The sequence below is a fragment of the Numida meleagris genome, chromosome 13, assembly GCF_002078875.1.
Source record: "Numida meleagris isolate 19003 breed g44 Domestic line chromosome 13, NumMel1.0, whole genome shotgun sequence".
NCBI lineage: Eukaryota > Metazoa > Chordata > Aves > Galliformes > Numididae > Numida > Numida meleagris.
The window spans coordinates 3,403,606-3,545,549 of NC_034421.1; the positions used below are offsets into that span (position 1 = coordinate 3,403,606).

The window sequence follows — 141,944 nt, forward strand, 5'->3', positions numbered from 1 at the left end:
GCCTGAGGAGAGGGTGCGGGGCGTCTGTCAGACGTGGCCTGGCCAGGTCAGGGCTCCTGCAACTTTATTTTGGCTGTGGGGGTGGCGGTGATGTTTGCAGGAGGCTGTCAGGGGACGGCGTGGCTGGAGGAGCACCAGAATGACTTTATTTCAGAACTATGTCCCTGCGGAGTACACAGTGCCCTTCGGCCGAGCCGCCGGGAACCGCTCTGCTGGTGATAGCACTCGCCCCGTCTCTTATCGCTCCGTTGGGAAAAGAGCTGGCGAGGAAGGCAGCCAAGTCCGTGTGCGCTGTCGCTGCCTTTGTCCCTTCAGCATGCTTGAGCCAAGGGCTGGCTCCTTTCCTCCTTCCTTTTTCTTTCTTTCTTTTCTTTTTCTTTCACATGCCTGCTTTTCCTGGTCAATGTTGTGCGGAGGTGATAACGTGATGTTAGGGAGCTGCATGGGGTGCAATGTCTGGCGGCAGCATCCCAGCCCTGGGGCCAGCAGCGTGCCAGGCAGGAAAGGGCGTCCCCAGCACCGGGAGGGGAGGAAAGGGATGGGGACAGGAAGGGCAGAGTGGCGCCCGGGGAGACCCCATATGGAGGGGTGAGCACCCAGCTCCCTGGGCAGGCTGTGCCCTCCATGGGTCCCGGCGAGCTGGGGACACGAAGTGCTGCTGAACCTGGCCCAGAATAAACAGCCTCATGCCGCCGACCCTCCCAAGCAAACAGCCGGCCTATTTTCCAGGCGGACAGGGAAGTGGTGGAGCCCTTTTTCCTCTGGCCGTGTTCCAGCGGGGCAGAGCAGCAGCATTAACTCACTCAGCATGGGTGGGATGGGGCAGTGCAGCCCGGGGCTACCCCTGGGTATGGGGCTTCTTCTGTGAGGTGTGTGTGCTGTGGAGCAGCGGGGTTCGACGCTACAATGGATTTGCTGCTCTTACTGTGCTGGGGGTGTGTCCCCTGTGTGCTGTGGGTTAGGGTCCTGCTGCCCTCCCAGAGGATGGAGGAACCAAGAGCTGGTTTGAGCTGCACGTCCTCCCCCTGCTCCCACACATTGGGACCAGGTGTCATCACAAAACCACAGGAGGAAGAACAGTGAAGAGCAACCCACACCTTTCCCAAGGGCTTGACCAGTGTCTCTCTTCTTAAGGAAGACACTCAAAGAGCCATCAGGAGAACAGAGCTGGGTGCAGGCACGTGAACCAGTTGGCTACAGACCCCTGGGAGCTCACGATGGGATGTCTCCCCATGGGACGAGTAGCTTAGCATAAATATTTAATAGCACCAGTAAATATTTAAATTCTACAACATGAGTGAGGATGGAAAATACAGACCCTGCCAGGCAACCTCACAAAGCCCCTGGGTGAGATGCTTTGGAGCTCTCTTCCCAAATCTTAGCCGGGCATTTAGGCAGGGCCTGGTTTTCATTAGATGTGTGTGCAGAGCTAAACATAAGGAGGCTGTGATCTGAAGTCAGCTCATAATAAAAATAGCATGTCCTTTGCATGAGTCAAAAAGCACCCGCTCCCAATTAAAAGGGAACGTCAGCCATCTGAAGTTAAGGCCAGCACTTCAGCTGGCTCGTGCTTGGCATTAAAATCATCTCCTTGGGCATTTTGCGCTCAAGAGGGTTGAAGAAGTCTTTTAGAGGATGGGCATTAACTATGCAGCAGAGGAAATTCTGCTCCTGTTAGCTACGGAGGATGCTTAGTGCTGACATCAGCCTTAGTGCGGGATTCTGTCCTTCCCAGCTATGGTCAGCACACAGTGCATTAAAGTCGAGGCAAAATCCAAGCTGCACCCAGAGTGGGGGCCCTGCACACCCATGTGCTGACACCTCCCTCAACCCATGAACCTTAGCATTTGATTGCCAGCATAACTGGCAACCAGCATATTTGCATGTGGGCCTCTTTTAACATTCAGGCTCCCAGAGGGAGCCACATCTCCGGGGTTTTTAATAGAAAGCAAGCAGGGCCATGAAGTCAGAGGAAGGAAAGGTGTCAAAAAACACTGAGTCAATGGGCCAGGGCAACAGAGGGACCAGGGCTTGAAGAGCTGCCCTCCCAAGGCTCTGCGTGGTTGACTCCAGGCTATGGTGTGGTCTGGGCGCAGGGAAGCTCTGGCTCGTGTGAGCAGGAAGCCTGGCTGGTCAGTGGGGTGAAACCACTCAGACTCATCCTTCCCGAGACACAAGGCCCCATGCAGGTTCTCTGAAATGTGGTTTCCTGATGCAGCTGTTTGATAAATATTTATCTCTGGTCTACTGCAAAGCAATTAGGACAGCCTCAGAAGTGGCTTTGCTCAAGAGCCTCCACCAAAATAAGGCTATTTGGATAACGAATGTATCCATCTGTTTTCCACTCATAAGGACTCTCCTGAAAGCTCATGTGGAAGCGGACGTTTCCCAAACTTCAGGTAGATGTCTGGTGCCACTCAAAGGCTGGAAGCCACATCTTTGCTCTCAGTCATTCGGTTCAGGTTTTATTCCAGTGTTCACCCCTTGAAGCTTGCACCAGTATAAGGGAGAGCTAAATGGGCTTTTAGGCTGCAATTTGTGAGGCTGGTCACTCCTAGAGGGAGGGACCTCCCCGTGCTTCTAGAGATGGGGACCTTCTCCTGTTGTGGGCTGTAGCTGCTGAAGGACAGGAATGAGGTTCAGAGGGCTTGGTTCTCACCAATAAAGATGTGATCTTGTCCCATGGTGAGGACTGAGGCTCTTGTGGAAGGTGCTTGGTCACAAGGAAGGCAGAAGAGACATCTAGTCTTTAATTCAGGCTGTGAGCTCCTCAGAAAGCTGGGCTTTAGCTTTCTGCTTTTCAGAACAGCTTTGCTGAGGACAAAGCACTGGGGCAGTTCCCAGGCTGCAAACCTGCACTGGATGACATGGGTGCAGGTGGGTTGTGCCAGCCACTGCGTACTGGGCTCACGATCAAGCCCCAGTTCCTGCCCGTGTCTATGGGGAACCTGGTTCCAGCCAGCCCCATTAGGTGCCACTGTGACACTCTTGATGCCTTGCAATGGTCCTGGTGTCAAATGCAGCTGTGTTGCACCCAGCCTTGATATCCCTCCCTGGAGGAGGTGTGGAGGGACCCAAGGGCTTGCACACCCTTTGGGGAGGATGTGAGGGAGCTGTGCAGAAGGATCTTTACTTATGGACTTGTGGCAACTGCCAAATGAATCCTCCACATGTCATGGCTGAAAGACTAACCATGGCCTGTGACTAGGGGAAAGAAGAGGTCTCTGTTGGAGCTGCTTGCAGCCCCTGCACTCTTCTCTCGCCTCTTTCTCTCCTTCTCCCTCCAGCTGGGTGCTGGGCACAAACCTCATGCACTCAGGGCTATCCCACCCCTCCCAGCACTGTGGCCATCTGCTGTCACAGCCCCAGCCCTGTTTTTTTGTGTTTCATCCCCACTCATCTCCTTAATGCCTCACTCCCTCCTCCTCTCCAGGAAACATGAGAGGTGGGGAAGGGAAAGGTTTCCCCAGCTCAGCGCAGAAATGTTCGAGTGTGTCAAAAGACAAAGCCTGTCCCCTTTGCAACCCACCAGCTGCTGCTGCCACAAAAGCGGGGAGAGAAGGGGGGGGGGGGAGGGGAGCGTGGGGGGCACTTTGTGACCCGAAAGGAAAAACCTTGAGAAAGGAACAGAATAAATATCCCCTCCTTCCGCCCTCTCTTAACAAGAGGGGACAGAATCAAACACTTTTGTTAAGTGAGGGGCTGTCCCCCACACCAGTTAACACGGCTCCTGAGCCCTGTCCTGGTGTCGGACTTTAACTCACTCTGTGTCGTGTCTTTCTCTTCACGGGCAGAAAATTCAATTAGTCTCGAGCAAATGCCTTCCTAAAGGACACAGAAAATGAAAATAAAGGGGAGAAATCTGCTTTCATCCTGTACAGAAAGAGGCTTTTTGGGGGAAATACAGATTAGGGAGATAAAGAGGCAAGTTTAGAGCTTTCAATAGGGGGTTTCTCTCTCTTTGGTCTTTCCCTTTTTTTTCCTTTTCTTTTTCTTTCCTTTCTCTTTTCTTTCTCTTTTTGTTTTCTTTTTCTTTCTCTTTATCCTTCTCTTTCTCTTTTTCTTTCTCTCTTTTCCCCTTTTTTTCTTATTTCCTTTCTCTTTTGCTTTCTCTGCCTCCTTTCTCCACTACTCTCTCTCCTCTTTCCCTCTTGCTCTGTTCCTCCTGCACGCACCTGATGACCAAAGCCTGCTCCCACACAGCTGAATGGACCACCTCCCTCCACAAGCAGAGCTGTTTGTTGGGTGTTTGTCTTGCTGTAAGCCACCAAACTGGCCCCATTTTTTGCTTGTCTCTACAGCTCCTTCCTGCAGGTACGAATACACCCAACTTCCAGCAGCTCCGCAACCAGGACTGGAGGCTGAGAGCAAAGCCTGCTGTCCTTCACGGAGAAGGGAACCAGGGACATGGAGGCATTGTGAGGAAGATGATGCTGGGAATACCTCCATGCTGGGACACCCAGCAGGTTGGGATTTCCTTTGGAACCTTGGCATTGGTTGGCCGTCAGCAGCCAGGCGAGATGCTGCTAGTGGCTCAGCAATGAAGGCCACCTCCCCTTGTACCCAGGGCCGGGCACCACACCAGAGAGACCCAGAAGAGCAGAGTGCCTCCTCCTCCTCAAGGCTTATCAGCACTGGTGAGAGGGGACCACTTCCCGGAGCGGGCACTTCCTGCCTCTTGATTGCAGACGCCGGGCTCTGATCACCGCTTCCTCCCCTCTTGCTCACCCACCGCTGGAGCTCAGGGCTCCATGGCTTGGTTGGCACTGTCCCTTGCTCCAAGTTCACCTCCCACAACTGGTTTTCCCCATGTTGTTTACTTCCTCCTCTTCCAACAAGTTCGTGTGCCGGGCTGGCTCTCAGCTGCCAACGCTCTGCAGTGAGGGCTGGTGCCTGCTCGTGCTGCCTGTCAGAGATAAGAACTAATCTCTGGTTTATGGTCGCAAACACGGCGTGCAGATCTGAGCCTCCGCGCGGAAATCAGGACTGCACAAACACGGGCAGCAAAGGGAGGGGGCTGGCAGCACATCCCTTTTCTCAACGCTTGTTGTTCTCTTGCGGAGTACCAGGCTTTGTCATCACAGAGGTACAGCTCCAGAAAGCATTGGGAAGGGGCAGCAAATACATGGTAGGGCAGAAGGCTTTGTTTTCAGACTCATCAGACGCTGGGCATGGGGGTTCTCCATGAGCTTTCCCTGAACACATCCATCTCAAAACTGTGAGGAGCAGAAGAGAGGCACCCTACCAAAATAACATGATTGTGCACTGAGGTAGCTCCAAAGGTCCCGTACTGAGGATTTAAAGTATTTACGGTGTCTCACGAGGCTAGTCTAGGAGGGAAAAGACTCCACAAACAGCAAAGGAATTGTCTGGAAGGGAGTAAACCTTGTTGCCCTTCCTTGTGCTGTCAGCAGTCTCTTTAGGTGCACCCAGCATCTAGCAACATATTAGTTTTTTTGGCTTGTGGGCTTCTGTTCTGACATTTCTGCCCCTATTCTCTTGCCACACAAGCAGCGGGGACACTTGTCTTGTTCTCTGGCACTGGCTCCATTGCTCAGGCCACAGGGGATGATGGACTGGACGATTTTTAGGTTGCTTCTGGCGATGAATGTGTTGCTGTGGGCTCCCAGCGTCTGCCAGTCGGGAGGAGGATGAGCCAAACCTCTAAAGTGCCAAAGGACAGTGCCACATGGGACAGAGTGTAGAGCAAGAGGAGTCCAAAGGCAAAGAGATCGAAGAAGAGGAAAGAAGGGGATGGGAGGAGCCGCGAGGGAGCTGTGCAGAAGTAGCACCTCGGCTCTCACAGCAGCTGCAGCACTGGTTAATCAGTCACCAGCTCATAGCCCCGAGCTCCTGCCAGCTGCTTTCATCTCCCAGTCAAAGGGAAGGATGCTGGGCTCCCTGCCTGAATGCACCAGCCTCCGGGCCCTGCTGAGGTCTCAGGTCATGTGTTACTCAAGGCACAGATAGCCCCAAAAGAAGAGATAGCAGACACTAGCTTATGCCTCATCTCTGCTGTCCGTTCATTGTGGCCTCCTTGGTCACTGCCCTGCGCTCTGACTCTCCTGACTCTGCCTTCCCTCCTTTTCACAGAACTCTTTTGCCGCTCTTAATCAAGACTACCAGGCTCCCAGAAAAAATCCCACTCCTGTTCCCCTAGCGATCTGATGAGGCAAAGTAGAAAAAATGGTCACAGGAAAGAAGAAAGGAGCTGGTTTTGAAGTGAATAGAGGCTGCTGGTCAGGCTGCCACCGAACAAACAAAGGCTTTCCAGCGTGTAGCTGCTTGTCTATGCAGGGAAATTAATTGGAACAGCTTTTCCAAATTAGCTGAATCTGATGATGATAAAAATAATAAAAACAAATAGTGGATTAAGTTAAATTAGGAAAAAGCAGCTTTATTCTGGAATAGGCGTGTCCGCATTCCAGCATATTTTACTCCACAATAGCAGCTCCGCGCAGCTCCTCTGTGCTGACAAGCCCCGACACCGACCCATGCACGCTCCCGCTCCTGCTCGCCCCTCCTGCAGCCGGAGCCTCCAGCCTCCCTCCCCCAGTGCCCTTTGCCAGCACTTCTCCCAGCCCTGCCAGTCCCGCAGGCTTTGGCTGCTCATCCCTACAAAAGCTGTCCCCGGCATACGTGTGACCCTGAGGTCCCTGCTGCCTGCAGCGGCCTCCCCACCAAAGTCGGCATCGTTCCCACGTTTAAAAATCCATTTGGGCCCTTCCCCTAGCAGCCAGCCTCTGCTGCTTCGCCTGTCACCCTGAAAGCTGCTCCTCTTTGGCACAAGCAGCCCGCCTGCCTTCAGACTGCCTCCCAAATGACTGCACACACATGCAAAAATCCCTGATTTATTTTGGACGGGGAAAGATGAGAATTTGGCACATGCAACCAACGAGCGACCTCTATGACCACACTGTGCTCACAGGGCCCGGCTGCTGGCTCCCATTTCTTGCTGTGGGCTCAGTGGCGTGAGCAGCAGTGGCTCCAGCGGCTGCACGGAGCTGTGGCAGCGTACAGCAGATGAGGATCTTGCCGTTTCTGTTAGAAGAAGGGCATAATTTTAATTATCTTAACGTGCTTATCGCTGTAAGCCCAGGTCCGTTATCTCCACGAGTCCGTTCTCAAACGTGCAAAGCTGAGAGAACATGATTGCCTTTTATTAAAACCGTGCATGAGGTATTCCTGCAGCTGCACTGTGTGTCAAAGGATAAAAAATGTGTGGAGTGACTTTCCTCGCATTGTTAGCTGAGAGTAGCTGCTGGGTGCTGCGAGCCAGTTCCTACACAATGGGGCTTCAGCTATTATGTCTTATTTATGGGTCTGCATGTGTTTGTCTTGTCAAATAGTCTCACAGAGAAGTCTCAAAGCCATTAAAAAATGGTTTGGTCAGTTTCCTTAAAACTTGCTTCGTTGCACAGCTTGATGTGGAAGAGCTGCTGCTTGGCCGTGCTCACTGTGCCCTGATCCATGTGCTGCTCAGTCCCTCTGCTCTGGCCCTGCTCAGCAGAGCTGGGACTTCTCCTGGAGCTGGTTGTTACCTGCAAGAAGGGCAGTGTTGCTCTTGCAGCACATAGAGTTTCATGACTTGCCCATCATCGTTCAAACCCGATCACTCCATCTGCCTGTCCAGCTCCTCCATGGTGAGGCCCTAACATCTCTTCTTCCTCTTTCACTCTCTTTTCCACAAAGGTTTCTTATAACTGACATTCATAGGATCATAGAATGGCCTAGGTTGGAAGGGACCTTAAAGACTGCTCTGTGGGCTGTTTGCCCCCCACCAGCTCCGACTGCCTTGGGCCCCATCCAACCTGGCCTTGGGCATCTCCAGGGATGGGGCATGTGGGTTTGCTACAGGCTTGGGACATTGGCCTCATTGTCTGGTCAGTTATCTTAGACTGCCCTGAGCCCATGCCCGGCTGGCCTCATCCCTCTGGATTTCCTTCTCCCCACTTGCGCAGCTGGCTAACTTATATCAGACAGTAAATTCTTGGTGAATTACTAGTTGTATTTATTGTTTGCTACACCAAAGGGCTAAGGCATCCTAGGCATGGGGTCTTTGACCAACACACAGAAGGGATCTTCTCTCTCCCAGCAGTTTTTACGATCTCAGGACAAAACAGAAGATAACTGGGTCTCGTCACAGAGCCCCAGACCGCAGTGTCAGCCAGCCTCGAAATAGTCCCAGCATCAGCACCAGGGCTAAAAATAAATCTGACGAGGTTTATTTTCAGACGGATTCTGCCAGAATGCGCCGTATCCATCTCCCTGCCCCCCGGCTCCCATCCCATCAGGGTCCCCCTTCCCACTGTCCCTGGGGATCTGCAGGTTACAGTGGCAGATGGCAGCTGCGGGGGCCTGGTGACCTGTCAAACTGCCACTGGTCACTGCCTACAAGCCCCCGCCAGCCCGGGGCCCTGTGTTTGTTTGTGTAAGGCAGTGCAAGGACTGGCTCGGCTGGCAGCCTGCATCCTGGCGGCGCTTGGGATCGTGTTGTTGGTCCCCAGGGCTGGAGTGTGCCTGCCCCAGGCTCATCCCGCCTGGGAAAAGGGCTTCACGGCTCTGCTGCACACGTGGGCCGGCTGCAGGGCTGGGGATGGAGCTGGCTGCAGAGCAAGGCGTTTTTCTCCTGGAGTCTTTGTAATGCAATATGGAGCAGGGAAGATAACGGGGATTCAAAGCAGCGCATCTCACATGTCAGGCCATGCAGCAAAGCAAGCTTTAGGGAATAAAGCAATAACGACACACCTGGTCAAATAGCTCTGCTCTTTGTTCCTGGGAGAGCATCACGTGGAGGTGGCCCTGTCCCCTTGGTACCTTCTCTTGGTACTTGGGGAGCATGGGCGTCTGACCCAGCTGTATACTTGTCTCTGGGGATCCATCTCCCTCTGGGAGGCAAATTGTGGTGTGGAAAGGGAGAGTGGCAGTGAGAAAGAGCTCACAGTCACAGTGAAGGTGTAGGGCCATGAAACCACACTGCAATGTATAATTACCAGGAGGAGGCTGTGGAATAGAATACAGTGAGTGGGCTACGAGGAGATGAGGAACAATGCAGCCAACAATTTTTTATTATTCCTACAACAATAATGGGAAACTAATCTCCTGGATCAGGGTGCAAATTTAATTCTCCCCCCAGCTCCCCTTCCCACCATTCAGCTGAGCACAATGGCACAGATGCAGCCCAGGATGCTCTTCCTTCCTGTGAGGAATGCCTGCCTGTGCTGGGTGCCGGAGTCCAGCTCCTGGGACAAATCCCCTTATCCCAGGGCTACAGGAGGAGATTCCCTTGCGGGCTGCTCTCTCATGTGCCATCATGTCCATATGATAAGTGGGAGTATCACAAGGCTCACAAGTGCACGGTGGTGCAGGGTGCTGTAGGTAGCTGCTCTGCCAAAAAATGTTTAAAGTTTACAGCAGGTAAAAAGCACGAAGTGATGGTGTGTCATGGCCAAGTTCGCTCAGCAAGGAGCTGGAAGTCCTGGCATCCACCACACCATGAACTCAGCCCACTCACATCGCCTGTCCTGGATGTGGGAGCACAGGAGCTGCTGGGTAGGGTGCAGAGCAGCCTGATGGTCCCACCCGTGGCCAATGCGGAGTGTGGCACAATGTGAGGGGCAGCCTTGGGGAAGAAAATCTTTTCCCATTGGAGCAGAATTGCTCTCATAGCTGCAGCCAGCACGTCCCAGCCTTTCTGTCCATCGATTAATTAACTCCAGAGTTTGTATGGCTTTCTTCTGGGGGAAGGAAAAAAAAAAAAAAAAAAAGGAAGAAAAGCAGAGAAGAATGAAGAATGCAATTTTTGCAAACGTCCCCCGCCTCCGCAGGGTAGTGTGGGGCTGCAGCCCCGCGGCTCGCTTCCTCCCTGCCCGCCCCCGCAGGCACCGGTGCTGGCCCGGCTCCCGCACACAGATGCAGGCTTCCCCCAGGCTGCTGCGCCGTGCTGGGAAAGTTCAAACCTGCCGTGGTCCTTTCACAGCTCCCCCCGGCCAACGGAGCATCCCCCGCACCCCGCATCGTCCCCAGAGTGGGTGGGAAGCGCCCGTCCCCCGCTCAGATTTTGCTGGGTAGGAAGGACCCCGGGTAAATAAACAGCAGCTGGTGGTGAAGTGCAGCGTGATGGCTTTTTCCCATTCCTCAGATGGCTCCGTGATTGTGTCCAGGTGCGGGGAGCTGGGGCCAAAGGCTGAGCGCTGGGACGCTGGGACAGATTTGGCATCACTCCGCTTTAAAGCCGTTGGCTGCCGCAGGATGACTCCGGGCTGACCCTGCGTGCACACACTGAAAGGCAGCACCCTGTGGGGTGAGAGCATTGGGGCCTTGAGCCCATGCTGCAACTGCAGCATAAGGGGAGGCAGTTTTGGGGGAGCCCATGGATGGGTTCTGTCTGCGGTGCCCTCTCCTCCCAGTGGTGCCCATTTGAAGCAGACCCTGGGGGAGCTGGTCCCCGCTGCATGCGGATCTGCTGGAGCCAGTGGTGACCTCTGGGCTCAGTGGAAGGTCAGTTTGAGACTGAAGAAACCAAACATAATTTCACTTTGTGTTATGTTTTCATTCGTGCACAGGTGGAAGGAGCTTGGGTCCCCTGGAGGTTCACGTCCCATGGCTGCACCATGGCTACCTCCTCCCAGCTCTGGTGCGGGCATTCCAACTTCCCCACCCTGGGACATGAACCATCCCCCCTCTGTGGAAGACCCTGACAACACCCAGCATGTCCCCAAGCCCAGGGGACATTTTGCTGCCCACACTCTGCACCGACCCCAGTGATGGCACAGCAATGAATCACTGTCTGGTGCTGACAGCATCCCTCTCCATATCACACCTGCCACGCTTTGGTTCGCCCTTCCCCTGAACAAGTTTTTCCCCTTCCCTTTGAGAGTGGCTCTTTTCAGCTGCCCATGAAAGGGCCCTGCTCGCAGTGATGGATTGCACCTGATTTCAATATCAATGAGGGCATGCTCTGCTCCTGCAGCTCCCAGCAGCTTGTTTAGCTCGGTTTGTTAACAGGATCGCCCTCCTCCTCCTTTCTCTCACTACCTCCTCCTTTTCTTAACCGAGGGCAAAAGCCGTGGCTGATTCCATCACCAGGAAGGAGTTCTTCTGCTGTGGGCTGGGCAGTGCAGGTGATGGGTGCTCATGGGCACGGGGGTTGGGTTTTTGAGGACTGTGGGATGGGGAAGGATGGTGGGTGTGGGGTCTCCATGAGCAGCCAGAGGAGATGGTGTTGCCATGGTTCCTCCTCACCCTTCACTGATTTAAAAAAAAAAAAAAAAGGAAGAGAAGAAAAAAGGATGATCCTTTTTTTTCCCCCCAGCCTTTTATCTCCCCCTCCAAGACTGTTGCTTTCAGTTCTCTGTCAAATGTGTCCATTGCTGAAGGAGCCAGAGGGTGCCATAAATCCAGGCATCCCGAAGCAATGCCTCTTACCCCCTCCTCAACCAACAGGAGCCTTTGTTCCCACTGCCGGTGATTTATGGCCCTCGAGTTGGGGCAGCTCCCAGGAGCACTATCCCCCCTTGTCCCCAAGCTGCGGTGAAGGTACTGTGAAGAGGAGACTGGGGATCCCCATGGAAGAGGTGAAGAGTTGGGCTGGGGGCTGTGCAGCCAGACCTGCTGCCCCACAGGCAGCATCCCAGCTCTCCATCCCACTGCACCTGAAAATGGGCCTCTGTGCTGGGGCATCGTGCAGGAGGGTGAGTCACAGTCAGGGTTTTGTTCCCCCTCCTTGCTCCCCGCCCCTGGATTTAGTTATGCTTCGTGTCACGGATAAGAGGAAAAGGAAAACAGGGAGAGGGGAAACGACGCAAACTGTAAAAACAGTGAAGGAATCCTCCATCTCCCTGGGGAGCTCGGGAATGGGAATGAGGGCCTACATTTTCCAGCGGGAAGCACCAAGGGAAAAATAAACTCTCCAGATGAGCCGGAGAGGTGAGTCCCTCCAGACGGGGTCAAGATGCCTGGAGCTGCCAGATGGCTCTTCTTCCTCATCAGCCCTCAGCGCTGTTCTTTGAGGCCTGGGTTTGCGTGTTCCGTGTCTTCAGATATGTCTGTGTCCTGTGGAGGTGTCTGTGCTGCTCACAGGTATACACTGATGTAGCCCCTATAGATTCTATTGCCAGCAGATCAGCGCAGCCATCCTGTGCCAGCTCTCACCAGGACCTGGGTGATAAAATCTGATCCTGATTGGGGCCATCCTTTCATTTCCTAGCTGGCAGCTGCTCCTGCACACAGCACAGAGCAGCAGCATGGTTGACTGTGTTGCCTCAAAGCACTGCAGTGCAGCTCTGTGATAGCAAGGGGTGTCATCAGGGCACAGCTCCTGCTGTCACATCACCTCGGGGTCCCCGTGCAAACAGTGGGGTGACCATCCCTGATGGAGCTCCATAGCTCAAATGACCACTTCTCCCTGGCATGAATGGTGGCTGTGGGGACGTGGGATAAGGTCTTTGGTTTTGCTCATCCATCCTGCCCTTGTCTGACTGAGACAAGCCTTATACCCTGAGCTTCTCATTTCATTTGCAGCCCTTAGAAGCGGGCAGGTCCCCACCATCAGGAGCAGAGCACCTGGAGGGCCACATCCCTTTCACTTTGGTGAAGCCCTACACCACCATGGTGTGTGATGTGGTGTGAGGGATGAGGCACAGCACAGAGCTCTGGTGTTCCTTGTAGCTCTCCTGGGGCAGCGCTTACAGGCAGTGAATTGAGGCAAAAGTCCAGTCAGGGAGAGAAGTAAATTGTAACCCCCAGGAGCACAGAGCTCAGTGCAGCTGGCCCGGGTGATGCACTGAGGTCCTCACAAGGGCTAAATCTGGATGCACAGCCCCACCCCGGGAGGAATCCCAGTGCTGCCCCATCAACTCCTCACCCTTCTGCCTCTCCCCAGGCTCAGACTTCTGCTGAGATTTCTCTGTCGAGGCCGGGGCTGAGCACACAGCTGAGCTGCTGCCAAGCTCCCATTTTGGAGGTGAGCTCGGAACCCCGTTCTGCGGCAGGGCCGCGGGGGCTGTTGGCAGCGAGGCAAGCAGCTGTGCAGCAAGACATTGTTGCATCACGGAGGTGGATCGAGGTGCGGCCCCACGGCGGGCTGTTCATGCCTTGGGGCCACTCTTTGCTGCGGTGTCTGACAGCTGCTGGCAGGTAAGGGCTGGCCAGCAGGATCAGCTCTGTCTGAAACACAAACCAGAAAAAGCTGCCGCGGGGCAGGGATGGGTGTGCACTGGAGCCTTCTTGACAGCTGGATTTCCTGTGCTGCAGCCAGGTCCCCGCCATGGGTCTCCCTGCAGTTTCCATGCAGCTCCCAGCGTTGGCTGCTCCTCCGCAAAATGAGGAATTTGGGTAAATTTGGGATGCGGGAAGTGTGTGCCTCACGTGGGTGAGAAGTGCAGATGCTTCTGCTCCAGCTCCACTGCTTCCCACCGCGCCATGGTCCATGAGGCAGAAGTAACCGGGATTGCATCAGTTGGATCTCCACGAGTTTTCCAAGGGAAGTCTTGGGAAGACTAAATAGGGCTGTACTCTCCCCTTTCTTCTCTGGCAATTCCCCGTACATTTGGGTTTTCCACCCTGATCTGCACTCCACAGCAAGGAATCCAGTTTGGGTAGCTCCTGCTCTCCCATTCCATCCCATGGCAGAGCTGCTGTGCTGATGGCACCGGCTTACACCATGTGTCCTCCCAGAGCTTTTGGCACGCTCTGGAAGTGAGTAAAACCAAGAGGTAAGTGAGGCACTGACACATACAGAAATACCCATCATATTTTCCCGGGCAGTTTTGTGGCATTCAGGGCATTGGCGTTGTGATTAATTAAATCATATCCCCATAGCAACGGGGCAGGAATTAGAGGAATTATGTATTTACTTTAATTTTCAGTAGCAGCCTTCATACTGAGATGAAATGGGAGCCCCTCGCCCTGCACACACAGCTCCGGGGCAGCTTCTGCTGCATTAGTGGGAAGAAAGGCTGCCTGTTTCTTGAGATGCTCTTTCCTATTCAAGCTCCTTCTCCATGTTTTTATTCAGCTGCATCTTACACCAGGCATCAAAACAGCCCAAGACTATTATGTGCTGAAAGCTTTCCCTGTGGAGCAAGCTGCCTGAATCCGGCTGGTGTTTTCCAGTCCATCTCCCCAGTGAGACACCCAGACAAGTTAAAACAGGCACGTTGCAACAGGGCCCGGAGAGAGGATGGAGGGAGGTTTGCCAGGCGCAGAAGGGCTGCCTTCCCTCCCTCTCCGTGGTGTAAATGAGGAAGGCCATTGCTTTTCCAGCACCCAGTGCTGGGATTTTTTCACCTGGTGTGATGGTCCCTAGTGATGGGGGAATCGCCCCTCTGGTGGCAGAGAGGCGGTGGGGAGATGCATGGCGGGGCTCCGAGCAAGGGTGGGGACTTGGCTGCTAATGTGAACTGAAGGGAGATCAGGCAAGGGATGCTCTCTTCCGGCAGCTCCACTGCTCCCTCTCATCCGGCCCCACAAGTTCCTCCAGGCTTAGGAAGCAGGGGAATACTGGGGCACTTCTTTCCCAGGTGGAAATTTTCCCTTTTCCTAGAATCACACAGTGGCTCCACATCCAACCCATCCCACCACGCCCACTGATTTTGTACCCAGGTGCCAAATCTCCACAATTATGGGACACCTCTAGGGACAGTGACTCCACCGTCCTGCCCTGGATGGCCCAGGATGGTCCCCAAGGGACATCACCTCATCCTGGCACTGGGCTTTATGGTTTTCTGGGCTCTCCAGGGCTGAAGACTCAGCTCTGGTAGTTTCAATGTCATGCCAGCAACAGCATTTATTCACTACATGCATCCAAGTGTGGAAGCAAAAAGAGACAGTGTGGAAAAAGGGGAAACAGGAAAGAAGAACTTTATGCGGCACAGAGGCAAGCTTTAAGAGGATCTTCACCTTTACCCAGACCGGCTCCTTATTCCCTCATTGTGAAAACTTCTGCCTGCAGGAGCTTGGCTGCAGAGCTGACGAATGAGGCTGAGTTCACCAAAAAATGTGCCCTTTTGTGGGGAACCAACAATGTGCAAATTCAGGTCAAATGCAAATGCAGGGCTTCAGCCAAAACGAGCAAAGGAAATAATTTAGAAGATGTCGAAACATCTTGTTTCAACATATTCAAAACAAAAGATTGATGGCTTCTTCATTTCAAAATACTTTTTTTTTTTTTCCTATTTGAGCAGCACTGCTGTCAAAAGGAGAAGAGTTAAAAAGGAGAGAACGGCCCCAAAAAAGGAACAGAACGTGTTGGTGTTGGTGTTGGTGGGAGGGATGTTTCAGGTTGAGCTGAGCTGACTCTTTGTGACATCTGGCCAACGTTTTTCCCCTTGATGATTTTTTTGGTGCAGAATGAGCAGAGAGACCCCATCCCACGGAACATCCCGGAGGACTTGGGTTGGAGTTTGCCCAGCAACCACCCCAAAATGCCCTTTGGCTGCTGAGAAATCTCTTTCTGCCTCTTATGGTGCCCAATTTCAGAGCTGTGAATGCCTGCCCCGTGCATCCCCATACCAGGGCCCCATGTACTGGGTGCTGTCCCCTGGTCCCTCTGCTTTTCCAGCAGCCCAGTCGGGTGAAAGCATCCCTTTGTGCTGGAGGAACGCGGCCGTGTGCCCTACCAGGCCTCCCGCCCCACGCCGCGCACCCAGCCCTAGATTAGCGCGGCTATCAGGACACATTTAGATATGGACCATTTCCTCCGCCGTCGCCAACGCTGGGGGACGGAGTGTGGGAAAGCTCTTCCCAGGGCGCGGGGCCCTTCTCTCACCCGCGTTCTTGCCCAATCCCAGTGCTGGGGCTGGTGGCTAATCGGATTCCCACTGTGCCGGGTGCGATGCAGCCGCAGCGTGTGACCCTCCGGGGGTGCGGCGTGGCTGCGGAGCCCTGTGGGAACCAGGGCAAGAAAGGCTCTGCCAGAAATGGGGAGATTTTTCAGGGTTCAATAGTCAAGGTCTCTTCCAGCAGGCCACTGCGCCTTGGGAGCTCGCGTCCCACCTGTGATCTGTGCCCCCCCCGCCTCCCCCGGCAGCAGGACAGCCCATGGAGCTGGTGGCATTAACCCTTGGTGGCCTGGGTCATTGGAAATTAGTTTAGAGGGGCAGAAAAACAGTTGGATGCAGCCTGGATGAGCACCTGCTGTTCTGTGGTGTCTCTGGCATGGAAGTGGTGTATCCTCGTGCTCCAGACAGACAGAACTGGGTGCTACGTGGGAGCACCCTGCCAGATGGCACTGTTATCCCTTCTCTGTCACTGGAAGTAATAGGGAATACAAAGGTTATGTGGCTTCTTCCCAGCTGACAGCACAATGGGGAGTTCTGGGTCCCTGTCCCATCCCATGCGGGTGGATGTGGACTGATGCATGCTGCATGGGCTGGAGCAGACGGCTGAGGGTGAGCAGTGCAGGGACAGGTTTTGGTGGGGATCATAGCCCCAGAGACCCCTCTCGTCCTCCCCAGAAGAGCCAAAGCACCTGGAGCAAACAAGATGGCACCTTTCCCTGAGGAATGGGGACCACAGGGCTGGTGGATGCCCAGGAAAGGGGAGTGGGAAAGAAGAAACCATGTCCCATGGCTGAGGGGTGAGGACATCCAGACGTTAAGGCTGCTATGGATGGGAGAAGGATAGGAGGTGTCTCTGGATGGTTATTCCTCGCTGTTGGGGGATTTTGCAGCCGATGGGCCATGCTGCTGGTGCTCATGCAAGGGAAACCCTGGGAAAGACCCCTGGGACTGGCTCGTGGGAACGGGCTGGCGCAGACCCCCTGTGGGGCCACTTCCCAATGCCAGTGCCAATTCTGACACCTTCTCCCAGCACCCTGCAGTGCCTCCACTCCGCTCCCGTGCAGCCCGCAGCCTCCTGCCAGCCTGGGGCTCCTGGCCCACGGCTGCAGCACGGGGAAGGGAGGATGGCAAACTTCACACCACTGTGTCAGGCCGGCTCCCAGCACACCTCCTTCTCCTCCTGCCTTGGATGTTGTTGTGAACACATCAGTGGCAGTAAAGAGGTTAATGGGAGCGGGAGGAGGGAGAGGGGGGAGAGTGAAGCTGTTCCCATGAACCGGCTCCAAGGCTTTTACAGAAGTGGAGCATCTGGCCATGGGGCTCATTTGCCCTGGAGCAGATGGTCCTATCCTCTGTTCCAGGCCTGGGCGATGGGCTGTGGCTGATGCTGAGCCCAAAGAGCCTTTTGTCACTTGGAGATTTCGCAGAAGGCAGTGTTGAGCCCCACAGAGGAGGGGAGAGGGGCTGGGAAGAGATCTGAGGGAGAGCTCAGCAGTTCTCAGCCTAAATACACTCTTGTAGGTGTTTTTTTTTAAGCCTCCTAAGCTCAGCTCTGACCCCTTAACCCACAGCCCCAGTGCCGAGCTCACAAGGTCCAAGCATGCCCTGAAGGCTGCTTTGGGGCTGCCTTTTTCCATGGCAGAGAAATACACTCCAAAAGCAGAAGCAGTGCTCACCACACGGAGCAATGCATTGGGTGGAGAGCATCCTAGCCAAAGGTGCCACAAAATAAGATTTACAATGTGATGGTTTAGCACTGTAAGAAGAGCTGAACTTATCTGGTCCCCGGATTTCCCAAGAGCTGCACGGGAGGTTCCTGTGCCAGGGGCTGCTGGGCTAGGCTGGAGCAGCGTCCTGCAGCAGAACCTCAGCATCACACTCCACTTTGTTTTCTCTCTGTGGTAGCAGGTATGACATCCATCTTTGGTGTCTGGAGCACATTGCAATCAGCTGCCTTGTGTTTTGGACCCGTCCGCTGATAACATGGTGGCCAAGGGGACAGCCAAGGTGCTCTCTTCCCAATGTATCCTCCAGTTTGTGCACACCAGGCTCCACCTCCATCCACTCTGGAGAATAGTCCCCTTGCTTATCCCTCTCTGAAGACAGAGTCGATCTGCCTGATTCATCCCTATCTGGGCCCGCAATCTCTAGCAAAATAGCTCTGGGCCATCTCCTCTGCAGCTGTGACACAATTATTGTTACCGGAGATTGAAGCAAAACCTCCCTTTGCTCTCTGAGCACTGTAACCCTTTTTCAGCACTGCACCCTGTTCTGCAGCAGGAGGCCTGGAACAGCCCTCACCTTTTCCAAATTTCTACCCCGGGGCTGAGGATGTGAGGTCCCTCTCTTGGATCTGCTTTGCCCTTTCTTAGAGGACTTCATATCCCAGTGCCTCTTCTCTTCTTGCTTCTTAAAGCAGTGGCCCATGCTCGCCAATGCAGAATGTTATGATTTTTAAAGATATCCCATTGCTGGAGTCCTGAGGCTCCTCCAGGCTTTGTGCTGAGTCTGTCCCGGAGACCTGCTGGTGCCCACGGAGGTGGGAGAAATGGCTGAGCCTGCCTTCAGTTGAGCCTCCATCATCCCACAGAAACCGTATCTTCCTCGATCCCTTTGCCAAGAATAAAGAGAACTGATGACATCTGCAGCTTTGCCAACACCTTCCTCAGCCCTCCGGGTCTCCGAGCATCCAGGACAGCTGTAAGTTATTCTCAGAGAGCCTACATCCTCTCATCCCACTTGATTTTCCTACCTTGGCTCCACCATGTCCCAAAGGGAGGACAATGCTAGTTCAGATCTTCCTCTGAATGCCTGTTTACTGGAGCACAGGAGCAGTTTTCCAGATGTTCTGGAGGGAAGTGGCTCCATCCAGGGACCTGCCCATCGTGTGCTTTGTGTCCCCACTAAGACATCTTTTCCTCGCATGGAGGATGCGTGTGTTCGGCAGCCGGCTTGGCTTGTATCAGCTTGGAAGCACTCCCAGACACCTTGGCCAGGGCTGCACACTCACACATGTCACGGCAGCTGCAGGCTGGTGGCCCCAGGGAGAGACCGGCCCCGTGCTCCCTATCTGCAGCACGGACCTTTCTGTTCATCCCAGGGCATCCCTCCCCATCCCAGATCAGGTCCCCTTCCCAATTAGCCATCCTGGATGGCGCAGAACCCTGAGCTGTCCCAGCTGTTCTCAGCATGCTCCCTTTCACCATTTCCCACCAAACCCATCCTGCTGGACCACACCAACCCAATGGGGGCAGCCTGGCAGAGGGCTGCTCTTCCTAGAAGCTGTAGCAAGGAGTGGCTTGATTTGGAGAACTGAGAATAATGAAAGGAAATGCAGTGAGTTGAAGTGCAGTAGGAAGAGGGTATCTGGCTGCTAAAGACAACAGGGGAAAGTCAATGGCAAACAGCTGCAATGCAGATGCTGAGCAGAAATGAAAGTCTCTCCGAGGGCAGGCTGCAACTAAGCAGCAGATGCAGCCTGGGATGAGCAAATCGCTTTATCACAGAGTGAGGAGGTCATTTGTCACCTTAGGCAAAACCAGCGTGTCACAAATGGGAAACTGCAAATTCCCAGTGACATTGTGCTGCAGTGCAGAGAAACCACAGATGATGCTGAGGAGTGGAGCCAGGACACTGAGCCATGCGGAGGAAGCCCTGGGCAGGAAGAGAAAGGTCTTGGTCCAACAGCATCCCGTGTTTAGGTTAAGCCAGTAAACAGCCCTATTTGTTCTCAGGCACTTCAGTGTTTCATTAGGCCAGGATTTTAAATGTGATGAAAAGACTGTCTGAACCCAGAGCAGAGACTCAGCAGAGAGCAGAGAGGAATCGATCCATCAGCACAAGAAGGCTGCAGATAAGGGATTGGTTGTGGGCTGGGTGTTGCTGGCAAGGCTGGGCTGGGTGATGCAGCTCTCAGCAATGCAGAGCCAGCACTGTCTTTATAGGGACTGAATGCAGCCAGGAACTGTAGTACATCAGATGTTTTAATGGGACTGGGGAAGGGTGCTGGTTTCTTTGGGAGGAAGAGGTGCAGCAGGCTCCTCAGGTTTGATGATGCTCCTGATGTCCTCCCACCCCGATGGGCAGGGTTGTGCCAGGCTCCACAATGCTGGCAGCCCCGTGCCTCCCCATGCCTTTCTCCACCGATCACTGAGTGTTCTGAGTTGTCTCTATTTCTCCAGTGCAGAGCCAGGGATGAAAGGATGCACCCTCCTCCTCCTCCATCATTTTTTTACACGGTGAGCAGCGATCACCATCCATTCCATGGCAGAGTGTGTACATCTCAACCCTCTCCATCTCTGTGCTCAGGCTTGGGGCTGCTTGCCAAGGGCACAGAGCTTCCATCCATACCTGCTCTTCTACAGACATCTGAGTAGAGAAGAGATAGTGCCGGCAAACAGATGTCGACACCAGCTCCTCACTGGGGAGCGGTCCCTCTGGGCGCTTCGGGTCAGCCAGGAGCACCGGTGCTTTTCAGCATTGTCCTAAAACTCCCGGCCCGAACCATGCCGCACATTCCCACAGCTGCTCTTACAAAGGAAACACAACAGGCTCCTCTGGGGACAAAACCTAATCTGAGAGATACCAGGCTGAGAAAGCTCTTCCTAAAAAAGACGCAGTCAAAAGCTCTCGGATGCCCCGCGTCCGCTGATACCCGATCCGGCTGCCTGTGCTACGATTACCTCCAGGCAGGCTTTGTCCGCTGCGGCTCCCCTGAATGTCACACTTGTTCCCAAATACCAGCGGGGAACAATGCGGGGGCAACGCAAGGAAAAGCCTCCTCTGTCCCTCCCAGCCTGAGAGTAAATATCAAATGCCCATGCCGAGGGGGAGGGAGGGGAACAGCGAGCAGGGGGACCAAAAGGAAAAAGTCCGCAGTTGAGAAATGTCACAGCAAAACTGGGTCACAGCAATAGGGTGGCGGGGAGAAGAGACCACACCTCTGTGCTTGGAGGCCTGGTGAGCTGCTCCTTCACACACAGACCCAGCAACCTCTGCCCCATGGGGCATGAGCTGGACGCAATCTGGTTTTCTACCGCTATCTTTCCTCCCCACTGACGGTGAAGTCAAGTCCACTTCAGCCCCCTCCTTCCTGCAGCCCGCACAGGGTTTCTTCCTCTCTCAGTGTGTTCCTTTGCCCCTTGAAGGGAATGTGTGTCCAGCTGAATGTGCCAGCAGCCCATGTCCTGTCCCGGATGGGGACACGGTCCTCCCACGTCCCCGTGCTCCCCAGAGCTCAGGCATCACAGGCAGGAGCCCAGCTCTATCAAAGACTGCTGGAAATGCAAACAAACACTGCCATGAGTGCAGTGGCTGTCAGCTGTGCATCCTCTTCCTCGTCTGAGGGTGGAAGGGAAAATTGTCCCAAAATACTCATTTCTGCCAGCACAGCTGTCCTTGCTCATAGACCAGTGGAGGGGATGGCAGGTCCATGGCTTCGACAGCCTGGGGCAATGGGGCAGGAAAACGGGATTTCTGACCCAAAACTCATTAATGTTAGAGGTTGTTTTCCCACAGATTTTGCCAGGCTTTTGTGCAACCCTGTAATGAATCAATGGGATTGTGGAAGGAGGCAAAGCAGCAGGAACAGAAGGCAGGTGAGCTCGAGAAACAAAGCCAGCTGAGCACAAAAGACCAATATGAAATTCTTATTTCAGACAAATTGGAGAAGTGAGGGCTGGGTTTGGGGTGGCTAGTTCTGAACTAACGCAGATGCAAGAAAAAGGCATCTGTTCTCATTTCAGCTGGTATATACAGCAGAGAAGATTCAGAGGGATCCCATTTGGGTCCTATGCAGTGATGAGGTCCTGGAGACAAGGCTGGAGACAATGCCATGTTGTATACTTGGTGGACCATAATGGGAATTTCGAGAAGTGACCCCACCGAGCAAGCCAAGGCAGGGCCAACTGCTGAAACTGCATTTTGGAGATGAATAGAGTCTCATGTGTTGCAAAAGTTGATGGAAGACTTCCTGCAAAGAGAGGACAACCCAGGAGCAGCCCCATCTGTTGCCAAATGGCCACACACGGAGTGTGACCTTGTCCCATAAGATAACAAGATTTATTCTGCGCTTTTTGATAGGACATCGATTAAGGCTTCCATGCTTGTGAGGGCGCCGGGGGTTCAAAGCGCCGAAAGGACAGCATGGAACAATGCAAGATGAGGCTCCCTTGGCTTTGCCCAGAGATTTATGAATGCTGTTTGTCATAGAGCAGGATTGATACGAATATCCAACTGCTTGTGACCAGAAAGGCAGGCTCCATCCAACCCGCTGCACAGCGATGAACTCCAAACAAGCCTTGAGACCCCTGGCACATCGGGAACCCAAACAGAGCGCGCTGCCAGCGCTGGGCCCTGCTCAGCTGGCTGCTGTCCCAGCACCATGCCTCGTGCTGCTGGAGCGATGAGTTCATTGCACAACCGAGCTGGGGATCCCACCGAGCCGGGAGGGTGTCTGTCTGTCTGTCTGCCTGTCTGTTGCCCTGACAGATGGCCAGGGCCAGTTTTGATACTCGTTCAAGAAAAATAGCTGTTTTCAGTGGATGCAGCCACACATTCCTCATGCTTTTGGGGTGAGATCTTCAGCCAGGGCAACCCAACAGGACATCACCGACGGTGCAGCGTAGTGCTGGCAGCACTCCCTGGGAAATAAAGCACAGCCGCAGGTGTGACATGATCTGAGGAGCCCTTTGTGGATGGAACTCAGTGCTGCTGGGAGATTTCAGCCCAATTTCGGTTTGGGAGCCCGGCCCACCTATGTACCCGGGGCAGGAGGAGCACAGGGCCACGTGCGCTCGCGGCTGGCTGCCTGCAGGAAGCTTCCCCGTGCTATTTTTGCAGCTCTGACCTCACTGCTCGGAGAGCCTGCCCTTCTCCAGCTTCCTCTCCTTGATAGCTGCCTTTTGCCCCGTATTTCCTCACGCGTTGAGCCATCACCTTAAGTCTCTTCTCATTTCTTGAGTTCTTGTTTATCTCCTTGAGCAGCGCAGGACTCTGACGGGGCTCTGCCTTCCTGTCCTGCCTCGCCAGTTCCTCTGTTTACCTATAACACAAATGAAGCTTCTGCATCTTGTTTTCTTGGTTTTTCTTTTTTTTTTTCTGTTTGGATTTGTTTGTTTTTAACCCAGAGCAACGACTTGGTACTGGGAGAGATGTTCTCCTCTCTCCTTTCTCCTCATTTCCTCATGGTCCCCACATCTTCTCCATTTCTTACCACCTGCCTATTCCTTCTGTCTTCACCATAGCCAGCCAGCCCCGAGTGCATCCCATACTGCCACTGCTGCTGACAGGGAGGTAAAGGCTTTGATCCCAATGGGACTCAGAGGGGAAATGAAAATCCCTCTGCTCCCCCACCTCCCTGCAGTCCCCCATGACCCCTCTCCCCTCGGTGATCCCACACTGTTCCCTCACAAAACAAATTCTTCCTGGATTATATTTTAATATCTGCAAAGCCTCAAGTTTGAAAGAAAAACAAATGTGAAACCGGCTCTTGAATTTCCTAGATGTGAAAAAGGAGAAACCTCCTCCAAGGTTCCTGAGAGCCCTCCTAGGAGCCCCATGAGCGGATTAGGGTGGGCAGAGCTGACAGCCACACACTCCATCAGCCTGGGGATTGAGATGTCAGGAGTTTAAACCAAAAAGAGATGGGACAGGCACGCAGCACAAGGGGAGAGTGTCAGCGAGCATCTCGGGAGCCTCTTTCACCGTGCATTGCTGATTTGCATCCCAGGAGATGCACCAGGAGCATGGTCCTGGGAAACACCTGCCTGTGACAGAGGCTGGAGTCTGGTTGGAAATAAGGGAAAGCAAATCTTGCTCTTCCCTCCTTTGCATTTGCCCCAGTTTGGACTTGAGGGAAATGACAGCTTGTCCATGCCCAGCCCTCAGACTGTTTCCTGCTCGACACAAGGGCTCTGTGCTTGTTCCAGAATATTATTCTGAGTGTACAAACCCTGAGAGCTCCTTTTTGGCTAACGTCCTTTCTCCACCAGAGGAGACAACTCACACCCAGGTGGTTCCCAACTGGGGATGGCTGCTCATCCCCTGTTTGGACAACACCTGAGATAGATAAACCCCAAAATAATTCCCTCGTCACTTATAGGTGTGTTCCTTTGAAATCAGGGAACAGGGGACACCCAGGGGGCGCAGCACAGAGGCTGCAGCGAGAGGAGCAGTCTTTTGGCCGAGGACGCCTTGTCCCGTCCAAGAGTACAAACCACGTTGCCTCCACCCTTCCTGACGAGAACCTTTCTGAGCTGCAGGGAGTGGCAATAAAGAGTTCCCTTGAGTTTTGCTACCAGGCTTTTGGAACAGCCACTGACATAAGCCCTCCCCAGGTGACAGCGGTGTGCAGAATGACAGCACGGATCTCTGCCGTGGTTTCCCAGCCCAAGGGACTCCCTCTGCATCTCAGCTCCGGACAGCGGGTGGCACAGGTTGCACACAAGCCCCAGGGTACCTACTGCAGTATTTGGTTTGGATTCTTCTTTGTGCAAATAAATCCAGGTCTGAAGGCTCATGGGCTGAAAATAATCTCTTCTCCAAAGGATCGCCTGTTCTTGGTTGGCCACCACAAGGCCATCCCATAGCACAGGTGGATTTCAAGGGACAGAAGGATTTGTCCTAACAGGCTAGCTCCCCAGAGGCTTAAAAAAAACATTTTAAATGAAGTTTAAGGGGTTGATCTGAGTTCTTCTGAACAAAGCAATCCTGGAGCAGCTGGGCTGAAACACTGGAAGAACAAATACTGACTTATAAGTATTCCACTTGCATCTATGAAGAATTCTTCCTCTTTTTCAAGTCTCAGCCCTTTTCACCTGGAGCCTTTCTTCTAAATAAATTGCTGCTGTAAATTCCAGTGTTTGACAACATCCTTGTCCTCGGGCTGTGTGTGTGCTTAAGAGCTTTCATGGAAATACAAACATCGCCCTTGCTATGTTGATCTGCTGGGGAACCCTGGAAGTTTGGGGTTCCCTATCTTGAATGGGTTCCTCCTCTGTTCATGGCTGATCTCTGTCCTTCATTCTGGGAGTTGGGCAAAATGCTCCCAATGTTCTAAAGACCTGAAGGCTGAGAGCCATGGGTTGAGAGCAATGCAGAGCCTAAGCACGTCCCCCGACACATGATGGGGATGTCACACCAATCTGAAATGATCTTGCTGAGCCCCCAGAGCCATTCGGGTATGCACTTTGGTATCCACAGGAGCAAACCCTTTGGCCTCAGAGGGGCCATGTGGGGCCCTGCAGTAGTTCTGGGTTTTGGAGGAGTTGTTCAAGGGGAAATCCACGTGTGCATTCCTCAGAACAATGGAGCCGAGCACCAGGACGATGCTGTGGTCCAGGCGCATCCTCTGAGGACTAAACCCTACAGGAATACCTGAAAGAGGAAGACTATAGTTAAACTTCCAGTTCCCCTAGAAGGTGGAAGACAATAGTCAGCCCCTGAAAGGCATTTCCTGCCCTTCTATTGTTCCCCTGCTCAAGCTTTGAACTCACTGTCTGCAAAGGGATGTACCTTCTAATTACAGCACTGGGTGATGAGCTGCACACACCCTCTTGTGCTCATCACCCCCTTGTGTGCACCCCATTGGGGCAGGCCCCCAGCAGCTGAATGAAGATGTTCTTTGCAAGCATTCACTGCTGCCGATGCTTCTCCATCACACAGGGCTCACCAGGACTTGGTGCATCCCAGTGCCCCCCTGCACATCCCAAGCCCTGCAAAGGGCTGGCATGGAGCCGGGCTGCTCTATGGGGCAGGCAGCACGTCCCCATCCCCACACCGGGGCACCCAGCCCGGCTCGGCCCCTGCTTGCCTTTATCTCATCCCAATTCCCAGCCCCGGCTCCCAATTAAAGGGTAAAAACACGTGGGATCCAGGCCAGGCACGAATGGTTTCAGCGCAGCAATTAGCCCGACGTGAGAGAGGAACAATTAGCGCTGCTCGCTGGAATTTGGCCATTGTGCCGCTCATTGTATGTTTTTGCCTTAAAAGGGGGCCATGGTGTTGGGAGGAGAGTGAGGGCCCCCGTTCGCAGCGCCGGGCTGACATTTGCACTATGTTAGTCATGCTACATGTCAACATTTTTGTGAGCTTTCCAAAAACAGAAATTCTAATGGGATGTTTTAATCCTGTCCTCACCCCCGCAAGTCCCCCGTCCCCCCCCTCACTTTCCCCGTTCACTTCCCACCTCCCCCCTCCTCCTCGCTGCCCCGCACCGTGCTCATACCACCCTCTCGGCTTCGGCTCCCGGAAACCAGACCAAGGCAGAGCAGCAAAATTCCCATTTATACTAACATCACATGAAAAATGAACTGTGGCTTTTAATCCCCTTTGCTGGGGGGGGAGGTGGGAAAGGAGCGAAAGATTTCCCGGGGGTGTGGGGCGTGGGGAAGGGGCTTTCAGAGACCACCAAGGGAAGGCAGGGAAAGTGATGGGTGAATGTTGCAGAGTGCTTGGCTGTGGGGTGATGGAGAAGCCAAGGAGCTGTGGGAGCCCTAGAGAAGCCATGTACCGCAGGGGGTTGGAAATGGCCTTGGTGAGAGTGCACGATCAGGGTGACATGTATCTGATGAGAGCAGCTGCAGGAGCTCCGGGGCAGCCCTGGTTTCCCTGGGGAGCAGCAGGGATTGGGATGCTTAGGCAAGGAGCCAAAAGGATTCTGGATCCTTCTGCATTGGCAGGTTTGGGGGACCCCGAGGTGCAGGTGGCTGTGAGCATGGAGGGGTGGGTGGCACCCGTCCATCATGCAGGAAGCTGGAACGGGGGAGGTCTGGAGATATATTAGAGCAGGTGTGGAGCTGGAGGGGAGGGACAGCTCGGGACCTGCTGCCCTGGGGACAGGAATCCCAGCCCCGTGCATATGCTTGGGGGAAACTGAGGCACCAGCACTGGTGTGAACTGGGAGCTCTGTCTGTCTGTCTGTCTGTCTTCAGTGTACACTCCCTTCCATGCCTATTTTCACCTTTATTTTAAAGACAACAAATCCAATCCCCTAAGGAAAGCACACCACACACCCTGGCCATGGAGCCCCAGGAGGGGCATCGACCCAGCATGGACCCCTCCATTTTATCTCCCCCCTGCCCGGCTGAATGGTGAGCATGAGGAGCATTGCTGACCGCCCCCCTGTGCCCCCGCCTTTCTTCCAGTGTGTCCATGAGTCCTTGAACCCTTCCCAGCAATGGGGCCGTGAGCCGGGGGCAGCGGGGTTGGAAATGGCTCTGGTGGGAGAAGAATGTGGGATGGAGATGAGGGGGGGACTGTCCCCTCCCGCCACCACCAAAGCCCGAAATTCTTAGACCTGAAGGAGTCACCACCAAATTCCATTCAACTGACAGAAAAGAAATCAAATCCTTTTAAAGAGAGCCCACTTTCCCCACAAGAATGCTCCCCCAGCCTTTTGTTGCAGGGCTCTGCTTTCCCCTAGCAGCTCGGAGGAAGCTGCTCCAATACATTAACCAGTTTAACTCACTCGTGACCCCCCCTGCCCGCCGCACAATGGGGCTCTTCGCCCGTTTTTTCCCCCGCTCCCTTTCAGGAGCTAAATCCCCCGCTGTTCCCCACTCGCTGCCTCTCTCGCTCAACCTTTCTCAGGCCTCTGCTTCAGCCCAGGGAAATAATAACGCTTTGCATTTCTATAGACCCCCCGGCCCCATGGGATCTCAGTGCGCCCTGCACACATTGCCCTGTCCCCAATACCTGAGGGGTCCTGAGGGGTAAGGGAGAAGCTTTGGGGTCTGGGGCTGTGGAGGGGTCATGGGGGTCACGTTGGGTCTTGGGAGCTGGAGGAGGCTGGGGACAGCCAGGGATTGAGGTGGAGGCGTCTCAGCACCCACAAGTTGGGGACTGCCAATGGTGGAGATGGGGACAGCCTAGCATTCACCAATAGCTATGCCCTACTATGGGGTGGGGAGGTTTTATGTTCACAGAGGAGTTAGGAAACACCAATATGTGAAAAAAAAAAAAAAGAGTCCTTGCCTTGGGTCTGAATAACACTGCCCATTCCCTGGTGCACACAATGGGAAGTTAACCAAACCCAGGCCGGCGGCACAGAAGTCTGCTGCGGGATGCTGGCGGCTTCCTACCAGTAACTGATGCAAAGCCTCTTTTGTGCTGTCAGAAAATCCCAGGAAAAAAAAAAAAAAGGTGGGCAGCAGCAACGTGGCTCCCAGCCACCCTCCTCCTCCTCCTGCACTGCACATCCCAATGCATGGGGCCAAACTCCGTTCAATTCCCACAACGCCATGGTCGTGGTGAAGTCTGTGTCCAACAAAGATTTTAGCCCCTGTTTCGATACAATCACAATGCAATCCACAGCTCCAGTGTGGCGTTTCTCCCCAGTGACCTGAGCACTTTATTATGGGGGATTTATTTATCCTTTTTAACAGCCCCAAGAAGTTGTGAGCCTCTTAGGGACCACCTATCGAGCACCGGGGTCAGGCTGCAGCAGGGGGGGTGATGCAGAGGGTTTAAACCAATTTAAAGAAACCTAATCCCATGGTGTGGCAGAAAGAGAGATGGCCCATGCCAGCCCCTGCCCCGGGTTGGTGCGAGGTGAATGCAGCCAGCTCCCGAGAAAATCAGTGCGGGGTTTTGGTGGGGCTAATTTGCAGTGAGACAGAGCTGGTGTAGTGCCTCTGCCTGCTGTGTGGCTGCTCAGCTTGGTACCACCCAGCGGGGTTCCCATGGGGACCTCTCCTCTCACCACCCCATCACCCTGTCCCTGTGGGTACCACTCATCCCATTGCCCTGTCCCCATGAGTACCGCTCATCCCGTCACTCCATTGCCTTGTCCCCAAGCTGCAGACATCCCCATGCTGGGTGAGGGCTGAGCCAGGAGGCCAGGTGCCAGGAGAGGAATCCTGCAGGGAAACAGCCAATCCCCGGGGAGCTGTGCTCCAGCAGGACAGTGCCAACAAAAGAAAGGCTTCCTCCAGCAGCACAGCACGCCGGCCTGGGAATGGGATAAGGACTGGACCCAGGGGACCCTTGTGCCAATGGCACGGCAGCTTTCAGCCCCTGGCGCAATGTTCCGGGTGCACAGAGCCCACATTGTTGCCCACCCCACGGCAGCGGCCGGGACCCCAACATCTGCCTGCGGCGCGTGTCCCCAGCCACCCTGGGGCTGTGAGCAGCTGTCGGGGGACAAGTGCGTGTCCTCCCCTTTTGGCTCTTGGAGAAAGGCACTCTTTCTTTGCTCGGGGTTTTGCTGCTCGGGCTTTTCAGCTGCCTCTCGAGTCGCAGTTGCTGTGCCATCGGGTTGGAGACAAAAGGAGATGAGGAAAAGAAAACAGAGGCTCAAAGGCTGGGCTTCAGCAATAGAGGGAAGTGGCAAGCGTGGGATTTGGTTCCTGTGTTTGTAGGGTCCAACTGCCTTTTTTTTCTTCCCTTTATTATGGGACACTTCTTCAGCAGGACCGGTCCCTCCTCAGCCACAGGCAGTGCCACACAACACCAAAGCTGTGCCCACAGCCTCTTGCAGCACTTTTGGCCATGGGTACAGTGTTAGAGGACTGAGCAGGGTGATACATATCCCAAAAACAGGGGAAGGCCAATGCTGGGGCTTGCCTGAGGAAGCAGCCTCCCTGCTTCGTCCTGCCTGGTATTATAGCATTGTTTATGCAGTGCCAGAGATGAATGGAGCACGTGACGGCAGGAAAAATGCGAGTTGGACAAGGGCCCTGCCCAAAAATGCAGCAGCCCCTGATTATGGCATTGCAGAGCAGCCCAGGCCCAAACCCAAGTCTGCCTCCCTGCAGCAGACACAGTGGGAGAGAAAACCCCAAGATGGGGATAAGGGGGGAAAGAGGCCCCGCTGTTGGTGTCAGTAAAATAGCAGGTTGGTGGCACAGCCCAGTGTTCTCAGCCCAACATTCCCTCGCAGCCCCCACTTCTCACTGGGAACACAGCATTTCATCAGCACAGTATTGTTGCCATGGCTGGCAGTTGTAGGGGCACCTCGATAGGGTTCGTTTTCAGCCTGCAGTATGGGGCTGCCCATCACATGGGTTCCATAGCACATGGCATGGGGTCAGCCAGATCCGCCTGAGCAGAGGCTGTTGTGCTTCCCCCTGAACCTGGCTCTTGGTGGAAGCAAGAGGAGTTGCACTTGGCTTTTTCTTTTTTTTTTTTTTTAAGCCAGCCTGGATGTTGGTCAGGCTGAGCAGTGCTCTGCTGGACACCGCTCTGTGCGAGGCTTAGGGAAGTGCTGCTCAGCTGCAAGTGGGGATCGCAGCGCTCCCACCCCACACTCTGGTGGGAGGACAAGGGGAGCGGGCAGCAACCCAGTCACCAGAAGGGGACACGGGGGGGGTCCAAGCAGGACACGACCCACGGGCTGGGAGCAGCTGGAGCAGGGCAGGCAGCGAGAGGGGCTGGGGCTGGCGTTGGGATGGGGACGGAGATGGTGGTAAGAGATGGGGATGGGGCTCTGCCCACGCCCCGCGGCCACGCGTGGGGGCGGTGCCTGCGCCGGGCCCTCCCCGGGCGGGGCGGGGGCGGGGACGGTTTAAAGGCGGCGGCGGCGGCGCGGCGGGGGACGGCGGAGGTGCGGGCGGAGCGCGGCCGGTGGCGGTGCGGAGTGGGGCCGGGCGGTGGAGGTGGCAGCGAGGAGGAGGAGGAGGATGCTGAAGAGCTGCGGGAGGAAGCTGCTCCTGTCCCTCGTGGGCTCCATGTTCACCTGCCTGCTGGTGCTCATGGTGGAGCCGCCGGGCAGGCCGGGGCTGGCTCGGGGTGAGGCCGGCGGGGCTCAGCGGGCGCTGCAGAGCCTGGGGGCGGCCCGGCCGGCGGGGCAGGGGGCTCCGGGCCTCCGCAGCTTCGCAGATTACTTCGGGCGGCTGAGCCGGGCACGCCGCGAGCTGCCCGCCGCCCCTCCGAGCCCCCCGCGGCCGCCAGCCGAGGACATCTCCCCCCGCGACGTCTTCATCGCCGTCAAAACCACCAAAAAGTTCCACAAAGCGCGGCTGGAGCTGCTGCTCGACACCTGGATCTCCCGCAACCGCGACATGGTAAGGTCGCGCCCGGCAGGTGCCAGCGGGGCCGCGCCGATGCCGCCTCCTCTTCGCGCTCCCCCTCGGGGTCACGGGGTGGTTTCGAGACGGGGTCGGTGGCTTTCGGGAGGGGAAGAGATGCTGGGGGGGCTTTGGGAAGAGGGAGTGACGAAAGGAGCTCGGCCATCCCGCGCTGAGCAGTCCCCAGAAACTCTCAGTTCTGGGGTCCCGCGGAGCGTTCCTCGCCTTGAGCTGCTTTCCGCTGGGGAAACCGAGGCACGGCGCAGGGCAGCCCTCCCCCCTCCCTCCCCCTACCCGGGCCGGGGCCGTGCCAGGAGCTGGGCGGCACTGGGGGCTCCGGCAGCGGGTCCCTGCCTCCCCGGCACGCCGCCCTCTGCACGGGCTGACCCTCTCGCTGTCCTTCAAGTACCGAAACAAAACTTACAAGAAAGAAAAAAAGCATTTCCTTAGGAAATGTGCCTGGCCATCTGCTCTTGAGACACTTTTCCTAGCCGTAGGCAGCTTCCCGAGCCTGTGAAGCCTGATCCTAACCTCCCCATCCGACTGTCTTCACGTGTTTCCTCCTGCCCCGGAGCCCCGCTTCTCGCTGTTTGTCGGAAGCCCGCAGTGGCTGCGGGTGGGACCGACGTGTCCCTACCTCCTTCCTCGGCTGCATCGGGCCCTGCCGGCTGCCCCGAGCGCCACTGATTATTTTCCCTTTAATTTATTTTACCATGTTTTATCCCTTGGGAATCTTTTCCCTCTTTCTGCTCGGGGTTTGGCAGCGGCTCTGCCTCCCTGCCTGGTGCGGTTATTTAATGGAAACCTCTATTATGCTCCGCTGTCACTGCAAAGGGGGTGGAGAGTGGTGGGGGGGGGGAGTGGGGGGAAGCAAACGCTCTTTGAGCACCTACAGTTGATCCTGGGAATGGCTGCTCTTCTCGCCCCCCGCGCCCCCCTCCCCCAGTGAGCTCCGGCTTTCTTCTGGCTTTTTTTTTTTGCTTTGTTTTGCTCCGTTTGTCCGTTTGGATTCCCAGAGCCCCGCGCCTCGGCTCTCACGCTGTCCCCCTGGGCACGCTAACAAAGCCCCTTTTCTCCCGGCGCAGAGAAAAGGCTTCGCAGCCTCTTGTGTGGCACTTTCCATGGGAACGGGGGAGCCGGAGCCGGCCGTGTCCAGGTCAGGTTGCCTAGAGATGAGGGCCACAAAGCCGGGGGGCTGCAGCCCATGAGGTGCCCGCCCGACAGCCGCGTGCTGAGTGACGGCCCTTGTGCGGCACTTGAGGACAAGGGGCTGCGAGAGCCGGCGGCACCGCCAGCTCCTGCGGGGACATCTCGCGCCGCTGCCGTCGCCTCTGCGCTTCCCACGCTGCCCCAGCCTCTGCTTTTGGGAATCTTTGGGGCTTCTCCAGGCTTGGGGCCGCCCTGGGCTCCTCCAGGCTTGGGGGCAGGTTTTAGTGTCGGTGCCGTGCGGCTCCTCTCCATCAGTCCCACATCACTTCTCGGCTGGGGACGGGTGTTTGTGCCCTGTGGTTTGCGGTGGGCTCCAATGTCTCTCTGGCTCTGAGTCAGGCCTGTCTCGCCCCATCCCCATCTTGCTTTGGGTGTGCTGAGGGAAAGTTCCTGCCCCAGTGCAGCATCTCCTTCCTCCTCCAAACCTCCTTCTCTGCAAGAAGGGGTTAGATCTGGCAGGTACCTCCAGCCTGCCAGTGTCAGATAGGGGGAATAGCTATTGTGTTCCTCCTGGCTGCCTTTTGTGTTGCCTACAATAGGCCCCGCTTCCTGTGCTCTGGCCCATTGCACTGCAGTGCTCTCAGGGCAGCGGGCACCCCTTCTCCTTCCTGCCTTTCTCTGCACAGAGGGCAAATCGCTGTTCTCTGCTTGGTCTGCTCTGTGCGGTGCAGCTGAGGCTGGGGACAGGCAGCCCTGGGGAAGAGCTATGGGGTTTTCCCATCCTTGCTTTGGGGAGCATTCCCGGCTGTGTTAGCATTGTATCCTTAGGATGTTGGAGTGCAGCCTGGGGAAACTGCACTTGAAAGAGAAGCAGAGGGAGGAAAGTGGCCTTTGTGCAGAAATCCTGGAGCCGGCGAGCCCAAACCATCCCCAAAACCATCCAAACCCACTGTTTCCTGCCATGGCAGAACTGCTTAAGAAGCATCCCAGTCCTGGGGCGCTCAGGGCAGCGGGTGCTCGGCACACGCCGTGTTGCCCACGGGGAGCCGGGGCAGGGCTGGCACCACACTGCAATCCCATCCCACCTGCGTGGGAGCTGCTTGCTTTCCTCAGCAAAGCGCGATAATTGCAGGCTTTGAAAAATTCCTGCTCCCGGCGCAGAGGAATGCATTTGCCTTCCGGACAGCACGCTCCTCCGGTGGTGGAGCCCAAAATTCTCTAGTACCTTGGCCAGAGTTCCCATCCTGGGGGAGAAGCGCACGTGTCCCGGTTAGGTGCCCACTGGGGCTCTGGCACAGTGTGTGTGTGTGTGTGTCGGGGGGGGGTGATGCTAGTGCCAAACCTGATCCTGATGGGTGCCCCCAGTCCTGGGGTGTGCTGAGCACAACTAAGCTCAGTGCGTGTGTGCGTGTCCCTCTCTGTGCAGCCCCTGTGGGTTTTTCTTAGGGGAGGGGTTTGAGCAGGGCCACAGGCGCTGTCTGGGCCGTTAATTGCCTGCCCTGTAACGATGCCGCCGTCCTTGTCAATAAGAGTGTGGTGTGCGTGTAGCGCCAGGCAGGAGGGCGGGGGACCCTGGCTGCACAATGAGCTCATTGTTTGCGCGGAGGTTATTAAAAAATTATAGCATTTAAAATTACAGTGGAGGATTCTTCCTCCTTGCTGCAAGGAGCTGGGGAGAGGAAGGGCCTTCAGCCTATTGCCAGGGCGGTGCTCTGCAGGGCTGAGCTCTGGAACCCCTGTGCCAGCCCAGAGCCCATCTGGGGACAGCACTGGTGACAGGGACACTGCCACTGTGCTGCTCTCAACCCAGAAAAGTGAGCAGCTGCTTCTCTCTTCCTTTGGGGGAAAGGAGGTGCGCCCAACCTGGGTGCAAGGGTGGGGGCTGGAGGGGACTGGGGTGCTCCCAGCACAGGGAAGTGAGATGTGGGGATCGGTGCAGTATGGGGTCACAGGGCCGAGGTTCCCCTTTTTGCAGGGGAAGGCGGGGCGGGTGTGATGTGTCGTCTCTGCCAGCCCTTCTGGAGCGCTGTGCAATGTGGCATGAAGAGGAAGGCCGCCTGCCCCCAGCTCTGCCCGGCCCATGGGATGCTCTGCGCAGCTCAGAGCAAACCCACTAGCTCACCCAGCAGAGGGGAAATGAGTCACTGCGAAAGGAGAAACGGAGGGGAGGGTGGCAAAACCTAAAGAAACACTGTCCCCAGGGGAGAGGCGGTGGCGACCGGGCGACTCCAGCCCCGTGCACACAGACTGGGGCTGACGCATCCCCCGGCCACGGGGACCCTTGGGGTACCTCTGTGCGGGGCCGTGCACAGCGGGGGCAGCTATTGTTCAGTGGTGCTTTGGCATCCTGTGTTTCTTGAAGTTGCACTTTTGAGAACAATGAGGTTTCCTGCGAGTCCCGGGGCAGGGGCTCTGGGCAGGCAGCGTGCCGCCAGCGGGCCCTTCCTCCCCTCTGCCCCCATGGAAAATTAACTGTGTGGGGATGTGAGAGGTCTTGGACCCATTCAGTCCCATAGAGGGGAGTGGGGGGCATGTAAGTCTGGAGGTCGTGTTGGGTAGGTGACGGCTTAGGGCTGCGGTGTCCCATCCCGCTGTGGACCGGGGCTGGGGCTCTTGTTGGGTTGTGGCTCTGTGGGCTGTGCTGTGGGGTGGGGATGCTGGGGATGCTCGTTGTGACGGCACTAATACTGCTCTGAGGTGCTGGGCCGTGCAGCTCTGGCCACGTTTCACCCAGTGTCTCAGCCAAGCAGGGACCAGCACAGCCCCTGAGCTCGGTGATCGTGTCCCATCTGTGTCTTCTTCCCCATCCTCAGGCTGCAGGGCCAGGCCCTGCTGCTGTCAGGAGCAGAAAGGCTGAGCCATGGCTTCTTTCCCATCATGTGGGGACGGGGGCTCTGATCCCTCTCCTTTCCTGGCCCCACTGACAGTTCCTGGCCTGGTCCTGCCCAGGGCTGTGCAGGAAGGGCACAGCTTGTCTACAACAAATACAGACAAATTAATTAAAAAAAGCAGGTAATGATCTTGGCTTTAGTTGAAATTCTTGGCTGGGTCCTGGCAGCGGGAGGTGAGGAACCCTCTTTGCAGCAGGGCTGTGAGCCCCTCCGTGTCCCCAAGGTGCCACCAGCACAGGGAACCCTGCAGGGATGTGCAGTGGAGGGGGGTGGGAGGAGGATGCCTCGTTGGGATGAGGACTCGGTGAAGGCGAGCAATAAACAATGGTCCCCACGGCCTATTTATAGAGGAGCGCTCTGCGGGGTTATTTTTGGAGCCGCACGGTGGCACGGATGGTGCTTCTGATCGAAAGCAGCAAATGTGTTCTGTCTCGGAGGCTGCGTGCCCTGGGAGGTGGGTGCTGAGGGGATGTTCCAGCCCCAGCGCCTTGGGGTGCGTGCATCCCTGGGAGCCCCTCCTGTTCCCCGGCTCCACACTGTTGGGTTCATGTCCCCATCCCACGTTGAAACCCTTTGCTCGAGGCCATGCTGATGGGTTTGGGGGCTGGCCTATGTCTCCCCATACCCAGGGGTGCCCAGCAGGCGCGTGGCTGTGCATTTGTGAGAATTTGCCTTCCCACTTTTTCTCTTCCCTTTTCCCCTTTTCAAGCCCCAAGGGTCACTCGCAGCCCTGTGCTCCCCTTCAGCAGCTCCCAGCTCTCCCCTCCGCCGGGTTAACCAACGCAGCTGTATGCTAATGACCACCGCTGCCCGCTTAACTCTGCTCTGCTGAGTAAAGTCAGCCCTGCACCCTGCTATTGTGCAGACCCCGCTCCCTCCCCACATAACCCACAAAACCCCCACATGCCGCTGGGGCCGGCTGCCTGCAGGGTGGCACAGAGTTTCCAGCTCACTTGGAATTCATCATCCCGTGCCCCCCCCGCTCCACCTCCTGCCTTCCCCCCCCCCCCCAGCCCTTTTGTCTTTCTTCTCCTGCCCTTTTGTACACGTCTGGTTTGTAATAGCGCTTGGCAGCTGGTTGTGGTTCCTCTCCTCCAGCTTTGTTTGCCGCGCGCTGATTGATCGCGATGCCTTTCCCGCTCCCCTATTCTCTGCTTCTCGCCTTTCCCCAAATGCAGGGCAGACAGCAGCCCCCGGCCCCTCCTTTCCCGGGTGACATATGCCAGGAATTAGCTGTGTAAATAGAGGAGTGCGGCCGGGTGGGCAGTGGGTAACAGCAGACAGTGCCCTCCGTGGGGCTGCCAGTGGGCACCCGTGGGTGCCGTCACCCTGCAGGCATTGCCCAGGGGGGCTCTGGGTGCCCCCTCCCTGGAGGTGTTTAAGGCCGGGTTGGATGGGGCTGTGAGCATCCTGGTCTGGTGGGAGGTGTCCCTGCCATAGCGGGGGATTAGAACTAGATGATCCTAAAGGTCCCTTCCAACCCAAACCATTCTATGATTGTGCAAGTGGACGGAGCTGTGGATGCAGGTGGGGATGAGGGCAAACACACCTGGCCAGCTGCTTTGGCATTGCCATCTGCACACGTTGGTTGTTCCAGCTGAGGTCTGAAGTCCCCGCTTGGATGGAGCTGTTGGCTGTGCCCGCCCTGTGCTGTGCCCACATGCCACATGGGTGCCGGTGGGATGCTCCCTGCTGCTGCTTCCTTGTGGGACAGGCAAGAGGATGGGGATGCTCTGCGTGCTGGGAAGGGGTCGTGCTCTGCAGTCTTCTCCATCCAGGACCGAGAGCATCATGGGGGCTGCTTTGGGTTTTAGCCAGGAGGGAGAACTTATTGTAGGGATGCTGGGATGTGGCCAAAGCCCTGCCATCTCAACCCTTTGATCCTCAAAGATGCCTCATCTTTTCTTTCAGACCTTCATCTTCACGGATGGGGAGGATGAGGAGCTGAAGAAGCAAGCACGTGAGTCCCTTTGTGTGCATAGGCTGAGCGCGGTGGTGCCTGGGGCTGTGCTGGAGTCCTGCCCAGCACCCCCGGCCAGGGGAACGCCAAAAAAAAAAAACCAACAGTCAAAATGCTGCAGTGCAGACACGGGGTTTTATGGGGACGTGGAGCTGGCAGCCGCTCCCCAGGGTTGGGGTCAGCTCAGCCTATTCTCCCCATGCAAATGACTCCCTTTCAGGCCGGGAAGCAATTCCCTTTGAGCTGGGCAAGCAAATAACAGGTGGCCGCTGTGGGAAAAAGCAGTGGGAACAGAGCAAGGTTTTTGGCTGTCACATCCTGGGTGGAGAAGCCGGGCCACGGACATCCCCTCCTGCCCCTCCATCCATCCCCTGCCCTGGCTCCCAGGGTGGCTGGGGCACATCCACTAGGGTGATGTAGGGGGGTTGTGCATAGCCTTGGGACATAGCCCAACCACATTCCATCCGCATCCCTTGCTCACCCTGTGCCTTGTCTCACACTGATCCAGAAGCCATTCCTCCCAAAGATTTGTTCTTTTTCCAAAACAACGTGGCACAGAGACCACTGGGCATCATGGATAACCTTGGGTTTCGTCCCTCCCATTACCTGGAGTGTGCTCACTGAAGCATCCATGTTTGAAGGAGTGGGATGCCCCAACACTGGGGTTTAACCCCATGTCTCTTCCCTCAGGAAATGTCATCAACACCAACTGCTCGGCTGCACACAGCCGCCAGGCCCTGTCCTGCAAGATGGCTGTGGAGTACGACAAGTTCATCGAGTCTGGGAGAAAGTAAGCAGTGCCTGGGCCTGCCTGGAGGGGGTCAGGGCTGTAATTCGTCATGGGGTTGCGTTTTTGGGGTTGTAATTCATCATGGGGTTTGCATTATTTGGGGCCATAATTCATCATGGGGTCAGGGCAGCCCTTGCAAGGCAGGGAGCTGCCCCAGCCTGACGTGATGCGGTTGTGCTGATGCCGCAGGTGGTTCTGCCACGTGGATGATGACAACTACGTGAACGTGAGGACGCTGGTGAAGCTGCTCTCCAGCTACCCCCACACGCAGGACATCTACATTGGGAAGCCCAGCCTGGACAGACCCATCCAGGCCACAGAGAGGATCAGCGAGAACAAGATGGTGAGGGGGGGACATGATGGGGGGACCACGAGGCATCATCACTCCATGGCATTGGAGGGAGGTTGGGTTTAATTTGGGCCGGGCTTTGCTTCAGCAGGAGGTGGTCTCACTGCCTTTGCTCCCCTCTCTCGCAGCACCCTGTGCATTTCTGGTTTGCCACGGGAGGAGCAGGGTTTTGTATCAGCCGAGGGCTGGCGCTGAAGATGAGCCCGTGGGCCAGGTAAGAGCGTTGGCATTGCTCTTCCATGGGGACTCAGCATGGTTCCACCGGGGCACAGAAGAGCGACAACACCTTTGGGGACGTTCGAACATGTCCTACCGCTTCGCTCTCTTTGCCTTGATGGGGTTTTCTGCATGGGCATGGAAACGAGCAGGGAAGGACCTCCATTCCCCCAAACCTGATTGCTTTTTAGTTAGAGCCTGGACTCCATGGGGTGCCCACATCCCCCCGGGCTTTGCTCCCCTGCAGCTCCTTTTGTCTCCCCACAGCGGGGGCCACTTCATGAGCACCGCGGAGAAGATCCGCCTGCCTGATGACTGCACCATTGGCTACATCATTGAGTCTGTGCTGGGCGTGAAGCTCATCCGCAGCAACCTCTTCCACTCACACCTGGAGAACCTCCACCAGGTGCCCAAGACAGAGATCCACAAGCAGGTAACCCTGCCCCGATGCCTCCTGATGGCCCTGGGATGGACGGAGAGGTTGGGATGGACGGCGCCTTTGTATGGTTTTACCCTTTGGGGAGTGGGCCAGCTGCGCAGGGGTGGTCTGGGTTGAGCCCTGGTCTGGGTTCCTCAGCACGTGTCCCCAAGCTAAGTGCCCTACGGCAAGGATTTCTTCCAAGGTTTGTTGGCTGGGTTCCCTTTGGAGGGGTCACCTTATTCTTGTTGAGCAAAGTGGGTGTCCCAGCTTAAGGTATGATAGATGTGCTTCCAAACAGTCAGTGGAGGGGGAGAGCCCCCTCAGCCATCGCAGCAGCAGGACAGGGGGTGAATTTTGCAGCCCTCAATCGATCCCCACGGCCACACCAGCGGCTTGACCCCCCCATGTTGTTCCTCCAGGTGACGCTAAGCTACGGCATGTTCGAAAACAAGCGCAACTCCATCCACATGAAGGGAGCCTTCTCTGTGGAGGAGGACCCATCCAGGTGAGATTGGGGGGGGGGTCCCACCCCGCTTCCCCCCCCAGCAGGAGCTCCCCGGGGCCGTGCCACCGCGCAGCCATCGCCGCTGCGTGCTCAGCGTCCCCCTTCTCCTCCGCAGGTTTCGCTCCGTGCACTGCCTGCTGTACCCCGACACGCCGTGGTGCCCCGCCAACGTGGTGTACTAGGAGACGCGTGTCCCCTCCCAACCTCGTCCCGAATCTCCCCGGTATCCGACGGGCGTGCGGGACCTGCGTGCGTGCAGGTGTGTCGGTCCTCCGGACGGACCTCGTTGCTGTGGTATTGCACAGTGTGTGTGTACTGAAGGCTGCTGTGCGGCCCTTTGTCCTCTGCCCACCCTGCCCTGCCCGGGGATGGCGAGCGGGGACGGGTCCTGAGCACTTAACCCCGGGGCACGGGGCGAGCCCCTGCCCGCCAGCAGCCCCGCGCCATGCGTGGGGAGCGCAGCTCCGCGTCCCCCCCGCCTCGCTTTGCTTGATTTCCTTCCAGATGTTGGTTTGTTTTTTGATGTGTTTGCCTCCCCCACCCCCGGCCTCTAGCGCCTTCCTCTTTCCTAGCCCCCAAATCTCAGCATCGAGGCTCTGGCTCCTTGGTAAGGGTCACAGTTTTACACACCCCCACTCCTCCACAGCCATGGCAAATGCAAAGCCCGGTGCCAGCGTTCGCTCCATTCCCTAGAGCCCCCTACATCCTGCTGAAGTGTTTTCAGCGGCGTAAATCTATGCACTATTTATAGAGACCAATTTAAAGACTTTCTATAAATACGGGGAGAAGCAGGAGGAGGGCTTTTCCGGAGCTGTGTGCACAGCACTGCGATGTCTCCCCAGTGTCACCTCTGGGCTGAGCAGGGGCACCCCATGCCCCAGCACATAGCACTCAGGGGAGCCATGTGACGTGTTCCCCCCCCCCCCCCCCTTCCCATCTATGGGGCCAGAGCATCCTCCTGCAGCTGCATGCTGCCAGGGGTTGGAGCACCAGGGATGCTCGTGTGCACGTGGCGTTTCCCAGCCTGGCATTGCTCTCTGGTGCAGTGGGCGAGTGATGGGCACCCTAAAAACACAGGTGTCCCCCCACCTCCCCGAGCACTACCATGTGTTGTCCCATGGCTCTGCTGGGGAACCAAAGAGTGGGGTCCCACCAGGCACAGCCAGAGCGAAACCAGATTGGGAAACGCTGCCTGGGAGCAATTTTTGCCGTGAGCCAAGGATGGACTTAACCCATTGCAAGGAGGGATGGGGACCCTATGTCCCCCCCTCCCCCCCCCCCCCTGTGTCCCTCTATGTCCCCTTGTAAGGGGGATCAGGGGGCAGAGCAGGAGCAGAGTGTTTCCAACCCGAAGCTGAGTGAAAATAGCCCATAATGGGTGCGTTGTACATATGTTATTGCGCCAGTATTTTTTTTACTGTGCCTTTTTATAAAAAGAAAAAAAAAAAAACCCAAAAAAAAAAAAACAAAGCAAAACACAACGTGGAGAATTATGTAGATTTTAAAATGCTTTTTATACGTTTTCTGTGGATCGGAAAAAAAAAAAAAAAGACAAACGACCTTCTGATAATCTGTTTAAGAAAGAGGAAAAAAAAAAAAAAATTGCGATGTCTTGTAACTATCACTTACCCTTAATTTATATGTTCCAGTATCTGGAACGTCACTCTGTGCTTTTTGTAAGTAGGATGTGTCTAAAGGCGATAGCTGTGGGATGGGGAACCGGTGTGGGCAGCGCGTTCTCAGGGACGTGAACCCAATCGCTGCCGCCGTCACCAATAAAGCAGCTTGGGGCTGACCCCCGCCCTGCTCCCGGCTCCGTGTCTCTGTGCGTTGCGCCGCGCGGGTGTTCTCCCTGCAGCCGCCATCCGCCTCCGTTCTCACGGGTACCGACCCAAGGAGCGAGGGTCGCCTCCTCCTTCCCGTCCTCAAAAGGCTCTATTGGGGTTTAACACCTCGGGAAAGGCTTTTCCCAGGCTCGGGGCTGGGAGCGGAGGTGTGAGCCGGCTGTTGGCGGGGAGGCGCGAAGAGCTGCGGGCGGGCGGCCGCGTGGGAAGGCGGCGGGGGGCTGCGGGGTGAGCCCCTTCCCAACACCGGCAGCCATGGGGACGGGCCCCCGCCCAGCACCACCTCTGCCCACCTGCCCCCACCCCCCCCCAGCCCCGCTTCCTCACCCGGCGCTGTTTGTGCTCAACCCGAGCGGCTTTCATCTGCGAGTCATCTTCTCCTTCCTCTGTCCCCCGCCTTCCTCTTCACCCAGCAGCTCTACCAGAGCTTTTTTTTTTTTTCTCGAGACGCACTTACTTTCCAGTTTCGCTCGAACTTCTCAGTTATCAGCGCTAAAAATACAGCCCGGCAGGAAGTCTGCGTGTGCTGAAGCACCAACCTCACCCCGACACAGCCCCCAGGCAGCCCCAGGACGAAGGGAGAGCCCCCAGACGGCCCCTTCTTAGGGTGATACGGGCAGAGGGGCTCCAGGAACCCCCGGGACAGCCCCTTTCTGCGCTGTGCCTTCCCTTGGCTGTCCCAGTGGGGCACCCAGGGCAGCCCAGCACCCTCCTGAAGTGCCCATCTCCAGCAAAACCCCAGCTGTGTGCTCCTGCTCCCCCTCCTCTTCTTGCAATGGGGGAGGCACAGCGCTGGGATGGGGCTGCCAGGAGTTGGGGGGGGGGAGGGGGGCTGCGTAGTGCCTGGAGGGGGTGAAGCACCTAAATATAAAAACAGAAATAATATGAAAAACAAAACAAAACAGAAGCAAAAGCACCCAGCATGCCCTGGGGAGCAGCACGGGCAGAACACACCGGCCTCTCCCTCTTTACTCGTGGGCTGGAAAGTAAATAAATAAATGCATTAATAAATAAAAGGGCAACGAAGCCCGGCCCTGCTGCTCTCACATAGTTGGCGGGCGCGTCGGGACAACCCGCTTTCATCTGCGCTGCTGTGGGACGGTGTGGGACGTCCTGTTTACCCTCGCTGCTGCTGACAACTTGGAGCCTTTGGGAGGGAGGGAGCGAGGGGACAAACCGGGCTGGTGGGGACACGGCTGCTGTGACACAGCCATGCACTGGGCCGGAGGCTTCCCCGGCCCCGCAAGGAGGATTGCAGCACTGAGGGCAGGGAGGAAGGCTTTGCGTTAGTCATATTTGCTGCTCTCTCACCCCCCCCCCGAGTCCCATTGCACACCCTATTTTTTTTTTTTTTTTTTTTTAATTTGCATTTGGGTCACTCCGTGTGCCGGGCTCTGTGTGAATTGCTGCTTTCCCAGCTGCTCGCGGCGCGGGGGGACTTGTGTTAGCGCTGCAATAGGACAAGAGCTGCTCCTGGCAGCAGCCCCGGCGAGAAATATTTGTGAATCGGGACGGGAGGGGTGGCAGGAGACGGGGAAACTTGTGTGAATCCTCTCCAAGCTCCACTTCCAGCCAGCAAACTGGGAATGTTTGTGGGAAATGAAGATAAAAGCGGCTGAATCACAGGACCCGAGCAACGCACATGTCTGTCTGTCCATCATCTGTCACCCACCCCCCCGTCCACCTACCTGGGTTGGACACTGCCCATCCCAGCACCGGGAAATCGGAGCCTGTCAATGGGACAGGCCCATGGGGAGCAGCCCCCTGCATCTCCCACCTCCCCCCTGAACATTTTTGCTGTTTCCCACACTGCATCCCTTGCAGATGATTTAAAAAAATAACACTCCCAAGCCCTCCGAAGTGTGTTTTTCTCTTCCTGCCTCCTAAAAGCAGCCATGTCCCTGTCAAAACCAATTCCCCTCCCGCCCCCCCGGCCCCCGGCTGCTTCTGGTTTGCCTCAGCCGAGCGCTGTGCTCCTGCAGCCGCGTCCTGAGCCAAGAGCGGAGGAGGAGGCGCACGGGAGATGAATTGAGCATCTTAAACACAGCTGGGAGCACTTCCCACGGCACTGCTGGACAAAGCTGTGGTCCCACTATAAAGCTCCACTATAAAGCTCAACTACATGGCTCTGCTGTACAGCCCCACTATACAGCCCTGCTACACGGTCCCACTGCAGAGCCCATCCTGGGATGCCACTATTGAGGGGTCAGTGCTGGGTTTGTGCCTGCCCCTACTGGCTGCAGAGGACCACAGTGACAGTGCAGGTGATGCTCCAGCCATGTCCCTGTGACCATCTCCTGCTTTTCTGGAGCCAAGACATGGAGGATGAGCTGAGCAGGGGTGCACAGACACTGAGTTGCCCCAAACTACTGGGGGGGGTAGCCATGGGGAGTTTTTGGGGCAGGGGCCATGCCTGTGTCCAGCCAAAGCACCCCATCCCATCCCATCCCATCCCATCCCATCCCAATCCCTGCAGCAGCTGTATTCAGAGCGGATCGTCTGAGCGATGATTTATGGGGTAAGAGCATCCCATGCTGCTCGGCTGGTGGGAAGAGGAAGGGGGGTGGGAGCAGAGCCACTCATCACTACATCTGCAGCACCTCTTATGTCCCTGCACAGCCGGGAGGGATTAACGGCCCATCCCGAGGGCTGAGCTGGGATCTCACCGGGGTCACGATGGGGAGTGCAGCCTGCGGGCTGCTGTGCCCCACGGAGCCGGCTGGGGGGGCACAGCCCTGCAGCCTGCTCGCTCCTCCTGTGGCTGCCTCCGCCTCAAACCCTTCCGATAGCCGAGTACAGGACTTCAGCATCCCCACGCGGTCAGACAGATCTGGTTCTCCCCGTTCGGGCTTTTCTCTGAGCCGTGCGGTCCTGTCCGGTCCCTGCGAGGGATGGGGGAAGGCTCTGAGTGCTGCCGGGTCGGGCAGGATGGGAAGGGGCAGTGGATGGGGCCGTGCTGCAGGGCTCCAGCTGCTGCAGGCTGGATCGCAGAGGGCAGGACGCAATGCCGGCTGCCTGCTGCACTCCCTGGGCTGGGAAAAAGGGAAACGGGAGCCCTGGCAAGGAGAGCGCGCAAAGGCATTTGAAAGCATCTCCTCAGGGCATCCCTCTGCGCCATAGCTCTGAGGATAGAGATCTAACGGACCACTACTGAAGGCTGAGCAGAGGGCGAGGTTCATCCAAACACGTACCTCACGCAGGCACCAGCCCCGCATCACCCCGCGCAGGAGGTGAGCGAAGCCTGGCGGGCACGGCCAGCTGCCAGCGCTGGGAAAAGGCACGGGCTGCTGCCCTCCGAGCTCCCATCCCCAGGGTGCACCTGGTAAAATATTCACCTGCTGTCGGGGGCTTCGTTTCACCTCCTGCTCCGAGCCGGATTTAATCAGCACAGGGCAGGGGATGGAAGACACGGGTTCTTCCTTTAGGGGAGGAAAAAGGAGAGGAGAGACGAATCTGCCAATTATTAACGAAGGGAGGAAAATTGGTTTCTGTTGGATTCACGTTAGGGTGAAAGGGGAGGCAAAAAGCCATTGGTGTTTCTGCACCGCATCAGCGGCCTCGCAACACACACAGTGCCTCCAAACCAGCAGTGTCACACCGCGGTGACACCAGATCCCGGCGAGGTGGCACCTGCCCTACGTGGCACTTTTCTTCCCTCTCCCACAATGATCTCAGGGCTCTGCTGCCTGCCCTCAGCCCACGGAGCCTCCATGATGCACGAGAGCTACCAAAAATGCAGGCAGGTTTGTGAACAGTGCAAATCAATGAGTTAGGAACAGTGGTTTTATATTGTTTATTTTTAAAACATGAAACCCAAGCTGAATAGAAACCACAGAAATTACATTTAGGGTTGTTTTTTTTTTTTTTTTTGCCTTTTTTTTTTTTTTTTAGTATTTGCAAACCGAAAAGTTACAGTAAAAAATAGCTACATTACAATCAATAGAACTACAGAATTAAAAGTAAAGATACAAAAATGGGCTCAATCCTCTTTAACCCTCACAATTTAAAAACATTTTGGGTAAGTGCAGGAACACTCCAAAGAAACTAGCAGGTCCGAAGTTTAAAAAAAAAAAAATTATACATATTCATATATTATATATGTATATAAAGTGGTATGATATACAACCATTATGGTTAAGAAGAAAAACAGAAAAGTTACAAAAAGGCCAGGAACGTGTTCGTCTTTAGGTTTCTGTGCACAGTGTCCAAGAAAAGAACTGCCCTCGGGACGATGCGACTACGACTCGTGGGGCCGCCCGCTGACGTGGGACCTGAGGCAGCGGGGCACCCCGACCCGGCGCGGAGCACAGGGAATGGGACCAAGCTGGTCGTGGACCCCAGCGCCCTCCGGAGCAGAGGCCGCTGGAGGAGCCTCCGTGTGAGATTAGAGGAGGAAGAGGAAGGAAGGAGCTTGGAATTGCATAGCGAGGAGCGATGTGGTATCAAATATGCAGAGCACCTAAGAGCTTCATGCTACAGTTCTCCTCTTCAGGAAAGGAGTGTTTGGAACGTTCTGGTTGCACGGCCATTTATGTTCCGCTTCGGGGCTGGGTGAGCACCTGGGAGCTCCAGGCTCCGTGACAGCCCTTCTTTGGGCAACGCTCACCAGGGGGCTCAGCCGGGGACCACGCTGTTCCCCCAAAAGCACAGACATTAGCCATCCAGGCACTGCCACCAACACAGCTCACACTTGTGCCGGACCTCCTGGAATGAGTGGAGAAGCCACCCGTAGCACACACCCCCATCACTTCTGGAAAATGAGAGCAGTTGGTGATAACAGAAGCCACCTGGTTTCGGGACACACTCAGCCCTGCCAGGCCCCATCTCTCAAGGTGTAAGAGCTACCCCCCCAGTATCTGCCACAGGGCTTTTCCCCTCCCAGCCCAAGATGTTCAGTGGGTTACACTGTCTGGTTCGGGAGGGGGAAGACGTTGGCTTCTCCTTGCTCCCAGTGTAGGAAATGCTTCAAAGACCCCTCCCCACCTAAGGAGAAACCCACCTAACCCAAGCCTACACTAGGCAGGGTGGCTACAGCCAACAAGCCACAACACTTCCCTCCTCTTCCAAGGGCTCAGCACATGATTCCTGTTGTACTAGAAGGAAAAGAAGGTAGGACCAGAAGTTAAACGTGGATTTATTGATATGGGGATCTGTACCTTGCTTCTGCTGGCTAACACCTGGCAGTACCCAGAGTTCTCATGAGCGATGGCTAAGCAGCCCCCTGAGAAAGCATTTACTCTCAGAAAGGCCAAACTTCTCCTGCGAACACAACATATTTTTAGGGAACAGCTATGGAAATCCTGACATAGGATCATTGAAATCCTCATGCACTGCGTCCTCCTCAAAGCACTCAAAAGAACATCCTTGCATCTTGGCTGAGATGACTGTACACGGAAAATTAACAGCTGTCAAATGGAGAAAACTTAAAAGGACAGGAGGGGAAGGGAGCACTCCATCCTTCACATTTGGATACATGGATGCACGCTAAAAACCTTAGCTTGAACCCTTTTGTCAGCACATAAAATGAACTCAGTTTAATAATACATACAGGATACAAACACTACAGTTATATTCCCAAGACAGCACAAGAAATTCACAGCCAAGTCTTGATTCGATTTCCTTTACAATTACAATGCAGTCTTGAACACTGGACACGAGAGTCCAACATGCTATTTACATTTCACATTGTGGAGATGTTCGTGTGCTTGGAAGAGTTCTCAGTTTCAAAAGAAAAAGTCATTCACACATGATGATGTAGTGGAAATAAACCAAGCCAACCAGACAAGCCAATGACCACATTTGTGCTTCCGAAAAAGTAACATGAAGTGTCTTCAGCGATGCAGTCGCCTTCAGCTGGACGAGCCTCCTTCCTTCTGCAGTCAGTGAGGTGTCCAGAGACCAATCTCAGCTCCCCTGAATTCTGGACCCCTTTGTTAGCAACCAGTAACATGATCAATGTTCTGATAAGGTCAGCTGGGACACACCAAGCGATATGGCCTTGGCATTTTGTCACATTAAGAACAAAGACACGCAATGGAAGAGAGAGAAATCTCTACAGCTTTCCCTCCTACAGCTCGAAGAGTTTGGACTCCCTCAACCATGAATGCCATCTAGAACAGATGAGTCTTTGCCAGATAGCACCTGCTGTTCGCTCGAGAGGGAGGCACAGAGTCTGGGAGATCTTGGCTTCTGAGAGTCCGCTCCTCAGACAGAATGTGACCATATGGATGAGACTGATCGTGTCGCAGCCATAGGAATAGGCAAAGGCCATCTGTTCTTCAGCAGATCTACTCAGACCAGCCTGCAGAAATGCCATGCTGTTGCTCAAGGTTCCAGTTAAAAAAAAAAAAAAGAAAAAAGAAAAAAGGAAAAACTAATAACAATACTAAAAGAAAACCAAACCGTTTGTCTGTGTTTCCTATCCAGCGCTCTGCACAGCATGCAGCGGGGCAGCAGAGTTCCAGGATGCTTTACAAAAGTGCAATATCCATGTCAAGTAAAGGAAGTGCTGGCTGGACAAAAGTACACAGCTCACACTGCAGTCATGTTATGCTGGCCTCCAGAGAGCAAAATGTCATCTCCAAAACATTCTTTCCAGTTATATTTTGAAGTCAGAGAGCACATATCTCCACATCTGTGCCTTGCTGCAAGCCCCAAGCATTGACAGAAGTTGTTCTGGGTGGTAAGGGTGGCTATGCCAAACCACGGAAAGCAGGTCAAGGTGGCTGCTGCATTAGATGCTGCAAACAAGAGGCACAGGCTTCCCCATCACCCCTGCTGCAGCAGGCAGTGCCACTGTGACAACTCAGATCCAGCCCCCCGCAAAGTGCAGTCACACACATGTTCCAGGTGCATTCTGTATACAGCAAAGGCAACATACAGAAGCACCTGTCTTCACAGGGCTCCCCACACCCTTCTGCTTCCAGTACACTTGCCTTCAGTGAGTAGGATCAGGCCACAGATTTAGGGCAGCCCCCCCCTAAGAACGATAGCCTAAGTAGCAATCTGGGCACATCCTTGCAGGGACAGAACAATTTGGTCTTAATCAGGATTATACGCCTCTTGCTTCTTTCTTCACAGCAAGGGGAAGGTCCTGCTGCCCCTGGGTAGCAGTTGCACACTTTGGACCCTGCAAGCTAACCATGCCACGCTCTCTACTCCTGGGCCTTCTCGTAGGCTTTAGGACAGAGTGTGAAATCTGGTGCTCGTGAGCCACGCTGTCCCTCCATACACCCTGCAGCACTCTCCCTGCCCTTGTTATTTGATAACACTGAGGTATGTTTCAGTGCGAAGCCCATCAAACGTGTCTGAAAGGCCTACTCAGTCCTGAGCAAGAAAATCCTGCTTCCAGAGATTTGTGGTGAAGTTTTCTCCCAAATCTCGTCCTGTGTGACGTCTCTTCTTCCCTTTCTTTCTCATTCCTTTGAACGGTAAAAGCTGGCCTGTATCTTTTTCAGTCTGTTAGTGGTTTATCTTCTTGTGAGGAGCACAAAGCTTGCTTTCCACACAGCTGGTACCCTCTTACAGCACACGCCATCATCTCAGCTACCTGCGAGGAGCAATTCTTACCTCACTGCAAGAAGGCAACTGACTTGAGGAAAGGCAGATCGGTAGAGTTTGCGCCTCGTACAGCAAACGTGGGATCAACAGCCCCTGAGTCCGAACGTCACGGAGGTGAAGATTAACTGCCTCTGCCAATGGCTCAGCTCCAGTTTGAGGGATATTCCCCACTCCATTTCTTCTGCCAGTTACTTAATGCCACGCTCAGCAGCTACGCTGAGATGCCCCTGCTCAGAGGTAAAACAAATAAAAGAAACCACAGAAGAACATTGTATTTCCCTACTGGAAGGCCATTACTCTACAGGACTACCAGCTCCTCATGAGGCAGACTCCTCTTCCAGTAGGAAGCTGCCAGTGCCTGTTGGAGCACTGCTCTTCAGTGGGAAGTACAGCACCAGTGGAGGATGTTGCCCTTTGCAGGCACCCAGCTGCCCTTTTGCAAGCCTTGTTCTGCCTCATAGCTAGAAAAATGCCTACATGTGCCTTAATACGGTCAGATAGTGGTTAGCAATGTGCCTTGAAAAACAAACACAAATAGAATAAAATAAAAACATGTTCTGACAGTCACGATGTTCTCCAGATGGCATTTGGGCTTCTGATTCTGAAGCACAGAAGATATACTGATGATCTTGTGAGTTTGTTAGGACTGAGGCTCCAAAAAACCTCCTTCAGTGCCAGTTCAGCAACCCTGTGCTGTAAATGGTGGTAAAAAAAAAGAAAGAAAAGGAGAAGAAAGTCCAGCAGAGTTCACAGGTCACTCCTGCAGGGAGAGCTTGCACTTACTATAAATCCATTGGTGCTTGCAGCCTCTCTTGTTTCCACAAGCTGACTGTCCTGCAAGACCTAGCATCAGAGAGCTGAAACTCTTTAGTGCAAAAATCCCCACCACAAAGTCTTTTCCTGGAAAAGTTTGGCACCAAGTGGGTGGTGGCTGGCTCCTGTTTGATCTGTGTCAGCCTGATAAAGGCAGCACCCTGCTGCAGAATGCCATCTGCAGGTACCTGGGCTCCCCTGATGGAGCAGAGAGGTCAGATTCAGAGCAATGGACAGAGTAGTTAAATGGTGCTGGGATCCTCTGCTCCTCCTCGAGAATTCACATGCTAGCTACAGTGGGCAAGAAAAAGGCATTTTCTTAGTGGTTAAAAAAAAAAAGTTACCAGGGTAGTGGAGTTTTTTTTTTCTTTTTCTCTAGAACAGAGCCACAGGCTCCCAAATTACAGTGGATATGCAGCGACAGCAAGAGGCAGGGGTTTCCCTTCCCCCACACAGGGCACTGGACCAGGGGACTCCCATCAATGTGCCGTGCACCGACTCAGCTTCCCCTGGTTGCACACTAGTCACAGACATCGAGCCCCTGCCTCTTCAGCATTTGACAGACCGAGCAGCTCTGCTCATCCCACAGCAGAAGATCTACCACCATCTTTCACCACATCCCTCTGGGGAACTGAAGGAGAAAAAAATGCGGGCAGAAGATATTCACCAACGCTTTCTAACAGGTTCCTCTAACAAAGCAGGCCCCAAGCAGGTGGAGCCCAGGGCAGGCGGGTGATCTCTCAGCTGCTTGCCTGCACGTGCTTGCTCTCTCTTGCACATCAGGTACAACAAAGTGAAGGCTTGAATTCAAAAGGGGCTTCCACTCCAGTGGGCAGGTACGAGGTTGGAGGGGTGGTCTGAGCTGGAGCAACAGAAGGAGCTGCACTGGGTTTTGGGCAGAACAGCAGGATTGTTCTACGAGGACAGCACAGGGGCGCAGCAGTTGGCACATTGTTTTGTCTGACTGCACATGTGGGTTTTTGTTGCTGTTGTTTTTTGTTGTTTTTTTTGTGTCGTTTTATTTATTTATTTTTGCTTTTGCATCTTAATGCACACTGCCAGCATCTGGACGAGGTTGGTTGGTGGCGAGGTATTTGGCTCTCATGCTGGAGGTGTACTGGAGGAAAAACAAGACAAAAGAAAAACAACAAACAAATAAAAAAAACAGAACACAAGTCAATCAGAATGAATAACGTTAGAACGGAACGACAGATTGCAACCATTTCCCAGCATAATGCAGTCAGTATTTGCTGCGTATCAAGGAGCTGCTGGCTTGGTCTGACAAGGAAAGTTTCAAAAGTCACTGCGTAGCCAAGCCTGAGCAACACACTGTTACAGCCTGCTGCAAGGATGCTGGCCGGGTCAGTGCAGATGGGCTAGTGATTTATCCAAGCTCTCTACAGAGAAGGAAGTCCTATAGTCATTGAGTTAAAATGTGCCATATTTCACTTGGGAGAAGAAAGGGAAATGGAAATGATACAGATGAAAAAACCCACCTCACACCTTCATCCTCTTTTAGTCACGTTGCCTCTTTCAACCACGCCAGAAAAGGAGGTTGAAAAGAAAATGGGTGTCAAGTTCATTGCATTTCTCTGCAATGAGGTCATCAGAAGACTGCACGCACCACAGATGGACAGTGTGGAAGGAAAGTGTGGAAGAATGAATCCCTGTGAACAATTTATGCCTGAGAAAGAACAGACCCCAGCAGACTGGAAACAGGCTGCCATACAACAAGGTATTAGCTAACAGTTATCAGGTGGTTAATTAACCACCGTGGCGTGGGATCCAGCCTGTGTACCATGCAGTGGTAGACAAGACTCCAGCTTGGGGGTGAGAAAAGAAGCTCACAAAGATGTGAGGTGCCTTTGGTTTGGGGGTTGTTTTTTTTAATTTTTTTTTACACTAAGCAAGCTAATCGCAAACAGCTCTCAGAAGCTGCTGAGATAACACGCCATCCAGCTCTGGATACTGAGCTGAAAAGCGTGCAGATCATACACTGCAGTAAGAACGAGTGACTCTGCCTCTTTGTGTCAATGTGCTCAATGCTTTGATCGTGGCCGTGTTGGTGCTTCTGGGATTCAGCGACCACGATACTCAAAACCGAGCAATGGGGACAGGTGCTTTTTCCTCTTTTTACTAGCAGCAGGAGCTTGAATAATTCTGTAATATCCACATCTTACTTCCCAGGAGTGCTCTTCAGCATGCTGACTTATTATCACCTTTAAAACTGTACCACATAAAATAGCCAGTTAAGCTGGCAAAGAGACAACTGGAAGGCCGTTCCACACCAGGAGGTATGATTTATCTCGCCCACTGGGAAAGAACATTATGAGGCATCCTTAGGCTTTCAAAACCTCGGCTATTCAAAGGAGGTTTCAGAGAATTAACAGCGTTTTCAGTTTTCCTTCAAAGACCAAACCGGGCTGAATCTCCGCACAATAGAAGAGAGACGCTGCTCCTTCAGCAGGGCTGACCCCATCGGCACAAGATGAAGATACCTGTGGCTTATTTGCACACTCGTCTTTTAGTATCTTCCATAATTGGAAAACTTTCTGCAGAACATGGATCTTAATGTAAAACTCCGGCCCAGAAACAGCATCTATATTTAGAAGACTTTCTTTCTCTTTCTCTTTTTAAGATGTACTTTTTTTTTTTTGTCAGTGAGAAAGAAAAGGTAGAAAATGCCAAGCTGAGCCAGTTTAAGGACTATATTCCATATAGTTTATGAAATATGATTACTGTTTCAGAAATGACGTTTAGGGCATTATTACAACATGAGACTAACCCTACGGGCTCAAAGAGGCTCAGAAGTCAAAGACCTTTCTCATAGGATAAGCAGGACACATTCCGATAGCACAACATTGAAATTTCCAGCCAAGCATCATGCTAAGAAGAGCATCTTAGAAGGCAAAATGCATTGGATTGCTCATTTTCCATTTGTATTCCATATGTAAAGCATGACAGGAGATGAGTATGAACAGAGAATTTGCAGTTGTTAAGGTTTTGCAAGAAGTATGTAGAAAAAAATCCTCTAGGATCATGGAAATTCTATAGATTCAGCACACAGCTTGCAGCATCAACTTTGTTTAGAACATTAACAATCAAGATGGACCACTTGATGAACCATATTTCAATAATGTATCCATTGTGGAAAGAGAAGTTGAAAAGAATTTGCTCCTTCCTCCCCCAGGAAAAAAACCCAAATAGCCTAAGCGTCACTGAAACAAAGTAATCAGGACCATGAGATTTGGACAGTCAAGCAGAATGCATTTTACATTCAAACCTACCTGCAATCCACCACAAGGAACAAATCAAGACTCAATAGTCAGAGTTAGGGCTGATGTTCTCTCCTTAACTCAGGATTTTTGTACCTGAGAACCTTTTCCCATTACGGTTTGAACCAGTTATTCTTTCTGTTAAGGACATTTTTAATGGCCATGAAAAGTTGGGTTGAAAATTGGAACTAGCACCTTCCGCACACCTCATATAACCAGCACAGCACGGCTCTACAAGCATGCAACAAATACTCAGTCACTGCATTAGATTCACTGCACGAATGCTTTGCTCCATATGCTGTCAGCAGCAGTCTCTCATCTAAGCCCTTTAGCGCATCCTTTGCTGTGAAGCAATGGAAAGATGCTGTGGAATACACACATCCCAACGCCTGGACAGGCCAATAGATGAAGATGTACCAGCAGAAACTTGCCAGTCACATGGATATGAAACTAAACTATACTGCTCACAATTAAAGTGACTAAGACTTTAGCTTCTTTAAAAAAATAACCTAAAGACATTTAAGCCTGAGCACAATTTGGAGCTAAGGAAGTCTTCGTCTCTGCTCTCAGGTGACCTGGATACACTGCCTGACACAGCCATCATACACACAGTCGCATTTAATTTCCTTTAAAGAGGAGCTTTCATAGAAGGCAAAGTACACACACAATGCTTCGATTCTTCCAGCACTCTCAGCACCCGGGTACCTACATGCTCTCTTGTACCCTTTTAAAAACAGCAAGGAGGTCAATGCCTTTGCCACACTGTTAGCTACCCGAGCAGAGGGCCTAACAGACTTCTTGCTGCCATTCCACCCGGTGGCTTGTGTTACCCAACACAGCACACCTCCCAGCCACTTACCAGTCAGCTAGGACAAGCACAGCTGATTGCTCAAGAGTTTATTTTGCATCTCTTGAAAGAAAAAGAATCTCTCATTCACATTTAGCCTTGTTGAGGGCATAAGCTTTCATAGGTATAGTCTGTGAGCACGTAAGAGTGAGGTGATTAACACAAGTAGCTTGCATACAAAGGATTCACTGGTTGCAAAAAATAATAATAATGAGAATAATTGGTTAATTTTAGAGACCATAAATTCTACCAAGTCCTGTGAACTGTGCAGATCATGAGTACTTCACTGCTAACAGAGCTGCTCTGGAAGACCACTTACCGTGTGAAACCATGACTCCAAGTAAAAACCATTTACTATTTGCAGTTAAAAAAATACATCTCTTTGGCTACCCTGACTTTGATTTCCTGCCAGAGCTATTTCAGTAAGCCAATAAAGACCAAAGTTTCTGGAGTCAAGTTCTTAAAGGTTGATCCACCTCTCAAATAGCTACAAGCACAGTAAACACACAGGGTTTGGTATCATTATGAATGGGAGGTACAACACGGAGGGAAACAGCCAATTCCAGCCAGTGGGTTCTGAATTCAAAGAGATTTAAGTTGACCAAGTCAAAAGAACAGAGTTTCTGTTTGTTTTGTTTGTTTTTAAAGTCTTGGAAAGAATGCAACGGCTTTTTCTTAGCCCTGCAGACAGCCACATTAACTCTGGGTTTGACTTCAGGGAAACAGAAGACAGTAAAGACTGAGGCCGTGTTCCAGCCCAGAGGATATTCCAGAATGAAGACCCTAGAATTTTCCCCCACCAGGCAGTGTTTTATTTTGTGGAATCGACTCATAAGCAGTTTTCTGACTTTGCTACAATACCACCTGCAAGAAGCAGAAAGACCACCGTGAGCCCAGGAGCAGTCTTTACAAGGCTTAAGACTGAAGGAAGCTGTGACCCTTCCACGGGTGCCAGCGCCATGCTTCAAGACAGGTTTGTGTTCATGCACCATGGCAGAGGGCATTGAGACATCCAAGTCAGACAGCACACTTCCCAGCATGTCACAAGGCAGGCAGACAAATGGCAAGAGGCAGCAAGAGCACAGACCAAGCAGCGACATGACAGAAAGGAATCCAATGCAAGGCTAAGAGAAGACCCAGCAAGAACAGCAGAAATGGAGGAATAAGAGCTTTATGGACACATCTTTCTGGGAACAGAATTAAGATATGGCCACTGACTGCACAGGGCAAAAGCAACAGGCCCTTTATTCCAACTGGAACCAGCACCTTCCAGTCACTGCATGGCTGTAGCTCCCTTGGGGGAGCACACTGTCCTTCACACCAGGTGAGTTGCCTGGGAGCTTTCATTACACCCTATTCAAACCTTGTATTCAAACAAGCTAAACAGTCCAAGGCCTAATGCAGACCACCTATTCTTTCTGTATGTGAGTGGCTTTCCAATGGACTACTGCAAGGGAGAACACACTGGCTATCTTGGAGACCCCATCAGCAACAACAGCACACTGAAAATTCTGACAGTGAAACGATGCTAAGGGGGCCCTGTTCACAGAGCCCATGGGAGATGGATGAAATGAGTTGGACATACACAGAACAAACAAAACAGTAAAAGGTTTTGAAACAGAGTGAAATAAGTCTTAGTGCTTACGCCTGGACCCTTAGGGAAGTTGTCTTTAAACTGACTCCCTTCCGTCTTTAAGTGCAAGGAGAAGCTGCACACAGATTGAAATAACTCTTTAGGACAGGCCACCATTACCAACCAGAGCCTTTCAACAAATTAAAAATCCTACCAAGGAGCTTAAAGCACGTGGCAGATAAACATCTGCGGTTTGGGGCACATGCTGCTATGAGCAGTCAATACAAAAAGAACAGCAGCAGGGATCAAGGGAAGCCAAAAAGTTCAAATAAGAGAACCGGTCCTGACTGAAAAGCTACTAGATTGGTTCTTGCTATAAAACAGCTTCTTGGGATGGGAGAACTTCTATTCCGCATTTAAGGTGCACCATTAATTCCACATTTAAGCAGTGCTCAGGACTAAGTGTTCTAGCTGTTCTCCAGTGTGCACTCTGAGCTAAAGCAGCCATGAGTGAGCTGTTGTGAGGCACGGGCCTCTGTAGCCATCACATCGAGCACCAGAAGCCTTTCCAAGGTTAAACCTGCTGCTTGAGTCTGCACCAGAGCAAAACTAAAGTAATTTTAACCCTTGGCAGGAGGGAATGGGGTGGGAGGTGCAGAGGAAAGGAATGTGAAGAAATAAAAGGCACTGGCCTGGGATAAACAGTGCAGGGATGAGGAGTGGTTGGGAGTGGAGAAGGGGTTGAGCAAGAAGGACCTTTTTTTTTTTTTTCCAGTACCTGTTCCATTTGCGGGCGCTGTTACCAGTATGTCCGTGCACTGTCCGAGGGCTTAAGCTGCCAGCTCATATGGCTGCTACTGTCCATGGCAGCCAAATACAACTGTGATGACGCAAGAAAGAGAGAAAAAGAGAGTGCAGCCTCAACGTGCATGAAAAATACAGTGCAAGCAAGTGAAACGCTGTGGTGTGTGTCAGTGACAAGGTGGGCTCTACAACCCTAAAGGAACAGCCCTGTGGCAAGAAGGAGAAAACAGAAGGGATGAGAAGAGGGGAAAAAAACAAACAAACAAAAAGCCAGGAAAAGTAACGGACAAACAATGCAGCGGGATCATCACATCTCAGTTTTCACCATCTGTTTTCAGAAAGAAAGCTAAATGGAACGCATCAGCTCTGTCCACTCACTGGATATGCCCTATTTACATGGTGAACTCCCCTTCTCCCTCCCAGAAAGAGGCAGACATGAGCATTAGTATCCTCTTATCTCTCTCCTTCCACAGATAATTTGCTACAAACAGGTCGTGCAAGTTCTTCTGCCTCCATACGATCTCAGCCGCCTACTACGGAGAGCTGTAAATACAGAAACAGAAAAGTCCCCCTCCCCTGCTGCCTGCCAGTACCGCAGGACAGTAAAAAGGATTTTCTCTCTCTCTCCACCTATCTGTATGCCCCTCCAGAAACCACATTTATCCTACAGCCCATTCCCTGCTTCACCGAGGCAGGAGCTCTGTCTACAGGAGCAGCAACACACTCTCCTCCTTCCCCAGCTCATACACTTCCCTACAGACCACACAGACGGCCGTCAAGACAAGTTCCTCTGCAAAAATAAAAATAAAATCTCATCTTTACCTCCTCCCAGAAACCAGCCCAAGGCACCAGGACTCAGTTCCCCTTTCAGAGTATTAACGCAAACAGCCACTGAAGAACCAGGAAACATCTTGCATAACTAAAGCCCCTGCGGAAAGGAGTGTGCTTTTTTCTGAAGCAGGAGAGCAGCAGGGGAAGGAGAGGCAGGACCTTGGCCTACAGACACAGAAGGAACATACGTCTTGGCAGTTCCAGAGGGATAGTGCCCTTCCTACAGCAGGAAACGCCAGTGGTAAAGCAAGCTCTTGCCACACCGTACTGTGTGCAACATGTCAGCTCTTCTGAGGACTGTCTCATTGGTGAGAGCAGATAACAGTACCAGGGCTTCCGTTCAGAACACCAGGCATCAGAAAAACAGTAATTTGTATTTCTAAGAAGGTTGCAAGAGATCTGGCCAACTACCAATTCAAGGATCCCCTTCCCACTTTTCTACTTCATCTATGGTGAGATGAATAGGTCATTTTGAAGTGAAAACATGAATGTGATTGTCCCCGTTCCCACCACGGTTCCTACCCCTTCCTCCCCTCCCTCTGAATTTCAATCATGTGCCACTGAGCGCATTTTCTTTCCCTATACTTGAAGACTGGCTGATTACTAATCATGCTGCTACTCAACCTCTGCAATCACACCACCAAGTTAGCGAGCACTGCAATGGCGTGTTCTCCAAGTTCTGGTGTAAGTAAGGTTCACAGGATATCAAAACTTTCCATGAAAGTGTTTTGTTTTTTTTTTCCCTCCCCCTCCATAGGAAATTAAATACAAAAATAGCTTCTAAAGAAAGCAAAAGAGTTGTAAAACAAAAGATTAAAAGAAATCTCAACAACAACAAAAAATACAAGTTTCATCCCACTGTCTCTTTAGGGCAAATTAAGGAGAGAGGTTCAGCAATAACTCTGAACTTACTGCTTTAACAAACTTCTTTTTAAACTTAAGGAATCAGTGCAGTGCCAGAGATAGCAAGAATACTGCATGCAAGTGAATCATCCTGCTGAAGTCACCCACCAAGACACACTCATGCATTTCAGTGGTGGCAGGACTGGGCCCATAAGATTACTAACGTTAACAGATTTAGTTTTATTGTTTTTACGTGCAATGTCAAAAGTAGCATCGTTAAGTTTTGTTCTCCGTGGCAGGTGAGACATGGCTCATCTACACCGTTTCGATCTATGGGCCAGATCCTGTGTTTGGCTGCACAGTCAGCTCCCTTGCGAGTATACAGAAGTGGTAAATGTGTATCCCCCAAAGTCGCTGAAGCAGAGAGGAGCAGTAAAGAGAGACTTACTGAGGGAGGTGGGGACTCCCGGCCAATGAGCGGGGTATTCTCGCAACGGGGGTTCTGGAAATTTGCATTCTGGCTCCTAGGAAAGGAAGACACACATGGTAATGGGGGTACGTGCCACACTTCTCCAGGGAAGGTCTCTGACGGTGACATGGGACAGCGCACACGCACCCCCAGAATTACTGTAGCAAATCAGTCTCCCTCAAAGCTTTTCTTACAGGCCAAGTGGATCCCCCTTTTTCAATCAACGACACAAAATTAGCGTTACTTTCCTCAGCCTGAGCACTATCTTTACACTCTTACTCGGAACAGCCCACACTGACTCACATCGAATGAATTAAAAATAGGTTTGTGTGAAAAATCTGCCTCTCTACAGAGTCAGAACTGCCAAGCTGCAGAAGCAGAGACAAAATAAGGGCAAAACCAAAGGGGAAGAACAAAACGAGGTGCCACCCCAAAAGAGATGGGCCCCGAAAGGAAGTCAGAGCACGAACAGGGTTCAGCACTGCTGGAGAAAGGTCCAAAGGTCCCACCTGGACTAGGCAGCTCCAGGCTGCAACAAATGCCAGAGCTGACTTCAAATACAGGGAAGGAAAGAGCCTGCAGGTTTTGCTATGGGTCTTGGTCTCTAAGGAGGCTTAAAATCTTCTGGCAAAACTGCTCTGTCCGAAGAGCCAAGTCTCAAAGGGATCAGAATTATTGTGCAATAAGGAGCCTGGACAATGCTGCTTTCTTTTTCTGTGGACAGATGTCTAAATCCCACAGTACAAAGCAAGTCATATTATTTTTGAGTATGCTGCCTAACACAAGCCTTTCTACTGCAGTACTTTTAGGCTATCCCAGTAGATGCTAATCAGAAAACATGCCTTTTGACATTTCAGACAGAATCCTTTATCACTTCCACTGCTTAGTTGAAAGTACCAGCCTTACAACTACGAAATCTGAGTGCAGCAACTTGGATGAGATGCAATTCAGCTTTTTGTCAGGATACTCACATGTACTCCGTGACGGGAGCATTGCTGACTGTGTGTGCTGCTGCTGGAATGCTGGTCTCACTGCCATAACTACTCCCACAGCTATAGAGGCTGGGCATGTGCACTCTGTAAAGATTATCGTGTGTCTGTCTGCTCCCCTGAGCAGCTGATTCTTCTTCCCCATCATCATCTGAGCTTCTGCAAGAAGGAAAAGAAGTTCCTCCTAGAACCCTACAATCACCCCACGCGTGGGGTTTGCAGGAAACCATGGCAATCCTAGGAACCTCCCAACCATCCTCCACACCTCCACATTTATACCCAGTTGGGATGCCTCAGGGTGGCAGTGTCAAACACAGCCTACACCGCTGTGACTCAGACCTCCCACAGATACCATCTGGACTTTCAGACTGCACGATCCCCTGCAGTCTCCTACCATCTTCTCTCAGGGCTTGGCAGACAATACGGTTCTTCAGCTGCCCAGTCACATAACCAAAGAACGGACATGCATCCCAAAAACATACAGCACTTTGGAAAAAATGTATGTGAAAGAGGTAGTAAGGATGTATGGCCATGCATTCCTCAAAGCATCCTTCAGAGCCGCAGTCCGTGTCCTTCCATTCCTTGCAGTAATGTCCATAGTGCTTTTAAGGATAAGTCTCTGAACTTCCATTATGGTTGTACAGCGTCTGCTTCAGCTTCTAACAAAACTTCACAAGTCTCTATGTGTATTAAGCTGCAACATTTGTTTCTAGAGCCTTTCTTCTCTCAGAAAGGTCAGGAATTCAAATCAATTTTAATACAGAGCAGAGCTGTTCGCGAGCTGATTCCTTCCCCCCTTCCTATATTATTCTTCTGTCTCTCCTAAATAACATGCTCTATTATTTCATCTCCCTAATTAGGGGATGAAGTATCAAGATCTGAAATACACTTTAGTGATACTGGACAAGGCTAGGAAAACATTCAACACGAAATGCATTGCTGCTGGGGAGAAACATCGTGGGCATCGCTAGAGCATCCCCACCACCACTTGCAGTTTCTGCACCACCAGGTGGCACTGAAGATTTAATCAGGGAATTGCAGCCTGTAAAGCTTCTTACAGGCAATAAAGAATGACATCCTCCACCTCCCCGAGGGAGCCAGAGGAAGAAGCAGTGCTCCAGATAATGCAAGAGGGAATCCTTCAGTTCACAGCAGCAGCCAGAGCCTGTTGGAGCTGATGGTATGGGCAGCACGAGAGATAACACTGTATAAACCTCTCTCCTCCAAACACACTACCATTCTCTTCCTGAAAATGCCTCTACAGCTGCATGTGGAAGAGCCAAGCAAACCAGCCATTTTCTTAAGCAGTATTCTGACATGTTTCCCAAGGCTTTCTCTGCGGGCACTGCAGGCCCGGCAGGCTCTGGCTTCCTGCTATTGTTCTGGATGTTCCATTTTACTTTGAACCTTGAGCTTAGGCTTAGACCACAAAAATCATGTTTCAGGACCACAGTGGGGAATCTGCTGCACAGTCTAATAGTCTTCTACGAGAGCAGAAAATCCAAAGCTATTTTAACAGCTGCATGTGGTACAGAAGCCTGTTGCTGAGGCCCTGGGAAGATTTGCTCAAGGCTTACAATCAGCCTGCTTTCCATCATTAATAGTAGTTCCAAACAACTCTGCTGTTACATGATTACCACCAATGTGCAAGCATCTCATCTGCCCGTGCTATTGCAGACAAGACCGTTTTCAATTTCTATTAGCTATGCAAGTCAATTGCCCTAGTGTTAGCAAAGCCAAGAAAGGCAAGTGTGAGCTGCTGCTCATCGTAGTTCTCTTCCCCATACTAGACCAAATGCCAGAGCAATGCAAGAGAAGAGGTACTGTGCAGAGAAGCACATAGTGCAAGCATTTGCCTTTCTCTATAGCTATAATCATTAATCTCTGACTTGACTCTAGTCCTACAAGGTACTGAATACTCTTTACACATAGTATTCCAGTGCAGCAAAGTTCAGATGTAAATATTAATCACAACCAGAGCAAACACCAGCAGTTTTCTCTTTTTTTTTTTCTTTTCCTTTGGCCAGTGCTTAAGAAGGCCTCACGCTCCTGGGATCACATGGGAAAGCACTCCAGATGCTCATGGGCACAAATCCAATAGCTAGTCTTCATTAGGAAAGAGCTCTACAACACTACAGGATCTAAACCCTCTCTATACCTCTTTTGCTGCCAAGTGTGTGGGACACTGCACACAATGGAACTGAACATGAGGGCTGTGACAAAGGAGAAGAGAACCAGGTAGATGAGGCCTTCCACTCCATCATAGCAAAAGCCCGTCAAAGCCTGGACGTAATCCTGGAGAGAGAAATGAGCAGAGTTTCTTGGTCACTTGAGAGTTAACACCGAGTTCTAATTCAAAAGCCTTCCCCCCCAGGACTACGTTCTCTGAAACAACCTAGAAGTTCATAGATCCATCTCCAGAGCATATTTTAATTTTAATTTTGGAGATCTCAAGTGTTTTTTCATAACTTATCTAACTTCAATCTCCTCTCACAAAACCCAAAGCAAATCTAGACATGGCAGTAAGAGATTAAAGAAGAAAAGAAAAAATCCAAGATAAAACTTATCCACCCAACTTCAGTCATCACATTTTTCAATGAGCCTCTCAGCTCCTTCCCTCTGTCCTATTGCCCAAGAACACAAGCACAGACTACTTATTTCTGTACTTTCAGAGATGCAGCTAGGGCAACACAGATCATGCCTCAGTGCAGCTATAAGGCATTTCATGGGAAAGGCAATAAGCTATGAGCTATAGAAATGAGCTTAAGGTCCTTAAACCTTACGGTTGCAGCTTGTAGATGCATCAAGACGTGTTATCCAGTTTTCTATACTGATCTTCAAACACAAAAATACAAAGCTAACTTGATCCAAAATCCCATTCTCCCTTCTGCTGGAGTCAATCAGTGAAGTTGTTACAAACTGTTTTGGCACACCAGAGATTTGAAACTCCAGAATAATCAGTATGCTGCAGGCTCTACACCCACTTAGAGCTTTCTTAACGCAAGCCCAGTTACTGAGTACTCACCAAATGCAGACTCCGACAGTCTACTAAAGCTGTCAGTTGCTGCAAGTTTATCTCTGTTGAATTTAAAACCTCCTGGACCCGTGCAAGATACTCCTGTAAGCAACAAGCCCAGTGATTATTACATGGAAGCAGCTTTGCAGGACCTGATACTGGGCTTTGTACACAGGTAAGGGAAGTACAGGGAGAGCAAAACTGAGGAGTTACCTTGGAGGTGGGATGCTCTCTGCTTGCTGACCTCATGAGTTCCATAACATCATCTTGCATTTCCACCAGAGCCTTGTGACTTCCTGACAGCTTCTGCTCAACACAAAAGAGTAAGAGTTTCAGCAATTCAGGACACACGGACCAGCAGAACTCCTGGGAGTTAAGACTTCAATCTTGATAGCAAACACTGAAGCATCACCTATAGGAACGGTTTGACTTCAAGAAATCTCAACTGACACAGATTCAGTTCCAGTAAAGTTAAGTTCTACTTTTACTAATCTGGAAGAAGCACCAACAAAACACACAACGCAGAGCTGTGGCCAGTGCCAGGACAGAGGGGCAGGAGAAAAGAAGACAAAGCACTGATGTTCTCATCACGGCATACAGATGGATTTTTCTACTCAGTCAGATGGCTGAGAAGGAATCAATGTTAATATTAAAAGTTGTTTACAATGGGGTGCAGCTTTCACACCCTATTAAAGCATCCATGGGAATTTCAACATGCTATAGCATATCAGAGTATACTAAGCAACCAGAAATGCAACCGATGGCAGTGGTGCACAGCCTGAAGTGATCTTCCCCCATCCTTGAAAGCAGAGGAAGACGAGACTTAAAAAAAAATCCTAATTATAAACTGAAGCAGCTGGTGTCTGCTGTACAGTGGGTGGTGTGGGTTCACTCTGGCCTCTGATACAGAAGACAAAGTTTGGGATGGGCCCAGGTGCTGTTCCTCAGCCCCCACACAAAAGAATAATGACTCACGTTTATACTTCAGGATGCAAACCCTTGAACATCCAAGGGATGTAAGAGGCGTATGTGAGAATCGCTCCCCCACCCACAGAAGCGGCTTCATTCTGGGAGTGGAGTGTTGCCACTTGAACCAAAAAGAAACCGCAAGAAGAGATTCAAAGCAGGAAGTCTGTAGGTTCCCACTCTGGCATGAACTGTGGGTGCTCTGCCTCCATGTTGCTGCTCTTAGAAGGGTGCCATGTAAACAGAGATACCATGAACAAAAGCCATGGTCCTCACCACATCACATACAGCCCCCTCTGAAGGGCATCCTTGACCTGCGGCTATGCAGGCAATGATGAAGGTGGAAAACAACTGCTCACTACATCACTTGCACAGCTGGAAAGAAGCTACTAAAGCTTTACCAACAGGTGGAGCGTTTCCTACAGCTAATACCTTACAACTTGCTGCGTGCTGGCACCAAAAGCATTCAACCCATCCCCTGCGAGAAGCAGGATGCTGAGAAGTGGTGAAGGAAGGTGGGCACGGTGCTCACACTCACCTGCTGGAAAGGGTTGGGGTATCCAGCGCTGCAGGTCATGTAATAGCGGAGAGTATCTACAAAGACAAAAGAGAACGTAATGTTAGTTACTAATGTAAGTTCCAGCTTGGCAGTATTTTATGGCTATCACAACAGAGGCATGAAGTTCTGAAAGCAATACACAAAATGAAAGCGTAATGTAAACGGAATCACTTCCCTCTCTCTAGTGCATGGAGGAAACTAGAAAAAGGGCTGTAAGCTGTCTTTGGGGATAAAAGAAAGAATTGTTCTCTGCTCCCCACAACAAAGACTACCTGTTTTCGTCTTTCCCTGTCAACAATAAGGAAGCACAACAGGGCTTATATTGCCAGGGGAACCATCAATAGGAGTTTTATCCAGAAGTCAGCTCTACTCGTAGTATAATCAGACCTCAGTCTAGGAGAAGTCCAGCTGAATTTCTGCAGCTTTTGAACATCAGAATACCATTCCATGGTCACTGAAAGCAACCAGAGGTAGGGACTGCTACCTGGGATATACAGCAAGGACATAACTTTCAGCCAGATCCATTCACCAATGAGATCACTAAACAGCCACAGAAACACTGGCACAGGAGAGGTGCCAGTAGTGATATAAATACAGGCTGCTAACTAAAGTACCTGTGAAAGCACACTGCTGGGCCAAGGGAGGTGCAAACGCACATCCTGATGCTATCACACAATACTGAAACATACTGCTTCCTAAATATACAAGTTCACGTGACAAAAAACATCTGCAAAACTGGGGGCTCAAAGGAGAGATTGGTTTTAAGAGTTCTGTAGAGAATGTAAGAAAGCCCTCCTAATTCAAGAAAATAACCTGTTGTAACATGTCACTTCAATATCATTTTGAAAGCAAGAAACATCTTGAAATGCGCTGAGGAAAGAAATGGATATAAAAAGAGATCTCATCTTTCTGACATGCATTAGGGATGAACAAGTAAACAGCAGTCTGTTTTCTGGTGGATGTCACTTGCATGCAATTAGATTTTAATTAGGAGGTGTCAGACTACCTAGTCAGATGCATATCATTTCTTTTGCCGCTTTCTCTTGACTTGCCCAAGAAAGGTATATTCTGTATTAAATCAGTACTGCAGACTGGGCCAGGAAAGAAAGCTGTTACCACGCATTTGGATACCAGCAACAAGTTATCTGTTATTTGCTGACAACATCCCAGAAGTGACCCTTAACGCTGAGTAGTTCTGCAGACAGGGCAGTACACTGAACATGTACTTTTACACATGAACACAGATAAGGAGAGTTAAAATGCACTTCCTAAGGCATCATCTATTTCCAGGCTCGAAGCCACGGTTTCATTTCTCCTCATTCACCAGCCTGGTGCCCTCAAGCACCCTCCATAATAATACCACCAACTGCCTGGACGAAGTCAGCACACACAGACTACAAATCTCAGGCTTCCCCCCACCACTCTGGGGTTCTCAATTGCGTGCTATAGAGGGAACGGGCTCTGTGACAGAGTTACCAATCCAGTACCTTCAGATTCATGCTCAAACATTTACAGTCCCCATTCACACGAATGAGAGCGTATCAGCTCAGCAAATTTAAATTTGCTCAGTGAAGACAACGGCAATTTGAAAACACACACACCATCTTCTCCCCTCTCCCAACACCTTTTCCACATTCCCTTTAATCCTCTACCTGTGGTTCTCAGTAACGGGTATTCCAGGCTGCAGAAGCACTCCAAGCCCTCCCAACTCAGAAATCAGCAAAACGCACAACCACGAGCGAGCGGAGCTGCCAAGGGAGTAGACCTGAGCGCATCCCGGCTCTGCTGCACTTCCCATAAATATTGAATGCACCTTTTGGCAAGCTGAGGAACTGGGAACCGAGCGGTGCAGTGCAGACTGCCAGCTCCCATGTGCTGCAAAGCAACCTGACAGCTGTTATTTATAATTCATTAGCCGACTTTGGGGCAGCTCTGCCAGCTGCTCCCCCCCCCCCCCCCCCCACCTCGGCTCTCTCTCTGGGATGATTTTGGCCTCCTCTAAAAAGCAATTAGCAGAAGCTGAGCAGATCAGAGGGCAGTGAGAACTGCTCTGGGGGCTTTGCTTTGCATGGACCACACGAAGTATTGTGTGCAAGCACTGCACCAAGGAAAGGATTGCTCTGCCGATGCTCAGTCACCCCCCAGTGGTGGAGGAGAAATGGTTAAAGTGCCCTTGTGCTGCAAGAAAAGCACAGCACAACACCCCACAGCATCACACCCAGCTCTGATGTTGTCATTTCTTTATTTTACACCAACAGACCACCAGAAGTTGCACGCAGGCTCCCACACCGGTATCAATTTTACATCACCTGTATAAGTGCATTAAGTTGCATGACCTAGTGCTATACGTGGCTCCAGAAAGGTTTCTTTAGGGCCTCCTGGATCACCCCAGGTGTGCAGATTACAGATGACAGTTCCCAGTATAATCACAGTTTGCAACTTGTGAGCCCAGGCTCAAAGACTGATGGTTACAAGTGCAGTAAAGCAGAACAGTGAAATAAGCGCTTCCCTTACTTCACTCTGGAAGACAAAAATCAACGCTGCTACACTGCAGAAGCACCAGTACTGCAGCTGACTAGTGTGGCATTCTGCACAGAAAATGCGCTTTCCAAAATGGCAAAGCCAGCAGGAGCAGCCATCCCCTGCACTGAACACAGCACGCTGATAGCTGCAGTGCTTTAAAACAAATCTACAACAGGCACTGAAGCTGCCTTGAAGTTCCCCAGGGCTGTGAAGCCTGTAAATCAAGAGGAGCATGACTGCTGTCTCCATACAGTCAGGCTGGAAGAAAGAAAGGAGCAGGAGGCACCTTCACCAGCCTCACACTCCTGTCCAGACAACAGCAATACTAACCCATCATTTGCACGTCGCTAACAGCTCTGGGTTGTTTTTTTTTTTTCTCCCCTATAATTACCTTTCTTTTGCATTTTCTCCTCAAGGAAAATTCCTGAAGGTTGGATCTGATTTTTGAAGCTAGCCCTCAGGAGATCTAGTCCACAGGAGAAGAGTTTGGTAGGGCAACAGGGGCAGCTGCACAGCCTGCTGCTAGCAGTCCTCCTGACCTACTCCTGCACTGCATGGGCATCGTGGGAGCAGAAGGCAAGGAAGTGAACTACCCAAATGCTTCATCTCCACAGAGTCTGTTTTTCCTCGAAAGGAAAGTAGAACTGCCTTCTGAAGACGCTTCAGCTGCTGGAACCTGCTCATTGCTTCTGCAGCCATGGAGACTTACTCTTCACTTCAAAGCTCAGCAGAAACATGAAAATGGCATTACACACCTGCCAAAAGGCAGCAAGAAGGTCTGTAGGGTAAGGAGCAATCAGGAGAAAAAAAAAATAAGTCCTAGCTTACAAAACAAAGCTTAAACTTTGAACAGTTTTTCCAACCATTCTTCATCTCTATTTGAGCGTTCTCTATGCAGCCTGAATTTTATACATACACCCCGTGAGACCACCTCTGTATGTCCAACCATCAGAGACAGCTGAACTACGTTGCCTGAGATGTCTAAGAGGAAAGAGATTCTTCTGACTCGATTTTCTTGCCTGCCAGGTTTGTTTTCTCCCTAAGGCAGAGGGATGTATCTACACACCAGTTACGTTTCTCTTGATATGCCGCTGGTACCGGTGAGAGCAGACTGATGTCATCATGAGTTTTCATGAAAGAGCTCATAGCCATCCCAAGTGCCCTCCACGCCAAGCTTTCTGCTCATCAGGAGCCCAACAAAATGACGCAGGAGAACACAGCTTCTCACCACCACCATCAGCTCAGAACAAGTCTCAAGGGCACTTCTCTGCAGCGCCCACACAGCCCGAGCAGCAGCAGCACAGCCACCACATCCCCCACACAGCGCTTTGTCCTGACCTCCAATGGACAAAGGAGGTGGCAGCTCCCTGGTTCATTCAGCACTGGGCTTCTAAGATGAGAGTAAAGAGCAAGAGGCCAATGAGGAGGCCACGTACAATAAGAGTGCTCGCTGTTTTTATCTGAGCAGCCAAGTTGCAGCATCCAGTTTGACAACCTTGGCCGGGCTGGAGCTGAAAGACTCCATTATCTATCCCTGGAGGTTTGCAGCTCTTTCGGAGGAAGCATCTCTTCACAGTGCAGATTTCCAGTAAGAGAATCTGGAGAAAGCTCTTCCTGTCGTTTAGACAGATTGTCTTTTTATTTAATTTTGTTCAGTAAGTCATCTGATAATAACATAATATCAATGAAAAAACAGCGAGGCTAGAAGATGGCCTCCTGCTTTGAAAATAAACATCTTGGCTGCACCAAGTCTTTTTGCTAGCAGCAGGAGCTGATTATACAGCCACTGTTCAACTCCATTGGCTTTATCTCAATTAATGAATACTGGGCACGTTAGGCACATACATCATCCATTCTCTTCTGCAAAATGATTTAAGCCTCTCCTCCAGGAAACCTGTATTAAGGCTTTTTTTTAGTGCGGCACATTTTCTCTACAAAACAGGGACATCTCCTCACCAGCTAAAAAGCATGACAACAATAATGATGCACTTAATCAGATTATGCTCAGCTCCATTAATTCTATCTAGATTTGCAAATAGCAATTAATATACAAACCAATGTTAACATACTAGTTGCCCAGTATCCAATGCTGTTATTTTTAAGGGAAAAATGCAACAACCAACAGCAAAAAAGCACTGAAAATACACAAACCTGGATCACTCAGTCCTAGCCTGAAAGCCAGAGTATAAGACTGGGAATATTATAACACAACATGTCTACAAACATATCGTTAGCTGTTGTTTTAAGGGAAACATTGACCCAGCACTGTAAAGCATCTTGTTGGTTCACATTTAAGGTTACTTGTTGGTTCTTAAGTGTCCTTAAAAGCATATGACAGCACACAACCTAGTATCTTATACCAGCACCATTTCAGCTATGTGATTCCCAAGCTAAATGTGGTTTCTGCATGTACAACAGCTCCCAACAGATACTTCTTCCATGAACTATTTGAGCCCCTCCTTCAACTCACACTTTTTTTTAAGCAATCTGTTTTCTGAAGTGAAAAATTCACAATAGGACGTGCTCTGGTGAAGCTAAGTGGAACAGTTAAAATGTTTCTGCCTCACCCATCCACACTGCAGCAAACCAGAGCGTGTGACGAGTCTAAGCACTGGACTGGGAGCCTTCAAGCAGGGCAGCTTCCCATGCGAGGACAGGGCTGCTTCTGGCTCTTAGCTGCTGACCCTGCCTCCTCAAGCTTGTTCCTCTTGTAGAAGCAGCTCAACTGATCACAAAGCAGTTGCCACAGTCTACAGCCACGTGTATTAAAAGATGCCAGCACTTACTTTAGACTTTTAACGCTATTTTAGAAGAGCCACTGTTGAGGTTAGAGTGTCTCTAAACAGTTCCACGCAAGAGTCCTCGTACAGTGGCCTTTCTTCCTGCTCAGGTGCACAGGATGCTCCAGGACATGGAGGACCAAGAGTTATTTCCATAGCTTCCTGATCATAACAGTGAAAATTCACATGGGAAGGCAGAATATTTGATCACCTCCCCACCAGCTGCCTAGTACGATGGCAGGCTCAGAAGGAAGACTGATTTCCTTCCAAAAAAAAAAAAAAAAAAAGGAAAGGTGCTTGTGAATGCTGAATGGTCCTAGCAGCAGCGAGCTGACGTGCTGGCAGCCCTCAAAGAGGCCACCCTTCCAGCTCAGGCCGGCGACAGCATCTGCTCTTCCTCCTCCTCAGCATCTTGCTCAGCCCCATTCGCTGTTATTTATGGAGCCTTAGCAACTGCTATAGCTGGAGGAGCTGCTGGAACAGAGCCTTATTTCACTCCAGGAGATGACTGTCCCTGCCGGGGGAAGCAGGAGGAGGGATGGGGATGCCAGTCCCACAGCCACTGTCAGCCTCCACGGGAATGATACTGATGAGTGAAAAACTGCTGGAGGCAAGCTGGTAAGGGCAAAAGAAATGGAAAAGGAGTGTGGAGCCATGTTTCTTCAGTTTCGCGGGGTCAACCGAATTGTTACTACACACACTCCAGAGCTGATTTGGGTCACTGAGTTAATACAGCACATAACTGCCATCAGGGTCAGGTATTTCCCCTCGGCCTCCATGCTCTGTTTGTCTCCTAGACCAAAAAGGAGACTAGCTGGTACCTGAAGCCACCCTTGCAATGAAGGAAGCATTTTCACCTCACACAGTGCGTTAAACATTTCATTCTCTTCCCTTAATTTCTTTGTTACAAAGACCCCTCTGTAGTGAGCTGCCAGACTCTCTCTTCTCCCTTCTGGAGAATCAATAAACAAGGCACTCCAAGAATAATCTGTAGGGTAGTAATATCAACCCGTATGTACTCTTTCATAACACATTTTGCCTCCAGACATAACTATTTCTTACGGCTTCCAATCCCTGCACCCTCAGCCATAGCTACACACCTAATTCCCTATCAGTTACGCAGCAGTTGGCCAAGTGCATGGCAATAACACCAGACCTTCTGTACACAAAGCAAAGATGCCCAGGTTCCAGTAAATAAGAACCAGTAAAGCATGTGGCTCACTTGTGACACAAATCAGTGTCACAGCTTATCTGTGTTTCATCATCACAGAAACATACATAGGGTCTATCGGGGGAAAGAGGGTAGGAGAAAAGAGAAGGTAACTTTGTCAGCCAAGAAGCAAGGTCAGCCCTGAAAAGTACCTTTCCTTTTTAGTACCTATCTCTGCTGGTGAGCACCCAACCATGTTTGTGTTAACCCACAATTCTGAATATCAGTTTTGCCCCCAAGGTCCAAATCAGAGGCGCCCCTCATCTCACCAACCACTTCAGTCTAAATTAGGAGTGACAAACAGAATCCACCCATCAGCTGAATGCCACTGTGATGCAGGCATTTGGCTTTAAATGGAACAGGGTAAACAAAGCAATGCAAACACTGCATTTGCAATGGAAAGGGAAATTCATATTTCTTCCCTGTTGCTTCCGTTCATTTACCCTTTAAATTAGCTTTCAAAAGACTCCTATTTATAAACACCATTAAGAGAAAAATCGATACAAATATTTGTTAATAACAAAGATAAAAAACAAATATATTAGATGTTGGAATACAGACAAAAGGAAATTCTAAAAAATGACAACTCAAATTACAAACTGGTATTGCCACAGCTCCATTGCTTAGAAGAGGAGAAAAAAGACCAAAAAGCACTACATTTAAATAATCCAGGGATTCTGCTGATCCATCTTATCAGTTATTTCTGCCTGAGGGCCAGAATGGAAGAAAGAGTCTGAAGGCTCTTCTGACAAAAAAAATTACTATTATTATTAATAATGATAATAAAAGATGTATGCATGCATTTCTGACTGGTGTATAAATGCGTTCTTTGGAAGAACACAGGTCTTCCAAAGCTCCTTGCACATCTGCTTTTCCCACTGTACACAGGCTGCTGGGATCTGGGTAGAGCCACAAGTTCTCAGCCACTGGCACACTCCTATGTGGCAGCTACAGCCACAGTAGCCGTGCCAAAGGCAGTCCCTGCACTTACCAGCACTAAGCACTGCATTCTCTTCAACCACTTTGGAGATGTAAGCATCCGGGTTAATACAGAAATCACTGGAGCCCTAGATAGAGGCAGGACAAAAGGGAAAAGGAATATCAAAGAACACCAATATAAAAAAGCAGTTGAGCCAGGTTAATATCAGGAAATCTTCCACTACGTGGAGATTTCAGATGCTGAAGTCTCTCTGTCATTTCCACCAGTACAGCTTAATGCAGCCTCAGCAGTGCTGGAGTACAAGCCACCGCACCCCACCATGGAGGAGCTCAGTAATCCTCATAGATAAAATTACTAGGACAGCTACCTAGAACAAGGCACACAATAAAATAGTGCATAACATGCACTAACAGCTGCTTACTCTTGTGTCTGACAAACCTGCAGTGAAATGTGAATGGGATTTGGACCAGAGCCACTTACCACAGCGACAGCCAGCTCCAGACCCAAGGACCCCCAGCTGACGATCAGGGCGAACACCCCAAGCAAGCACACCCTGTAGGAGACAGACAGATGGCAGATGTAGAAACTCTCATTTCAGGCTAACCAGATCCTTGTATGAGATGCATTATCCGGAACCCAAAGCAATTATCAAACTCAAGAAATTAACAGCCACTTTAACAGCCACTGCACCTTCAGATAAACCATCCTGTTTTATGTGCTGCAGACTGCAGCAACCAGAAAAGTTTATGTCCAGTTTTTGGTTCCCATGCTTCTTGGCCCTGGGTTGCAGCAGGAGGAAGACTAGGCTAGAAGAAAAGTCTTTGGTCAGCTCCTATTAAGGAAGCCAAAGGCACAGATTCGGCCCAGGGGACAGCAGATGGATGACTATATTCCTATCACTAGCATTATTCTCTCTGTGGACATTACTTTCTAAACATGAAAGATAATCAGAGAAAAATCCCCATATATCTATATAAAAAGAAAAAAGGGAACACCAAAAGCACACAACTCATCACAACAAACTGACAAACAATCCATAAAAACACAGTGATTGAAAATTGAGTAAATTCCTTCTATTTCTAGAATAAGGCTCTCTAGTGTAAGCAGTGCACTGTCTATAGTGAATGGAGAGAATACTTGGCCTGCGCTGGGACACCTGACTTTGGTCCCAAGCTGTGTGCACCTGAACAACACCCAAGCACCCCACACAGCTCAAGGAGAGAGAAAGGCACAGAATGGGGATTCACCCTGCAGAAGTCACAGAGCCTCACCAGATCCTGTGCAGCACTCCAGAATAAAGTGGCCTAATACTTTATTACGCTTTTTATAAATGGATAAAAAAAATTATCAGTCATGGAACAGCAATGGAACAGTCATGGAACAGCTTCATAACGTAAGGACAACACTGCTTGGTGCCTTCAGCTGAGCACAGTTACCTGTTCAATGTGACACAGTTTTTATTTTACTTTAAATGAAGACGACTGGGTCAGTAACTGACTGCTTGGCTAAAAGATCTAATACTGGCATTTCACCATCTTGCTTGGCTCTGACACACTTGCTTCTCTGTGCCATGTGCTCCCTTGGGAAAATGCCTTAATACGAACTTCTGGCAAAGAGGGAATGAGTTTCTAATTTAAACTCTGGGTTTACCATCTGTGCATACACTTGGACCTTTGTCTGTATAACCTGCCAGGTATGAAGTCATCTGGCAAATAATAAATCTGAATATGCATTCCAATTATTAATGGTATCATCACACACCAGGATAAACTCCTGGCTATGTCAGCTGTCAAACTGTCATTATGTTTATGACACTGGTATATTTGCCAAATGTGCCAAACTAAACCAAGCTGCAACACAGGGAGAGGATCACTTTTTTCTTGTAATGGGGCCTGAGCATGGCAGCATTTGCAGTGCTTTGTAGAAACAGATATGCATTAAAATTGCAGTAACATAGCAACAAGACTTCTCGTAACTGTACAAACCATCGCGTGTTCTCAGTAAAGTCTCTTCAGGTGTGACAACCAAAGGTAAAGAGGATCAGATCGTGACACAAAAGGCATGCTACTAGGCTGTGTAAACACACACAGTGCTTATCATCCATTAGCAAACGCCTCCACCACTGTAGAGAATTAAAGGGAGGCTTTCAAAGCCTGTAAATCTAAGGGAGGATGTTCACATTACTATCTCCCAGCTGACTCCCAGGCAAACACAGGCCACCAGTGCTGCCCAGCAGAAGGCACACTGTCCAGATGAGCTAGTTGTTTCTGATGTGAAAGCAAGTATAACAGTACCATGGAGTTGTACAGCTCCTTCCTGTGAACATCTCCCACATGTAGCCTTACTCCAATCCCACAGAGCAATGCTCTACAAAGGCATTCCACATTAAGAGGCAGATTTGAACTGTTCAGCCTCAGAAGTCCTTGAAATCAACTGACAGCAGTCTAGAGGCTTAAACTAGCAGGCACTTGTGTTCCTTATGCACTGTACCTGGGTCAGTACTTACCCCATGAGAATGGCCCTGGAGTTTCTAATGAGCCCAAAGAGCACCAACAAACATATCACAACATGGAACAGGAGCAGGCCCAGGTATCCCAGCCACCTGCAGCAAATAAAAACACAGTCAGCAAAGGAAAACTGATGTATGAAAGGGACAGATTAAACAGCCAGAATGTCTTGTGGGGAAAAACAAACAAAAAACTTAGCCTTTCTTTTCTTAGATGAGCCACTGCTAATGATTAATGTTCAGAGAGCGCTGACTATTTGCTGTGTCTTCAGTCCAGGGAGGCAAATGCATTTAAGTAACATGATTAGCATACACAGTTATTGAGAAGTGAGACTGCTAACCTTGTTCTAGCATAAAAGCCACATGCAACTGGACACCATCAGGCAAAGGAGGACTGCAGCTTCCTGAACTTACTAGATGTTTGTTAGAAATGCTTCAGCTGATTCAAACGCATGGACAAAGGTTTCCTTTTGTGAAATACAGTTGGTGTTATCTTTTATTCAATAACTTCAATAAAAAGGAATGTTAGTGTGTAGTGCTAACACATGGAACAAGTTCGCTTTCCTACTTTATTTAGTTTATGTGCCATACAACTTCTCTCCCTAGTATTAGAACACAAGTGACAGAGTTTACACATTGAAAATATGTTTCCCTTCAGCTGGTAATTAACACTCTTAAGAGAAAAGTCGCTGTCATGCACTTTGATTTAAACTGAATGCAGTTTTGCTATATAATGAAGTCAGCAGGGTGGGCCAAGAGCACCTATGGTAATATACACAGCCTCCGGCTCAGCCCCACAGAACACACACGTTGTTGCAAAACAAATGCTACAATCACTACACTAACAGTGTGCTGCGCACCTGTACCAGTCATAGAGGTCGATCTGAATTGCCAACTCCTCCAGAGACAGCTCCTCATTCTTCCAGAAGGGGATCTCAGTTGTTTGCCTGACCAGATCATCCAAGAGACTTTGCAGTTTCTGGATAACATGCAGGTAGTCCGTCTGCTTTGTGAACATCTCCTCCAGGATGAGCAGGTTTGGCTCTGCTGTTTGGTTCAGGGCCACTGTGGTATCCAGTACCTATAGTATGGCAAAGGATAAGAAGTCAAGGATATCAAAGAGGATTAATCCTTACTAGCAAATTATGGACAGATTCCAGATTACTGTTTTTCTGTCTTAAGAGGCTCAGACTGCTTACCCTTCAAACTCAACCTACAAGCATCTATAAAGTTGGCTGCTTGCAAATAGTTCTGTGACGCTATCTCAGCTGAGCTTTTAACACCGGTACACATTTTGCAGTGCATTAAACAGGCTCTGCTGATAAACAGGAATTCTTAAATGACAGCAGCCATCTCTTTAACTACCTACTGCATACCTCTGTTTTAACACAGTTTAAAAGCTGTTTACTGTATCAAGATAAACAGCAGAACTGCACAAACCTAGAACACAGCCACTATGGCTGGGAATGCAATTTCATCCCCCAAAAGAGACATTCACTTTACTCCTAGAACAGGTTAAAAATGACTGCAATCAAGCCTAGAGGAAGGACACCTGTTGAAGGTTACCATGCCATGAGATTAGGAGGTTAGTAGCCATCAGGGCTGCAGAAAGATCTAATGAAGTTTGATGTAACACAGGAACAACCAATTGTGCTGAAGCGATCCTTTTTGCTAACAGACTTGTCTGCTTTGGCCTGCCTCCACGTCCATGGAATAGAGCCGATCAGAAGCTGTTTTTAAAACGGGCACAATTGCAAAGAGAAGACTTCATTTAACAAGCTGTGTTTGCTTTGATATTTTTAGAAGAGCCGAAGAAAGCATCACTCCATTAACGGAAATTTTAGCACATCTCTAAGCTCAGAAACGAACAAAAAAAAAAAGGCAGAGATACATGCACAGCCAGATTCAAGAGAAGTGCTGAGGAAGCCTGCTCATTCCCACACCACCCATTTGCTTTCGTGCTTACCCGGTCTTGGACACCTGCCACAGTGCGGTTTGCATGGCGTAGGGAGTACGTCAGCCGGTGGATGCCATCACTAGTCTCTCCATTCCCATAGAAGCCAACAGCAATTCCAGCACTGCAGAGAAAAAAAATGCAAGAAAGAGTACCGTTAAAGCTAAAGGGCAGCAAGATAAGGCACTGCTTACCTCTACAGGTTAAGTAAATATTTGTGCCCCTGTAAATATTTGTGCGCGCTTCCCATGCAGCCGACAACTGCCTATACAGCACACGTGACAAACCATCCCTCCTCAATATGTACATTTCATTTATGGTCAATAATGACAATCTGTTAAAGAACCATTAGAGAGCGCAGCCCTAGTCATGGGCAAGCAGAAACCCAGCCAGCCAAGCTGCCCTCCAGTGGCTCCTGCAAGAGGAACAGGTGCTGCCATTGCTATGCCAGCAATCCCAAGCCTTCTCTGGACACAAAATACAGATCGTTTCATTATATTTTTAAGAAAAGAATAGAGAGAGCTTGCAGTGACTACTTGCCCATGATGGTGGGTCTTCTAGATCTATTTTCCATGTCTTTTCTACACTCTGATAAGTGATGTTCAGACCTATTTTTTGATTTATGTTCCCATCACAAGCATTTGTGTTGTACAGATTCAGAGAATTGGGAAGCAAAGCTTAATAATTTACTGGGTCAAAAAGCTTATTTATTTTTAAGCAAGTGAATTTTAAGCTCGCAGACAATTCAACTCCAGCTGCTTAGCAAATTACCACCTATCAGCTGATTTGCTGTAAATGTCCACACACATCAGTCTGCCCCAATTATGAAGTAATCCATATTAGCTTAAACCTCACTTATAGGAAGAAGATCCTGTAGATGAGTTACAACCAGGAGATTATCTCAGGCAAGTCAGCAATACCTCTTTATTAAGGCAACACCACAGGAACTCACTACTCCCCAAGCCCTTTTTTTCCCCCTTTTTTTCAAGAAAGAACTTGTGAAGGGGTCATGTAACTAAACTCAGGGGAAAGTCAATCAAGACACCAGTTTCCTATTCTCATCTCACATTTGGCTTCAGTGCTCAGACTCTTTTCTGGGGTGGTTCTCAAGACACTAAGACTGCGGTACGAGAAAGGAAGGCAGTGGTGGTGTTGAGGGTGGAGGGGTCTTGCAGTATAAATTAAAGATTTCCCAGACAAAACAGTTTCTTCACAATAACTTTGTGATACAGCACAGCACTCACAGAGGTGGTTTGGGGGAAGATATAAAAGAGGAAGGAAGCAAGCGAGACAACAGCATTCAGGGTGAGCGTAGTGCCTTTGTTTTAACAGGAAGGGTCACCACCACCCCCCAGCTGGGAAATGAGCCCACGCAGGCCAGGGTGGGCTTTGCCTAGGTGACAGGCACTTGCCTAGCTTTGCTCTGCCACATACACCAGCCTGCAGTCCAAACAGCTGCTTCAGCAGTCACTCCTCTCCTGCAGGAACGCAGCACTGAGCCTTCCTGCCCATGCCTCGTCCCCCTCAAAAACAGTGAGCAGAACTATGTAGTTTGCCTGGTCGCACTTCTACTTTTCCTCACACGTGCAAAAAATTGAAGTAAAGATCACACCCTGGAAGCAGAGACACTATGGAAATCTGTGTCAGCCTCACACTCGTTCCAACAATGACATCTCCGTAAATGAAGGAGGGCTTGGCCCACAGAATCCCCAGCCAAAACCTCCCAGGTATGGCATCATATGAAGAGAGAGCGAGGCAGCAGGTAGCTAACGCTTAATATTTGGTGTTAATACAAGAATGGAGTCTTTCTTCATTAACACCATTCCTCAACTATTTTCCACAATGCCAATGATGCTGATAATGAAAGAGCAAAGTCTTCTGCCTTCCTCCCTGGTGGCGGCTTTATAATGCAGGTGATGGGGATTAAGAAAACAAAAACAAAACAAAAAAACAACACTCTCCCACCCCTGAAAAACAGAGAGATCTCCAATCCTAAGCTATGCTCAGGATAGGACAACTCAGCATCTCATCACTGCAATTGCAAACCTCTAGCTTGAATTTCCCCTGGCCTTGCATCAGAGCAAACAAATTCAGACAAACCATTTTGTTGTCCAGAGCACCAGAAAACTTTAGCAGCTGCTTTTACAACCAAATAAAACCCAGGACATTCTTGACACTAGAAACGCAGATTTGGACCCTTTAATTGGTAAGTGATTTTACTCATCCCGTTACAGTTACTAGAATGCCATTCTTTCAGCATAGGCCGAACCCCACTGCTCTGCTCTTGGTATTCCAGCACGCTTTGGTGGAACAGGCTCAGAAGCAGCACGCTGCAGCACAACTCATTTTGTCCATAACGACACGATACAGGGAGGTGCCTCAGCCAGTGTCCTCAAAGGTACTCGGCATGCAGTGCTGCCAATCACAGGAACTGCCTTGAGACTCCTCGCAGGCTTTCTGCCCAGCCCTGCATTAACAACTTCAGCTGCCCACAACCAGCTGGGCACAGGCACGACTCCTGGGAGAAAACACTGCACCAACGAGAATTAGGATAAAAGGCATTTAAATTCAAATAACAAATTCCTCTAGACATGCATGCCATAGATTCTGGGATAGAATCTACACGCAAGATTAATTACTGCATTATTGCCCAGCAAAAGCCAGCTCTGCACTCACACCCTGAGCTAGGAAGAGCCACGTACGATGCCGCTCCTTCCCTTAGCAGCAAGCTGTCCCATCCTGTGGCAGTTTCCCTTTTTCTGCAGCGCTGGAGCAAGGGCAGCCATCCCAGAAGCACACACAGATTGCAGCTGCTGGGATCCACACTGGGACCAGGGGAGCAGCACTGCAAGCAGGTAATGGGGGAACTGCTGCTATTCAGCTTTCTACATGCATTCGGCCTCATCTAAATCCAACAGTTGTTTCAAATCCCCGCCTACACACACCGGTAAAAGTTGCTATTGTTTAAAGCAGATTTAAGGATTTGCACTTGTTTTTAACTACCTTTTTATTTGATTAAAAAGAAACAGGGGCTCTCTTTTATTGGAGCTCAGTCTTTTAAAGTAAAAATAGATATACTTATTGTGACCCAACAGCATAAGCCCTTGAGGCCAAGACAGACCACATGGCTCCATGCACAAACCCTGGAAGGCTCTGCAGCCTCAGCTGTAGCAGATCCCTCTCACAGTACATGACAAAATCATCACCCAACGGAGAAGCCTGCATTTCTGTCATGCAGCATGGATACAAGACCAGCATTCCTGAATGACAAAGCTTTTTTTCCACCCTAGCACCCTCTGGAAGATACGACTCCAACACATTTTCAACACTTGTACAAGAAAGTCATCTCTGCTTCTGCTATTCTTGTTTCTGCACTCCTCCCCCCAACACACACACACCCCTCACCTCCTGATTTGTCACCATCCCATCCCCAGTTCTTCCTCCCAGACCTACTTGTGTCATTCCCCTTCTCCTTCCGCTAGCCCTACCTCTCCCTGCCTTCCTTCTCACTGGTGCCTTTTAAAAAAAGAATCTGAAAATCCATCTACCAAGCTTTTAGGGGTCATTTAAGAAATTGCTTCTGCTGCTCGGTTTAGCATTTAAAAAGCCACACTGCTGCTCATTTTACTAAGTTTTAGGAAATCTGTACACATTAATATGAGAAAACTGGGCATTTCTGAGATTAACACTCATTCCTAGTGTTTATGTACTGTACCATTTCTTTGAAGAGTTAAGTGATGAGAGACAGAACAGCAGACTGTGACTTTTACATATTCATACAGAGACAACAGTATGATTTGAATTACTGCACGTTGCATACATACACCAGTACTGCCTTTCAGCAAGGCCTGAGAAATTCAGGTCTGGAAGAAAAAAACTACACATTTCCCTCTCTTTTCCTCAAAAGCTCACAGCTGAATTTCCCTGAGGACACAGCCTTCCTATTATTTGCATGCAAGAGTTGTGTGAGCTTAGGACATGCCACGATCAAGAGACAAGAATGAGAAATCAACTGTGATTCCAAATTACTTTGCAATGTCATCCACAAAAAAATGTTTTATGGATTACACAAGGTATATGTGAACAGCAGAGCATTAATCTGACACAGAGAACATATTCACGCCTGCTGCTGTAGAGATCTTCCAGTCATAACACACGCTACACACAGTGACAACCCCTGTGGATGTTCAATCACCAGTCTGAAAGGATGAGCACTAGCCATTCAAATCACATCTTTAGAAATGAATAATCTAACTACACCAAGTCATCCTTAATTACAGGAACTTCATAAGGAGAGCCCTTTTTAGACTTTATGTTCTCAGGAGGAATGTTAATTTGTCTGTCTAATTACCACCTTGCACTTTAGCACCAAGGGAAAGTGCTATTACTGGCACTTGAGAAAGCAAGTTTTCATCACCTATTTGTACCCATTTCTTTCAGGTATTCTCTCCAGGAAGCTTCTTTCTTGCCTTCCGAGCCAAGCTTCCTTCTGGGAGCATTACTGTGACCTACAGGTACTTGAGGATGACATGATTTATATGAGATGACAACTCCCTGTACACAGAAACTGATGAAAATTACTAAGGACTAGAAATGAACTCAGTCTTCAAGGAACAATCCAGACAAGTCCTTCCTGCAGCTTTGTGGTTCAAGCAACTGGGAAGACTCATTAGGGAGATAGTTTGCTGGAGAACTCCAGTTAACCAGTTCTACCTTCCTGCTGGCTCAGCATTCCCCCCTTTGCTCAGCAAGAAATAGAGTCATTAGGAAACAGTGATGCACAGAGATGCAGTACTCAGTAGGATTCACAAACAGCCCTTGGGGATTAACCACTACCTAGATAAGCATGTATTAGGTATGGCTGGGCTCCATAACTAGTTAACTAGTTGTCAGCTAGGAAGCCAACAGTCCACTTCATGGAACTTTGACAGAACAGACCAGCCTCTCTGGATCCTCTCACTGCTTAAGAACTGTATGGGAACTGCTCAATCAGTGGTTCAGGACTTGACTCAGCAGTTCCCATACAAGCACCCAAACTACCTTTGTTCCCTTGCAAACAGCAGTGCAAGCTGCCTCCCAGGTCAGCAACCTGCCACAGACAGGCATTTAGAAGAGCCTTGTTCCTTCTCACTGGAGCATCGCAGCATCTGCTGGTCTGGCAGTTCTGCTGTGTGTCACGCACAGCCAGGATAGGATATATCCAGTTGACTAATCTTTAACTGTTCGTATTTAATGGGGACTTCCCGCTAGCACAGATTAGATTCCATGCTTGTCGGGAGCTGTATCTGCATTCCCAGGCAGACACTGAGTGCAGACAGCCAAAAGTCACCAGTTTAAGAGCACTGTCATGTCCAGCTGCTGGGAGAGGGGCAGAACACAGAGCTCGGCCTCGCAGCTCCCACGGATGGTATCAACCTGGTCTCGCAAAACAAACCAATGTCAGTGGGGAACTTTTAAAAAGCAAAATAGGTCAAAACAGATACTCATGCAACATCACTGCAGACTCCAGTAGAATCTTAATTTTTAGGATGCTCCTGTATTTAATTCTTGCAAAAACAAATGGTACACCAAGGATGTAAACCAATTGGTTAGATTTAGAGCAAGCCTAAAATGTTTTCCAGCTTGAGGGCATGACTGGGAATTGCACCAGTCTCAGCAGAATTTAAATGATGACCTTCCAACTTCAAATTGTTTCACGCACACGCTGGGAGACACGCAGAATTCCTCCTTCTCAACCTTGCCTACAATTAAAAGCAAACAGAACTACCACACTGCAGCAGCTGTCTTGGACACAAATGCTGCATAACAATAGCTAACAAGTGCCTGTAGCAGCAACACAACTATAAATAGCACGTTAGAGCTTCTGTAAGAAAGGGTTAGGACCACGGCACTTTCAGTGGATTGAAATGGATGCAGCTGAAGCTCTTGGAATTGCTAAAAATAAAGGTGACTGAAGTTGAGATATCTTCTTTATGACTTGTCCTCTAGTTTGTCTTTCTATTCTAGGCACTTACTTGCAGTCAGCAAAGCATGGGAGAAAGAGCTCCCTGCAAAGACAGCATTATTTGCTAATGCACTAGCTCTCCAAATCACTGAGCCCTAGCCTTTGTAGGCAAATCCATCCTCAGCTTGCTAGGCTCATAACACAGCAATATCTGCGCTGTGGTGTTTGGTCCAGTACTACAGGGGTTTTCTAGTCTCTCAAATATATACCTTGAAAGAGCAAACAGAGAAGTTCATTAATAGTCCTTGAATAGCTAAGCATGGCCTTCAAGGAGCATGCTTGCTTCCATAAAGGTCTCATGGATTTAGAATGCGATCTAGCATTCTGCGACCAGAATGTAAAACATAAATTCTCATTTTAATGTCTTCTGCGCATGTTCTCCACTAGCTTCTTAACTCTCTTGTTTTCAGGAGCCCTTCTTTTCACCTCACCTCCAAAGGTTTCTGTTCAGTTATAACATGAAGCACTGCTTACACTAGCAGCATCACTAGCAACCCTTGCGCACTGGTATAGATGAAATGCAGCAGTGCTTTATACAGGCTCCATCTGCATGTCCACGTCCAGTCAAACACTAATACCTCCAGACCCAAAAGAATGATCTGTGCCTCTTTCTTCCTAATCTACTCTCCCCATAGTCGTTCCTTGTGGACACCAAGAAATTCCCACCTAGACCTGACAAATCCTTGAACTCTGGATCCATTCTACTTAAACATTAAGCCCCCAAGGATATAGTGCCTTTGATTTACCACTTGCACAGTATCAAAGAGCAGGCCATTAGCTATTCCTTTTCACATTGCTAAGATCATTAGGCACTTCAGCAAGTGGTAGAGAGGAAGGAAACACATTACAGATATTTAAAACACAAATACAGTGTGGAAAGAGAGACGGCTGCCAACAATTACAAACTACAGGCAAACACACCACATATGAAAACAGCACACAGGATGCGCCGCGCCACAGAAGAGGAGTATCCCTCCCAGCCTTACCTGCACACCAGGGTCGCGATGATGACGCACCATGCTGTACAGCAGCAGTCGGCATTCAAGTGTTCTTCGCTCTTTCTGTGGCGGCAGCAGAGCCAGAAGGAGTAGAACAAGAGGAAGAGCAGGTCCAGAGCAAGGCAGGAGAGCGCAACACCACCCAGCAGCAGCAGGGCCTGCGGGAAACAAAATCCGTCATCACCCACGGCCACCTCGTACCCATAGTGCAGGCTGCAAGCAGGGCCCAGAGGCCTCAGCAGTACTGCAGTGCTGAAGGGCAACCCTGAAAACCAGCTGTTGGGTAGGGGTTTTTACGTCGTTTTCAAAAGCCATAAACAGGAGATTTCCAGCCTCGCTTCCTCCTCTCCCGCCTCTACTCAGCGATACCACATCCTGCCTCTGAGCCACAAAGAGCGGAGCCATTTTGTCCGCCAAAGTCAATCAGGGAGGGTTTCCTCTTCACTCCAGATCAGAGGTCAGCAGATTTAGAGAGGGGAAAAAAAAAAAAAAAGGTTCAGCCAGCTGCCTCTATCTGTACAGTTCTTTAATCCTCATGAATAAATATACAGCGCTCTTCATTAGAAATGCAAGTGCATGAGTAGGTTTGAAAGGGGGTGGAATTTATTATACATGAGTGAGATTGAATTAAGAAGAAAAAAGAACCCCCATGCAACTCTTCTATTCTAGGTAGGCCCAGAATAAGTGCTAAACCCTCCGTATACCATCCGTCCACTTACAAATATACAGCAAAACTAATGCAGGTGCTACAGATGCAGCAGCTCAAAGTAGTCGCAAGCTTAGGTAATGTCACACTTATTTCTATTCAGATATTCCCTGGGAGGAAAGGAAAGCCTTAAGTGGTTAACACCATCCCAGTTGTTTTGCATTCAGAAAACCCTGGGCAAAACGCAAAACTGTTTTGTTAAATAAAAACTAAAATCACTTCTAACACCAAATCCAGCCACCCTGTCCCATGTGAATGAATGAAATAAAAGGATGTTATTTTATGTAGAAGAATTTGAGAGCAAACCCTTTGGTAGTGGCAACAAATGTAAACATACTACAAGTAGCATAAGTATCATTCAAGGACCTCAGTTTCTGTCACTGCCCTAATATTGAAAAGGCAGGCAACGATCTGAATCAGCAAACATAATACAAAGGTTTAGGCTTTTTTAACTAACATCTCTTTTCCTCCTCAGGAATGCCACGCTAGCAACAAGATCCTCAACAAAATTTATGAACATTTCTAAGGGAGACTGGTAACAAGTTCCTCTTCATGAGTTTTTCTTTCCCTTCCTTACTCCCCAGCTTGCTCTGTAGGTACTCCCAGCTGTGTTACTATCCTGGCAAGCTATACAAGCCACACAACACTGGAACATACTTCCCAGGCAAGCCAACATCAGTGTTTACTGTAGTGCCCATCAACCATACATAATGAGATTCATACTCATTAGGGCTGTCTGCTGCATAACAGACACTCCACGCTGTAGCATGGCTGCTTGCCTTTGCAGCCTGAAGGAACCAACCCAAAGCTCAGCAGCCATGCCAGGGATACAGAGCGCCTACAGGTGCAGCTTTCCCAAACCAAACAGCTGAAACTTTGTCCTCCTGTAGGAACTGAACCTTGGGATTTTTGAGAGAGAGAGAGAAGTGGGGGTGGAAGGGAAAAAGCACAATCCCCCTTTCCCATGATTACGCCAGATGGTGTGTGCGCTGCTCGAGTTCCTGAGCAGAGAGAGGCCTTCGAGAGGGAAGCTGCCTTCAGAGACCCGAGTTCTCCCACTTCTGAAGCCTGCCATGTACAAGCACTCAATACTAAATTAACCAACACATTCGGCGTACCAAAGCTCCTCAGGGATGTTGGTTATTTTTTAAACACTTCAGGCTGCTGTAACGCCAAGCTTTCCTGTACTGCTTGCCTGCACTTCTTCGCTCACACCCTCAGCCCTCCTGCACGCACCAACAGGCACCACTGCTGGAAAGCAGAATGCACCAAAAAGCTTCTCCCACAGACTATCAGCAAAAAAAGTCACTGCAGCTCCAGATGTAGAGGAACAGATCCCTTTAAATGGGGAAAAAAAAGAAAAGGGAAAAAGACTGCTATGCACCAAGCAATCTGAAGTTCTCACTTTGTAGGGACACTTTAACATATGCTAAATGTAAGCATTTAGCCAAAAGGACTTGGCTGGCCAGTGCACCAAGATCTGTGTTTCATTTTCCAGAGAATATTTGTTTTCCATTAATGGATATGTGCCATGACAACAAGTGAAATCATCCAGCAGAGCAGTTATTAATCTTTCTGACTGATGAGTCAGTTTAGGACCCAGAGACTGGCTGGCAGTGAGAGCCTGGTTGCAACCACAGATATACCTGCGTCCGCTTCTCAGGATTAAATAACAGTATTTAAAAAGGGAGGTTGAGGTTGGATAAGCCTTCAGACATTTTATCCTGCAACACTAAATCTGGGACTTGGTTATCCAAGGCCACATTATCCCGAGTAAATGTAAAGTTATGCACTGGGCCTTTTGCCACAAAAGAGCATCAATTTGTCTTTGAACATTTGCTGAACTATCAGAACCTTTATCGCAAATGATGCATGAACTGCCCTTACAGGCAAACGGAGACAACTTGGAGGAGCAACATTTTACCACTGTGCTGACACTAATGGCAGAAGTGGAGACAGAGCAGTCCCTGAAAATGAGCGTAAATCCAAGTGGTATCAGCCAGGCTGGCAGGAGACGAAGCTACGGTGTTCAGAAGCTCTTTCAAAATAAAAGCTAACAGCAATACACAGGGGAGTAACCAAGAGCAGCCCTGCTAGCTTGGAAAGGCATCGTGAAACCTGAACACACTCAGTCTTGTGCACGAACATGCTCAACAGCCTCCTGCAGCGCTAACAGCCTTCCTCAGTTCCGACTGGCTGCCAGGATTCACAGCATTCACCCTCACAGTGGGAATAAGAAGCCAAAAGGGGCAGAAAACATCTAGGTTCCCCTGCAGAGAGAGGCACCACCACAGTAGGAAGTGAAGGACATGGCAAGAAGCTCCCCCACAAAAACACCACTGCGCTGGTTAGCTCCACTGAGCCGGGAGCTTGCACATTGCACAAGGGTACCTTTAGGTGCTGATATTACACACAAGGAAATACATGCTGATTGGCCTGAAGTGCAGCACAATTCACAGCCTCCAGGACCACAACTTCTGTTATTGCAGACAGATTCAACCAACATGCAGCCCTGTCTGCTGGATGATAAATGTCTACACAAAACAGCTGTTTGCAGCTCTCTCCAACCACAGGTTCCCAACTGTGATCCACATCGTTACACATACGAACGTCTCTCTCATCTCTGTGGCCCTGGAAGGCTAATTTCTGCTGCTGAAATTGCACTTAAGGGATGGATACTCCATTCCATCCTCCCCCAGCAGGAAGTGTCCTCGCATAAGAAATTGCCATCACAAATGCATCACAAAAGGGAGTATCAATCTACACAACAAAAAAGGGCTATGCAAGGGAAAGCTCAAAATAAAGATGAAGCAGTGGAAAGCAGGAGGTAAAGGCTGGACTGCTCTCACAGAAGTGGGAAAATCTAACATTGCCTGAAGAGCTGCTGGTTCATCACTTGACTACAAAGGAGTGATGGCTCAGGGAGTCCTCTTCCCATCTTCACCTCCCCCTGTCACAAAGGTTACTTGGCACAATAAATCCCGGCACCAGCACAGGGTTAGAAAGTTAATCCTGAATAAACACATGGATTATTTTGAATCAGTGTGCATTAGCTGAAGTTTTACTCATTTCAACCTATTCAGCTTCCAATTACGTTTTCTTGACCTGAACTATACTAGCAGCAGTATGGCATAGTGAACAACTATTCAGATGGAAGAGGCGATAGTTATTTCTGGATAGCATTGCTATTTTATTACTAGTCATAAAGTCCACTAAAACCTCAAGAAGAAACTTGAGCCCAAAGCTGAAGGCCCTCAGGTGGTTTCCGAAAGCCATGCAGTTTTGCTTTGAATCTTCCATCAATAGTTTAAAAATTATTTCATCTTAAACTTTGCAATTCCAACCCACAAGACAAAATATAAAATCCAACAGCTATAGCTTTTGAGCATCTCAACAACAGGGCTGTATTAATCATTGCCAGATTGAAAACTGTTTTATAGTTCTACCTTAAAGTTAGCATTTGCCAAAAGAAAGCTTTCCACTCAATCTGTAACTAATGTTCCTTCTGGATTTCCATGCAATGACTTAAGATTGTGATAATAAAACAGACAGAAGAGGTTAAAGGAGTGTGGGAAGAGAAAAACGTTCACCCAGAAGAACAAATGAAGCAAACTGGGCTGCTGCCAAAGCAGCACTCATCTCTATTTATTCCATGAAGGACGGAAGTCTTCTTAACAAGAAAAGAAACTTCTGTGGGATAGCATCATGCCCACCCTCCTTCCTACACCTTTTTTGCAGGCCTTAGGACATCTGAGGAGCTTATGTACTCACAGATAAGTAATTATGTCCTACTAAACCAAACTCTGTGTAGTGCTGGCAATGGGAGTAACACATTTTGACCCCTCATCAGCTTGCTCTGAATGTGCTGCTGTGAGTTCAGAGACTTGACTTTCATTTCATCTCCCTTCTGATGAGAAGTGTTGTATGTGGGGCTCACTGAGATACTTCGCTGTCTCGGGATGTCATTCATCTCACAGACCCTAGAGAAAGGGGAACACAGCCAACCATGTATCAGCAAATCTAATTGGGAAGCGGGAGGACACAGAAGCCACTACTGATCTCAGCACTAAACCATCCCTATCTTCTCAGCCCAGGGAACAGCCTTCCCAGGCCAATTACTGCATTCAACACAGTGGAGAGCAAGGCTGGGCAGGAAACGTGCTGTGGAAGAGCCTTTTCCCACGGTACCGGGACATTTTCTCCCTCGTTAGGGATCCCTCAGCAGAGAGGAAGAGCACCGTGGAAACAGAGGACAGGTTCCACCATCTCCTCTCCTTATACAGACATCTCCCAAGGAAAGCACGCTGTATGGAAGTGCAGCACATTACGAATAGAAGTATTAGCAGCAAGTCCACACTGGAGTAGCAGTATAGGTCAACACTTTGGCTTTTTTGGCTGTTGGCTTTCCTTTCTGGAAAAAAGGAAAATGCCAAAGATTATGTCATGCTTCTTTATTTTTATTTTTTAAATCACCTGAGGACAATGCATCAGACTGAAACAGATCTGCAGTTGTAATGTCTAACATTACTAGCTAGCTCAAATCCATTTAGCCAGGCTGGGTAAATACACGGGCTAGTTTCCTCCATCCTGAGAAACGGCCTACACAGGTAAGGGCATTCTGGAGTTAATTGGAATTAGAGCTGTGAACTAAAGCCACTTTAATTACAAATGAGCGTTCACACAGGGATTTAACGTAGTTTAACTAGAATGGCCTTAATTCAATGCAGTTTAATTCACTTTAGTGCATTTAAAGTGGTTTAACTAATCTGCTTTGAATTTATTCCTCCAGTTAATTCAGATTAATTTCTGAAGTGCTCTTGTACAGGCAACAACTGAGAACAAGGCTAGGTTGATTAAAAATTTATCGCCATTTCCTCCATACTAACATTCTGACCTCTTACTTCATAATTAAAGACTTTCCATGTTGCCTTTATATTTGGTCCAACTCACAGAAGCCAGCAGTGCTGAGGCCAAAAAGGCATGGCCTTTCAGATACACTGTTCATTGCAATCTGTGCCAGAGTTTGGCTGAGAGCTGTGGTTTAACAGTTCATAGTGCAGGTACATCTAGACACCTCAGTTTCCATAGGTTGCATGGTGGCAGGTGCTAGAATTCAGCACAGCATCTCACCTCACCAACCGAAGGGAGATAGAGAGCACTAAGTAGAAAGGATTTGCTTAACAATTGGGTTGGATTTTTTTCCTGCCCACGAATGCAGATCTAAGCCATGCTAATCAGCAATGAACGCTGGCATTCTAGTGGGTTGAAGTCAAATAACAATCCTTTTATTCCCTTAGCTGTTACCAACTCAGCAATCTCCATCTTACACAGCAAGGAAACATTCCCAGAGGTAAGGGGGTCCTCCAAACTGGATGTTCTTATCCCTATTTCTCCATAATGCTGGCTGAAAGCCTCTCTGCACTACAGTGATGAAAAGAATGAGACACTCTCACCAAATTCAGTTTCCACTGACAGGTCCCCACAGACTAAATCTTTATTAAATGAGGCTTAGCTCAGAACTGGCAGCTTGTCAAATGAGCATTCTCGCTGAAAAGGCGGATTTCCTTCCTGGGGATTCTGCAGATTCCCTTGCAGGGCTCTAAAAAAAAAGCCATGGATGCATTGGTGTTCAATGCAAATCTTTGCTCCAAATCCCAGACCAGCAAAACGTGGAAGGAATCCCCTTGGGAACTTTGGCTTTAGAAGTTTACTTTTTCCTACCATTCCCAGTTGGATTAAGTTAAACCTATTAGCTTTGTTTAAAGACAATGATAAAAAAAAAACTGGAATGTGAAGGTGAAGGGCTCCAAAGGGAGCACTGGAAGAGTTCGGTGGGTCTCTCCTTGCCCAGCTCACCCATGCCAGACCTGCACAACTCCACCAGCTGTTCCTTTCCCACATGGGATCAGCTCACACCATCCTGCCCAATAGTGGTCCCTGTACTGTCTTTTAGAAGCAACTTTATTTCCTTGCTTAGAAAGCTGTATCATCCATTAAAGCCTTAAAATCCAATCTCCTCACAAGGTAATTTTCCAGTAAAGTGGATAATGGAAAGAAACTCCGTGCTATAAAGGCAGTATGAATTTAATGCTCCTAGAACTTAAGGATAAGCAAGTACTGCCTGCATTACCTGGCTCAAGCCCAAGTACTGTATAAATTCCCATGCCAAGACAATTCCCCAGCCCCAGCCCTGCTGCGGGAGCTCGGCTCCACTCACTTGCCTGGAACTCCCCAAGGCGAGACACGGCACAGCCAAGCTGCCTGCTGCACGCAGCCATGGGCTGGGGTTTGCTTGCACAGCTCAGCACGTGACCTTAGCAGCACTGGTATATTTTAAAAAAGGCAGGAAATGCTTAGGCCTGAAGCCCAGTGACTTAATTCAATTTCCCTCCTTTTTCCCTTCCCCCTTCTACAACGTGGGCTCTCAGACAATGCATTTCATTTAGAGGGGAAAAAAATCTCATACGTGCCTATCCTCACTCACTATCAAGCAAAGCATTTAGACACCACACTTGCTGCCTATTCATGGTGACCACACATAGGAAAGAAAATCCTTGAGGCTGGTGTTGTCTATCTCTTATCTGTAAGGAGTTTGTGTCCTACTGCAGTCTACCAGCTCTCTTTAGATGTTGCTGTTTCTTATGATATATAGTTTGAAACCCAAGTACTCATATAGCTCCTCTGAATTGTAAGAGCTCTGTCTATATTTTGGTAAAGACAGTTACATGCACTCCTACTATCCTGTTCCTCTGCAGGACCCAAAGCCTGTTCTTTCCAGGACTGAGCAGGGAATGACATACCGCTGGTTTAAATTAAAAGCCATATTTAGGACCACAGCAGTATTCCTTGGCCTGCTTAATCTTCTCTGAAAACAGCTAAGCAAATCAGAGGGCATCAGCCACTAGGGTTCAAACACCCAGCTCTCAGCTCGGGCTTCCCAAGCAGGAGCAGCCCAGCACCTACCACATTGCACTCCATAGCAGTCAGCCACCAAGCTGCTCCAAGAAAGGCTTCCACACACCTATTCTGTTTGGAAGTAGAAATGCAAAGCACTGGGGAAAGACAGCAGAAATGAGAAGAGCCACCCCTATGCAGAACAGAAAACAAAAAACTTATCCCAGCTGTGGAAACTTCATCCAGCGGAACATCAACCCATCAACAGGATAAGTTCATCCCATCATCAGGGCCGGTAGTTTCCAAAGGTGTGACAGCTGTAGATAACATGGTTGTTTCTGTCATCATTCCACATTATTTTTGACTTGTAGAATTGCCTTCAGTGGCTTAATATCGCATCACGTGCACTAGTTAAGAAGTTTTTGAAAAACTTGAACAAATAGCATATGCATCCAACTGCATACAGAGCACACAGACATACAGCACAAGTGTTCTTCCTTTCATACTGCGCTGGCATCTTCTCCATGCACCTTATGACTTGCAAACTTATCAAAGCAGGGAAAAACAGATCAAGTATGGCCACTTCCTAACTACCCCAAGAGATAAAACAAACACGTTGAGTTTCCAGATTTGCCTCCAAAATTTCCATATGGAAGAAGTTCATTAACAGATTGGTTTTTTTTTTTTTTTTTAAAACAACAGCACTTGGACTGAAGCAGCTCTGGAAAGTCAGGCATGTTGCCTTCCACACTTTTCCACTTTTGGACCCTGCAGAGCATCCCACCCCTTTAATGACACCACTTGCAGCCTCCCACCTCCAAATAATTTTGGTGGGACTGGAACCAGGATTTTGTACAGTTCACTAATGGGACACAAACAGGTAAGGAAGCTCATTCACTACGGGAAGAACTGATGCTACAGGGGCAAAAGAAAAGGAGCAGTGTTACCTTTGTTCTAAAATAACATGTGCAAATGGCATATTCCAGCATCTAGCCAGATGAGCTCATTTTTAAGGAGACTGTGGTTTTGTGGCAAGGCTCATAACTGATCTGCAAAGAACACTGAGCACTTTTTAATTGGAAGCAATGAATGTGTACTCCTTGCAATCAGAAGGATTGTTGAAGCATTCCAACTGTACCACAGGAACACAAGAAGTATGTAGAAACCCAAGAAAGATGAAAATATTTAAGACAAACATAGATAATGTGATCACTGCTGTGCCAGTAGGGTAGTGTTCCTGAATCGTTTGCAGAATGATGTCTTGCCCAGAAAATTGTGCATGGCAGCATCTCTGCAGACAGCATTTTAATCCCATTTAAATTTCAGGGTGTTTTCCCCCCCCCCCCCCAATACATTCAGTGCTGCACACTGTAAACTCAACCATATCAACAATTCCACTGTCTTAAATCTTTATTTAAAGTCCCACCCCATTGTGCTACTGCTAGCTGTCCTTATGACATAATTCCTCCATGAAGTCAGCTTTAAGGCAGCATGTGGGCCATGAGAAGCCATGAAGGACCGGACGTGGCAGTCTCCCATGGGGCAGGCGATTTCCTCTATGAGCTGGGAGGGAGGGATGTGGCCCTCTGACCCACCTATGGGCCACAGACCTGAGATGGCCTGCCTGCACAAACAGTGCTAACGTGCCACTTCACTGTCAGACTGACAGTGACAAAGGATGGCAGAGCTTCTCACCCTAAATTCACTCTAAAAGTTCCTCTTTGAAGAATAAAGCATTTGGATTAAAAAAAAAAAAAAAAAAGGAAATCTCCTCCTTCAGCATAAGCAGTGTATCTCCCTCCCCCAAGAGAAACTCCATTCATGTGCAGGAAGCATTTTCACACCACGTCGTCTTTGGTTTCGTTTTTTTGTTGTTGTTGTTGGTTTTTTTTTTTTGGAAGGTTTTTTGTTTGGTTTTTTGTTTTCCCCCTTTTATTAAAGGAGAAAAAAAGCTCTCACAAAAAGAATACCTCCAGGACAAAGACAACCAATATTCACCATCGGGAACAGTCAAACCCAGGAAAAAAAAAAATACCATAGAGAGACTAACAGAGGAAGTAGATCAAAAAACCCTCCACGCCAGCCAAGACCCACCGCAGTCACAGCTGGAGCCTGTGCTCCTGCACCACTGACACGGCCGACGGCATTAACCACTTCTCTGCAGCCCATGCACGGGAAGCACAGAGCAAAGAGTGGGCTCATGCAGGCTCCTCGCCAGTGCTGAGAAGGGATTAGGGCCTTTGGTAGCTGTGCTGAGGAGAAAAGCTATTTGAACAGAGATGCCTTCTTTACAGCTTTTGCCGTTAAGCGGCGTGGAGCTGCAGATGGCCCTTGAAGCAACTGGGTGAAGCTGGATGCTGCTGTCTCAAGAGCAGCGTTCTGGCAAGTGGTCGGCGTGTCCAGCTCTGCCACTCCACTGCCCCGCTGTTGTGCTACAAACACGGGACCACATGCTTCTTCAATTCACATCCCAAACACCATTCTTGAGAACAGGGCAAGAGGTAAGAGTAAGCGTGCATACAGATTGAAAAGCCGTGCAGTTACAAGTGAAATCCAGTGCCACCGAATGAATTGCAGAGGGCATCCCACGTGGCAGCTTCAGGTTTGAGCACCTCTGTGCTGTTTCTCCATTTTCCAGTGGCATCTGGGAGAAGAGGGGAAATGGTTTCCTTCCAACCCCACAAAGCCAGGTGTTACTAAGGCTTGTTCACCTGCTAAGCTGAACGATGGCACTCGCCAAAAGATTACAGTTCTGCCTCCTATCACGTACTTGGGGACAAGTGTGCCTCACTTAACTTCCTTCACCACCAAGACCTGGGAAAAGGTAAGGGCAGTCAGATCTGTTGCTGCACCAGTAGTTACAGCAGTCAGAAGCGTGTATTTGTACCACTTTGTCCTACAGGATTTCTTGTTAGCTGCTTTCCCCGACAGATGCATCGTTTACACTAGAAATCAAAGAGCTTTAAAAGCAAACTAATACACACACCGCTCTCCTTCAGAGATCCTTCCATCCTGCTCACAGATAGCGTTGCTCCCAGACCTCGAGTCCTGCAGCACAGGCATTCATTCATTCTTCTCAACTGCATCTTGAGATTGATTTTACAGGAGAGTTCCCAAAGCTCTCATGGAGGTTCTGCCCACGCTGATGTCATGGTTATATTTAAAGAAGGAATCCCACTAAAGTGGTTTATAACATGCTCTGGCAGGACAGCGTAGACAGAACTAAATCCTATTAAGCTACTTAGGTTGCTTTCCCCTTCTAAAGTCATTTGTCAGATGCTGGCCCTACACATAGCAGCCTACCAGCCTCGGACCAGCTTATCAAGAGTCACGCTGAAAACACCAAAGAGCCAAATCCAGACACCACACAAACAGGAAAAAGAAACCAGAGCAGTGTGCTGCTCCAGTAACCTCCTGGGATCCCAGAGGGTGGAGGAGGCTGCTGGTTGGCTTCTCATTACAGTTTGACTGGAATCTACTCGCACACCACTGGACTTTATTAGTTAGAATAAAAATGACCTTATGTACTGCTCTTGACATGAGTCAATACATTTTGAAAGAGTTATACGGAGAGTACTTGAATGGAAGGCATACCTTATAAACAGAGATCACACTAATAGGGAGTGGGGGATAACTTGGAGATGAAGTACCATTCAGCAATAACTTGGCACCCTAGGGAAAAGGGGGAAGCAGCGTTCAGAGTTGTCTGCTCTGCTTTCCCAGCAACTTGAATACAGGCGCCACTGAATCTTGAAAGATTAATTCCCATAAATGTTAAATGCACATATTTAAGGCTCCAGTTTTATAGCATTCACTCCACCAGGTCAACACGTCACTGCTACAGAATTGCAGAGAGAAACCTCAGTTTCATAGGTCCCATAAAGTAGTAGAGAACAATAGGCTGGAAGAGCCCTCTGGAGGTCACTGTAGTCCCACCTGCGGCTAGAAGCAGGGCTAATTTCATGGCTGGGTGAAGTTGCTCTGAGCCTTGTCTGGGCAAGTTTCAAGTGTCTCCAAGGCTTGGGTTTCCAAGGCTTCCCTCAGCCCTGCTACAACACCATGGAAGAACTGTTTGCAAGCAACCACAGCCAGGTGCCATTTCCCAGTGTAACTTATGGCTGCTGCCCCATCCTTTTGCTGTGTACCCTGGAGAACAGTTTGATCTGTCTTCTCCAAGCTCTCCTTCAGGTACGAGAAGGCTGCTCATGGACTCGGCCCTGTGCCATCACCTCCTCTCCAGGCAGAGAGGTCTCAAGACCCCCAGCCACTGCAGTGAGCTTCCTCAGTCAGCATCTCTCCTGCACAGGGGCCCCAAATCATCTCACAGTTACACAGCGTGCATAGCCGGTGGAGAAAGCCTGCACACAAAATGGCTGATGACCCCATTTTAGGGCTATTTTCAGCTTGTTTGCCGCCAGCTGCGTGACCTACCCCACCTGACACGGTCACGAAGCACCAGAAGGTGACAGCTCTCCCCCCACACACTGCCAAGCGGAGGCGGTCGCTCCGTGGGTGTGATAAATGCAGTGAGCTCCATCTGAGACAGAACAGGAGACTCAACAACATGAATGCTATTCCTCAAAACAACAAAATGAGGCAGCAGAGGGGGATGGAAAGGAGAGGCAGAGGGAAGGAGACAAGCAGCAGCGGAGAATGCACACTTCATACTGGAAGAAAGGCACCTCAGGAGTCATCTGGCGAGCTGAGGGCACCGATGCTCACGCTCAGCATTGGCTGCTGCCTCCCAAAGCTGCACAGCAACGAGCCCAGGGCTGGGATGCTGCCAGCCCACAGCAGAGCGTGACAGGCACCGGCACCGACTGCCTCAGCGCTGCAGCTCGGCATGCATCGATCGCTGTCCCCAGCAGAGGTCAATCAGGGAGAGATGGCAAAGCAGCAGCACCTCGGGAAGAGAAGGACGGGGCCTGTGCAGAGTAATCACACCACATTAAGGCAAGCCCAGGCTCTGCCTAGTTCCATGGCTCAGTGGGAAGACAACCGCAGGCACAGGCATGGGGGTAAGATGTGCAGTTGTGCTCGTGTCTGGCGGGTTGGGGCGGTGCTGGCACCAGAAGGTGTTAATACTCAAAAGCTGCACAAGCATCAGTGCTGTGCTTGCAGGTGTTGCACTCCATTAACTTAGGAAAACAAAGAGAAAAGAGTCACAACAGGAAAGCAAACCAATCTTCTGTACGGAAAGGTTCCAGGGTCTGAGACGACACTGACATTTACAAAATGAAAGACATCAACAAAAAAAGAAAAGAAATACAACACCTTCCCCACACACTTCCTTTCCAGAGAGAAGTACAGAACCATTTTACAAGTTTTTAGGAGTAGAATTTCATTTGAAAGTCTGTCACATCTTTTGTTAGCTCCCTTGAGTTCAGTACAACCAAACGAGGTGTGGAGACGTTTGATAAGCAGAGAGCCAAAGATTAGATTTCTTCGTTATTTAAAGCTTTAGCAAAGAAAGTTCGCAGTCATTTACAGGAGCCCCGTTCTCAGGCTTGGAAATTACTGTTATTTCTGCATCAGCTTGCTTTTACTGCTACAGAAAAGAAGTAAAAAGCGTAGTTTCAATGAGTGGGATCTCCCCACAAAGTGCTGCTTTCCACTTTTACAGCTGCAGCTGTATAGCAGCGTGTTGGAGATTATTCTGCCCTTTCTCCAGCATCACTGCTGGATGTTGGGCCAGAGAAGATGAGCAGGACGCAGTGTGGGCAGGTTCTGACAGTGCTGCCTCACCCCACACACGCTGGTGCAGCCCCTCAGCTGTAGGCAGCATAGCTGCCTCTAAACCTTAGCAATTGCAATCATCCATCCTGGGTGAGGAAAAGAAAAGAGGTATTGAGGTTTTCCTGTCATCTTACAGAAGGCTGCAAAATCACCATATCCTCAAATGAAAGTCTGACTGACATCCACTTCACAAATATTGAGATTGTTATTTAAGCAGGCTATCCAGAGTTGTTATCTATCAAATCTGATCTGCTGGAGCAATGAAGAACAGCCGACACAGCTCCACCCTAACAAACACAGCTATTTTTGCTGCTGCACTTGGTGATCAAAGCTTTTCCCGTGACCCTAGGATCTAAGACCACTTTGGTAACAGCCAAGATAGAAAAAACCCTCCACTTTCAGGAGGACTGAAGCCTATCCTAAGATAATGCAAATACCACGTTCAGGAAACGAGTCCCAACCAACCCACATGTTTGTAACACTGACGGCGTAACAGCAAGAACACTGCACTGAAAACCTGCAGCTGAAGTCAGGGAAATCTCATAGCCATAAGTGACCTTACAAGCACCACCTCTGGGATACAAAGAGAGCTCTCCCTCAAGAGACCGCTCACCTCATTGACAGTCATGGTGCTTTTCATAAGCTTGTGTACAAATTCAATCAAGCTCCAGATACAATCTAATCAAGTTGGACAAGCTGACTTGTAGGAGATGTCTTTTCAAGTCCTTTAATGGGAGGTCAGCTCAAAACAAGCTCTGATGTCCCAGGACTCGAGCAGCTGTATTTCATGTCATTCATTGCTGTAGGCACCAAAGACCCTTTCAGCTCCCCAGGCTATTTTAATACTCACTCCAGTGGAGCATTTGATCTCCAGACAACTAGACAAGTTAGGTTTAGTCTTCCAACCTTCTCGGTCACACCCCCAGTGATTTCTCCCAGCGCAACAACACTCCTGGGTGTAGGAAGAAGCTGCAACACAAGGAATTCCATTAAAGTGATTCCTCAAGTTCAAATTTCCCTCTGGAAAACACAACCATCCATGAGAACTACTGCTAATCTGAAGTTACTCTCATTCCAACGTAAGCAAAAAGCACCCACAGGTTGTCAGTACTGTTTGTGTTTAGGAAGAGCTCATCGTTCATACTTAAGACATGTTCATTACTTAAGTATGTCCTGAAGAAGAAGTCTCCTCCTTCAGAAAAGAAGTTACTCTCACAGTGGTTAAATAAGGAAAAAAGTTAATTTATATTACACTTTGGACTAAAGCATTTGAAATACCAACATCCCCTATGATCTTTACGATAACAACTCTTGAAAATTGACATGTATGCTGATACTTAAGAACAGACATTCAAGGGGTCTGAGGTTCTAATGTTAACTTAAGATTTCATCTGTGGAGCCCAGGAATAACTTTTAATTACCATAGCACAAACCAACATTTGTGGCACTGAAGCACGTCCAGCTGTATCCCATACACTGGCTGTTATCTGACACGCATCCACCAACCACACAGAAATCTCCATTCAGACTCTAGAGTCCTGACACAGATTAAGGCAAATCTCTCTATGGAAGTGCGGAGGGGGGGAAATTTTGCCTCCATACAAAGCTTTGTGCCACAAAATACCACTTCTTCCCAACAAGCTTCCATAGATGAAACAGCAAATGCTCCCACATGCCAACTTCTTAGCATTTCAAAACTAGCTACTCCCAAGCTACCAAACAGATACACAGAACTAACAAGCTTCCTGCCAGCAAGCCACTCCTCACCTTCCTCTTGTTCAGCATGTGCAGCTCAGCTCGTTTCCGATGTCAGCTCCAGCAGGAAGAGCTATTTCGGCCAGAGCACAGAAATAAGATGCCCAGAGCCCCCGACTCACTGGCTCTGCACTGCATTAAAAAAGCATTTAGAAGAAAAGGCTACTGATTAAAGGAAGGGTGCTGTTATCTCCAGCATGCCAAACATCTGATAGGATGTCCCCTCCCAGACACTTCAATGTACGAAGTTCAGTTTTTCCTTTTTTTGTTAAGTAAAATCTTAATAAGACAAAAGAAACTGTTTATTGTTTTGACTGCGCACCCAGCCAGCTCCCATATAAGATATTCCTGCCCTACCTCCACTCCAGGCTGGTCCCTGATGAGTATCTCCAATACTTTAGATATCAATATTTCTTTCTGGAAACTGAGCTCTAGGGAGAATGAAGAAGTGAAGAAGCTTGAGCGTATTTATCAGTCTTGACAGTTCCTCTCTGTATGCTGCGCTGGAAAACAATTTCATTGATAAATGGATGGGCTGTAGCTGGTCACACAGCCCTGTATCTCGCTTTCAACCTCATTACTCTTTAGAAGAGGTACACCTTAGCAAAGGGCTTCAAAACACAGATAGACTCACAGCAGGGAAATGTGCAGGGAAGGCAGGGGCTGTCGCTGAGTTTCAGACACACAGCTGAACCCCAGGCATTTAGAGAAGGCCCTCATTGGTATCCCTGCTCATCCAGCTGCAGAATGGCATTACATCACCACCTCAGACCTTCAGTGTCAACACCATACGGCTCTGCGTGATTTCACATCACCTCTGAAGCTGTTGGCATGGAGGTGCGCACACAATGAGAGCATCAAATCCTACATAATCCATTGCTGTGGAAGTAAGGGGAAATAAAAATAAATAAATCAAGTGCTCAAATGGCAGCCAGAACAGCTCAAGAGCATTAAAGTAATGGAGAGTAAGGTCGTTGAGGGGAGAAAGAAGCAAGGAAAGAACAAGCAAGGAGAAGGATGCGGTGCTCCACTTAACAGCAATGTCCCCTGCACAGCTACATTTCTGCAGCCATGAAGTAACCAGAAATTAAACATTATCACAAACCTCTTGTCACTAGTGGCACAGTGGTTTGTTCTATCAGCTTTCCAAGCCCTGCACTGTTTCCGATTCCAAACCAGAAAGAAGCCATAAAGAGCAGGAAGCAGCTAATCTATGAGCCAAAGCCAGAAGTGTTCCCCCCACCCCCAAGCCCCCCTCCCTCGTGATGGTTTAACAAGAAAAAAAACAACACTAAGGTTTAGAAAAGAGCTATAGAGTCCCAAGAAGAAAGAGTCGGCCAGGAACCTTCTATCAGGCTCCTGATTTCTGCTCATTGAATCAACACCCCAAGAAGGGAGACTCCACGCAAAGCTTTGCACTTTTCCACACACCCCCTAACCACACTAGGTGCCAAAGCACAATGACACACGGGCACTTTCTGCCTGCCTCAAGTTCACCTGCTTGGCAGAAGCGCTTTCCCAGTGGCAGACCAAAGTTACATGCTGCACAACAGAATACTCAAACACTGGGGATTTCACCTGCAGAAGTGATACAGTCCCTCATTTCAACCTATGTTCAGTGGGGCCTTGCATACGTGCACACAGTGAACCGGACCAGGGTTACAACAATGGAATAACAAGAAGAAAGCTGTGTTTTACACCTGGGTCAGGGCTCGGTGCTGCTCAGTGGGCAGCAGCTCAGACACCCTGGCCTCAAGCCAGCAGAACAGCTCCGGTCAGCAGCAGGGCGAGTTATCCTGTAACTTCAGACCTGCCCCTGCACGGTGTTGAAACCTGCTCACAGCCAGATCAGCATCTCTGTGCAATCACTGGGCAGCCCCGGGGGGCAGAGAGCTCCTGCCACCAACCCAGACGTGCCCTTCTGCCTTCCCTTGGCTGGGGACTGTGTAACCATGACCTCAGAAGCCACAAGCTTCCACTTCAGAGAGGCACAATGAAAGGGCTGAAGCCACACGCTTGGCTGGGGATGGCAAGAGTTGCATCAGTTTTAGGATTTCCCCACTCAGATCCTCATGTTTAGGTCCCATTTACACAAAATAACATGGTGCTGAAAGCCACAGTTTTGCCCTATTTTTCCACTGAGGTCTTGCCTGAAGAAGACTAAACGCATAAACATGCATGCTTAAAGCCCAAATCTGATTTTAAATTATTCCTGGTTTGTTAGAATATGGTACTATCAGAAGTTTTTTTTTTTTTTTTTTAATTCTTGTAGAATTATAACCATCCAAGAAGGAGCACGTGTGAGCAAGTCTTCAGCAAGCATTTATTCCAAATTGATGCTGGAAGCAGCTTCTCCATGCACGCAGGTCTTAGTGCCACAGCAGCAATACAGCAGCAGCGTTCCCCAGGAGTTCAGAACAATCAATCTCTCTTTGACGATGCTATTAAAAATACCCAGCTTTCCAGCACTGAGCTTTGTGCAGAGCACTGCACAAAACCACAAAGCGAAGTTGAGACAGCACACAGCTACGCCACCTCTTGTGTGTAAAACCAGACAAAGCTGAAGTCAATTTGTCTGAACTGACTTGCACGAGCACAAGGCAGCTTGCTTATTTATTTTTTTGAAAAGCAAACTTCAAAGCATTTGTTCAACCCGTAAGGAAAATGGCAACAATAAACTTTCTCTTTGAGCGTCGCTAAGCACCTGAACAATGAGGGAAAAGAAAAACAAACACAGCACACCGACCGAATCTGGGAGCACCCTGCTTCACCGGGTTACTGGGAAGAATACTTTTCCAAAACACAGTGCAGGGAAGGAAGCATTTTGTAACGCGTTAGAGTTCCCAGAACAAAGTGACCTCTCCTGTTACTGACCCCAACCCACACGCACTGCAGACTTGGACACCAAAAAACCCTCCTGCGATTTACAGATGCAAAAAGAGGATGTGGTGACACTTGAGGCAGCCAGGGCTCGGCTATTAAGTCAGGGATTGAAAAATGTGCAAGGCAGCAGAATTCTAAGTCACTCGGTCATAATTTCAGCAGGAAACGCTCAGCGCTTATCGGCTGCTTCGAGCCGCCCCTGCTATGCTAATCCAGCAGCTCGTCAGCGCTGCAGCGCCTGTGACAGAGAGGGCCATTGTCAGAAATGGAGTCCTTTGACATTTGTTTTCATAGCAGCTACGGCTGGGGAAGAAATTACAGCAAAGCATCTACCTTACAGCAGAGCGCTGCTTGGATCAGTGTTCAAGGCAGGAATTCAAACGCCATATGCTCTGCCGCAGCTTCAGCTGCTTGGAGCTCCACAGATCAGTGCCTCCTCACTATGTGCCACCACACCTCGTCCCTCTGTGCTGACTGAGTTGTACAGCTGTTACCTGGAGCTGCTGCTCGCAGAGAATGGGTGTTAGCACCACGATAGCAGGAAGCACCCCCTGCTGCCATGGGCACACCTCAGCACCTCTACGAGCTGCGGGCATGGCATCGCCCTGGTGTGCCTTCACCTGCCAGCAGTGCTCCAGGGAGGTTCACTGATGCAGGGGTGCACCAAATGCTGGACTACATCTAGGAAAAAAGAGACCCCCAGAAGCTCCAAGGGAACTCTGTGCCTTGGTAAAGGTACTGACTGCAAATTGGTTTCCCACTTGTGGTCAGCTTACCCCCCCCCGCAGTTATTCACACTGTGTTTCACTGGGAAATGTAAGCTACTCTGAACACCTGTGACACAGAGCTACCCCCGTCTCTCCAGAAAGAGCTCACTTCACTGCTCCAGTTCCCACACCCAGCACCCCGCATCCCCCACCAATGGGACTCAGCAGCTCGGTGCCTTTGACCTTGAGCATTTAAGAACACTGAGGCTTCCCCTCAGACAGCAGCTGCAACACTGCTCACTGTGCACAAAATTATGAAGAGAGAAGGAAATACATTTGCTTTCACAATCTCAACTGGCCGAAGCTTCCCCAGCTCCCAGAATAGTCCTGAGATGTTTTTCTGTTTTATTTCTAGCTAGGTATGCTGTAAGCCTCACTGCCATGTCTTCTCAGTGCTACCTTCAGATTAAGAACCAGCACTTGAGATGGATTCTTCCTCAGCATTGAGAACCACAGTGAACCAGGAGCTCTGCAGCTAAAGGGCTGCTACCCAGTCAGCATTCCGACCTTACAGGTTCCCCAGTGCTGAACATAGAAATACACAGTCAGCTTTTCTGGCTGTCGCGTTTCCTGAAACACGCTTTCATCAGATCTGCACCAGGAGTCGGGGCTTGGTTCCTCACTCGTTATTTGCCAACCACTTCCTCCTTCATTTATTTTTAACTTAGCGTCTTCCAGGTCACTCTGGGGCTGGATGGACTTTCAGCCAGCTGTCTTCTGTCAGATGAATTGCTTTCCTTAGCTTCATAGAAACCTGCCATGTTCATACCTACCCTTCTCTTCAGAATTTACTTTGCATTTGAAAACAGTCCTTCTGAAACACCAAGTGTCCTTATCTGTGCAATCAGCAATCTGCCAGTTTGGGAGTTCATCACAAAGTGGGATTCACCACTTTGCACGCAGAGCTGTTCAGGAACTCTCAAACAACATGTGCCACTGAGGGTGACCTCGCTAACCACCCCCCCACAGTAGATCTACAGCCACTGGAGATTCTCTGAAGCTACAAAGGTGTCTGCCATGCCCTCCTAAGCCTCCTTCACCTCTTTCACATCAACACCAGTGATCACAATTGCATGCCACAAACTCACATCAGCTCCCTAAACACACCAGCAACACAGAAGTAGCATGAGCAGCAGCAGCGTTGGATCTGCTCAGACCAACTGTATTAGATTAATGGGGAACATTATCCAGCTCCCAGCCTATACTGAACACTAGATCTTTGACAAGAGACTTCTCAAAGCCCTGATGAGCTGGCAGCAGTTGCCTGGAATCCTTCAACCTTTTAGCAGGTGTTAAAGCTGCTGGGAAAGAGCCAAGCAGTACTTTTGACTCACTGAAGCAATCAAACCATTTGTTACATCACCCAAACACTGCAAGAAGTGAGAGCAATCCTCTAGAAAGGAGTTTTGAGCAGCCCTGAGATAAGATTCCCTGAAGCGACAAAGCAAATATCTGCAACAACTCCGGTAGCTTCATGGAGCTTTTACTGAATGGAAGTAAGCAGTGCATGAACTACAAACAAAGCAGAGCAGGGCATTTGCTCAGACACTCTTACAAAGCACTCAGTAACTGTTCTCGCTTAGCTCTAAGCAGCATAAACCCCACCACAACACCTCCAGCAATATCTGTGTGTAAGTAAATGAGTTCTCCTTCCCTTTGAAAAGGTTGGAAAAGACCACTAAGGTCACCTAGTTTACCCATCAGCCCATCCCCACCATGCCCCTGAACCACATCCCTCAGTGCCACACAGCCATGGCTGTGGAACACCTCCAGGCACAGTGACCCCACACCCCTCCCTGGGCAGCCTGAGCCAGTGCATCACTGCTCTGAGAAGTTTTTTCCTAATATCCAACCTGAACTTCCCATGAACCTTCCCCTTAGGGTCTGCAGGAGAATCTCGCGGGACATCAGCGGCCTCCAATGCAAAAGGAAGCTAGAGAAAGAACCTTCTGATTTTGCTCCCTCCTTCCATCATCCTCAACAACAAAACTGAAGCTCAGCTAAAGAGAGAAATTAAGTTGGAGCATGTTCTGAGACACATTTTAATTTGACTCTGAGGACAGCGCTAATGGAATTAATGCAATCAGTGCTTTGTGGTAGAATTATCTTACCCTATCCAGAGCAGGGAACCTAGGATGCTATCAAGAGGGGAGTAGGAAGGCACAAAATTAGATGGTTACAACATGTCCCTGGTGCCTTGGAGATTTTAATCACACTGGCTGAGACACAGCAGCACTTACACTCTGCATGGTGTGTTCTTGGGTTGGCCAACCACACGGGCCCACCTTCGAGGCAGTTCAAGGACTCATCTCCCACCACACGTGCACCTCCCACCTCCTGGTGCTGAGGCTCCCCGACAGCATGCAAACAGAGCACTCCTTGTGCACACCTCACTGCTTTGTCCTCCTTATCCCACATCAGTGAGGGTATTTATATGAGGGGATACTTCCTACCTAAGTTCTCTGTGCCCTGCATCCTTACTGGCACCGTAATCCTGTTTATGACAGGCTGGTTGCTATGGAAGTGATTAAGTGGCCACAAGATTATACCTGCAGGTGGAAGATGTGCAAGCAAAGGAACCCAAGCAGTTTGCTGCATACTCTTACAGACACAACACAATCCCCATGCAGTGACTGGGAGCTCTAACAGCAGCTCTCAGAGGCACAATTTGATTGTGAGGAATGGCACAGCATTAAGCTTTCATTTTGTTTTCTCCTAGAAAACAGGTGTTTCATAGTCACATCACTGGCACCCACAAATTTCAGCGAGTGCCCCACAGTCAAGCAGTGGGGCCTCAGTCACTTTCCCAGGACCCTGGAATTTTTCCTGCACTCAAAATGCTCTCTCTTTAGTCCAACGATCACAGTGAAAGAAGTGACAAGAGCCTATAACCAAGCTCTGCATCTTTAACCACCCTTTTGTTGATTACTGTCTTTTATAGAGCAAGGATTCAGAGAGCAGAGAGAGGCAGCAGCCTCAGATCTGACACACAGTGACATGCATGACTAACCCAGCCCGAGCGAGCAGGGCAGGATGGGGACGTGCCTCGAATGCAGAACTCTGCTCATGGGCTACTACCAGGGGCACAAGGAGAGGGGGCCAGCTGGGGGCTGGCTGAAGTTAGATGTGTGACAGCGAGGAGTGCAGCCCAGGCAGGCTGCAGACCCTGTTCCTGACCCTGGGAATCAAACAGGGCACTTCCCCACTTGCTAAGTGGAAGGTTACACTGTCATCTCCAGAAGCTGGATGTAATATTCTCAGCCCTTGAACCATTGGCTTTACGCTCACTGCACATGGGAGGCAGCTGCACAAAGCACTCGGGACCTGCTTGCCCAGAACAGACCAGCAGCTTGTCAGAAGGCAGCAGCGAGTCTGAGGCTGGATGGGAACATCTCCAAACCACAAGTCTTGCAGGACTAGTTTCGGTATCAGAGATACGGTGTACATGTTTGTAAACAGGAAGGAAAGAACCAAACTGGGCTAAGATGCCGCTGGTTCCTTCTTAGAACCTTTAATTTACTGCACCAAGTAATCAAGATTATTCTTAGTGAAGACAGCACAAATCAACCTAACATGATAATTAGGTGCTGCAAGTCCAGCCCATGGGTTATACCTGCAGAACTACATCTCACTCAGTGGATGTGCCACTGTTCTGGTCCCAGAGGACACCTTCCCCCAGCTGTGCTCCATCACCATCAGCAGAGAGCAACTCAGGCACCAGGCAGCCTCGAGATGCAGTGCTCCTCAGCACTGGGAACGTGTGAAGAGGTGAGTCAGTCACAGGCAGAAGACAATAGCTAGCAAATAGCTATTTGATGTACTTAGAAACCGTAATAAGACAAACAGCAACCTTGCAAATCAATATTTTATTGATAAAAAATTAACAGGAGCAAAATACTACAGCAGCCAGCTGAATCTTCGCAGACGCCAACAGAATCCATCCAAACACCAGAAAAAAAAAAAAGAGGAAAGGGCACTGGAGAGTGGCATGCATGTGACCCAGCAGCACTCAAATCATAAGAGCTTCAGGGTTCAGAAAGAAATACAGGGACAAGAAGAATTCACACTCCAATGGGGATTAGGGTAAGGAGATCCCCATACCTTGCTTTTCATCATCTGCTGGGAGAGGAGGTAAGTTCACAGCACGTCCCTTCCTCCTTCCCCCATGACCTCCACACTGCCTGAGGCTAAAGCCAAGCTGCACTAATAAAAACAGCAGAACGAGAGTAAACTGTCTGGCCTCGTTACTTACACCTCAGCAGCATGCTCCCAGCATTACTAACACACTGCCTCTCCCAGATCTGCCTGCTCGCACAGCACTGGGAGCGCATCCTCAAGTACCACCTGTCCACAACGAGAATTTCCTCAATGGGACTGGACAGATTTTGTAGTCATCACCTTCAGTTTACCCTTAAATTGAATTGTTTACAGCACTTTGGTAGAGTAAGCCCACCAGCGCACTGAGCCTGCCCCAGAAGATGGTCTTGAGGTCAACCAAGGCTTTTACCTTGTACTTACTAGAACAAAAGGCTATTTCAACGTTGTAAATTTGTTGCTGCCATCAGCTTGCCTACTCAGGCCGATTCCACATCTGCAGTCTAACCTGCAAGAACTTCCCTGCATATATAAGGAACTGGACCTCCAAGCCCTGCCCCAGCCAGCTCCACAGCTCAGCCCATACACCTGCAAGAACTCCAGCTGCAGGGAGGAATGGGAGGACACAGAAAACCTAGGCCGCATTTTGAAACAGCACAAGGCACACAGGAAACATTATGCAGTGTTTTGAGAACAGCACTCTCATCCAAAGACTTCTGTTTAGCTACAGGAGAAGTGTCAAGTCAATCATTCTGTCCTCACTGGATGTGCTAGTGCTGCTTTCCACTCCAGCCAGACAAAAAAAAGACCCAAAACACAGATGATTCTCTTCTTCCTGCCACCTAACGTAATTAGAAGTTTCCCTTTCGAAGGAACATGTGCATTTATACTTCTCATTATGAACAGGGGTACCCCTCTGATGTAGCCTTGTGTAGACTCCCATCTACTGTAGTCCAAGGTGTTGACTGTAACCTTACTCAAGTTCAAATCCTAAGAAGAAAAGCACATTCTATCTTTTTAACTGTGTCTAAGCACAGTGACAGCCAGCTATCTCTACCACAGCCTTGTTCTGGGTCCGTGCCTTTCAGCATTGTTTGCATTTGACAGCCTGTCAGTCCAAAGCTACACGGAGATCCTGCTCTCAGGGTCTACCACTGCTCTCGGAGATCTGAACTACGGGTAGAGTTGCAACACAGTAGAAACAACAAGTCCTTCTCTAATGTCCTTTTAACCTTCCACCCAGTTCTTCTCCAAAATTTCCAGAAGTAACAAAGACTTCTCTCCTAAGGCCCAAGTCATGTGTTGCTGCGGCCACATACAACTTAGTTCTGGGAGTTTCCTTCCTCCTTTCAAAAACAGGAAGAGATTACAACACGATGCAAGTTCACTAGCCATTTTTGTTCCCCAGAAGACTCAAGAAAAAGCACCTGGTACTTTTTGTTTTAGAACATACAGCTGCTCCCCAGTTCCAAACAGCAAAATGAGCGCTGTGTGCAAAGGCAGCAAGCAGCTTGTTAGATTCTTACAGGAAAAGCAGAACCCTGGAAGGAACTAAAGTTTGATGGAAGATATTTGCATAAATTATTACATTTCCTCTCCTCCTGTCTTTGCTTGAAAGTTATCTGATGACACCTTCCCCAGAAAAGCAGCACATCAGGGCAGCTCCACCCTTTCCTCTTCGTTAACACAAGGCCCAAAGCAGCAGGTCAGGCACCAAGCACCTCAGCTGCTCCCTTCATTGCTCTACCCTCCCAAAAAACAAAACCAGGAGCTCACAAGGGGTGCATTTACCAAAAAGCAGAGCTTCTGCAATTGACGCAGCACAGTTTGTTACAACTGCAATCATTCCTAGGCTCTGAGAATTACAAGCCCTTAGCTAGGTATCTAATTAAAGAAGGAATGAATTAATGAGTTTTACCAAAGGCTTTCAAGTCACCATTCTAATTTGCACCCTTAATCAGCAGCAGGACACTCAAAGGAGCTTTCTCTGCTCCTGGTCCTTCCATCACATCCCACTCCAGCACATCACTGCCACTCAGGCCTCACAGTCAGAGCAAACCCTATAGGAAGAGTCCTGGGCCTTTTGGACAGCTGAGTGCAGCCATCACAAATCACACAACAGTCCTGCAGAGCACGAGAGCAGCCAGGTCCAGTGCAGGAGACGCCAAGCGCTGCCTCCACCACTTCCATTCATCCCAGCCCCAGCCCCCAGCTCTAACAATTGCAGTTCAGTGCTGGGCTCCCAAGGAGGCAGGAATTGAAAACACGTTTCCATTGAAGCACAGCTTGAATTTCATGAATTCCATTACTCTCAGCTTTCTCAGCATTTCCTGGAGTGAATACTGTAAAACAGGGAAGAAAGGGGCGGAGGAGCAGGCAGGGAAACAGCCCCATCCCACCCCCTACAGCAGCCAGAGAGGGGTGCAGGGGCACTGCCAGCACACAGCAACAGGAGGAAGGGCTGCTCCTAGGGTGAAGGAGGCAAGGAAGGGCTAGTTCAACATAAGCTTAGAGGAAGGAAAGCAACACACCACAAAACTGCCAGAAGCCTCGGAACAGTAAAAGTCATCTGTAATGAGTGCTCAAACAACAGAGCTGCAGGCTGAGTCCAGATGCAAAGAGTGACAATTGTGGCAATGAGAAAGGAAGGCACGCTGTGGTCCTGGCTGCTGCACCCAGTGCTGCCCAGCAGCTGCAGCAGCCTCACCAAGAGCCCGGGAGCACTGCGAGGCTGCAGGAGAGCCCATCCCAAGTACAAGCCTAATGCACAGCAAGGTCCTGCTCTGCCCACCAATCTGCCATTCAACACTAAAGCAATTATAATTATCGGAAACAACAGGCAGCACCAAGCAACAGGTCATTTTTTTTTCCACACGTACAACTGTAACCCAATCGACCTTGGGATTATTCAAGTTTGCTAATTAACAGCCCACAGATAGCACTGCTACCACTACCCGTACCCAGACTCCCTTCCTCTCCCACAGCCTGCCCTTATCTGAGGGGCATTACATCATCTGCCAGAGCCCTCTTGTAACAGACACCATTATGCAACTCAAGTGCCTCCATTTGGGTTTTGGAGTTATTTTGAATTTCAGTGTTGAATAGCAGGCTTGTTTAAATTCACCGCATGAACAGCGGCGTTTTATAGACTGAAAAGGGTGCCCATGCACAGACACCAGCACTGGCATAACAACACATCTGAATGTGGTGCACATTTGTGAAACATCCATTCTCCACATGCCAGCTTCTCCTCACCCAGGAATAAGCCTGGCATTGTTAGGACTGATCAGCACTGTCTTTCATCTCTAATTTCACACTGCAAAGGACTTTGGTGCATATGCACGTGTGGCACCATTCTGGGATTTATCAGCAAGAACCACTGAGCAATGAAACCCCAACCTGAGGTGCAGCTTCAGGGATGGGGGCGAGGGGCCAGCCCCTTCCCCTGGTTGGTTGCAGCGCTGCTCTCACCACTGAGGAAAAAAATGCTTACTTGTTCAAATGATAACTTCAAAGAAGTCTGGCACACACTGTGTGCTAGCAAGCCCAGGGCCATGGAAAAGCAAAAGTTATTCTACATGTTACCATCATCTCCAAGCACACAGAGAAGGGAAGTGATGTAAGTATCAGAACTGAGTTACACCAGCCTCCCTACGAACGCACTGGATACTAACCTACTCCTCTTCTCCCCCCAACTCTTTCAGCAAGAGAATAACAGCCCTGCAGCCCTAACACACAAATGACTGCTTTACAAGAGCACGCACATTTGTGGCTTAGCAAATCCTAAGCTCACAGTTATGAGAACAGACTCAAAAGCCTACAAGTCGGTTATCATCAGAAATCTAAAGAAAAAAAAGTTTGAGATTAAAGACTTTACAGCATGAAAGTGTGCTGAGTTTGGCTTTTTTTTACCTCAGGTAAGATGGGGAAAGAGGAGAAAGCATGAGCATGACCCTGCCCTCACAGTGACTATTTGCTGGATACCCACTGAGCCTTTACAGAACAGCTAAGGCTCTCCCTAGTTTGGGGATACATGTAACCAACTCCTGGTTTCTCACTACAGTGATGCAACAAGTTTTCCCAGTCACTTTTTTCAGGCTGTCATCTGAGTGCATCCCCAGGACTGCAAGTCCTGCCTGACCTCCAGCTTCCTTGATGTTCGTCCACCTGTCTGGTTAATCATCGTCTCCAGCTCCAGGGAGGAGGCAGCAGGATGGCACGCCGAGCAGAGCAGACAGCCTTGCTCAGAGGGGAGCAGTTACGGGGTGTTGTTTAATTGAGACAACTCTCCAGCACGTCAGTACAACCCCGAGTATTTTAAGTCTTATTCATATCTCAAGAATGCAAACTAGTTGAAGTAGTTCAGTCCAGAAGGCGATCCCGGTACGTTCCAAAGTTACTCAAGGCCTGTCTGAATCTCAGAGCGAAGAAATTCCCAGACACCACGTCCCCTCCCCCAGCGATGGGAACTTCGCTCAGCTGAAACCAAGCCAAGTCCTCCTACCCGCTCAAGGGGAATGGGAAATCTCAGTGTAGCTGGTAGAAAGCTTACTGCTAAAAGACAAAACAGAGACCAGAGGAGAACTGACAGTCATCAGGAGCTTGGTTACAAGAGCTTTGCACCACTAATGTGCGTGTGGGCGGGAACTAGAAGGAAAGAGGTGTAAAAATCAGCCTTGTCCTGGAAGAAAGAGCAGGAAAAGAGAAATAGAACAGAAGAAAAAACGAAAGATGCCAAGGGGTCTGGAGGTGCCCATCTTTCCTCTGTCCAAAGAGGCTGCATCAAGAAACTTGACGTGACAAAGGCCCCAAACCTCTGTCTCATTCTCAATAGACAAATCTTTGTTTACAGGTTCAAAAAATAAATCCAATCCAAAATACAAGTGAGAGAGATAAAGAAGAGTTGTGCGCAGCTCCCTTAATCCATATTCAAAGCCTCGGGATTAAGGCAGAGGAAAGCACCTGACTTCCACCCTTAATCTCCAGCCATGCCTAATGAGATATGTTCTGGGTGAGAACTTCTCACTTTCCCTAATAATGAAAAATAAGCAGCAATAAATTCCACACCAACATCTGCTTGAAGCATTGCTTGTTTTACTGGATGAATGTATGAACAAAGGCTTTTTGTTAACTGGAAGAGCGTGGATTCTCTTCCCCTCAAAAAAAAAAGGCATTAAGAATCAAGGAGAAAAAAGATGAATTGAACTATCCATTTTCTTGGTCCTTTCTGCAGAACATCAGTGATCAGGCTTTGTATCTAGACACCACAGAGAAACTTCCGAAGCAGCTGCATCATTTTGGTGGCAAACTATTTCAGAGAACCTCATCTACATTTCCTGTTCCTGTTTATGCTCCGTTTTGAAAGCAAAGGCAAAATTCAAAGTTCTTAAGCACCATTTGCTGCAAACCTGTGTGCACACAAGTGTAACACACATGCAGCACCCTGAGGAGGAGGACGCAGCACCCAAGATTTACAGCGGTTGTACTTCAGACCTGATCAGGAGATATAGGTCTCATAGAAAAAAAAAAACAACAAGATTTTCAAGAGGACAAGTGGTTTCAGTGCCAAGGTGCCAGCAGCTGCCCCCTGCTTGAGCAGAATAATGGTTTAAGTACTGGTTTCACTGGTGCAGCTGAGAGCAGCATGATGCTGCCCAAGCCAGGCACAGCATAAGGGTCTCTTTGCACTGGGAAGCTCAGCAGGGCTGGCAACATCTTCTCTGCACAGGATTAATACTTTCAGGATTCTACACGGACAAAGCAGGCACGGTTTCCACCTCTGCACACTCACATCTCCCTCCCCCACAATGCATTCCACATTTCCCCAAGCCACCTTTTACCTCTCTGCATACTTGGGTTTGCTAAAACCATACATTTAGAATTGTTGCTCTTGTGACCAGAGCGCAATGATCCACAGTCAGGGTTTCCAGAAACTGTGGGCTCTCAGGAGACCATCTGAAAACGGAGCAGCACAGCATGGGTCAGCAAAAAAGTACGGCTGCAGACAGAAAGCTGGCAGAGGTTGACTTTTTTCCCCCCTGTCTGTATACCATATGCTGCTGTGCAACTGGATGTATGGTACACAGAAACCCTTCTGTGCCTTACTTTAGGCAATCAACCATCAAAAACTGTCTCAGTTCCACATCTCTCAGTCAGCCATTGTGCTGCAGTTCCCTCCAGATCAAACAGGCCGGAGCTGGGCTGTGGCACGGTGCTGAGGCAAGGTATGAGCACACGGTTACTCATGCAACCAACATTGATGAGAAAAGGGAAGCAGGGATTTACCATTAGTCCTTCAAAATCTAAAAGCAACTCCAGTGTAATTAGAAAACACTGGATTCTGCTAACCAGGGTCATCTAACCTTCCTGAAAGTGTGAAGAGACGAACGCTGCAGTGGGATGCTGATCAGGCCTTGGAAGAGGTCCAGCTGTTCCCAAAAGAACCCTTCAGCCTAACCCCCCTCCAGAAAGGCCCACTGCCCCCTGACTCGGAGCCAACTAGACAAGAACACGTCATCCAGTTTGACTAAGACACATGTTCCCAATTTACAGAAAGACTCTTGGTTTCAGCACTGAAATAAGACGCCAGTACAGTAGAGGAAGTTCTAAAACAATCTCTCTAATCCAAGTTTTTTGGCAGTTCAGGCTCCACCGTGGTTCTCCAGCCAAGAAATACTTCCAAAGACGACATTAGCTGTTATGTGCAGGGAAACAGCCTCCCAGAGCCAGCAAGTACCTGACAGAATTAATTCCGTGCTGAACCTTTGCCTACACATTCAAACACACATGCCACAGATGAGAGTTCACAAGCCAAGAAAAGGCAGCACCCTTGGGCTTACACAGCCCCTCGCACTGCTGGCTCTCCCAGCACGCATACGTGGGGAGAAAACAATACTGCTGCACAAAAGCACTGAGCAACGCGTGCAGAGAAGCTCCTGGGTGACAACACCAGATAGACCATCTCAAAACCACGGACTGGAGCACAGCCCTGTTCTCATCTTCGCTACCTTTAGCACGGCCGTGCTTCTGAAGTGGTGGGAATCGGTCATCCAGGCTTCTTCCCCACGCGCATACAGCTGCCCTTGCACCTACTGTCTGCGCGTGTGCAACAGAAGCAGCACTCGTGGGATGCGAGGAAAGAACTTCAAAGGCGTGCTGGTGAGTTTTGCTTTCCTCCAGCCTGCGTCACACAGAACTGATGTTTACACGGATTCCGGTCAACTTTGCCATTTCACAGCAATTAAGTTTAAGTCGAGGTACTGCACAGCTCAGCTTCCTGCAGCCTCTTTTCCCCTTCACTGTTTATAGAGCACTTCTCAGCACACAGGAAGACATGGGAGCTACAGAGAAGCATTCTAGGCTCCTTTCCTGCTGGTAACAAAGGCCCCATCTCAAGCAGCTATCCCATTACCCACTGCACTGAGGCACAAAAGCTGAACAGCTTTTTAGCACCTTCCAGCACATGACCTCCACAGTGCCTCAAGGCTCTCAACCAACTCTCAAATAAAGTGAACTCAGTGCCGTGCAACTGAGTATATCACAAATAACGGATTAAGTTAGTGACACCAGCAGTCTAAGGAACACCTTAACTTTCCAATCGAGTTAATCAGAAAGTGAACAGTACTGGTGCAATGGCCATTATCTGTTCAGCAGCAAAAGGCACAGAAACCAGAACTGTCAGGACGAACACAGGCTGTGCTCCATTTTTACATTCCCTTCACTCCAGAGTTTGTGACTCACTACACAATGAAAAGGCTTTGCAGAGCACTGCAGGATGACTCAGATGAGAATACAGCCAGAATAAAACTGTTCATATCAAGATATCTTCAATCCCAGTGACTCACGGGAGGGCAGGGAAAAGAACTGGAGAGATGAGCTGCTCTGAAGGGATGGCTCTATGGAGCAGCACATGGAGGCAGCTCTGATAGGATTCGCCAGCACAACCCCCCAGCCCAGATGTGAAGGATCACAGCTCACCTCCCTTCCCCCCAGTAAGGAAGATGCCCTCAGATTGTCGTGAGGGAAGCAAGCCATCTGAAGGCCATGCATATACATATATTGAAACAATCCAGTCCTGGTGGGAGGATCTGTTCTGCTGCTGCACACGGTGTTCTAACCCAGCGCAACATGATATGCAGTGGGAAAAGATAAGAAGTAATACCAGGAGATGGCATTTCAGAGAGCAACTCAGGTGAAGGAGGTACACGGCCAAAGCCCTCAGCTGCACTGATCCCAGCCCTTGGCACAGCATCACCATAGGCACTCCTCAAGCTCTCAGACAGAAGGAGAAGCCCCTAGTCAGGGCACAGCACACACAGCTGCCAGATGGACCAGTGCACAGCAAGATCCTGCTCTGCAGAACAGGGCTGCATAGGACAGAGCAGTAGAACTGCTGTTAAGTCTGGGTCCTCACAGATGTACTCACCACCCAGGGTCCCAGGAGATATAAAGGTCTGCACTTCAAACACAAATAGCATGTGCTTACCCAAGAGCTACATGCACTTCAGAGAGGTTTCAGGGGACAATACTATGTCTGCTGCTTCAGTGGAATAGAGGCTCGGGCATTACAGTAATCCCTGACAGGTAGAGGTTACATCCCAGTACATCTGCAGCCTCCTCATCTATGGCACGTGGCACTCCAGCAGGTGACAGGACAGCACTCGCATCCAAGCTGCTGGACTTCACATTGTGAAGATGGGGACTGTGATGTCAAAATTCAAAGACTATCATCAAAACACAAGCACAAGGAAGGTGGATTTTCACTAAGAAGTTCTGAAAGAAAACAGCGCTCTATAATGGAAGCAATGCTTTCCCTCTGTCATGAACTGGGAAATCTTCTCCTGAGAAGCTGAGAGTAACCTGAAAGGACACACTGCTCCCCTCCTCACGTGGACTCAGAATGAGAACAGACATGGTGACCTGCTGCACGCCTACTTACAGCAGTGGTCCAACAACTCTGTGACTTGAAGTCATGGAAACTTGAAGATATTTTCAGCTTAGCAGAGGTAATCCTTCCTTACCGCAGCCAGGGATGCTCTGTCCTTTCCCATTCCCATACATTCCCAGTGAGCATCCTCCAGTGACCTCATGCACTGTGGGCACTGACAGCTCTCACCACAGAACGAGGGCATCCACCACAGAGTAGAAAACAAATACAAGCACAAACTGGGCCAACTCACAATAGAGAAGAGCTACAAACAGGATTTAAGTCAAGCAGTGGACTGACTCATTTTCAGGATTTTATATGATTCCGCCTCCTAAACACGACAGGTTCCTAGAGAAAAGGGGAGACTATGCCAGCACCAGCTGCAAGCAGAGCAGGGGATGCAAATTCATAATAAAGCTAACGGAAGAAGCCGGAATTCAGAACAATTTGAAGCATGAGAGAGCACTCAGCATTACAGTTCCCACTCCCGGATTAAGCCGCCCTGTTTCACTGCGTTAGAATTAATCTATGTGGCTACAAACTCCAGCGCCAACTCGCAGCAGCACGGTTATATAAGCACAGCGCTGGTAACGCTGCCTGCATCGCCGACCCCCCCAGCGCTGAAATCAGCAAAGCCGCTATTCACATCGTGCTCCTAAAGACAGAGTAACCCAGACGTTCGGGTTGGGATTTGATGAGACATTCCCTTTGGAGCCGATGTTCAGACTTAAAGGCCGTGCCCTGCCACGCAAATAGTCCTGAGCGGCATCGCGGGAAGGGCAGCACCGCGCTGCACGAGGGAGCAGGAGTCTGAATCTGATTTTAGCAGAAAAACCATCAGAGCAAGGAGCACAGCCACAGAGTGCTGTGAGGAATGCTCTGGGCCACGCAGGTGGAAGCCACGTACCCGCGGTGCATCCAAAGGTCACGCAGTGCTCCCGAGCACACCGGCCTGTCAACTCTGAGCTCGTGCCACGCAGCAGCACACGGAGCCCCCCGGCCCAGGGGCAGCCCCCCCAGGTGACGGGGCACAGCGAGCTGCCTGCGGCCCGCAGCCCTGCGTGGCCATCTTGAGCCCCGCGCGGCCACGGGAGCCACAGCAAGTTCACGCACCGAAGCCCCTAAACGCTCCATCTAGGTCAGCGGTCCGCTCCGCTTATTGAGTTAAAGAGGTTTCTCAGCATCCACCCGCGGCCCCGACGCATCCCGCTCGCGTTCTGCACCGGCATCGGCCCGCAGAGCCGCGCATCTGCTTCGAGCAACCAGCCGAGCGCCGTGCCTGCCGCAGCACCGCCCGCACCTCCGCCGCCGGGCACGCCAGAACCGCGACGGAGCCTTTCTCCCGCAGCAGCGCTGCGGCTCCAGGACACCGCGAGCCCGCTCCGAAAAGCAAAATGGTGCAGCCAACCAACTCCAGCGGCCGCGGCACGGCGAGGCAGCGCGGGGCCGCTGCAGCCCCGCTCCGAGATGACAGCCGAGCACGCAGCGCGCGGCTCCGCTCCGCGCTCACTGCACCCGCACGGCCAACCCAGCGGCACCGCACACCCGGGCGGCCTCGACCCCGGGGCCCCAGAGCCCACGCGGCTCGGGAAGAGCCTCCCCCCACCGCCACCACCTCCACGCGGACCGAAGGGACGCAGCCCCGCCGGGGCGGCCTCTCCTCGGCACCGCGCTGTGACCGCCGCGCTCACCTGCTGGTACTCGGCGTCGTCCGGGCGGAAGTCGGCGGCGGTGAGCTCCCAGCGCAGGCTGAGGTGCGGCAGGCGGTGCAGCAGGCTCACCCACCAGGGCGGCGAGTAGCTGACGCCCGCCATGCCCGCCTCGCCTGCCTCATTCACCCCGAGCCGCCGGCCATGGAGCGCCTCGGGCTGCCGGCTCCGCGCCTCACCTGCGGCCCCGCATGGCCGGCTCCCCCGCCTCCCTCCTCCCCTCCCGCCGCGCCGCTCGCTCCCTCTTTGTTCGCCGAGAGGCTCCGCCGCCCCCGCGCCTGGCGCCGCCCGCCCGCTCCCATTGGCGCCGCCGCGCTCCGCCCAACCGCGGGCTGAGGGGAGAGATCCCCCCCGTGCGGGGCTGCGGGCGCGGGGCGGGCCCACCTGGCAGGCCGCGCTGTGGTAGGCTGCTCCTTCCGCGGGGCTCCCCGCGCTGACCCCGGGCGCCTGCGGTCCCGCAGCACAGGGGTGTGAGAGGCCGGAGCCTTCGGGCAGCGCCGTGTTCCACCGAGCGGGGAGGTGCGGAGCTGAGGGCTCGGCGTGCCCCCACACCGGGCGTTCGTGCAGCGTGCGCCCAAACAACGAGCGTGTTCTCGCTTTTCCCAAAAACGCGGGGGAATTTTCAGTACCGAGGTGACTAGAGGCTCCTCGTGAGGTTTCCTAGCCTGCCCCACCGCGCCGAGGTCACCGGGCACTGCGTGTTGCGCTGCTCGCCGTTCAGACGGAGGTTTGCCCTCTCGCAGCCCCTGACCCCAAAGTGGTGCAGCTTCGGTAACTCCTGCGGACTTGGGGTTGTGGGTCACCACGCTGACAGCTCCAAGCCCCACAGCGCGGCATTCCCACCACAGTGTTCCCGTGGAACGCAACAGCAGGTGATTCATTTGCTTCATTACAAAGATGGTGGTGTTCCCGTTATGACCAAAACCTCTTGGCAGGTGCTGAGCAAGCCCCCCACAGGTCAGCGTGTGGGAAACCCTCTTCTCCATCAGCTACAGGCTTACGACCCAAAGCGGTGGAATACCAGAGAGCAGTGCATCCCATTTGTTAAAGAAAAAGAAGGTGTTGACAGTGCTTTTCTCCCAACCGGTGGCAGGTCGGTAGGTTTTGGGCACGGCTCTTTTGTGAGTGCTGCTTTATTGCGTTCCCCAAATGCGGCCTGTGCTTCGTGCTTACGCTGCTCTTGCGGGTGCATCTGATAAATTATGAGAGCAAAAGAGCTAAAATAGGCCACTGAACACGTTGGGGCCAAATAAACATATTTCTGCTGCTGTTCTGAAATACAACATCAACTTTAACAGTTTTTGACCAGGGCAGGATTTTAATGGGGTGTTATTAATGGCTGAGATGAAATCTTATCGCTCGCAAACAGCACCAGGTCCCATGTCAGAGCTGGCAGCCACGCGCTGTGCGCACAAGCACAAGATACGCAAGGGTGCAAGACAGAAGACCTCCACTCCCTCCGGCCTTCTGCAAGGAGGGCTCTCACTTCCCTGCAGCAGGACAGCAGAAAACAGCCCATTTGCTGTTCTTTTCCACAGTGCCATCCAGGATGGGGAAATTATTTTAAAGCCCAGTGTCTACACTATCTCACCTCCAGTTCAAACGGCCCTAAGACAAGGAGCTGAGACCTCGCTCCGAGCAAGAGATCTCTGCATCGGCTGCTGATGCCACAGAGTTTCTGCAGTTCGGTGCTAAAAGGCTCCGGGGTGGGATCTGTCCTGCAGATGTTCCTGCTGCCTCGGGCCTCTGGATGGAAACTCCCCGCCAGGCCGTGCGCCCAAGTGCCTTTGTCAGCCATGTGATGGACGTGGAATAAAAGCAGATGCAGCCGCCGCTCAACACGGAGATCTCGTTTGACAGCACCGATGTAAATTGAACGGAATGAAACGTTTCGGGACAAATGGCAGAGAAAGCTGGATGCCATTAAAAGGGGGTGTCAGCAGCAGAGCGTCAGCACGGCAGGATGAGGCCCCGGATGGGGGAAGGGAGCTGCCTCGCAGCGCCCTGTGCATGCCCCTCACGGCCATTCGCTGCACAGACAGCTGGGTTAAATTAGAGCAGAATGAGGATTGGGGATTAGGGAGAAGCGTCAACAGTTTTAATTTCTATCCCACCGTTATTTATAACGATGTGGGAAAATCTGAAAATAAAACAAATTTGGCAATAAAAGACAAACGAGAGGGTCCAGCTCCGGCCATGCTCTCTGTGGCAGGGCACGCCAGCCTGCTGTACCACGTCAGGACGCAGCGTCTGCCTTTCTTAGATGTCTCCTCTCTCTCATTTGATTCAATTCAGGTAATTCTTGATTACATGACAACACGCCACTCAGCAAGGCTCCCATGATGACAGCAGCCTTTTCCCTCCCAGCACAAATAGGTACTCTCTTGTTTTGCCAAAGCAAAATGAACAAACAAGGCACCGCTGTGATAGACCAGAAACAAGAGCTAACAGCAAGTCACCCTTGTACAGAAAAGCGGTTCTACAATCAACCAAAGCAAACTGCAAATGTCAGCTTGCTGGATGGTAATCCTGCTGAAAAGTAACCCGAAGAGCCATGTTAGCATCTGCTAACTTGCTATGACAGCGGCTCTGCCAACGAATCTCTGGACAAAATACACAGATGTGTTCAAAATTAAAGGCAATGAAGACAGAAGGATGGGCTAAAACCCCAGCAACGAGGCCACCAGTGCCGCCCCTGCCCTCTGAGGCCGTCGGGCAGTCTGAGAAAATACTCCTAGAAAACATCCCTTCTTCACTCTTCAAAAGCTTCTGACTTCAGACGCTCCTCCCTGTGCAACCAGAGCCCCTTTAGTAACAGTCATCCCACACCCCTGGCTCTTTTTATTCACTACGTGATGAAGTCATTCTGATTTTAATACACCGTGAAGCTACGAGCCTCCTCCTGACTGTCAGATCTCATATGTGTTGCGAAAGGTTTTAGCCAACAATATAGATTTAAAAAAAAAAAAAGGCAAGCTTGAAGTGCCAGAGCCAGCAGGTGGATGGCTGGGCCTCTGGGCTTCAACAAAGAATAGCCACAACCAGGGCCAACATAAAACGCTTTAAACAAACTAAAGGAAAGGTTAATTCCGTCATTTCCAGCCCTGAGGCAGCGCTCTCCTTCTCTCACATTCTACCAGTGTGAGATCCAGGGAAACGGGTGGAAGATATGGAAATCCCATTGCAAAAGCACCTGCCCGCTCCTTTCCTTTCCCCAGAGAGCTATGCGCAGAACATTCCATTATTTAGTTAATTGCAAAGAAACAATTACAAAGGAACTTGGCAAATTCTCTCTAATCACAGCGAGACCCGGCGCAGTTCAGTAAGTTCAGCAAATTAGCAAATAAGTGAATATAAAAAGGAAAGAACAGCAGCTCAAATTGCACTTTGTTCGTTTGTTTTGTCAGTCATCGTTTCTGTTTAATTATTTAAGATATTTCTACATAACATTCTAGTACATTTTGTATAATAATAAAGGTTTCCTAGCACAGAAAAGCTGTGCTCGGCTATTGAATATCTGCCGAGAGGAGGAAGAGAACTGCCACCTCCATGCACCAATTCTGGAGTGCCTGCTTAGGAAAAAGCTCCAGGTCGGGTAGATGGCTCTGCCATCACTTGTGTAAGACACAAACGAGAATTATTGCTTTATAGCAGTGGTGCTCAGCTAATGTTTGGCCAGGAAGTTATAACCTGTACTGCAGGCCTTCGCGATCAATCCCCAAGTTTATTTAACGCTATTTTAATTTTCCGTGCATATAAGTAGAGGCCATTTGAGCATAGCTCTTGTTCATAGCTCTACTATTACGAAATGACAGGTTTTACAGGATTTCATTTCTAGATTCACATTGCAGGAAAGATGCCACCGAAGCAGAGCGTCATTCAGCAGAACTGACGGAGTGAGCGGGGCAGAGGAGCGACACGCGGCTGTGATACGGCGTGGCTGACAGCAGGGAGGGGAGGCAGCCCATCCCAGCGAGCACCACGTCCCTCCTGGTTCCTTCCCCATCACTTTGAGCATCGGGATTTGATGACACATCTGTTCGTACCACCGAGGAGAGAAGCCCCAAAGGGGTTTCTGCGGTCCCCAGCGCGCAGTGTCTCTGAGGCATGCTGGCAAAAACCTTCCACATGGTAAGGGAGCTGTTACAGCCCCAGCAACACCCAGAGAGGGAGGTTTTGTTTGTACAGAGCTCCAGTGAGGGGAACAACAGGAACACTGCCTGGAGATCAGAAAAGATGCACGAAGACGTGCCCTCGTTTAAAGTCAACAGGACAGCGGGAGTGGAAAGGGCAAGAGGAGCAGGGAGCGGCTTAATCAGCAGAATGCACAGAGTATCGTTAACAAGAACACAGCAACATTTGCTGTTCAAGGCTATTCCTTCAAGCACAATGAGGGCAGAATGAATGCTAAAGGCCACGTAAGTAAGAACAAATGTGCTTTACACACATCTGGTTTTGTCTTTTTTTTTTTTTTCCCCTCCTGGCAGATTGTTTATCCAAATTTCACCCATCCGTGTGACTGTTGCAACTAACAGGCAAGCAGCACAACAGATGAGATACAGGAGACTTGCTGTACTCTGCTCAAAGCCCCGCACTGGAGGGAATGGCACAGCTTTTAGTTCTAGAACTACTTGACAGGATTTCTCTTTTGAACAAAATACCAGAAACCAAAGCTGAAAGCAGAAGCCCACCACTGCTGTCAATTGCACTAGGCTTTCATTCACCCTACTGACAGGAGGATCTGGAATTTACACAAAGGAAGAAACTCACACCCCACGTGTTTCAGAGTTAACTTCTCACCGGCCTCGTCGCTTGTCTTGCAGAACGAAGGAGACCAGGCTGCTCAGGACTGGCTCAGCAAAGCAGCCTGAAGTAGAAGGTCAGCCTAGGTGGGAAGTGAATACAACAGGAGCAAGCTGGAGAGTGCACAGACACAATGCAGATACAACAACTGAAGCAGGAGAGCATGAACAATTAATTTACAAACTTGAGCTTTATTTGAAAGTTCAACAGTCAGGAGAAAATACATTGCCATTGTTTTAGCTTTTAAAGAGATCTCAAAATAACTTACGCACAAGGTTTGCACAGTTCTAATTATTAAAGTGATCGTACAAATGACTGGCTTCCTGATACGCCAAGATGAATAGTTTTCCATTTCATCTATATAAAAAGCTGCCCATCTAGGGATTATTTGCATAGCTATGTAGGAAATATTACATCTTTCAGGTTTTGATGCCTCAGTAAAATATTTGCAGGCATAGGCACTTAAGGATGGAAAGAGATCGAGAGAGATCAAATCACGTGAGAGATCTCTCTATTCACACCTGATAGCTACCTGCAGAGAGGACTGTAAACTGCACAGGGTTTTAAGTAGGCAACATTATCCCACACAGAACGGAAAGTGTGCTGTTAGGGAGGTTACAGTGGGGTTTACTTTTAATTCAGGGCCTTGATGCCCCTGCAAGGTTCCCAGTGCTTTCTGCAGAGGATGTGTTTTTCAGACACGAGATGTCTGTATCAAGCCTGGCTTGAGAGGTTTGAGCCACACAGATTTTGACCATCCTTAGTTCCCTGCTGAGCTGAGGAAAGGAAAAATGCCATTTCCTCTGAAATTAACATTTGCTTCCTTTGCTTCTCCATGCCTCTTCCCAGACCTACAGGCTATTCACACTGTGGAGATTTCTCTTTCTAGTGTACACCAAACTTTCACGTGCTGCGTGTTATCTTTCAGAGCTATGAGTTTGAAGCCTCCTCAGAGGAAGCATCAGATTTGTTATGGCTTTCAGACAGCAGGCTTGAATTTATGAAGCTCCAGGTGCATTTTCATTCACCCCAGAAGACATTCGCTCCTTTCCACACTTCCCTTAGTGACTCTGGGTCACACAAAGTGACTGTCTCCCCTTTATCCTGGAACTCAGCTCTCGACAGCACTACTGCTGGCCATACGCTCAGTTAGAACAGAAGTCTTTCAACTCCGTATCCATTTCCCGAGACTTTCATATTGGTTCTTTATTACAGCACAATAAATTAAATGCCAACTTCATTAAATTTGTTGTCCAAGTATTTCCCTGTAGGGTAACAGTTAGGTGGGTACTTTATATCAGACCTGGTCCTGACACACACTACATATTCTCTCCTTAATGTGTCAGCCCTCAGCTCTAGTTACCCTCTCTCTGGAGGTATCCATGACACTCACAGACTTGAAATATTATACATAAGCAACTCACTACAGTTCTGCTTCTGTTTAGCAAAATGACTTTTTTTTTTTTTTAATAACATGACTTTCAGCAATAGAGGGAAACAGGTCTAGGCTTCTGCCAAGAGGATTTTATCCCTTTTATTCTTTTATTTTATATGCCCTTTTTCATCCTTTCTGCAGATAGCAGCCATGTGACCAAAGTGCCAGCAGGAAAAATTTACCCAACTTGAGTATAAATGACATTCTTCAGCCTGCTTTGGGTATGGAGAGCCCTCAAAACTGCCTCTGGAAAAAGCAAAGGCAGCACTTCTACTGCTGGGATTAAACGAAATCAGCTGCATTGTGCTGCAGCCATCCAGTTTCCTCTTTGGCTGCAAGAACTGGCATGAACTACGATAAGCTCAGATAGTGCTTCATTGAAATCAGAGAACTGAGACAGCTCCGAGTTATTAGTATTCTGCAAAACAGCAGTGACTGATTTTTAATTTAAAAAAGAAGAAGGAAAAGGTGATAAAAATCTTCTATTTAAGAGTGTGCTTTCTGTTTACAGGAGACTTTATTACTCCTTGATGACAAAGAAACCATTAGGGTCTCCTCAAAAACTTTACTGTGCGTTTGTAAAATACATTTTCCTTCCAGTAGATATTACATAATTTACCTGATTCACCTTTTACAAAACAAAACAAAATGCATTTTAATGCCTTTGAAAGATGTTGGAATGATAGCCTGGAATATAAGGTCCTCCTTCTAGTCAAGAAGAGGTACAGTTCGTGTAAAAGATATGGAAAGACTCCTCTGACCATGTTCTCCACAGCCCACTATGTCATTGCCCCCTTCATGAAGTCTGCTAAAGATACTGTCAATTGGTGTTATTATTTCTGGGTGTCTTGATGACTATAAGCCAACTGCTCATACTGCTTCTGTTCAAGCTGTGTGGGATATTGTACCCATCCCCATGCACAGCCCTCAGAATAGAGTGCATAGTGCCATGCTTTCCAGCATAAGCCTCACAGCTAAGGACAGAAGATGGCTGCACACTGTGACCCTTCTCCCTGCCTACAATTGGACTGAGGGTGCATTTGCAGCATGTACTGCTAATGTGCACACACGCACACACACACACACACACACACACACACACACACAGGTAGTGCAGAGAGCAGAGATCAACAGCAAAGAAACAAACTTAAAACTCCTCAGTGCTCAGTGTATGAGCAATCCAGCTAGGTGAGTTTCAGGCAATCCAGTGATGTAAGCTAAAACAGGACATAAAGCATGATATCTTCTACATCAAACACTTGCAGACTCATCCCTCACGCGTGCCACTCGCACACGTGCATCTTGCATTTTGCACAATCCACTTGCATTTGCACTATGTAAGCAGAAGTACTAGTCACAAGGACACCCTTCACAGAACACTCCTGCTATTACGTCCCTTCTCTGACAAACAGAAAAAAAGAAGTGTTTACATGATCAGAGATTTCACATACAAAGCAGTACAATACATACTATAGCAAACACACAGGGAAAAAGTAATAAATAAGAAAACTGCAGATGCAGCAGGCCTAGAGTAGTACTATGACAGAAATGACTTTACATTTCTGCAAAGGCTGCAACTGTTTAGTGTAAAAAGAGAAAAATACATATTGAAATATGACAATAAAATTTTTAAACATAGAGGACCTCATAGCAAATACAAGCTGTTCCCCTTCACATACACAGGCTGAAAATTGGGGCTAAGTCATTTTTAGCTTTCCAATTAAACAAAGTATCTTAGTCAACTTGAAAGACTTTGATGTGAAATGCTCTGAGCACCTGATGGAGTTGTAGGTGTCCCTGTTCACTGCAGGGCAGTTGGACTAGAAGGCCTTTAAAGCTCCCTTCCAACACAAACAAATCTATGATTCTATAAAACGTCTTAAGTCTTTGCTGCTTTCATTTAAATCTGTCAATTTCACGTTCTACCTCACAAATTCAAGTGCTTTGGTGTAGTATTTTTAAAATCCAGACTCTCACTTTGTACCACGGGGGTAAAGGTAACAGTCAGTCAGCACCTTTTAGCCATATGTCTGCAGAGATGACATACCAAACAACTACTCATCCACAGCTGGAAAAAAACCAACAAAAAAAGACAGCTGCGAGCTACTGTTACCCCTTTGTTTGTCTTTGATATGCTTTACCTTGCTGGAAATACCTTTGTTTGTGAATCAAATAACTCAAGATCAGAGCCCATTACAGAAGCGGGTGGAGGTTTTCTTGGTCCGCAATGATGGAGAGACAATGACAATATCATCCGAATCGTCCGAGTGAGCTCCATCCACAGACACAGAGGGAGTGGGCTGCTCCTCACAGGACCCGGCTGAAATAACTGCAAAAGGAAACAAGGGCATCAATAAAAAACACTGACAAAAACAAACCCTTGTGGGAAGAGTAATCTTCTCTGTGCCACCAAGTTTCCAGAATTACCTACAGTTATGAGTAACTCTCATCTATCTCTTCCTGCAGGTAACTATTCCTGTTCTTCTTTAATGACAGAACATGCATGCCAAGCATTAAGTTGACACACTGACCACGCATGATTTGTCTTATTGTCTTTAAATCTTTGCAAGCTGTTACACACCACAAAGTAAAGCAATGTGATACTGAAACCATCCCAGGTCATAAAAATAAATATTTATTAGACGGTCAGAAAAGGAAAAATTGATCCAAGCGAGCTTAAGCTAAGCAGAAAGGTCATGAGAACTTCAGTCAGATATAGATAGAGAGAAGAGAAATAGGTGAGAAATACGATGGAAATTGTCAGTGATGATGTTTTTCATTCACGTATCTATGAACCACCACATATATTCACATGTTGTTATACCTTTATTAAAGACACTAAGTTCTATTGGTTCTATGCATCCCAGCAATCACAATTTAAGGAAATGTTTAGGGCATAAACAGATAGAACCCTTGTGATTCCAGCAGAAACTGGGAAGAGAGAAACTGATACATGAGGCCCTTTACATCTGACAAGCAGAACCAGCAGATTCTAACCCCTGTGCAAGAAATTTATTAACTTAATGATGACAGCTATTAAGATCTTCTAGCACAATATCCTGCCCTCAGCTCCCCTTATTTTTCAGCTTCAAGTATCAGTTCTCTGAAAAAGACTGTCTCCTAGAGAAAAAGAAAACAAATCAAGATGACCTGTGGTAGAAAAAGGAAACACGCAAGTAAGAGGCTATGCACTGAGAGTTTGACACTGGAATAGAAAAGAAAACAGAGGGCATATAGGGAACCTTCCTTAGGGAGAGGAACTGATGTTCCATGGGTCTCATGGTGAAATGAGAGGTTCCTGACAAAGAAAACTGCTGGTATGGAAGAGGAGTACACAGCAACTGGAATGTGGAATACAGAAAGGGGACTGCAACAAGCCCAAAACCAGAAAAAGGGTGACAGACAGAGAGGCTGAATGAAAACAAGGAATGCAGGAGGCAATGACCTCAACCTACAGAAGCAAAGAAACGCATGACTTTCTAGTTAAGTGAAATTCCTCTCTGTATCGGGCAGCAAAGAATACAAGAATTTTTCAGACATTTACGAGTACTGGTGATAGGAATAAGCAAAGAGAACTTTCAGAAGCAAGCACAGTAACTAGAAGATGCAACTCCACCAGTAAACAGATATGATATATGAAATGGCTTAATATTGAGCAAATCATTTGTGACTGTATCCTGTTCTTGAAGTCTGAGATCTTACTGCCCTCATCTTCAGTTGAATACATGTGAAAATGACAACAATATCGTTGTGCTTGTGAATGGGTAAGCACACCAGTTAGAGTTAACAACTCTACGTAAATTCATTATGATTTCGAAAAAGCTTCAGATAAGTTAACAGCTGCATCCAGGGCGGCTCGTAATACGTGGAGAGAAATGCTTACTCAAGATTGCTATGCACATTCAGAACGTTCTCTTCCTTCCTATCACTCCCCTGACAGAAAGAAACAAAAAACTAAATTTTAAGACTGAATTGTTATCATCTGTTCCACTTCACGGGAAGCAAAGAAATGGCTACAAACCTTCAAGTAGTATCCGCATTTGTAAGCAAAGCAGCACTGAATGCTGCAACACTTGTGGTAGATTCTATTTCTCTAAAGAAAACAAACATACCTAGCCTGATGAAAACAATGTAATTTATTCGAGCCCATACGTAAGTCTCTTTAAAACGCACTTTCATCTTTTCCATTCCTCTCAAAACACTGCCAAAAGGCTTGAGAAATTAAATGACTTATTGCAATGCGTATTTTCATAGAAAGTTTAAGATCTTTGAAAGATTGAAAGGTCACAAAATGCGAGTTTGACCTTGGAATGAATGAAGCAAGAGCTTGTTCAACAGCTGCATGATTTAAAGCCAAAGGAATTTGATTGCTTTAAATCACTCAGCTGTTAAACAAGCTCCTTGTCTCTTCTACTTTCCAAAATACAAAATGACCAGTGAAGTGCATTACTCCAAAAGCCAATTTCACTAGCAGAATTTTACATCAGACATGAGCTAAGAAGGACAGATACCAGACTTTTAGTAAACTTGAACTTGCTAAAGCAGTTCAGCCCAGGCAAAACAGAAGGCTGCGGGGTTTCTTTTCTGGATACTGTCACTAGACATAAGTAAAATCACTCAAAACTAAATTATCTTCAGATCCAAGTAGTAGTGGCTCCTTCAAAAGTAGTAGAACGTGCTTCTGAATATGGAATACAGTAAAGTTTCTTCCATGCATTCTCCTTCACTGAAGGGTAATCTTCATATTCACAGCCCTAGCAAATCTGGCTTATTCCTCATCTCATATCTTAGAGAAACAGCCTGAGCTGCTTAAACCACGCTCTGTTTCTCAGAAAGTCTGCAGGGAGTGTCAGCTTTTCACCAACAAAATAAGTCAGTGTTTCTCAGGTCACCCTCAAAGCTGCTCCTTAAAAATCTCCTGTTCAGGATAGAGCTAGCTTTTTCTGTTTGTTGTTAACTCCTTTGAAGCTGTATGGCTAAGGCTGTTTTTTCTGCATCATCGTTTTGCCTTTCTTGCTCAGTACTTCTAACATCCTCTTAGAAGCACCTTTAGCTTTAGCTCTATGTTCTCAGAAGCAGCAGGTAGAATTCAAGAAGGAAACCAAATTGTAGATCAGCCATGAAAAAAAAGATATTTTCCCAGTTTGCACCACTGTGGTACCAGCTGGAAAGGTTATCCACAACTTCATTTTTTTTTCCTTACTGCAGCAACTGAAGACTGCTGAAGAAACATGACTAAAGAGACACGGCTGACTCGTCTATGGCTTCAGGCCCAAAACGTGGTGGAAAATACTGTACAACAGCTACAGCGGTCGGGAGGATTGAAGAAGAAGTAGAGAGGCAATACAAAACATCATGCTCCTTAAATAATTACCATTCACCGCAGAGAGACCTTCCAATCTGAAGTGGCAGAAAGCAGGTGAAGTGCCATGGAGAATCTGGTAGTGGTATTGTCAGAACTTATACTCTTTATTTGAGGGTCTGCACTTGCTTGTACAAGCAACATGTCATCAATTAAAATACATGCACACAGAGAGCAAGGATGCATATGAACATGTGTATGTATGTGCAGAAGTTCTCTGTAAAATAATGTGTGCGTTTGCTTAAACTCCACATACTTTTGAGTACAGAGGGAAATGAGATTACCAGGAAGAGATGACATGCTGGTTGAAGTTCTCTGGAGTGCTGCTGAGACTGGTTTCTCCTCTGTAATGCAGACAGCAGAATCTGTTTTCTCACTTGTTGCACTAGACACAGAGGGCCTGCAAAAAGACACAGCGCATAGCATGAGGTACAGAACAGGAACTGCAACCTGTTGTCAGAATGCATACAGGACAGTTTCTTGTATTACTAGCGTCAAAGTTTATCACTTATGAAAGTGACCACACTCAAGTGAGGTGACAATTAAGTAAGTCTCATTGTAACCACAGCAGCCAGCATTAACAGCTTCTCATGCAGTAAACCCTGGAGAAAAAGGAAGCATTTTTCAAGCTAGAGCCACCATAAACCTAAGTAGTAAGCAAATCACTGAGTTCTTCCTGAGCTGACTTTATGCAAGATTATATTCTAGCTCTTTCCTGTTCTTCTTCCACATAACATTCAACTTTTACACGTCAGGGCTTCACTCAATTTTAAGCAAGCGTAGCAGTAATGAGTTCGATAGCAATTTATTTTTTTTTTTTTCCCTCCAAAGAGTAATTATTTTCTTCTACTTTCCTTCACCCCTATGGCAGAGAACATGCAGCAAGATGTAGGAAGACTAAAACAAGAAACCTCTTTAGTTGCATACCCATGAGAAAGCTATCTTGTATGTGTTGGAACAAGGCTCTCTTTCTCCTTCCCTGCCAAGGGACTCACACTAAAATCCTACACAAAAAATTACCCCTCCTCTGTAATAAAAACAATTTTGCTACTACATTGCAGAAACATCTATTCATCACTTACCTTTCCTCAAGCAGCACTCTACGTGTTAAGTGAGCCCTGAAAACAGACTGGATGAATGTCACAATCTTCTCTTTCTCCTTGCAGAGAGAAGATGAGCTCAAGGAGCTTGACACATGAGGCACACAGGAGTTCTGCAGAGTAATCAGATCAAGGAGAACTGACCTTTTACAAATTGCACAGAAACGTGACAGAAGCTTTATCAATTTTATTCCTGATTGTGAAAAACAGCAGTGGAGCAAACACTTCTACATCTTCGTCTGCAGTCTTAAAGGTTCTGTAAGACTAAATGAGCAGGAACGCAAACCTGATCACTCTACAAGTTTTGAGGTATTCATATTCAATTAATAAAATATTAGATATTTGCAAGGTAAGGTTTATAGAGTTCTGAAGTTCATTTAATTCCCAGGCAGGAAGCCATCTAAAGTCAAAAGAGGTAAGGCAACCTTCATGATGGACATGTCGTTTGCTTGCATCAAGCAGAACTATTCAGTCCTACTGCAAGTGGCCTATTTGCTTAAAACTGACTGTCAAGTGCAACCAGATGGACAACATGAAAGGAGAACTACAAATTAATTTTAGCCTGCTAACGGTGCTAAGGATGTTCACATAAGCTGGCAAACGATTTACAGAAAACAAACGCTTAATTGGTAAGGAATTTTTTTTCCCATGTTCAGAATTGAGCTATCTGAAGAAAAATTGACATAATTGAAGAAACTGCAAGCCGTTGGTTGAGCAAACCACATACAAGTCTCCTTTACTTTTCAAGGCAATCAAAGAGGATTTCTAAATTCTTATTTCTGAAGTTCAGTGACAAAGCTTTGCCTATCACAACGATTCAGCGAACGCATCAGTATAATTAGAGTTTCCAATAATACTCAAAATTAAAGAGATAAAGATTATGTTACTGGCTGATGGAAGAGCGAGGAAAAATAAAAATAAAGAGGACACAGTTACGGTCTACAATGCAGAGGAATTAGAGCTTTACTTCAAAGAAAAACTGTGAACTAAAGAAGTCAGAAAGGGGTGCCAGGGAACGAACTTGATATCTTCCTGGAAATACAGCGGTGTTGCCAACCAGTTAAGATCACTCTACTGGGTGTTGCAGGGAATTAAGTGTGGAAGTATAGTAGTCCACCCAGTAAAATGAAAATAATGGTATATCTGGATAACCACTTGCCCCTGAAATTACCTTTCTTCCAAGGCTTTGCCTGTTGTAAGATTTGGCATCATGCAGCCCACTACTCAGTAGCAGCTTCTGTCGAGCTAGGTGTCCTCTGAAAGCTGCCTGAAGCACAACAACTGCCTAGCATTGAGGAGAAAAAGAAATGGTAACTCCCTTGAAAGATGGCAGCTATAAATTAAAACAAGAGTCCCAAGCAAAAAAGGACATAAGCAAAATAGCTTTTCCCTTTGCAACGGACAGTGATGTCCTGACATTTTTGTATGCTGAAGGGATCTCACGAATCTACCTCACAGATACTCTGCTACAATCCAGAGGATACCCAGCATGTGAAGGATGAAACAATTTTAAACTCAATCTAAGAGGTGTTCATCACTGATCCTATCAAATGCAATTACATTCCAGCTGCCAGTGCTAGCCTATATTTCACAGATAGAGAAATATTATCCCACTCTCCTATAAGATTCTGGCTACCCAGCAGGCTCTCTGATGCTCAGGTATGATCAGAAATCAAGTCAAGCCTGGCAAACCATTGTGGTGATTATGCTGACCATAGAAGTCTTTCCTCTCTGCTCTAATATTTCACTAGATTCCACCCTAGATATAACAGATACTTGTGTCACATAATTAGAATTTGTTCTAACTTCTGAAAGCAGGATTTTATTTTCTGTAAGAAACAAGTGTAAGATGCTATGCTGTGTGATTTGAAAAAAGTTTAATCAAACCATGTATGCAAAGCATTTATTACAAAGTGACAAAACTGTCAAACAAACTCATTTACTTCAGAACACTCCGCAACATTTCTCTTTAGGAAAGGCTTCAAAATCCTACTTGAATTTCTTTTGAAGACTCATCACAGCAAAAAAGAAAAACATACGGAAAATTTGAGATTGAATGGTGAACACTTTGACAAGATATATCAAACAAAATCAGGATGTCACAGGGTAGATCATGAGCCAGCCTGAAGAACAAAGACAGTCTTTGTACAACAGCTCACCATAATAAAACCTCTTCAAAAATTTAAAAAAAAATAAAAATGTTGGGGTTGTGCTTTTATACAAGTTAGATGTGACTCATTGTTTTGTTGGGTATCATAAGCATACTCACCTCATCCAGAGCAATTTCTTCCTTCTGAAATGGAAAATGCGTAAGTCATGAATTGTTACAACTCAAAGTTTAACATAATAAATAATGTGATCTTTTAAAAGAATTTAATCCCACCTTATATTTTATCATTTCATTATTTTCACTGTCTAACAAGCTGCTGCTGTTTGAAAGCTTGCTGGGGGAAAAAAAAAAGGAAAAGGAAAAAGAATAAAAATAAAAAAAGTCTGTTTTTGTTGCTGGTTTTGTTTAATTTTATTTTACAAGTAACTTCAATAGCTTAGATAACGTTCCAATGATACTTTAATAAACAGTTGAAATAACAAGAAAAAATGCAATGGTTTTAGGACTTAGTACCGCTTACTCTAGCTTTAGCTACGGTGTCACTCATCTGTAGCCTCAAATGGAAAGTTAGGCAACTTTCCTAAGCACAGGTTCAAAGCACTGAGAAGACTGTGCTTCACAACAGTATCCAGGAAGAAGAAAAAAAACCAAAACAATTCTCATGAAAGCTTGCCTTGTTGCTGCAGGCATTAGTTCCTAGAAAAAGAGTCTTCCCTGATGTGGCACACTAGAGAGGCAGGACACATCAGCAGCGCATTGGGCTTATTAGCTTGGGCTCTGCTGCAGTGCTAATGCTAGGTGCAGCAGACAGGAGCCATGAGAAGAGTATCCAAGGAGGCAACACTACTAAGGGAGCACTGCTACTGCTCCTTTAGTTTATCTGCTTATCCAGATTCCCCCACGTAGAAACTGGACTTCTCACAACAGAAACAGGCTTCTAGGAAACAAAGGCAATAGAAGCACCAGGAAGGACTTGAAAAGAGTGGTGGAAGAGAAGATGACAGTAAGGAATCAGACTGGGAGGCACTGCTGCAGGCCCTGGAGCCCTGTGGCAGGCTATCTAGGCTCTGAAAGCAGAGTAAGATTCAGAGAAGGATGCCCTCATTGCTTCGCAACGGGAGAATCTCACCTTGTTCAGGTACAACCTCCACCATCTCTGGATACATTTGGCTGCTTGCTCCCTCTTGCAATCTTCTTCACCTTTAACTGTGCAGACTGGTGAACACTGAGAAGGAGAACCTTTAACTTATTACACTGATGCAAGTTAGAATGCTATGAGGAAATATAGGTTACAACTGACTCAGAAAAATCAACACTAAAGTCATTAAATGTTCAGCCTGCCTGCAGGGTGGAAGGAGGTTAAAGAGGAAAATCTTAGTTCTGAATACTGCTCATGTTCAAGCCTATAATCTAGATGAGTGTTACTGTAAAACATGCTCCTGTCCTTGTTTCAGCTGCTAGCTGAACGTGGGAATGGAAAGGTTTTCATCTACACAGACTTCTCTGTTTCTATGCATTGCTAAAGCCGTAGGAACTCCCACAGCGGAAACCAATGCTTTGTTGGTAAGAAACAATTTTTGTATTGACAGACTGAGAACAAATGTCAGGGTACCTAATTTTGCAATTCTTCTCCAAGTAACACTAATATTAACTAGCCTGGAAGCTCTCTCATGCCTCTTTCTGGCAGCTGGGACCCCAAAATCGTGTTTAAACTTACTGATGTGTTGGCCATCATGTGACACATTCAAGACTGAGCGCTTGTGTAAATCGGTACAACTCTACTCTTCTGCCTTGAAGAAATTAGTTAATTAGAGGAAAAAGACAAAGAAACAGAACAAAACAAGATTTTGTTCCAGATATTTCTGCTGAGGTGTGGCTGTATGTTGAGCCTCTGGCCATCTGATCCTTTTGATCCCTCAATATCACACCTATACCAATCATCTTACTTCACTTGCCAAACTAAAGTTACAACCGCACTTTTAAAACACGAATCTAATTTGCTGGTATAAAAAGGAACGAGAGATTTTATAGAGTCTGAAAAAAGCTTCTTGATTCTCTGAAATGGATTTATTTATAACCTTTGAAACGCTGAGTTACATGCTTAAGTTTAGCAAATGGATCATGTTATATTAAAAGTGACAACCTACTATTAAAATGAAAAATTGGTAGGAACTTAGTGATAATTACAAATAATGGGAACATCTCAATAAATAGATGGTTACTGGCCAAGAATATACATAGTCTGCAGAGGAAAGAAGGGACTGTTCACTGGCTGTTTCTAAAAACTCAAGTTATTTGGTATTCAAAACATCATCTAGCATCCATCACCCTGTAACACAAAATCTAACTTAAATCCCTACAGAATTGCACTGCGTATCAAAAATAGCATCCTCTTAAGCTTATGGACGTTTATATTTTGGTACTACCTGTATTTCAAGGTTCTTTAATTTTAAAGTACAAATGATCAAAATCTCCTCTTACAATTGTTTGCTTTTAGTGAAGTGAGATTAACATGACCACCCTGCATCTGAAAGCATTTCTGTCAGTGCCCACTCCTCCCTATAGACCAGCCACAACAACATTCAGCAAAGGGGTGGAAGATTACTGAGACATCAAGTTCATTCCTAGCTCATGAATGAAACAAATTGAGCACATAGGTCCATTTAAGAGTGACGAGGACAGATGGCTGCAAAAACACAGTTGTTAGACACCTAAGCAGAATGGAGAGGCTATGAATACTTCAACTCTAGAAAGAACTCAGTTTGAGGGGGTTAAGTGCTTACTGTACTGTTAAAAAATCCACAAAGCATTGTTCTGTACCTTATTAAGTTCCTCTAATGCATCTTCTGTCATTTGTCTCTCCTCTTCCTCCAATTTTGACTGTGATTTCCCTACTTTCTGTGTAAGGCTCTGCATTTCCCCACTGTGGTTGGAAAGGCAAAGATATTAATAGCTAGACATTTTCTGTTGTTCCTAGTTTGAATATACTGAACCTATTTCATGAAATTGGGTTACTTTGGCTTTTTTAAATGCCAAAGTGGGAGACGGTGCTCAGGATAACATTAGACATACTCTCACAGTAACAGACATTGAACACCAATTCTCAAGTTGCGACAGCAAAGCCTTAGGTTAAAATTAAAAAGAAAATGGCCCAAGGTGACAATGGTACAATTGATACTATTAATAATTCAACTGGATCTGAAATGATGACTGCCAAATATGAAACTGTAGCAAAGTCCCATCTTACAAAGCAAAAAGGAAATCACTTATTTTTTTCCCTACATTTGCACAGGATTATTACCAATATATTAGGAATGGTCTAAAAGCAGAGGCTTCTAGACACTACAGTTTTTTCTTGTGAATTGAAAAAATGAATTGTGTGTCACTTCAAAAGAGAATATTCTTTAATGGGTTTTGGCTGGCTTTTTTTCTTGGTATTTATTCATTTCTTCTAAAGATCTACAAACACAAGATATGATACCTTAAAGTCTGCTCTTCCATAGTGCTTTCTTCCTTGTTATTCTGGTACTTCTGCAGCTCCAGCTCTGTTTCAGCCTTAGCCTGAAGTAACTGCTTGATGTCTAATCTATACAGGTATAAGGAAATGTAAGCAATACTTTTAACATTCATATTTCAATAAAGTAATTATTTTTTATTTAAGCTTCTAAACAAAATGGGTTTTCTTAAATTTGGAAAGGAACTAAACATGTAATTTACCCTTTTAAACAAAGCAGAATTTGTGAAGAGAGGCAAAGCGTTTTATGAGCGATACGCAGCTGCGTGCACATCTCTGCTCATGATCAGAATAACCTGCCTGCCCTTATGCAGTGACATATGAAACAAACCTAAGCCATTTAAATTGCAAATCAATTGCTAACAGGAGAGAAAGAAGACAGCGTGTCACCTAGCAGAAGGAAGACTTAAGTGGATAAAGTGGCAGATCAGAACACAACTTACGATAAAAAAAATACAAATTTTTGCAACAAAATACTTGCAAGAAGTGCTGCATAAACTGGCATATAACCCTTCAAAAGCTTTTACTTGTGGTTGGCAAAAAGAAGCGTGAAAAATGTTTTAAGAAAAATGATGAAATTCTTTTTCTATCCTTTTGCTTACTTTTCTTCCCTATATCATAATTTTACAACACTAATAGGATGAGAAGAAGCTTCTGAAATAGAAGGGGAAGGCACCCTCAAAATCTGTTCCTTTTACTGAAAATGTGAAGAAGGTATTACATCACTTTATAAGGTATGAAATTCACACCTCCAAAAATTCACACCTCAGACAACTACTGCACTTACTCTTTGCTAAGTAGGAGACTTTGAAGAGCACTCCTATCACTCTTCAGTTTCTTCACTAGCCCTCGGAGACGACAGCATTCCTCAATGTGATCCACCTGTTGAGAGGCTGGATGACTTGGGTCTGTAGAAGGTGAAGATGACACACCAAGTAACTGTGATGACTCGCTATCTGCTGATGACACTCTGGTGTTCTCCATGTCACCTACTTTCTGAGCAGGATAAATTGACACAAAAGAAAACATAAAAAGAAGAAAATTAAGTTCAGCATAAAACAATTTCACCTAGGCCATGAGAAAAGGCGAAATGAAAACTGTTTCTAAAATATGCATCTACCTCTAATAACTGAGAAAAGAAAAGAAGAAAAGGGGAGGAAGGGGACATGGAGCAGACATCAGTTCACATGTGTGAGATAGAATACACACCGCCACGAGCACAAGCCAGTGGTTCTATATGTTCTGCTTAGAGACAGTTAAGATGGCCATATGAATATTAACACTCACCTTTTCTAGTTCCAAAATCCGCCTCATAAGCCTCTGCCTGCTCCATTCACTATAATCTAAATACAACAACAAAGATTTAAGCAGGGAACTGCGTCAGTGAATTAATATTTTTCTGTCCATACAAAAGGACCACTTTAAGATCACTGAGCCTCAGCTTTAAAGATGCAGCAATGAAAAGATGAAAGTGATATTGATGTATGTGACTTCCTACACCAGTTAGCTCAGAAATCAATATAAGCCATTGATATTTATCCATTTCCAACAACTGAAAAAAATTGCCAGCAAATTTCAACCTTTAAGTGATTGCAGTCCAGAATTTCTCAGGGATAATAATAAAGAAAACCCAGGTCATCCTGGAGCAGCATCCCCACAATTTAGAGAGACCCCTCCAACACACATCTCATTACAACCTTCACCCACCCCAAACCTCCATTTTTGTTTTACGTCCCTTATTTCTGCTGCTCTGGGGTCCTGCCCTCCCTCTCAAATACCTTTCAAAAGTCCCTTGCCCCACATTCACCAACTTCTCAGTGCCTACTTTTTGTTTTACTGGATGCAGAACTGCTCAGTATGTGATCTAGATCTTCTTTCAGACATCGATTCTCATTCTGCAGTTCCTTGATATTCCGGGACAACCTCAGGACAGCAGCATTCAGTGTCTTGAGCCGTTTTTGGGTATCTCTGCCCTCTGCACTTGAAAAAGGATCAAAAACAGGAACTTAAGTTAAAAGCAGAGAATGAAAAAGCAGCATCAGAAGAAATGAAACAACCTCACTATCTAGCTGGCTAAGTTAATTGTCTCCCCTTCCTCCCTGATAACATTTCTGAGTGTTTTTGATTAGAGAAGTTGAAAGTTTTTCCTAAAAGAATAAAGATCATCCCGCTCAACACTTCCACAATTATTTTAATTTACATCAGTGTAAGAAATTAAACTTTGAAAGTTCATTTATTACTTATTTTCCTCTCGTGCTCATTTCTTTAGTGCATAAACAGGAGTGCTCATCTGAGTTTTACTTATTTTCCCACTTCTTTTATTCACAAATCTTACAATGCCTTACCAGGAATCTGTGGACCACAGATCAAAAAGCACTTCAGCCAATGCTGAGACAGAGACTTCTCTTAAAAACTGTTCAACACAGAAAGCTAACCTGTGTGCTCCAAATCGCTATCTTTCGCTCTACAAGCAGACTGAGAATGGAAGAACAGGCTATACACAGAAGGAATAACTCAAATCCTACACATAAATGTATTTAGAGATAACTGTGAATCCTGCTCTAATGTGAAAGAAACTGATCCTGTGAAAGTAAACTCCTGAGAAATCTCTTTCTTTCTTTAAGATAAAAACAGATTTGGTAGATGCTACTTACACTGACGTGGTGGAAATGAGAAGCACCAGAAAAGGGAAAGCCTGCTCTGCGTTAGAAATACTTTAAGTGTTACAATGATTCTGCCTTTCTAATTTTCCTAATAAAAGAAGGAAGAAATCTCAGCTTCCAGCTGTTCAAAGTTGTAAAGCTTGTTAGCAAAAGAGATTTCTAGTGAGATGAAGCACTTAATACTGTGAGAAAGTTCTTGAAATCTTACTTCTGAAATCAAAGGATGGACCTAGTTTTGGACAAATGCCACCGTAAAGGAATCTTACATCACTTATTCACTGAAATAATTGTAAGGTAAAGGGGAAGATGGTCTACAACTGTGCTACCAGAGTGAAAAAATTGAACCAAATTTACGTTTTGGAAATTGAAATCAAGAAAAACACAAACAAACAAAGGTGTCCAGATATCATGGAAGACCATTCATAGAGCTGTCCCAGGCAGGAAGGAAAAAAACCCAAACCACAGAATCACCAAAACTGCGAGGTGACAGAAACCATAACGATTACTGAATGTCACTATTTTAGGCTCATCAAAACTAAAATGAAACACCTGCTGACCATTCTGAGGATTTGAAAGCTTATCTTAATTTTGTGGTTACAATTGCAAGCCACAGCTTCACATAGAAATACTCATAGTTAATACTGAAAAAAGAGCAGTTAAATGTCATTCACTTCAGCCACAAGTAATGTAGGCAAGCTTCATGAAAGAAACACTCCTTCTGTGTGCCAGAGTCTTGACCTTCAACTTCACCTATTATTTCAGTGCTCGGCCTCTCAAGTAGAGACTGACAGTCAAATAATCAAGAGAGACGGCCCTGACCACTGCTTTTCAATGTGATGAATAAATGAGGACAAGGAAGAGACCTGATGACTCATTTTCACCTGTGACTAAATTAAGAGTGATGGTTACAGCCGTGAGAGGCCAGTCACTGCATGTTCGAGCCAAGAGATGAACACCTTTTAAAAACAGTGACAAATCAAATTCTAGTTTTCAATCTACAGGAGTCAACAGGAATTAGGGAAACACAACTAGCACGCATAACGACCCATAAAGAGCTCTCATGTTTCCATCAGTCCAAAGATGGATGACACCCCAAAATTAAGATAGCTGCCTCTGCTTAAAACAACGCTAGGAGGACAAGCAAGTTTTGATGTGGTGTGCTAGCATGTTTTCTTACCCCACGAGGCTATTACCCTCTTCTCAGCTTGACCAACACTGACTTGCACACATGCTCTTACTTTGGTCTAGCTTTGTCTTTTGGCTTTGTGCTTTGATTTTTAGTTCCCCCAGAGATCATTTCTCACAGCACGTTTCCCTTTACTACTGTCTATACGCTTCTGTGCACTACTGACAAGCATCAGTACAAGCTTCTTCAACAGTATCTTACTAGTGCCACTCACGGATATCTCACAGAAGCAACCCTGAGCTTTGGATCCGTATCTCCGTGCCAGAACTGACTCAGCTGTAAAACGCTAACATCTCTTGAGTTCGTTTCAACTGTCAGTAGCAAAAGAGCAAGTGTGATCATGAGGGAGATGGATTTTATTTAACTGAGATAAACTTTCAGAGACTTTCACAGCTTTTTTGGGTTTTTAAATATCTCTAGCATTTTTTTCACATCCACTAAATGACCTATCTACAAGAAAGAAAGAAGTGACTAAAGAAAAATGACAAATGTAGTTGTTTTCCATTAGAAGCATACAAGTGATATACCAGATACATATAATATTTGCCTCAAAAGAGTTAACATACTTTTTCTTCATAGTCTCAGATTTTGCCAGGAGGATTTGGAGACGATGAACCTGGAAGTAGGAAATATACATTCTATTAATGAGCTAGCTGAGCTAAGCTGACATAACTAATACAACACATTTGTTCATTATAGGAAAATCAGAGGAAGACCCTTTGGGTAGTCATAAATTCAATGATGCCATCGCTGAAAATCAGGCTAGTTATGTTGGCTTTCACCTGTACAATACACTTATAGACGTACATTAGTTTCATTATTCCCCCTTCTTGGTTAACGCACTCAACTAATTGAAGAAAAGTTTTTGTGGTACATATAGTTGGAGCTTTAAGAATATCAAGGAAAATTCTATTCTAATTACATCTGTACCTAAGCTGTAGGAAATCTAAAACCTTTGAACAACTGGGCAAACTTCCTTTCCAGCATGCACGTTGAGAGCCTTGTCAGATGTACCTCTTCGCAGTAGGTCTCCATAGCTATCCTCATTTCTTCCAAATTAGTGGTCTTCAAGTCTGACTGGAATTCGCTGAAAATAGAAGAATACAAAAGTTAATCCAGCAACATTGGCAAAGACACAGCAATGCTTGCTGATTTACAGTTTCTGGGTGGGCGGTTTATAATTTCTAAGACATTCTCACTGTTTATTAATCTGTGTTAAGAAACAGAAGAATATGGGTGAAAAAAAAATAGCACGCATTTCCAATTCCCTTATTATATTATCCAAGTCCCTACCCCTCCAAAGTCATACTTGATAGTGTTGTCTTTCTCCTTGCACTGTTGTTCTAGCTTGAAAATCTTCTGTTTTAATCCACTAACCACCTACAGAAAGAACAAAGAGCTAGAATATTCCATCTCTTCACATAAGTTCCATTTCTCCATAATCTTGCCCCTTCTGTAAGTTGTACTTAATCAGACATACATACTCCTACATACTTTAGTAAATCATATACACATTTGCTATCCTGAGACTCTAACTTACATCTATGGTAACATAACCAGCTCAATAATATTTACATACAATCATTAAAAGAACAACAACAACAACTGCACCCGTTACCCTGTTAAATTAAAAGCAGCAAGGGAAAACACTGATGCAAACAGATTCAAGGAAGTGACAAAGAAAGCTATCTGCAATATGGTTAATTCCAGACTCTTGGCTCAACTCAGCAAGAGGAAAAAAGGATAAATGAAAGCAAAAGGCAGTGACGAAACTATTACCCATCCATTATCAGCCTTCTTCGCTGACAAAGCTCGTGCCAGCTCAGAGCCCTGCAAGAGAAGACAAATAAAGCAAGTGACAAACTGCTACTTCATTCTTCTGTTAGCTCTTTCCACAGGACTTTCTAATTTACTCATCTCCACAGTCATTTCACAGTCCAACAGCTTAAATTCTAAAGTCCCTGTGCTCACCATTTTGTATTAGCACAGCTCTACCAAAACACAGATGAGCATACATAAAGCAATAGGCACAAGGAATTGTATTTAGTTTATGTGCAAGGGGGCTACAGAGGTGAAGAATCCAGAACACTGTGAGAAGATTCTGGTAACTGCTCAATGTCAGATAAGAGCCAGTTCCAAATGGCTCCAAAAGGTACCCACTGCTAGACAAAGTGAGATAAGGAAATGAGGGTCACACTGCTCCGCACTCTTTTGTCAATTTTTACCCCCTGCCCTACAGAAACAGTCACCCTGGAAGGATCCAACAGTTGCTCAATCTGTTTATCCTTTCTGTTATTCTCCTCTTCTAGTCGACGGAGCTTAGTTTTCATTCGATTTCCTTCATTTTTCTGAGCTTGTATTATCTAAAAGAGGAGAGAAAAATCCTAAGCTCATTTCAGAAACACTGAGCTTTTACATGAGTTGTTACTGGCATCAAAACACTTCCAATTATGATGGCCAGGAAAAAGCAAAAAAAAACAAACAAACAAAAAAAAAAACCAACAAAGACCATCACAGTTTACCAGGGCTGACAGGTAAGGGAGATGACAGGGCAAAGATAAAGTTATTTATAAAGACAAATAAAAGTTTTAATACAATGGCCACCTTACACAAATGATCTGCAACAGCCAAGATTTCTTTTTATAAGCATTCCCAGTGTTCAGCTTGTCCTCATCTTTCATATACTGCACAAAGCTCACCTGACAAACCATCACAGAATTGTTTGAGTTGGAAGAGACCTTTAAAGGTGATCTAGTCCAACTCCCCTGCAACGAACAGGGACATCTGGTCTCATCACACTGTTAAAACATGATGAGCAATATCCAAGAGTGGAAAACAAAAAAAGAAAAAAAGAAAAGAGGTTGGGTTGAGGTGCAAAGAAACCAATGCAGTGAACTTTTTCTGTGTCCAGCTAGGGCCATGGCTGGGGTTTAGGACTGGATATGCTTCAAGGTTTCTATATCCAGTACCGAGAAGTATTTATCACACCATAAGAACAATTAAATTACCTTAAACAGATAAAAGTTTAGTTTAGACCTTGCATTATAAATACAAAAATGTTGGGTGGGTATCTCAGTTGTACCACAGTATTCTGTCCAGACATGTACAGATAGACAGAGCGACCCTATGGCTTTCACTATGTAAGCATCAGAGAGACAGTACCTTTTTCAATTCTATAATTTCATCATACATATCTTCTTTCTCCTTGTAGTCAGGAGTTCCAGGAATGTAGCCTACAGAAAAAGGTGCATAAAATAAGCAGATCTGAAAGAAATATTTTTCCTAAATGAAAACCTTAAAGGAAAAATATTTAGAACATCATCAAATTGGGAACTAGGCCATTTAAAAGAAAGAAACTAAATCAGCAAAAAAATTAATTTTATAAATGGAAATGAAATAGAGGTGTTACCAAATGAACTTTCTGTTACGTCTTATGGCAAATTTCTCCTAAATATTTCTTTTCTTTCTCATGCTAAATTAAAACATACATCTGAAGAAAAACACACTTCACAGAAGACTGAACTCTTTTCCCAGCAATTATTTACGACACGCATCTAAAGACATCCAAAATGTGTTTTTTTATTGACGCTTAATGGGTGAAAGTTTATTGCCTTTTAGAGTTGCCACAAGCTATGTGTTAGCAGTAACAGTATAGGTGGCATTTGAAATGGAATTTAACACTGGGATTTTTTAACTTCACAGTTCTCATTTTAAAGAAAGAACAGGATAAAAGTTTCAAATTTTGCTTTTCTTATTACACCCAGTTGATTTTAATATCTCAACCACATGATAGAACACTTTCTAGAGAAGAAGTAAAAGGAGTCAATTACATAGAATTTCAGGCAAGCAGATGGTTTCTATCAATGGTTCCTAAACTATGCTTTGCAAAGTCACAATAAATTGTCTACAGCTGGCCCATTGAACCATA

At 48.5% G+C, this 141,944-nt stretch overlaps 3 protein-coding genes and 1 long non-coding RNA gene across 8 annotated transcripts in view; 2 read left to right on the top strand and 2 right to left on the bottom strand.

Annotated features, from left to right (window-relative positions):
* LOC110406062 lies at positions 16,327-22,894 on the top strand. The gene is made up of 4 exons (XR_002443231.1): positions 16,327-16,391; positions 18,373-18,482; positions 21,300-21,379; positions 21,527-22,894. It is a non-coding gene; the product is annotated as an uncharacterized LOC110406062 (long non-coding RNA).
* LFNG (LFNG O-fucosylpeptide 3-beta-N-acetylglucosaminyltransferase) lies at positions 30,325-40,875 on the top strand. Its single transcript, XM_021411735.1, has 8 exons — positions 30,325-30,784; positions 36,739-36,787; positions 37,478-37,577; positions 37,767-37,920; positions 38,055-38,140; positions 38,410-38,575; positions 38,983-39,068; positions 39,184-40,875. The coding sequence occupies exons 1-8, from the start codon at positions 30,401-30,403 to the stop codon at positions 39,248-39,250; spliced, it is 1,092 nt and encodes a 363-aa protein (XP_021267410.1). The 5' UTR covers positions 30,325-30,400; the 3' UTR covers positions 39,251-40,875.
* Positions 44,786-116,083, bottom strand: TTYH3 (tweety family member 3). Of its 3 annotated transcripts, XM_021411442.1 has the most exons (15): positions 115,826-116,083; positions 82,361-82,530; positions 75,383-75,494; positions 74,277-74,497; positions 73,417-73,512; positions 71,391-71,463; positions 70,962-71,037; positions 63,437-63,492; positions 62,146-62,238; positions 61,942-62,034; positions 61,075-61,211; positions 58,899-59,075; positions 57,907-57,982; positions 55,759-55,860; positions 44,786-50,402 (listed from the first exon to the last, which is right to left on the bottom strand). In XM_021411442.1, the coding sequence occupies exons 1-14, from the start codon at positions 115,946-115,948 to the stop codon at positions 55,780-55,782; spliced, it is 1,584 nt and encodes a 527-aa protein (XP_021267117.1). In that variant the 5' UTR covers positions 115,949-116,083; the 3' UTR covers positions 44,786-50,402; positions 55,759-55,779. The 3 variants fall into 3 exon arrangements, with proteins under 3 accessions (XP_021267117.1, XP_021267118.1, XP_021267119.1); XM_021411443.1 differs by lacking the exon at positions 55,759-55,860; XM_021411444.1 differs by lacking the exons at positions 55,759-55,860; positions 57,907-57,982; positions 58,899-59,075.
* Positions 120,818-141,944, bottom strand: part of IQCE (IQ motif containing E) — a 24,739-nt gene continuing 3,612 nt past the window's right edge. For all 3 annotated transcript variants that reach the window (XM_021411440.1, XM_021411439.1, XM_021411441.1), the window contains 17 exons: positions 141,179-141,249; positions 140,266-140,379; positions 139,796-139,846; positions 139,326-139,396; positions 139,031-139,103; positions 138,583-138,632; positions 135,993-136,147; positions 135,455-135,510; positions 134,955-135,163; positions 134,135-134,239; positions 133,474-133,576; positions 131,783-131,878; positions 130,813-130,836; positions 129,715-129,828; positions 128,526-128,656; positions 127,728-127,843; positions 120,818-124,410 (listed from right to left, as the gene is read on the bottom strand). In XM_021411440.1, the coding sequence (XP_021267115.1) occupies positions 124,265-124,410; positions 127,728-127,843; positions 128,526-128,656; positions 129,715-129,828; positions 130,813-130,836; positions 131,783-131,878; positions 133,474-133,576; positions 134,135-134,239; positions 134,955-135,163; positions 135,455-135,510; positions 135,993-136,147; positions 138,583-138,632; positions 139,031-139,103; positions 139,326-139,396; positions 139,796-139,846; positions 140,266-140,379; positions 141,179-141,249 (1,685 nt within the window). In that variant the 3' untranslated portion in view covers positions 120,818-124,264. The remainder of the gene's footprint in view (positions 124,411-127,727; positions 127,844-128,525; positions 128,657-129,714; positions 129,829-130,812; positions 130,837-131,782; positions 131,879-133,473; positions 133,577-134,134; positions 134,240-134,954; positions 135,164-135,454; positions 135,511-135,992; positions 136,148-138,582; positions 138,633-139,030; positions 139,104-139,325; positions 139,397-139,795; positions 139,847-140,265; positions 140,380-141,178; positions 141,250-141,944) is intronic.

Excerpts from the sequence above, each read along its gene's own strand:
- LFNG (XM_021411735.1), top strand. The coding sequence starts at position 30,401 with ATGCTGAAGAGCTGCGGGAGGAAGCTGCTCCTGTCCCTCGTGGGCTCC. Across the intron at positions 37,921-38,054 it reads GGATCAGCGAGAACAAGATG|CACCCTGTGCATTTCTGGTT; the intron begins GTGAGGGGGGGA and ends CCTCTCTCGCAG. Across the intron at positions 38,141-38,409 it reads AAGATGAGCCCGTGGGCCAG|CGGGGGCCACTTCATGAGCA; the intron begins GTAAGAGCGTTG and ends GTCTCCCCACAG.
- TTYH3 (XM_021411442.1), bottom strand. The coding sequence starts at position 115,948 with ATGGCGGGCGTCAGCTACTCGCCGCCCTGGTGGGTGAGCCTGCTGCAC. Across the intron at positions 82,531-115,825 it reads ACGACGCCGAGTACCAGCAG|GCCCTGCTGCTGCTGGGTGG; the intron begins GTGAGCGCGGCG and ends TGTTTCCCGCAG. Across the intron at positions 62,035-62,145 it reads GAGAGCATCCCACCTCCAAG|GAGTATCTTGCACGGGTCCA; the intron begins GTAACTCCTCAG and ends TGTTGCTTACAG.